The 123,486-nt window shown below is 34.8% G+C and overlaps 13 protein-coding genes, 1 long non-coding RNA gene and 1 pseudogene across 17 annotated transcripts; 8 read left to right on the top strand and 7 right to left on the bottom strand.

Moving 5' to 3' along the window:
• The first annotated feature begins 3,737 nt into the window (after positions 1–3,737).
• Positions 3,738–8,580, top strand: LOC143621540 (65-kDa microtubule-associated protein 1-like). The gene is made up of 10 exons (XM_077092943.1): positions 3,738–3,849; positions 5,077–5,162; positions 5,738–5,941; positions 6,061–6,309; positions 6,402–6,617; positions 6,693–6,848; positions 6,926–7,237; positions 7,577–7,664; positions 7,905–8,053; positions 8,133–8,580. Exons 2-10 carry the CDS (start codon positions 5,085–5,087, stop codon positions 8,442–8,444), a joined length of 1,764 nt encoding a protein of 587 aa, XP_076949058.1. The 5' UTR covers positions 3,738–3,849; positions 5,077–5,084; the 3' UTR covers positions 8,445–8,580.
• A 1,140-nt stretch (positions 8,581–9,720) lies between these two features.
• Positions 9,721–14,168, top strand: LOC143621440 (E3 ubiquitin-protein ligase RSL1-like). The gene is made up of 4 exons (XM_077092862.1): positions 9,721–10,343; positions 10,435–10,516; positions 13,846–13,968; positions 14,073–14,168. The coding sequence occupies exons 1-4, from the start codon at positions 9,721–9,723 to the stop codon at positions 14,166–14,168; spliced, it is 924 nt and encodes a 307-aa protein (XP_076948977.1).
• Positions 14,169–19,191: 5,023 nt separating this feature from the next.
• On the top strand, positions 19,192–21,957 carry LOC143621487 (protein HOMOLOG OF MAMMALIAN LYST-INTERACTING PROTEIN 5-like). Its single transcript, XM_077092899.1, has 6 exons — positions 19,192–19,327; positions 19,416–19,516; positions 20,248–20,357; positions 20,512–20,587; positions 20,752–20,883; positions 20,967–21,957. Exons 1-6 carry the CDS (start codon positions 19,234–19,236, stop codon positions 21,741–21,743), a joined length of 1,290 nt encoding a protein of 429 aa, XP_076949014.1. The 5' UTR covers positions 19,192–19,233; the 3' UTR covers positions 21,744–21,957.
• A 1,369-nt stretch (positions 21,958–23,326) lies between these two features.
• On the top strand, positions 23,327–26,236 carry LOC143621539 (syntaxin-52-like). The gene is made up of 6 exons (XM_077092942.1): positions 23,327–23,338; positions 24,417–24,635; positions 25,177–25,382; positions 25,512–25,612; positions 25,706–25,750; positions 25,856–26,236. Exons 2-6 carry the CDS (start codon positions 24,421–24,423, stop codon positions 25,985–25,987), a joined length of 699 nt encoding a protein of 232 aa, XP_076949057.1. The 5' UTR covers positions 23,327–23,338; positions 24,417–24,420; the 3' UTR covers positions 25,988–26,236.
• A 302-nt stretch (positions 26,237–26,538) lies between these two features.
• LOC143621486 (V-type proton ATPase subunit e1) lies at positions 26,539–29,004 on the bottom strand. The gene is made up of 3 exons (XM_077092898.1): positions 28,900–29,004; positions 27,550–27,597; positions 26,539–26,810 (listed from the first exon to the last, which is right to left on the bottom strand). Exons 1-3 carry the CDS (start codon positions 28,995–28,997, stop codon positions 26,744–26,746), a joined length of 213 nt encoding a protein of 70 aa, XP_076949013.1. The 5' UTR covers positions 28,998–29,004; the 3' UTR covers positions 26,539–26,743.
• A 1,316-nt stretch (positions 29,005–30,320) lies between these two features.
• Positions 30,321–36,743, bottom strand: LOC143621538 (fimbrin-1-like). Of its 2 annotated transcripts, none has more exons than XM_077092941.1 (15): positions 36,569–36,743; positions 35,999–36,149; positions 34,993–35,163; positions 34,660–34,898; positions 33,693–33,864; positions 33,572–33,610; positions 33,413–33,481; positions 33,201–33,317; positions 32,905–33,116; positions 32,603–32,758; positions 32,322–32,521; positions 31,812–31,969; positions 31,622–31,718; positions 30,963–31,054; positions 30,321–30,881 (listed from the first exon to the last, which is right to left on the bottom strand). In XM_077092941.1, exons 2-15 carry the CDS (start codon positions 36,083–36,085, stop codon positions 30,630–30,632), a joined length of 2,061 nt encoding a protein of 686 aa, XP_076949056.1. In that variant the 5' UTR covers positions 36,086–36,149; positions 36,569–36,743; the 3' UTR covers positions 30,321–30,629. The 2 variants fall into 2 exon arrangements, with proteins under 2 accessions (XP_076949056.1, XP_076949055.1); XM_077092940.1 differs by lacking the exon at positions 36,569–36,743 and adding an exon at positions 36,412–36,475.
• Positions 36,744–43,629: 6,886 nt separating this feature from the next.
• On the bottom strand, positions 43,630–46,803 carry LOC143621485 (rho GDP-dissociation inhibitor 1-like). Its single transcript, XM_077092896.1, has 6 exons — positions 46,586–46,803; positions 46,048–46,219; positions 44,806–44,872; positions 44,178–44,381; positions 43,967–44,091; positions 43,630–43,882 (listed from the first exon to the last, which is right to left on the bottom strand). Exons 1-6 carry the CDS (start codon positions 46,609–46,611, stop codon positions 43,808–43,810), a joined length of 669 nt encoding a protein of 222 aa, XP_076949011.1. The 5' UTR covers positions 46,612–46,803; the 3' UTR covers positions 43,630–43,807.
• A 3,648-nt stretch (positions 46,804–50,451) lies between these two features.
• Positions 50,452–55,275, bottom strand: LOC143621484 (sodium/hydrogen exchanger 4-like). Its single transcript, XM_077092895.1, has 14 exons — positions 54,873–55,275; positions 54,324–54,442; positions 54,125–54,222; positions 53,332–53,391; positions 53,057–53,103; positions 52,759–52,953; positions 52,539–52,585; positions 52,331–52,397; positions 52,158–52,258; positions 51,458–51,559; positions 51,215–51,359; positions 51,075–51,137; positions 50,911–50,994; positions 50,452–50,829 (listed from the first exon to the last, which is right to left on the bottom strand). The coding sequence occupies exons 1-14, from the start codon at positions 55,065–55,067 to the stop codon at positions 50,545–50,547; spliced, it is 1,608 nt and encodes a 535-aa protein (XP_076949010.1). The 5' UTR covers positions 55,068–55,275; the 3' UTR covers positions 50,452–50,544.
• Positions 55,276–56,479: 1,204 nt separating this feature from the next.
• On the top strand, positions 56,480–56,899 carry LOC143621439 (uncharacterized). Its single transcript, XM_077092861.1, has one exon. The coding sequence runs from the start codon at positions 56,480–56,482 to the stop codon at positions 56,897–56,899; it is 420 nt and encodes a 139-aa protein (XP_076948976.1).
• Positions 56,900–62,814: 5,915 nt separating this feature from the next.
• LOC143621438 (uncharacterized) lies at positions 62,815–64,401 on the top strand. The gene has a single exon (XM_077092860.1). It carries the CDS (start codon positions 62,815–62,817, stop codon positions 64,399–64,401), a length of 1,587 nt encoding a protein of 528 aa, XP_076948975.1.
• An 8,613-nt stretch (positions 64,402–73,014) lies between these two features.
• LOC143621437 (uncharacterized) lies at positions 73,015–73,809 on the bottom strand. Its single transcript, XM_077092859.1, has one exon. It carries the CDS (start codon positions 73,807–73,809, stop codon positions 73,015–73,017), a length of 795 nt encoding a protein of 264 aa, XP_076948974.1.
• A 308-nt stretch (positions 73,810–74,117) lies between these two features.
• LOC143621436 (glycerophosphodiester phosphodiesterase GDPDL3-like) lies at positions 74,118–77,662 on the top strand (annotated as a pseudogene). Its single transcript, XR_013151518.1, has 9 exons — positions 74,118–74,178; positions 74,582–74,713; positions 74,806–74,918; positions 75,159–75,660; positions 75,735–75,773; positions 75,878–76,162; positions 76,466–76,608; positions 76,723–77,209; positions 77,303–77,662. The product of XR_013151518.1 is annotated as a glycerophosphodiester phosphodiesterase GDPDL3-like (transcript).
• A 282-nt stretch (positions 77,663–77,944) lies between these two features.
• Positions 77,945–80,809, bottom strand: LOC143621482 (FAD synthetase 2, chloroplastic-like). Of its 2 annotated transcripts, none has more exons than XM_077092894.1 (7): positions 80,617–80,809; positions 79,748–79,865; positions 79,574–79,654; positions 79,384–79,436; positions 79,110–79,236; positions 78,704–78,879; positions 77,945–78,499 (listed from the first exon to the last, which is right to left on the bottom strand). In XM_077092894.1, exons 2-7 carry the CDS (start codon positions 79,795–79,797, stop codon positions 77,994–77,996), a joined length of 993 nt encoding a protein of 330 aa, XP_076949009.1. In that variant the 5' UTR covers positions 79,798–79,865; positions 80,617–80,809; the 3' UTR covers positions 77,945–77,993. The 2 variants fall into 2 exon arrangements, with proteins under 2 accessions (XP_076949009.1, XP_076949008.1); XM_077092893.1 differs by having other exon boundaries at positions 79,110–79,245; positions 80,617–80,806.
• A 1,326-nt stretch (positions 80,810–82,135) lies between these two features.
• On the top strand, positions 82,136–83,888 carry LOC143621481 (uncharacterized). The gene is made up of 3 exons (XR_013151529.1): positions 82,136–82,208; positions 83,143–83,408; positions 83,583–83,888. It is a non-coding gene; the product is annotated as an uncharacterized LOC143621481 (long non-coding RNA).
• Positions 83,889–84,407: 519 nt separating this feature from the next.
• Positions 84,408–86,607, bottom strand: LOC143621480 (small ribosomal subunit protein eS8-like). Its single transcript, XM_077092892.1, has 5 exons — positions 86,557–86,607; positions 86,397–86,469; positions 85,466–85,793; positions 85,223–85,392; positions 84,408–84,626 (listed from the first exon to the last, which is right to left on the bottom strand). The coding sequence occupies exons 1-5, from the start codon at positions 86,558–86,560 to the stop codon at positions 84,551–84,553; spliced, it is 651 nt and encodes a 216-aa protein (XP_076949007.1). The 5' UTR covers positions 86,561–86,607; the 3' UTR covers positions 84,408–84,550.
• Positions 86,608–123,486: the final 36,879 nt, after the last annotated feature.

Raw genomic sequence — 123,486 nt, 5'->3', positions numbered from 1 at the left:
GGTTGTGGTAAGTATTTTATGTGATTTTGGGTGTGGTATGTGATATTGGGTTGATATTGGTTTATATAGAGAAAAAAATTTTTTTTTTTAATAAACTTAAAGAGCCAACGGCTCTATTTCTAAGCCCCAACGGCCATGCACGCATTCCCAAGCCCACTTTACGCCCATTTTCAGTCGTGACTGGCCTTGCGCCTGCCTCTTTTTCCGCGCTCGCGCCCCTCTCGCGCCTCGGTGGTGTGGTGCTCGCGCCCCGGGGCGCGAGCGGATGGGCTCACGCGCCCCCTGTCGCGCTCCACACCCCTCAGCCTTATATTGACAAATGAGGTGGTTATAAAGTTTAATACATTTATGGTTCAAACCCTTAATTATTATAAACAATTAATAATTAATAAGTCTCAAACTAATAGTTAACTGTATGATATATGAAAACATAAATGTTATTTTCAGGTTTAAAAATGTAGTTGGAATCCGAGTTTTGTAATACATAGTTAAAAATGTATAGGTCTCAATCAACTTTGACCACACGCATTTTTAACATGCATTTAAATGTTTTAAAAAGTATTTGATGCATAGTTGAATTATATATATATATATATATATATATATGTTTTAAAAAGTATCATATATAATTTTTAATTTGGAAATGGTATATAGAAGATTTGATACCTTAAGTATACATCATGTCCAAGTGCCTACAAACATAAATATTTAGATCTTTAATATGAGAGATGCGATTATAATAATTCAAAACCAGTTTTAGAATTACCACCATACCGGTATAGCAGCCATCGTTGTTTCGTGATTGTTGTAGATTTGATTACATTTTTGGTACTTTGTTTTCTTCTATATCAAGCTTGTTGACCATGCAGTCCGTTGTTTGCATTTTTAGAAAAGATATTAAATTAATAAAAACGATACATTTTGATTAAAATAGTGTAATCAGTTAAAAGGAAATTATTAATCTTACCACTTTCCTTAATGGCGAGTATTTGAAAGACTTTTGAAAACACATATCTAGTAAAAAAATATAAATTTGATCATATTAGTATTTGAGATTTTGATATGTAAAAAACAGTATTAAAAGATGTTATACCTTTAGAATACATCATGACCAACGTCCTGCAAACATAAACATTAACATGTTTAATATGAGAGATGCAATTATAATGATTCAAAAGAATTTTAGAATTAGTATCGTACCTGTATAGCAGACATTGTAGAGTTGATTAAATTTTTGGTACTTTGTTTTCTTCCATATCAAGCTTATTGACCATTTGCTCATTATCCATACTTAGTGGTAATCCATGTCAGACAATAAGTTCAGTCAAAACTCCCTCGTTTGCATTTGTCACATATCATTTGTCAAAGTATGTGAAATTAATAAAAACTTACACATTTTGATACAAAAAAGTCTAATCAGTTAAAATAAAATATGATTTTATTTTTTGAAGAGTCGTACCTTTAAATGAACGGTTACTTGTGACGGAATGTAACATAATGTGTTGGTAATTCTATAGCATAACACTTGTATAGTTGAAATAAAAAACATATTTGAATCAATTCCTCATGGACATATCTGTTAATAAATATAAGCATTTGGCTTAGAAGGGTAAATGGTCAAAGTGCATATTCCAAACTAGATAGTATTCTGGGTACTTTTCATATTTGGGGAGATGCATATTCATGTTTGACTCAATTTGTATTTATAAAATTATGAAAACTAAAATCAAAATCAATTTCAATATCAATCAAAATCTAATATATAACAACTGTTGTATAAAGTCCCCATTAAAATTTGGGGAGATGCATTCTAATATAAAGTACCAATCAAAATCAAAAATTAAAACCTAAAAGTAAACAAATTCAGTATCTAAACAAATTCAGTATCTAATTCAAGATCCAAACCTGAAGAAGAAAGGGTAGATTTATGGATTGACAAACAGATCTTTAGTTGCTTCAAATCCAAATATCCTAAAAAATAAAATTCATCAACAGAAACACAAAATAAAGTGAATTCAAAGAAAAACAGATTCATACCTGATTATTGATTTGACTTCTAATTTGATTATTGTGAGTATGAGAACCATCAATCGGATCAGACGAGTAAGGGAAAGCACATATAGATCTTTGGAAGGACATAGCAAAACCAAGATTTTGAAAATAACACAGAAATCCAGATTTGAGAAGAAGAAGAAGAAAATAATTTGGAGAAGAAGAAGAAGAAAAGAGGCTGTATGTGTTGAGATGTTTTTAGGGTTTTTCAAAAAGTAAAAGGTAATAATAAACCGGGTTTTTTTAAGAATGCATTGTAAGGTTGACACATCAGCATGGTTGCTTCTATGAGTGACACATCAGCACTTTCAATGTGGGGGGACAAGTGTCCAAATTGTTCTTCCTTTATTATATAGTAAGATTTGCATGTAAACTAAACTAACCTAAATGAAGTTAAATTAAGGAACCAAATCATTAAACTCAAATCCTAATACCCAAAATCCCACCCAGTTAACTTAACCCCCGAGTTTCATCTTTTCACTAGTAAAAGCAAGATTTTTTTTTCTGTGTAAAAGCTCTTTCGCAACTCTTTCTTTATTAATATTGATAAAACCACACTAAATCATAAAGCTCTACCAATTTATTTATCATAATTTAACTTATAAACCAAACTAACATTATTAGATTAGATTTAAGAAAACAAATAAAACTAATTAAAGTAACCAAATCATCCACCTAATTAACTTAATGCTCAAGTATGAACTTTTCACATTAAAATCAAGATTATATCTATGGAATCCTATAACTTTTATAATAAAAGGTTATCATGATTATCAAAGAAAACTTTATAGTTATAACACAATACTATACAACTTAGTATAATCATATAACACAACTGAAAAATAAATACAAATTACATCTATATTTTATCTGCTAGGCTTCACTCCTAGGTAAAAATTTATTAATAGAATCTTATAAAGTTTATACCTAGAAATCATATACATAATGTTTTTATTGTCTTTCCGTCCAACCAAGGAGAAGAATAGCAATAGAATATAGATCACTTTAACACAACGTCCATCTTTAAATGATATATTAGTATATAAATAAATCCTATAAACACATTTTCTATATGTTCTTTAATTTTTTTTAATGTTTTACCGGGAACGCCAAGTCAAACTTGGACGCCAGCGTGGATCCCGATCATGTCAACATAGCTGTCCTGAGTGGGGTGGTGGGGCACGACTTGGTCGCGCAGTACAAGCTTAACTGTGAAAGTTACCGTTCGAAAAAAAAAAATTTTTAATGGCAAAACTTTTTTAATACTTATATAACTGGAAAGCAAAAAACCAGCGGGGCTTGCCCCAATGGCCAGGAACATGATGGATGACCCAGGTGTCCCGGGTTCAAATCCTGATTTCGACCGGAATTTTCCAAAGCATTAAAAACCTGCCGTGCCTTCGGGCGGGGTGTGCAAACTGGGTTTTACTGGGAACGCCAAGCCAAACTTGGACGCCAGCTTGGATCCCGATCATGTCAACATAGCTGGCCTGAATGGGGTGGTGGGGCGCGACTTGGTCGCGCAGTGCTAGCTTAATTGTGAAAGTCACCATTCGAAAAAAAACTGGTAGGCGAAAAAAAAAAGGCAATAAATTTAATGATATTTAAACTTTATTTCAAAATAGCAAAAATAAAAAGAAAAAACAACATATTAAGACAACTATGATTATTACTGTACTGCATTCAGTATTCACAACCACGCTGCAATATTTCTTTTTCTCTCTCTGTCTCGGCAAAAAGCAGGAAGATTTGAACAACTTTCATCTCAAGAAAACCCTAATCCACCGTACCATCATTGTAAGTATACCTCAATTGACAATTCATTCTTCATCTGTACAAATGTACCCATTTTTTGTGCAATTCTGATATGGTCGTGTACATGTACTTACACTACACTCTGTTTTTCTTGATCCGCTTGAATTTAGTGCTATTTTCGAAATCCATGACGTTTGATGTTTGTAAAAGTACTTATTTTTCTGTAATTTAGGGCTCTTTCATCATACATTCACGTAAATTTACTCAGTGGCGAAGCTTGGATGAAATGCCCAAACACTCAATATGTATATGTATATGTGTGTGTGTATATATATTTGTGTGTGTGTGTCAGTGTGTATATGTGTGTATGTGTGTGTATAAGAGGGAACTAAAAAAACGGGGAACTCTTCATTTTACATGTAAAATAATAATAAAAAAAATTCATTTTTCATGTAAAAAACACAATTTTATAGTCTTTTTAGAGATTTTTACATATAAACACATGTAGAAGCCGTTTCAGAAAAAGATAAAAGATTTCTTTTAGTTTTCATTTTAAAAAACGTAAAAAAAAAACTTTTTTACAAAATTCGTTTTTTTATTGGAATATCTTCTACATGTATTTATAAGCAAAACGTATAAAAAGGTTTATGCTAAACCTAATTTTTTACATGTGAAAGCGAGCTTTACATTATTTTTTACATGTAAATTGAAGAGTTCCCCACTTTTTTTTAGTTCCCTCTTGAAATATATATATATATATATATATTTGGGCGAGGGGGGGGGGGGGTGTTACACTAACCTTCGCCACTGCATTTAGTGTAGCTACAGAAGGGTTTATCTATCAATCAATGTTTTTGATCTTAGTTCTTGTGTGACCATGAATTTTTGTGAGGTTTAGGTAAAGTGATTGATAGCTGATTAATGCATTTATTAATTTATAAATTGTTGTTGAGTTATAAAGTAGGTTCAGTTTAATAGAGTTCAGAATATTTGATTTAAAAGGTTGAATACTTTCATTAACTAAGCACCAATATATATACACAATTCTACACGTGAGGATGAGTGAAGTTAGGAAGCAGGTACAACAACTTTGACTATACAACCAAATATTAAGTTTAAAATTCAAATAGTAATTCTAGAACTTATGATGAGCGGGAATCCGTAACATAGTTGTCTGAATGTAATTGTACTATTGTAGCAGAGTAATTGGATTTTGGAGTCTGTATGCTTTTAATTTTTTAAAGGAGGCTATTTATACTTTATGAACAGGATACCAGATGTCACTGCCAGTGGATGATGTTCAAAATCCTATTCTTGGAGAACCAACTTGTGGTTCTTTACTACTTCAATTGCAGGTGAAATGGTTTTCTTTCGAGATTTTTTTAGGCGAAAAATACACGAGTATTGTTGAATTGGTTCTGTTATTCACTTAAACTGAATCTATAACCGGTATTTTGGTTTTTTCATAACGGATCGGTTTCGGTTATAAAAGGTTTGGTTATTTTGGTTAACCGAATATGGATTCAAGCAAATGTTAGTTAATAAATTTAATTATATGTTGGGCCAAGTAAAGTATTAGCAACTATTTTAATTTATAAAGGAGAATTAACACAACTAATTTTAATACAGTAATACTTTACCATCGTATAAGCTATTAATTATAAAATGAATAAAAATATAAAGGTTGTTGTGATTAGATTTATTTGGTTTATACATATATAACCATAACCGGACCAATAAATTCTGGTATAAAAAGATATTAGCCAATTCATTGGTTTCTAGGTTAGTTTGGTTATTCTGGTTCAGTTCTTATTGCTATTTCGGTTATATGATTTTTCCGCTCACCCCCATTGACATCATACCCCGGCACAACGCATTCTTTCATTAATACTTGTTTAAACTTTTAAGTGTTATTTATGTGTTAATGCAGAAAATTTGGGATGAAGTTGGTGAATGTGATGAAGAAAGAGATAAAGCGCTTCTTCACATAGAACAAGAGTGCCTGAATGTGTATAAGAGGAAAGTTGACCAGGCTGCAAAGTCAAAGGAACATCTTCTTCAAACACTTGAAGATGCTAAACTTGAACTCTCCACTCTTCTTAGATCCCTTGGAGATAAATCATTCATTAACATTGTAAGTAACGGGCCACGCACCACCTCCATTTTTAACAATAATATGCTGGACAATTATGAAATGAATTACAGTATTTGCAAATATAAGATATTGTTCATCTTATTGTGGTTTCATTGCAGCCTGAGGAGACTTCAGGAACCATCAAAGAACAACTTGCTTCTATTGCACCAACTTTAGAACAATTGTGGAAGAAGAAGGAAGAGAGGATAAACGAGTTTTCAGATGTGCAAACACAAATCAAAAAAATATGCGGAGAAATTGCAGGGAGTGATGAGCTGGCAGGAACCGTTACGGTTGATGTGTCTGATCTATCATTGAAAAAGTTAGAAGAATTTCATAATCATCTTCAAGAACTTCAAAAAGAAAAGGTAAATAATATGTTCTAATTTTTTGAAAACATTTATGAAGATTTTTACCTTTATGCATTTGATTACGATTAATAATAAACGCTGCTTTGCAGAGTCAGCGATTGAACAAAGTTCTTGAATTTGTGAACATTTTACATGATATTTGCGGTGTTCTCGGGGTTGACTTTTATAATACAGCCAGCGATGTCCATCCTAGCTTAATTGATGCCACTTGTGCACAATCTAAAAGTATTAGCAATGACACACTTGCCAGGCTGGCAAAGAGCGTCACAGCATTAGAAGAAGCTAAGAAGCAAAGGCTACACAAGGTATACACTTTAAGTCTTTAACATCTCTATTTTTTATATTAAAGATTCATTTATTTATTTATTTTCCATTTTCAGCTTCAAGATTTAGCAGCTCAGTTAACTGAACTTTGGAATTTGATGGATACATCTGAAGAAGAAAGGAGTTTGTTTGATCATGTTACTTGTAATATCTCAGCTTCAGTTTATGAAATAACCGCCCCAGGGGCGCTTGCTCTAAATTTGATTAAACAGGTACTTTATTACTCAACTTTTATTAGAATATATTGATATAATATGTTAATATTGATGTTATATGTTTTATTTATAAGGCTGAGGTGGAAGTTGAAAGACTAGATGAGCTGAAAGCAAGCAGATTGAAAGAGATTGCTCTTAAGAACCAATCGGAGGTTGAAGAGATATTTGCACTCGCACACATAGAGCATGACGCGAAGGCTGCAAGAGAGAAAATTATGGCTTTGATTGACTCTGGAAATGTGGAGCCTGCTGAGCTGTTAGCTGACATGGATGCACAGGTCATAAAAGCAAAAGAAGAAGCTCTCAGTAGAAAAGATATATTGGATAAAGTTGAAAAGTGGATGTCAGCTTGTGAAGAAGAGAGTTGGCTCGAAGATTACAGCAGGGTCCGTTTCTAACTCCCTTATAGTAAAATTTCATATGAATTGTGTGACAGGTCAAAACAAGTAGATTTTTATATGAATTGTGCTTGACTGACCTGCAACAAATCTGGTCCAAAGTTTAATGTTTGTTCATAAATAATTACTGATTCAAATATGATCACGTAAATATATTATTTCAGTAATGATCGGATTTTTTTAGGTAACCATTTTATTTAAGTTTTTGACCCGTTACAAAAACATATTAAAGTTCTTGAAACAGTTGAAAGCCACATGTGTATTTCTGTAAAAAATATATTTTTTTTGTGAAATTACATTTCATCATTTTGGGATATATTTTGATAGGATAATAATAGGTACAATGGAAGCAGAGGTGCACACTTAAATCTTAAGCGCGCTGAAAAGGCCAGAATTTTGGTCAGCAAAATTCCAGGTAAGCAATAAGCAAATATACTTTACTTTGGTGTTTAAGATAATATAATGACCATTTGGAACTTAAATGTTTGTGATCTCCTTAGTTATTCTAAATTTTTAAAGTGTAGTTATTTTGGAGGTTTTATGCATTAAAACACATTTTGGGCAGCTGTCAGACACGTTTTTTTAAAACTATTAACTTTAGATTTTACCCGTTTGACTTGGTAAAGTTAAAACATGTCCATGCGTTTGTATGCAGGTCTTGTTGACACATTGGTTGCCAAAACCCGAACATGGGAAGAGGAACATGGAACGACATTTGCTTATGATGGCGTTTCTCTACTCGCCATGCTGGACGAGTATTCCGTCCTGAGGCATGACAGAGAAGAAGAAAAGAAAAGGATGAGGGTCAGTATTGTAATTTTGCCCACTCTTTTTTGATATATTTGTAAGTATTTCACTTTAAATTTAAACTTGTAACTGACAGAATCAGAAGAAGTTCAATGAGCAATTAAGCACAGAACAAGAAGCCATGTTTGGTACAAAACCAAGCCCAGCCCGGCCCGTTAGTAGCTTGAAAAAGATGGCGGGCCCAAATGAAACTCCTAATAGACGGTTTTCTTTGAACCAAAACGGGGCTCCTAATAAACGGTTATCTTTGAATCAAAATGGAGCTTCTAATAGACGGTTATCTTTGAACCAAAACGGGACTAGGTCGGTGAAGAGGGACAATACGAGGCCCGTGGCTCCTTTGAACTATGTTGCTATATCGAAAGATGCTGCTCCCGTTACGCCTTGAAGTCATGGTTGATCTTGATTGTGATGTATTGGTATCTTGTAGTTTAGTTACTACTTACTGAGTTACTTCCTACATAATTTTCATTCTGATAGTTTACTATTTCCCAATTTAGAGACATTTTAAAATCATGTCAGTTGATGACAGATATATATCTTTAAATCTGTACTTACATCATACTCAAGTAGATAAAATAGTTTATTTTAATCATATTTTAACTTATAAAACAGGTAAAATTTTGAAATGTGATACAATTTAGCTCTCATTCTTTTGTTTTTCTTTCAAACATTTATAACTATTTTTAATCATACCAAACCATAATTGAAATAAGATAATATATAGTCTGGAATAAGATAGTGTTTACTTTAAAAATTTAGGAATGAAGGAAATATTGATATTGATAATGATATGCAACTAAGGTGTCTCACCTTTAAACCAAATATCGTAGGCCTCTAGAAATACACACACCCAAATACAAGTGATGAATTTTATTACCTTAGAAAAATATCTTTTTTATTACAAGCTAAATCATAACTTAGCTTATTTATACAATGCTAACCTAACTCCTCAGATTCAAATACAATAATATGTAACAAACTGGATAAATATAACCAAGCTTGTTATTATCAAAATTAACCATCTTATCTTGCACTCCAAGTAACTGGTCTCTAACTTGTAGCCCAAGCAACTTGCTTCCTAGTTCGGTAATCAATCCTATCTTTGTATTAAACAGATTATTTCCACATTTATTTTAATTTATCCTCGAATTGTATATTTACCATTTTTAATTATATCTAGCAATATTCTAATTTAATTTCTTTTGTAATTAGTAATCATCAACACCAATAATTATATATGTACGGACCCATGGCCTAACTAACGATCTAAGAAATTTTAGGTGAAAAAGTTTGTTGTTAAAAAAATAGTTAAATTGTTATAACAAACATGTTTTGTTTATTATAAAAAAAATAACCAAACTAAAAGTTTTCATTCTTACATAAAAAAAATAATAACTAAGTATGATAACAACAAAACATACACCGCATTAATCTCCTTTTATAAAAGTACAAATCGTTTAATTTTTTTCAATTATTATTAAAGTTGGAAAGGATAATCTTTTAATATTAATATTAGATTTGAATTCGTTACAGATTTGTAGTTGTATTCTACTTCTAATTATAATTCGACTTTATGTATAATTGGTACCATCATGTTATTATAAGTCATATATATATACCAATACATCTAGTTATATTTCTAAACAAATTTGTTTGATACTATGGGGGATATAATTCATAAACCCCAACAAAATCCAGAATACCATCAACAAGTTGATCATGAAGAATATCAACAAGTAGAAGAAGAAACGTTCACCTGCGAGATTTGCATGGAACCGGTAGCTCTGGCCAACAAGTTCACAAACAACGTTAAATGCGTTGATCACTCGTTTTGCACGGATTGTATGATCAAATACATCCAAGTGAAACTCGAAGACAACGTGCCCAACATACAATGCCCTGCCACTTCTTGCAATAATGATCTTGAACACTTATCATGCCGCCCGCAAATCTCACACCAACTGTTTGATAAATGGTGTGACGTGTTATGTGAATCAACCGTGTTAAAAGTTAACAGGGTTTACTGTCCTAACCAAAAGTGCTCAGAGTTGATTTTGAACAAGTTTGGTGATTCTAATTTGAAGAGATGTGTGTGTCCTCATTGCAAGAAACCCTTTTGTTTCGGGTGTAAAGTTCCATGGCATGCTAGTTCTACTTGCGAAGAGAACATAGACGAAAACGATGCTAGTTTCAACATTCTTTACGTGGCAAATAATTGGAGGATGTGTCCCAAGTGTGGGCATTGCATAGAACGTAATGGTGGTTGCAACATTATTCATTGCAGGTTAGTTTTCCTTCCTATGCTAGGTTATTTATCATTTAATGAATTGGTTTTGTTGGTCGTTAAAAAAATTTAAGTTGTATGTTCTATGCAGATGTGGATATAGTTTTTGCTACAGGAGTGGGAAAGAGACAAACGTCGTGTGTGCCCATGGGACACAAGCAAACATATGGATGGTTTTAGGTCTTTTATGTTTACTACTTATATTATATTTACTAGGTTAAAAACCCGTGTGTTACACGGGTTGAAAAGTTAAAATGCTAAAATTTATATATTATCTAGGGTTCTTAAAAACAAAATTATCACTTTTTGACATGTTTTTTCCAATTTTTCATCTTCTATTTGTATTTGTCCAGCTCTCGAATTTCTTTTTTTTTTCTTCAAAACAATCTCCGATACATAATATATAGACTTTGGTTTCTCATCAGTCATGAAGGTTAATAATACTAACAAAAACATAAAATATATTTAAGAAATTTGTGTATGTTCCTACTCAAATACACAATAGTAGAGTAAGTTAAAAAAATGTTATATTTATACTTTGAGTTGCATTTGTCTAAAATAAAATGACAATTTACCAATTTACTATAACACCCCGGGTAGATTCTACTTTCTTACCACAATAAAATATAAATCAAAATCTTATTTTTGTAAATAACTTTATTGCCAAAAAAAACTTAGACCCAATGATCTAGTGAAGCCATTAACTTTTTTCTTTCACATTTTCCCATGCTTCACAATTGAAAAACTTCTATCAACATACTACTGAGTATAGATCAACTCAAAATTGTTAATTGATAAATTAACAAATACAACAATAATTATTTTGAAAATTGTTATACTGATTAGAAAATTATGCATATCTAGTCCGTAAAACCAAAATTAAATGTAAACTAGGTAATAAATCCGCCACATTGCGGCGCCGTGACACGAATTCAGTTGGTATTTGTTACGTACGTTACAATATAAGACTAAATAAAAATTAAGTTTCTAAACGCCCAAAAAGAGTATACAGACACATATAACTTATAATCAAAGTGACACGAATTTGGTTGCCATCGTTTAGGTACGTGTCGATATATGCATTATGCACAAAAAATAACTAATAGACGCTCAAAATAGTATTGAAACTCGTATAACATTTGATACAAAAAACAACATATTTGAAATGACATTTATTCGGTCAATAATAGACGGACATTGTAGTGGCGAGTTGACATGACGTTTGTACAGTACCAAAACTAAACCGAAAAACTAATTTCGTCAAGTTAACGGATTTAGAAAGCACGGGCGTTGCGACGACGAATTGGCATGAATTCTTTCGATATCAGTTATGTTCGTTACAAATATGAAACTAAACCTAAAAGTAATTATCATATTTTAAATTAAAAAAAACAACTTTTATACATAAATAGATAATCAAACAATAGCCATAAAAACATTAAAAAATAACTAAAAAAAACTTGTCATCAAGCATTAATATAACAATTAAACAACACTTAGACGATAATACACAATCAAACAACACATAAAAAGAATAATGAAAAAAAACTTGTAGCCAAGGGACTCGATTAAGGGGGAAAAAAAGAAAAAAAAACATTAATATGACAATAAAAGAATACTTGAATGATAACTTTCTAAACAAAAAAATTCGAACTTCATGCTACCAAGGGGAGTCGAACTCTATACCAAGAGTTATAAGAAGTAGTTAGCAAAGGTAGATCAAGCCATCAAGCCAAAGCACTAACTTGGTTTATTCACTAAAAGTAACTCTATAAATCATCAAACTCTTGATTTCTTAAAAAGTAAAAAACTCAAATGTGGCACCGACATTTGGATATTAATATAGTATATAATACTTATAATTAATCCAAGTTTTTCATTCATATAAAAAATTGTATAAAGTAAATAATAACTAAAAACGATGTTTACGAGCTAATATTTGTGTGCGTGGAGAACAACTCTGAAAAAACTTGGCCTCATTGATCTATCAAAAACGTGTATCTGTATGTGACAGTAAGATTAAAGTATCTTTCATCATTCAAGTACCCGATGATCCAATAAATAGAACCAATCGACCCAGTAATTGAAGTAAAAACAAACTAATTTGTGTTGCTTAATAAACAATGAACAGCCGCATACGCCCTTTTTCAATCAGTTTTTGGAAAGACCATCACATTCAAAAGTGAACATACAATAAATCGACATATGGAAGCGTTAATCGAATAAATAATCGGTTTCTATCATATGCTTCAATTGGAAAATACATATTTGGGGTAGTATTAGTGTTGGATACAATCGGAATAGGAATTTGGGAGGAAATAAAGATATGATAACCGACTGGAATAGAGATTTGGACTTTGGAGTATGAAATTAATGGAAGATGGACTTTTGGTATGAAATTAATAGAATAGGGATTTGGGGTATGAAAACAATATAAACATGCATGGGTTTGAAAACATAGCGATTTGAAGATCAAAAATTTGGTGTGCAAACAATGTTGAACGCCGATTTCTATCTCATTAGGGTTTGGAACTTCTGATGTGATACATAGATGAGGCTTGTTAAGGAAGGTTTTAATTTATTTTTTTAAGTTAGAAAATTGAGAATTAATTAAAGGTTAAAAGATAAGTGTGCCACTTGTCACAAAAATAGGCCAATTAGGTGCCATGTGGCACAAACATCATTTTTGTTTATTATAATAGTAGATATTCCTATTTTTCCGATTTTACGTGTTAAAATGTCACATTTTTAGAATATGTTTGCAGCGTATTTTGTGACGGACAAAAAGATGAATATCGTTTAGATTATTTAAATTCAAGTGTTTTTTTTCCGTATTCGTTAATGTGATAACAATTTATGAATTTATAGAAAAATGGACAGATTTTGTGTTCAATTTTTTTTAAAAAGCCCTAAAAATAAAAAAGCTTTGTATAATTGTATCGTGCCTTGAGTTTCAATTACAAGACATGTTTCTATTTTACAGCTGTGGATACTTATTTGCAAGCCAAACAATTGGCTAAAAGTATGAAAAAAGGTCTATGGATTAAACCTCCACATTATATAAGTATACAATTTCAAGTGAACTTGGGCTTTACATGTGTGTTGTGCAGAACATGGTTGTGTAGTAAGAAGCTTATTATGTACCATGCTGTGATTGGACCTACATACACTTGCCGCTTACTCTACATCACCGGACGCCCAAACCCACTTACGTGTCCTTTGCAGTCAGTAGGTACGTGTCTTCTTTTAGCCCATCGTTTAACCAGTTGTCTTCTTCATCTACTTTGTTAACCACCGACTATCGTAGTCATTGCCCAGGTGGCGGTGGTGTGGTACAAGGGATGAACCTCGATTTCTAGATCTTTTCTTTTCCCTATGGTATGGCGGCGTTGATTAGGTGGCAATTGTTGTCGCCCGTTAATCTTCAAATCCATTTTTTGCTTTCCATAAGCTTCATTTTCCAACTCTCAGATTTTGTTGATTACGGTTTTTTTCTAATTAGATGTTCATGGTTTGCAACTGCAAATGCAGCCATGGTGGATATGGACAAAAAAGGTTACGTTGCTACAGATCTGAGCCTCCGTTGCGTCCATGTTTTTCTCAATTAGGCATCATGGAGATTAAGGTTTGTACTCTATTTTAAGATGCACACTAAATAATTCATCCCCTATGTGTTTTTTTTTTCACAAACCAAAATATTGAAATTGTGTGTGTTTTCTTTATTGTAAGGTTTTGTTTGGTCTACAATATGCTTTATCTATTAGCACAGCCTCTCACACTCGACATAAAGGTACAATAGCTAATAGCTTATACAATTTTGGTTGAGCTTTAGTTTTCTACTTCAAACCTTTACTTGGTAGTGATAATATAAGAAATATTTAAAGTTGAAGTTGCAACAATATATAATATGAGCAACTTTGGTTAGATGTCAAAAATGTGGAAATTGACAAGGTTAAAATCAAAATGCAGGAAGAGTTATGATAGTCAAAATTAGTTTATAATGTTTATTGCAAATCAGTTATCATATTGTATCAGTTTTAAAGATTAGTACCAAGGGTAGTATAGTCGAATTTATAATTCGATGAAAAGGGCAGTTTTGAAATATGTTAAAATGATGGATTACGGGTCAAACTTCGGTTTATGGTTGACTACGAGTAGTACTATTGGAATGTTGGAAAATATGATGAGGTAAACCACCTAAGGTTTAACTCTGTTGGTGTTTAATAGTGTTTATTGTGTTATGTTGGTTTACTTAGACCACTTTCACACCTCTTAAACCCTCCATTATGTTGGTTTGCAAAGCATGCGTATTGTTGATCTGCTATTGATATTTGTTCCTTGCTTCACCCCAACCAATCTAATGATGTTAGGCTATGATGGTGCTTAACTCTCAGTGTGTCAACTTTGTTTATTGTGTGCAGCCATGAGTATGAGCTAGGAGAAAAGAGGCAAAATACATTTAAGAACACGGGGGCATAGGCAGTTTTTGGAATGACAAAAGCAACACTTTTGGCAACACAAGGCCATATTTATTTTTCTGGTAGTCATTGCATCTACTATAAGCATGTAGTGGTGACGTATGCAGACCCAAGAAAACCTAAATAGAGTATGAAAGACAACTTGGGTATTAGCATGTAGAAGTAAGATCTTTTGGAAATTATGTAGCACCAATAGAATATGTTAGTAACAATAATGACTAATCGTTAGATGTTTGCGCCCCAACACACGGTTGGCAGCCCAACTACGCCGCAACGCGGCGGGTAATCCGACTAGTTCATTATAAGCACAAGTGCAAAAATGCAATTTAATTAGTGATAGGAATGTAACAGAAATTGATAACCCATGTCATATCCGGTGATAAAATCGAGTTTGATTCTTGATGCACATGTATGATTCAGAATTTCAGATTGTTGAGTCAAGTATCGCCTAATACATATACTACATAGACTTTTAAGAAATTAATCATATACCCAAATATCCATCTAATTACCCGTAAATGTTTTGCGACTAGCCCGTTGTGCGAAAAACCAAATTAACCTATATAACTGAGCCGTACCAAAAACCGGTGAGTCGGTTAAATAATTTTCTGTAAACTGATAATAGCGGGTCAGTTATGGTTAATAAGGTTTTCCATACTCGCCTAAACCAAAACGAACCAGTTACATGTATTTCTTTTTAATATTATTGTATATATTTTTTAATGCTATGTGCTTTACTAATACATTCAAATGTGATCGCAATCTATTCTAGAGATGTTCAAAACGGTTTGGGACTAGGAACCGGAACCGGTTCCTAACCGGTTCCTATATTCAAAACCCCATTTTAAACCGGTTCCAGGCTCGAACCGGTTAGGGAACCAAACCGGTTCTCCCACCCTCGGACCACTAACCTATCTAACCGGTTCTTACCGGTTCCTAAACCGGTTCCTGTACTGTAACCGGTTCCAACCGGTTACAGTGTAAAATTTTTTTTTTTTTTTTTCGTTTTTCGTTTGCGATTTGGATTCTAAACTACGATTCGTATTTGTATAACATGAAAAATAAAAAAACAATTAACATAAAATTCATTTTATTTACTTTAAGAAGTTCAAAAAAAAAGGTTGCATGTTTTAAAATCTTCAAAAACAAACTAACAAAACATTAAACTTATAAATATAAAGTTGTGACATATTATTTCTAGAAAAGCCTTCTTGTTCGTCGTAATTATTGAGCGGCGACTTCTTCCTCGGAATTACTTGTAGAAATGCCTTCTTGTTCGTCGTGCACTCGAACATCAAGTGGTGTTTCATCTTCGAGAGTGGTTACGTGTTGAATACGATCGATTGAGTCCAAGTGATCCTTTAAGCAAATGCACATCTCCACCGACTCCGAATTTAGTCTTGTTCTTCTCACCGATATTACCCTGCCACTAAGAGAAAAAGCGGATTCCGAAGCTACCGTAGAAGCTTGGACGGTTAGTAAATCACGGGCCATGGTGGCAAGAATCGGAAACTCGGTTTCCTTTACCTTCCACCAAGCCAAAACATCAAAAGTGCCATATTCCTCTTCGGATAAACCGGTAGAGTAATCATTTGCACTATACCTTCCTAGTTCGCTTGAAGGGGTGTTACCCCTTTGTTTTTTAGTCGTTACGTTGCGAACGGTGTTCATAAGGCTAATCATGGGATCTCGTACTCTAGTAGCACTTGAACTTGATGAAGACCCCCCCGGCATAGGCATGTGTATGTTTGACCCACATTTTTTTAAATAAAAGTCATACATAAATTTAAAATTCAAGTTAAAATAATTTTTTGCCTCTGTTGAAAAGTTTGGGTCAACTTCATGCATATCTAAGGCTGAAAAAATTTCGTCTATCACACATTCAATCCCCGTAAAATTTAACATTGGGTTTAAAGCGGCGGCGCAAGTAAAAACCGGTGGCAATTCAAGAAAGTATTTTTTTAATTTAAACTTCATTGGTAATATGATGTTTGAAAACATTGGACTTTTATTTTCAAATTCTTTAAGATTGTTAACCATTAAAAATAACTCCGAAAGAACCAAGGGACTTGTCGGATAATACATTCCCGATAGTTTCGTAGTTGATGTTTTAAAAACTTCAAGAAAAGTCGATAAGTCATTGATAATTTCCCATTTCTCATTTGAAAAGGGGATTACCAAATCATTCTCGGCAAGACTAGAATGAAACATTTGTAAAGTTTCTCTTTGTTCCAAAGCACTTTGAAACATTATGCAAGTGGAATTCCATCGATGAGGTACATCCCAATTAGCTCCCAAAGCTTTTCTTCCCGTATCTTTACAAAATTTTCTATATTCCATTTGTCTTTTTTTACTTTTCTTAAAAACTTCATGTATCATTAGTCTAAAATCGTTTATAACCGATGTAACCTCATCCGAAGCAAGTCCGTCTTGCACGATTAAATTAATGATATGTGCAACACACCTTGAGTGAAAAAATACACCATTGCAAATCGGCGTATATTTTAATTTTAATTTATCAACCGCCGATGTATTATTCGACGCGTTATCAAATGCCATTGAAAATATTTTATTTTCTAGTTTATAAGTTTTTATAACATAATCTAAAATTTCAAACAAATTATCTCCCGTATGTGGATACTCAAAGAGTTCGAAAGCAGTGGTGCGTTTCATCATTTCCCACGATGACGGGTCTACCCAATGAGCGGTGACACAAAGATAAGATTCGGGTAGACCATGTGGAGCCGACCAAACATCACTAGTTAAGTTTATTCCCGTATTTATATTTTCAAAATATGCAATTAGTACCTCTTTGGCCTTCTTCCACAATTTTAAACAATAACGTTTAAGAGTATGACGACTTACGTGAGTGTATTGTGGTTGAAGCGTATCTCGAATCATGGCGGTTAAGCGAGGGTTGTCGAAGTGGCTAAACGGCAAAGCTTCTTGAATCACAAACTTCGCCATACGATCTTGAACTCGATCAATTTGGTATGTAAATATTCCACCTTCACTATCCATTTGCGTTTGTTGCGAATCGACGTTCTTTTTCAACGCCTTGCAATACGGTTTTTCGATGTGTTTCTTCAAATTTGAATTCGAAAGTGGGTTTAAATAAACCCCACAAAACTTGCACCGAGCCTTCAATGAATGGTTACTCAATTCAACCAAATCCCAATTGCACCAAATCTCTTGATTACGATTATGAGGTACAATACGAACGAAACTTGGTTCGGCGTTGGAACCTTGACCAACCGATGATTGTGAGGCAGCCATAACAACAAATATGAATATAGAAGAAGAGAAAACAAGAGATTAGAGAACTCAAAACGTTGTAATAGCGTTTTTTTGTATTTTTTTGCGTTCGGGTTTGCGTTTTGAGTGTTGTGATGAACCCATGACACCAAATACCTATTTATACTAGTAGTGGGGTGCTTGGGGGAGCCAAAAAACGGCTATTTTTGAACCCAACGGTAAAAAAACGGCCTAAAAAACGATTTCCAACGGCTATACTCGATCCAACGGTTAGAACCGGTTAGGAACCGGTTCCGGTTCCTACCCGCCCCCACTCAGAAATGCAAGAACCGGTCACGGATCATCGGGTTGAATCAGATAGGGTCCGGTTCCTACAAAAAACGGGTAGGAACCGGTTCGGTTCCGGTTCGGGTCCACCGGTTCGGTTCCAGGAACCGGTTTATTTGATCATCTCTAATCTATTCCATGGTAACAAAGTTTAAAGCTGAAACTCTCAACCCCAATAATAATCAATTATAATGTTGAGCTATTATTAGTTAAACCCAACTTCAAAGTTAATCGACCCACTATAACCTCTACGACTGTCATAATCGATTGTTTATGGTTATGGTTATCGTTATTTATTCACCGATATCCCGGTTGTGATTTTGGGTAAAAATCGACCCATGCACACCCCTACTCCACATGATAAAGGTGTAAACCTGTTAGATGAGAGTTTTTTGGTTCATTCGAGATAAGAAGTAAATCTAATGTACTTTAAGAGTGAGTATGATTTCAAATAGATGTAGCATTTACGGTTGAAAAAAATGTTTTGGTTTAAAAAACACAATCTGAATATTGCAAATGATATAGAGATGGATTATTGCTTGAAAGGTTTTGAAACCTGATTTACTGGTGTTTTCTTTTTAATAATATTTTGGGTGAGTAACGCCGTGGGTGTTCAAATCAATATAAACAGTTGACGTTTCGTCTCAAACAAACTCACCGGGAGTATGAGGGGAAGTTTCAAAAGCTATTGAAAAAAAGCAAATGACGTGGCGGCGGTTGATATTATTAATTGATTATACGCGTAGAGCAAGCAACTAGATCCTCCTCCTGTCCTGACTCGAGATCAAAACCTTGGTTTCTCATTTTCCTAACGTAAAGATAAATATTAGATGGCGAACGACAACGAACCAGCGAAGCTACTATTACCTTACCTTCAACGAGCCGATGAATTGCAAAAGCACGAGCCTCTTGTCGCCTACTACTGTACGCATCTCTCACTTTTACACTAAAACCCTAATATTATTATTATTATTATTATTCTCACAACTTATTTTGATGATGATGATTTCAGGTCGGTTTTATGCGATGGAACGGGGTTTGAAGATTCCGCAGAGTGAACGGACGAAAACCACAAGCTCTATACTCGTTTCTCTTATGAAACAGCTTGAAAAGGTTTTATTACTTATTGAAATCTGATTATTTTGGTGTTTTGATTTTGATTTCAGTGATTTTTATGGATTGTAGATGGTTATGTTGATGATTTACCTCATGTTCTTATCTAGGGTTGGATTTTGGGAATTTTTATATTAACAGCTTTATAAAATGATTATTGCTTTTTGAAAATAGGAGGAAATGAATTGCTTCGGTGGTTTCTAGGAGAGAGATAACTCTGTTTTGGTTTCTAGGTGATTCGCTATTTGAGATGGCGGATGCTAGCTTTGTTGCGGACTATGTCAGGGATTGTCTGCTGAGTTGGACAATTTACGTGTGTTTCGCTGATTATTCAAACGGAGGAACCACTAAAGTAATAATTAGATTGTACAATTCACATCCCGTTGAGCGTCTTACCTGACTTTGCTCTGTACATGAGGTGGATCCTGTGCGTTTCATAGTGGTTCCTCATTTTGAAATCACGGAACACAAAAGGAATTGTCCAACTCAGCAGAAAAACACTGACACAGTTTGCAACGATGTTAAGGTCTGCCATTTAAAATGGTGGATCGCCAAGAAACCAAAACATTTTCATCATGTTGCATTTCTTGGCAGTAGCTACTGATTACTTTTTGTATTTTTGTAATAACAGAAAGTAATGATTTGTGTAGGAATTAGGGGCAGTTTTGTTTTCTTTGTGTAGAAAATATTTTGTTATGTGGTCATCATTTAGGTTGCTTGTTTGACTACAGGATAAGAAGTCGCTGCAGTTAGGGCCCGATGACCATCTATATCTGGAAGGGTTTGCATCAAATGTCTTTGCAAAGGCTGATAAGCAAGACCGAGCTGGGAGAGCTGATCTGTATGATAAGTTTTACCTCTTATGATATAGCTATTTTAACATTGGTTTTGCTAGAGAGTTAAATGTTTTATTGTGCTTAAAAAGGCTTCCAAATTCATATGCCAATGTTTTCAAGTGCTTAATGAATATTTTTTTTTATCTAAACTTGTCACAGCAATACCGCAAAGACGTTTTATGCTGCCAGCATTTTCTTTGAAATACTTAACCAGTTCGGTGAACTTCAGCCTGATGTGAGTCCAACTTCCACAAATAATCTGATTGCTTTTATACCTTTTTTTTGTTTATTTCCATTGCCACTTTTATTTTCTTTCTTTTTCTTAATAGGTAAACTTAGAACTTAATAGATGAACAAAAGAAATTTTGATTGATTATAACTGGTTTTTTTTCCTAATAGCTTGAGCAGAAACAGAAGTATGCAGCATGGAAAGCAGCAGATATAAGAAAAGCCATAAAAGAAGGAAGGAAGCCTGTGCCCGGCCCCCCTGGGGGTGATAAGGATCTCTCTGACACATCAAGCAATGGATATGTAAGATATTATTAAATAGATTTTTAAGTTACTGTTGAATAAAAAGCGGGTCAACCTGACGTTGGCATTTTGGATCTTGACAGGACCTGGAACCTAGCAGGAGTGAGCCACCACCAACCACCAAAACCGCACCAGAATCACAACAATCACCCCAGTTTTACGACAGAAATGACTCCCAGCGGTTCACAACTAGTCTTCCATCACCGCCACGTGATATGCCACCTCCACCATCATCAAACATCCAACCACCACCACCTTCAAGTTTTCAACCACCTACTTCAAGTTTTCAGCCACCGTCTTCAACCTTCTCGCAGCCACCACCACCACCGCCACCAACTTATTCTTTCGATGAATACCCATCCAATAACTTTCAGCAGCATCCTTCTCAGAGTTATCACCATCCATCATCTTATCCGCAAGAACCTCAACATCACATTTCCCAAAACTACCCTTCTCAAGATCCTCCTTTAACATATCCAAATTTCCAATCTTACCCTAGCTTTTCCGAAACTACTCTTCCAGCCGCACCAGCTCATTATCCGTCATCTTATTATCAAGGCTCTGAACAATCCTATTCTCCTTCCGCTACTAGACCAACAGATTATCCATCTTCAGCTCAGTACAAGCCAAATGTGACAAATGGGTCCAGTCCATTTCCAGAACCTGCACCTGCACCTGCACCTGCACCGTCCTCTGCACAGTTGTATCAGTATGACAGTAATTACCAACCTCCCCCTGAGAAGATCGCGGAGGCGCACAAGGCTGCAAGGTTTGCTGTTGGAGCATTGGCGTTTGATGATGTTTTTGTTGCTGTAGATTACCTTAAAAAATCTCTTGAATTGCTTACTAATCCATCTTAAAGTGTTTTAAGTTGCTGCTGGATCTGTTAAAACTTGCATGTCAATTATCAACCTTTTGTTTTGGCAGTTTTATTCTGGTTTTGCAAAGGCTGTTGGATATATTCATATGCTTTCTATAAATGTTTTTTTTGTTGTAATATAACATATTCGACTGAAAATGGCATTTTATAATTTGAGATCTTCACAATGTAAATAATTTAGATTTGAGGATGCCAGCTGGCAGATGACTACAACTATATCTATGTTTCTGCTAAAAAAACACAGCTGCAATTTTTTGCATCACATTTGCAATTTGTTGTGTTGGTGCATAAACTTTACAACCTACAAATTTCAAAGATACAAAATGGGTGAAGTAGTCAAGCACCTTGTTTAGTTGGCAGTTTAGGAGAATGTAAACATGAGTTAAATGACTCATTCGAGAGTTGCTTAAGGTTGACTTGCTAAAAGTTTGAATCAAATCGAGTTTAAACGAGCTTGACCTGAGCCTCTATTGAAGTCCGTTTATTAAATGGGTTTGAGCTCAAGACATCACTTATCGATTACCGCTACGTTTAAAGTTCACACCTTATGAATCTTGGACTATGCTGATGATGTGGATGAGTAGCTCGACTTTGCAAAGAATGGAATAGATGAAGGATGACCCCAACAAGATTTATAATCACGAAGTTGTCCAAAATCCTTAAATTTTTGATTTTTTTATAAGTTCAAGAATATCCTTTGTTTTTTCTCAAAACCTTGTGAATAAATTTATCTATTGTAAATAAGATAATGATAACAATAGTAATATGTCACTATATATTGTTAAGAAATTAAGCTTGTAGATTTAAATCAAACAAAACAAACCACCAAAATTATAGAAGACGGAGATGGACGAAACTGAAAATACCGGCGATTAATCACCTGGATGCATGAACAACCTAGACGATCAGAAGGGTTGAATCCAAGAAGTGAAATGTCGATCGGAAAGGTTGAATCGGAGAGAGGGGGGATGACTTTCAAAGGGGTAGCTTCGTCACTTCGTGGAGCCAGAGGAGAGGCATAACACATGTTCCACAAAATTTGGGCATACAACATATGCAAATTACAACAAAATATTGTTTTACAGACAAGAAAAAATGAACATTGAATGAATAGTAGATTATGTGAGTGGACACTTTAAGGAAAACTTGTTTCCTTGGTTTTGAATATACATAATAATTCTATTTCTATCATCACGTATACTCCTATTTAATTTCCAAACTTTTATAAAATACTAAATTTATAACTTGCGTTAGTTTTTATAAAAACAAACAAAAAAAAAACATTCATATATGTCATATACAAAGTGAAACGACATCGTTCCAATTCAATGACACAAACCGAATTACATTATACATATCTCTAGTCATCAGATTAAATAATTAAATTATTAAAGTGAAAGTAAATGCAGACGAGGACGATTAGAAAAAACAATTTCGTCGGTTAACGGTGACGCCGTGTGTCTCATACTTCAATTCAATCATCATCTCTCTATATATAATATTAGTATTATTATTTTTAATAATCAGCTCCAATTTTGATCCATCAATCAATCTGTATAACTGTGTTCCGTTGAGGTAATACTTTTAGGTTTTCGTTTATTTCGCGCTTTATTATTATTATTATTATTATTATTATTATTATTATTATTATTATTATTATTATTATTATTATATGTATGCTTGCATCAATTGATCAACGATTTAGTTTATCGTGAATCATGTATATGCATGTTATGTTAAACGATGATGACCTAATTTCCGAGAATTTGGAATTCTATATCGATTCTAGCTAGATCTTCGTATAAGTGTATTGTTAGAATGACCTAATTTCATAGACACTGATGATTTTTGGAGTTTTATTTACACTTGTAATTAGGTAACCTTTGAATTTATTTGCGTAACTTGTTTGTGTACAACTGTTATAGTAAGATCTTCGTATCGATAATATTATGATACATAAGAGTGATGCTAATTCTGCTGTGATTCTAACGGTGTTAGGAATTTAGTTTGCAGTTGTAATTAGCCAAGCTTTGATTCTGTTATAGTGAGATCCTATCTATAATATTATGTTACATAAGAGTGATGTAGATGACCTAGTTTCATAGAGACTGATGACTTTTCTGCGATTTTAACGGTGTTGGGAGTTTAATTTGCAGCAAAGCAATAGTTATAGTAAGATCTTTGGAATTCAATTTGCAGTTGTAATTAGGTAGGCTTGAGTGTACATAACTTGGTTGTAGACTTATAGTGTGATTATGATTTTTGTTACATGCTATGAGTAGACTGTATGATTATTTGTATTGTTATGTATAATAAGAATGATGTAGATGACCCAATTTCATAGACTTTTTCTGCGATTCTGATGGTACTGTGAGTTTACAGGAAGATCGAGATTTGTGTTACATGCTATGAAGCTACGGAGTAGACTATGGTTATTGTATTATTATGTTCCATAAGATGACCTAATTTTATAGAAACTGATGCTTTGAATGTAATTTGCAGTTGTAATTAGGTAGGCTCTGAATTTACATAACTTGTTTGTGTACAACATTTATAGTAAGATTGTGATTTGTGTTCCATGCTATGAATGGGGTAGACTGTTTGATTATTGTTGTTGATTGATGTGTTAGGGTTTTTGTTGCTTCTGTTTCAGATAAATGGCTTCTTCCTCGGATCCATGGGCGAGGGAATATAGTGAAGCGTCTAAGCTTGCTGATGATATCACCAACATGATATCAGAGAGGAGTTCCTTTGGGACGGGGCCAGAAGCACAGCGTCATTCATCTGCTATCAGAAGAAAGATTACGATATTGGGAACCAGGCTTGATAGCTTACAGTCTCTTCTGACAAAGCTTCCTGCTAAACAACCCTTGTAAGTATGTTGGTCTGTTTGTCTATAGTAGTAAGAGAATCTCAAACTGAGTCCTGCAGATATCTGTGCCTATAGTTGTAACATCGCAGCAAATCGTTTGTACACTCGTTAGTTAGCTCTGTGATGTGCTTCTCTCACACTCTCCTTAGTGAATTTTGTTCTTATCGTGGTTGTTATTATGCACTTGTGATACATGTTTGTCCAGTGAAGCATAGAGTATGCTGAAAACACATTGAGAGCATGGAAATATTGTTTGTCACAAAGATTCTTATTTTTTGTGAAAATATTATTACATCTAGTCAATATCTCTATTTTCATAGGTGCATACATGGTTATGTGGATACCTACATAAGTAAGTCAGTTTCATTAATGTCTGGCACTTTGGCATATTAATGATATGCATACACTTCACTAACAGGCTACATCATAAGTTTTGTTTTCTCACTCAGTTCAGTTACTTATTATTGCTTTGTCTTTCAAACTATATTGAAGATGTTACAAAATTATCTAAATATTGGTAAATTTGTTTTCATTTTTGCAGAACGGAGAAAGAAATGAATCGACGCAGAGATATGCTTACAAATTTGAGAACAAAAGCAACACAAATGGCCTCCACTTTGAACATGTCAAACTTTGCTAATAGGGACAGCTTGCTTGGGCCAGATATCAAGCCCGCTGATGCCATGACCAGAATATCTGGTTTGGACAACTCTGGAGTTGTTGGGCTTCAGAGACAAATTATGAGAGGCAAGCTTTTTGAATAGTCACAACCTTTTTAAAATATATTTATAAGAAAATCATTGCATTTGGAACAACACTATTTTCTTCACAAGTTTTATAGTAATCAATCGTGCTATTTTGATATTCCCATTATAGAACAAGATGAAGGGCTAGAGAAACTGGAGGAAACAGTGATAAGTACCAAACATATTGCTTTGGCAGTCAATGAGGAACTTACCCTGCACACTAGACTTATTGTATGGCATTTTTCTTATTATAAGTCATAAATAACCATGCATCAATGAAAGTGATCCCGTAGTTGTGTTTATTTTCTCTTTTCTGGTATGCAGGATGACCTGGATGAACATGTAGAAGTTACAGATTCCCGACTCAAGGTTACATTTACTATAATACGCTTTTACAAATTGTGAAATATTTTAATTGTTACAAGTTATGAGACATGTTTGACAATTGTATTTTTGTTGACTTTTGGGAAACAGAGAGTGCAGAAGAATTTGGCTATTCTGAACAAACGAGCCAAGGGTGGTTGCTCCTGCTTTTGCATGCTCCTGTCGGTGATTGGGATCGTTGTCCTAGTTGTGGCACTTTGGTTGATCATAAAATACTTGTGATGTGAAGCGTATCTATCTATGTTTTGTGTGAAAAAATGGCTTCTTTGTACTGGTGATTTGAGTGCTTTGCTTGTGTTGTGTAGTGATTCGTGTTCTGTTCAAATTAACAGTTGTTGAGTGCATATATGTCGGTTTCTTGAAAGTTATTGGTTTAATATCTCTGGTGTGTTTGTGTTTATTTGACTTGCTAAACGATTGTCGTTTTGGTTGTTGATTGTGAGATTCAAGTTGCTAAATTTCTTGACGTAATTCTTTGCAACTTTATGTACATGAATCAAATGAACCAATAGACAATTCTAGAGATGGCGAACATTTCATTTAAGTTTGTAAATTACATATCTTTTGACGATGTATGGTTAAGACAATGTGCTTGCAATAAGTGTACATTTCTTGACATTCCATTAAGGCATTAACCGGGAGTTGGGTTAACCCTCTAACAAGTTCAAAACAGGGCAAAACCTCTGCTCTTGATTATTAGTGGGATTGCACGGCTAGTTCTAACGGATCCACGGACAGGGATGACGAGCATATGCTAAGTAAACAAGTAACTGATAAAAAGAGTCGATTTATTGTCTTATTGAAATAGCCATTGAAAACTGAGCCAGAAAGCCACTGGTTAAACAAACACAAACCAAATATACTCCAAAAGGCTTACATACAAATCTCACTGGTACTTATAAATAATAACCATATTCACCAATTTCCTCTTTTAACTTCCTCCAGAAATCACAAATGCTCAGGCTGCTATAGGAGATCTCATTCTCCTTCACTCAATATTGGAACAATGAGTGGATTCATTTGTGCAAGATAAACAATCGCCCACCTGCAGCAACCCGCAAATCATTTGAGTCCATTTGGATATTAAAACTTCAACTGATTACATCCGATTCTTTGCATTTATAATTGTTACTGTTATCACTTGTTTTATGGTTTGATGCATGCACTAATTTTTATAAGAATTACGTTCAAGGGGCATTGGGCAAAGGATGTATTGGACTGATTTAAGAGTAGGGACTTTTTAACTTTTCAACTGGGGGTCACAAAAAAGGTTTCTTTACATTTTCGTTTAAACTACTCAATCTAGGGGTTCAAACCACAAGAAAATGACAGCACTATATAGTATACACCCTTAATTTATATTTCGTAATCTGAATTGTCAATAGGCTCAACCACTTCTTGTTCTGCCCTTGAAGCCTTGCTTTTAGACATTCATTTACAAAAAAAAAAGGAAAAAAAAAGAAAAGAAATATAAATCCAATCAAACAGGACTATGGTTTACCTAGACTACCATGAGGGTACCTAAAACTGAATGGAAAGGGGAAACTACTAGTTTTGTAAGGTATGAGTATTTTATGAAAATTTTCCTAATTATTTAATAACTCAACATTGAGTTGGTATTTAGCTTGGTAACAAATTGCCACCTTCCATACTTCATAGATGGTCAATCTATGAGAAAATGCTGTTTAAAGGTCTCATGTATTAACATATTGATGCTCTAAATTAACAATAACTTTCAAAATTTCATAAGAAACTTAAATAAATAATAAAGGAGACAAACTTACATCATCCAACAACATACAGTTGCAGTAATAACCAGCGTAAGGTGGAACCTGCACGATATATATAAATGTTAGCGATGAATATCCAAAACAGAGTCAAAGTCAAGAGCTAAAATAGTGGGCGAGTTTCCAATTATTTAGTATATATAGGCCTAGGGACATATATTTTTATTTGTCTTGTTTATTTTGATTATATTATCAAGTGTTCATGTATCGGAGATTAGCCCCTCTTGAATCAGGCCAATCTTTACTTTTGCGTTAAAATCAAGCTTTCGTTTTCTGGTATCTATCATAATGGTTCACATAAGTTATGACATGAACATGAGGCACACATCACAAGTCAATATATATTATGACAAAAGCAAGCCTCACGCATTCATGTGTAGCATGTTTATGTGTTGGAATATAACTCCAACCTTTTCAACTGAATCATTTTCTATCATAATGGTTCTCATTTTCTATTTTCATGTCATATATTATATAGTTTTTATTTATTAGTAGTTTTAATTCTATTATGGGCTATTACTAATTATATTAATGTTGAACTTTAATTTCCTCTTATATTCCCTCAGACAAATGTTTTTAGAGCCGAGGGTCTCTCTGGAAGCCACCTCTCTATCCCATTTGGTTAGAGGTACGGTGTGCCTACATCCCACCCTCCCCAGACCCTACTTATAGCTTGCTATTGGTGGGATCCCACTGGGTATGATTGATTGATTGATATTTAAAGGGAACTGCTCTTTTCGTCCCTGTGGCTTGACCAAATCTGTGGGTTTAGTCCATTAGTTTAAAATTTGCTACTTTCATTCTCGTGGGTTGTTTTCACTTGCACTCAAGCCCGACCTCACTAAACCTATTAACTTTGGTCTTTAAAGCCATCAGCGTGCCACTCATGTGAGGGCATTTTTATCCTCAAGTTAAAAGGGGATTCAGAATTGGGGAGAAAAAAAGGATAAAGATGCCCCTCACGTTGATGGCCTTAACGAACAAATTTAACAGGGTTAGTAGGGTCGGGCTTGACTACATGTGAAAACATACTACAAGAACGAAAATACAATAATATAAAACTAACAGACTAAAACCGCATATTTGGTCAAACCATAGAGACGAAAACAACATATACCTCCATTATTTATTTAATGATAACCAAAGTCATCATATCCACATGCAGGAGCAATTAGTTGAATGCTAGGTGGAGTATGACCTCTTTTCACAAGATATTCAATGCATAATTCTAATCAATCATAGTGATCTAATTCTAATCAATGCAAAGCAATTACAAGCACAAATCGCAATATAAATAAAGAGAGTAATATAAAATAAAAGAGAAGGAAAGGAAAGGAAAGTAAATACAGATTAGCAGAAGGGCCTTTGTTGCAGCAGATTCTGGCGCAAAGGCATGATATCAGTCCGATCGCTATGAATATCAGTGTCGTAATTATAAAACCCATCGCCTCAATTCAACTCCTATATTATATTAACGATCTATTCCAATTACAACATATAACATTTGCAAAAGATAATTTGTAATAGAAATTTATGTAAAAGAGATATAATAACAAATTACCAGGTGATGATGCTCTTCGTCCGATCTATCTATCGGCCTGATTGATTATATGATCCAATTATTATTTATTTCCGACTTATTTTTCTTTTTAAAACACTGCTGACGTCATTCAGTTGTAGCTTGTTGGGCTCAAAAACACTTCAATTGGATCTTTATTTGAGAGAATGAGAGATAAGATCAGAGTTGGTCTTAATTATCTCCTAAGCATCACATAGGAATGTTTATTATAAATATAAAAAAAAAAAAAAGAAAATCAATAATAGGTTCAGAACTTGAAGAACCGTAAAATACATGTTTTTTGGATGTGACATCTTTAATCATTTTGATTTTGATTTTAACGCACTATGTACACGTGTATTATGTGGTTCTCATAGTTTTCAACGTATTATTGGTTGTAAAATGAATGTGTGTCCCAACATTTGTATTGATAGCAACAAAGTGGATAAGGTTTTTAAGGGAAGATAATAAAATAAGTAGATAAAAAGAGTAACGTGGTAGTTCTTGCAAAATTGCCAACAAAGTATTAAAACTAAATATATATTTAATATTTAAAAATTTGATTAAACATATATGCGTAATTAACAAGGTTTAAAGAAGATATATGAAATTCTCTTGGAATAAATCAATATAAAACATCAAAAGTCTGTATTAAGTTTCTTTTGAACGACCAACTTTTATCAATATTCAAAATTCAAAAGAAAACTAGCAAGCTACGTACACCAAATCATCAATCATAGATGCACAATTATCCAGAAAGTGAACATACACCATTCCTTGCATTTTAGGTCCACCATAAAAGTGGTTTATGCAACATTAATCTGTAATAGTTTTCCTTTTTTGTTGTTGTATTAGTGTTAACCTTTGTTTTAAGTTTATCCGTTAAAATAACGATTTTATGTGTCATCACAAGAATTATAAAAACAGTAAGAAATAATAGTTGTCCAATATCCAAGGTTTCCCAACTTTTTAATCTTAACGGTTACAACATAAACCGTTAAAAAGTAATTTGAAAAACTAACGAAATTACACGGCCAGGCATGGTAAAATAAACATCTTCATCAATAAAACATGAATGCAGAAACATTAAAACAATAGTTAAAAGATTAGCATAAAAAAACAGGATGCTATAGTCATATATAATTTAAATTTTATAAAATATGCATGTAACTAAAACAAAATATCAAAACTACTTAATGTTTTGATGCGAATTTGCAATGTTAATATGAAACATGTAATTGACAAAATATAGCCTGTGAAGTATTAAGTAAACTAGTAAATGAGATTTTATAAGGGAAAAGAACAAATTTTGAAAATTTATACCAATCACTAATCATGTTCAACTGGTTTGACTCTAACCGCCTGCCTAAATGAAGATGATTCAAGAGTACTCAACCGAACTGGCAATGTAGATGGTTCCTAAGCGCAGGAAATCGGACCCTGTATTTTTCGTATAATATCTAATTTTTTTCCTTTCCATGTCCTTCTATCCAAAGTTTGTACAAACCAAAACATACTATTACAAGGAAGTGTCATCCTGTCCTGTCACCGATGTAGCCGTATCCACAGTTTCAGACGCCACATCGTCGATTGACAAGTTGGAGATCTCGGGACCCGCTTGGCTATCATCATCCTCGTTAATGGAAGCTTCCGGAGATCCTTCAGGAGTATCAGCAATCGATGAAGGAGATGATTCGGCCTCATCCTTAGACTGCTGCAGGCTCCAATACATAAGGCTGGCTGTAAGCATAAGTATCATCTTTTGGTTCACCTGTAAATTAAACACATGTTTCAACTCGCCATGTCAGATTGTATGCACATAATGCTAAGACTTGTAACAAGCCCAAATTACCTCCATGATGTCTTCCGGTAACAAGAAGATTGAGCACCCAAGCTTTCGGGCAACACTGATTATGTAAGTTGCATTCAGCTTCTTTTCATCATCTATCAACAACCAACAAAAAACAAGATCATGGATTGTTAAATCCTAGATTTTTCTAAAACCTGTTCTTGATCGAGTCTGAAACGAACCAGGTTAATTATTTGATTTATAAAGGGATAAAATTGTGAAATAATAACAAAGTTTCAATATTAATACTTTTACTATAAAAACCACTCAAGTTTTCATTATTGTTCCATTGTTATGAAATCTTTCATAATTGTTTTCATTATTGTTCCATTGTTATAAATTTTTTCATAATTGTTTATATTGAATGATTTAACACGAAACTTGGTTATTATTTAGCGACTTTTTTTTCTTCAGAATTACCTCCTACTTTAGGTTAAACTTGAAATAAATGATCACTAAACAGTAACCAACTTTCATATATGTTCCATTTGGGCCACTTAAGTAAAAAAAATACCACAAAAACTTCACAACGATATTGAAACTTGAGGTTTTTATAATTTATTAAAAAAATTAGTGACTTTTTACAAGGTGCCAAACAAATCCATTATTATGATTATGTTTACACAAGCTTGAAGAGTTGAAGTTATGAGGAAGCATATTACCACTTTTACCCTTGGTAACAAGGTTCCAGTTGACAACTCTAGGCTCAATTGCACTCAAAAGCTGAAGGAAGAATAATCCACTAGAAAGGCTCTTATCCTGCACACATAATACAAGAAAGAGTCCAAACATCATTAATGCACAACAAAATGACCAATGATGAAAAACAAATAACACAACATTGTATCCAACCTTAAAACTCTCCATCTTAGATGTTCTGCCTGTTATCTTCACTTTTTTGTTTGCCCATTTCAAAATATCTGCATCGGTTATCTCCTTTCCTTGCGATCGCGATCTTAAGTTTTTTAAAAGTTGAAGCATATGAAATCTCATCAATTGCCACAAGAAAGCTGACAAAAAGGTAAATTATGGATGAGTTCTATCACAAGATTATTACTTGCCATGTAAATTAAAATGGGTTATATTTTATCTTGTACGGGTCAAAATTACTAGTCAAAAAAAGTTGAAAGTCTCACAGAGTCTACTTTTGTCGGATACACAATACTAAATCCTTCTATTCAAAAGATTCGATTTTTTATTGTAATGATATTGTTTGTTATATTTTTAATTAGCATGGAAAGTATTTATAATCTAACACAACCCATTCTGTTTCAACCTGGGCTAAAAATGATTTGTTATCCCACAAGACCCTCTCATGTGGCCAGCTAAAATGTAAATACAATAACTTGAAAACAGTGTTACCGAGTATGAGTTTCTTGTTCCCTTGAACGAAATCATTTCCCGCCAAATTCACAACTGAAAACTTCAACTGCTTTCCTAATTTAATAACTTGATTGCAATTCTCAACTTTTCTAAATGGCATCTTAATAGGAGGTTTTGTTGCTTGTTTCCAGTTAACTGAACCTGGAGAAACCTTATCAAGAACTTCTAGAAGTACCCATCTGTATAACAAGATACAATCTTTATAGCCTAAAAACAATAGCAAAGCCTGACACATATGATTTTAGTAATAAAATATGTACCCATTTCTGACATCCTCAAAAAGATTGTTGACATAAGAAGAAATCCCAAGACTGTTGATCCAGAGCCTGAAACACCTTTCTTCTCTTGACATTTGTGCATCATCTGTCATCATCTCAGCAAAAGAGATATTTTTGCTATCAGCAGATAGACCATTTCTGCAACACGTTTTCAACCCGATAATCATAATCATATAAGGTTTTACAGGAGATGGTGTTTGGATGAGGTTTTGCGCCTATATAATCACTTACAAAGCGCATCTCCAAACACCCTATAAAATATATAACAAATTAAGCTAAGTGACCTTTGGTGGAATATTTGTGCAAGAAATGCAAGATTTAGATTTGCTGAGCCTTCAACAATGTCCTTTGGAGTTAGGTATCTTTTGCAGTCCATTTTTTCAGCATGTGAAAGTACCAAATCGGCCCTTTCAACAGGATCCTTGGCATCAAGAGTAGCTGGGCTCCCATGTTCTGGTGCAAGAACATTAAGCAGGTATGCATAAGCTTCACCATCCTACATAATGTAACAAATGACATTTTCTAGTCATGAAAATACTATAACAATATGTTGGAAGCTTGAAGAATATAAAGAACTTACCTTAAGATCAGATGAGAAGTTTGTTACAGGTTTCTTGTAGCCTGCTTTTTTAAGATGAAAGTTCATCCATTTTAGTAAGAGCTTTTCGGGTGATAGTCCCATGATCTCCTCAACATCCTTCAAATTGATATATAGCAACATCCCGTGTACATAAATAATCAAATGTAAATGATAAAAGGTTATAGAAAAAAGATAATAACAAGAAAAAGTACACTGTTGTCCTCCACTAGTTCCAGTAGTTGTGGTGTCTTTCTAAGGTTTAGATCAGCCAGAAGTTGTATCTGGAAGTGTTGCAATTTTAAGAAGCAAGAGTTGAGATTTTAAGAAATTATAAATGTTCAAAAACGATAAAAAGAACATATAATTTCCACCTTTATGATTTGGGAAATTAGACCAAGTACCAGATGAGGCTGCAAAACAGAAGTGGCAAATATAAGATTACGAAAACCTAAAAAATCAAATTTCAGTATAACTTTAAACAATATATCTTACTCTTCCTTCAACCAGATCCTGAGTGCCAATATTGACAACTGTACATCCAATAGCTGTAGCAGAATTAAGGCAAAGTGTGTGGTTTTCATTTCTTTCCCACGGATTAAGTACTCTCTTTGTGTTGATAGCCCGTTCGTCTATTGTATTTGGCACAGCAACATTGATAAGTTTACTGCATTATACCATAATAATACATTAGAAAACCACCACAACCACAAACTAGAGGTTTTTGTAGAGCTGGTGATTTCAAACCATTTACTTAAGAATGGTTGATCTGGATTACGTTTTATTTCAAACGGGTCACAACTCAAACATAAATCTAAAAGGGAAACAAGTCAAACAAGCCAAAGTTGACTAAAATGTATAATCAATGGATGCGGGTAAGGGTGTAAACAAGCCGAGCCTAAAACAGAGGGAAGCAAGATTATTTTTCCGCTCTTTCGGGCTCTATTTTTTTTGGCTTTTATACATTTATAATATTTTTATATATATTTTCGTTATAACTTTTAGATATAGCATAATATATATTATTCAGCTATTTTTATCTTAAATTTATATACAATAATTATTATGTTTATAATATATATTTAGTATGATAAATAAAAATTTATTATTAATAGGCTCGTTTAGGCTGCGAACCAGCTCGATAAGGTGAAGCTCGGGCTCGTTAATAAACAAGATTATTTATTAAGCTCGGGCTCGTTTAATCTTGGCTCAATTAGAGCTTTTTGCGAGCCAATCTCGAGTACCTCACGAGTGGCTTGGCTCGTTTACACCTCTAGTTTTAAGCAACCAACTTATTTACCCTACAAAAACAGAAATTTGACTAAATATTGTTACATTTTTTTACGATATATCCTTTAGAAGAACATTTTTTAAAGAGTTGTTCTTTTTGTGCACCCCTTTGGTTGAAAACATTGGATCCAATACATAGTAGAGCATGATAGAGCAGACCATGCTTAAATACCATAGAAGAACTCCATCTCTTGCAAGTTCAAACAACTCATTAGTAGCAGGATCAATAGGAAGAAACTGCTTCATAAACGGATCATCTCTAAGATAACTATTAATGTGAGCAACATAAGATTTCTTTTCTGATTCATCAATGGTGTGAAGCAGTGTTGTGGTTGTTGCATTTAGAAACGAAGTCGGGCTCTTAGAATCACCAGATTTTGTTGCAGCTAGTGATTCTAGAGTCAAATAAGCCTGCACATGACATGAAAGTAATAAATTACCCTAACGAATTCATATAAACTTTAGTTAATAGATATTAGACATGATTAAACAAGTAACTCATTACCTTTAGGAACCCTTCAAAATCGACTTCATTACTTGTATCAAAACCAGATGCACATAATATCTCCTTTATTTCATCTTCTTTAAATGTCCCATTGAAAGGCTTTAGCTTCACAAGCAAGGCCGGTAAGTCTCCAATAATAACTTGCACATTTTGATTCTTTAGTGCTATAAACTATAAACACAAAAACAAAAGGATCATCAAACAAATAATCACATAATCAGTTAAATGCCTAAATGGTTGATCAAAGTTCAATTGTTCCGAATATTTTAAAGTGATTATGATTCTGATATTATGACTATTTGGGGATTATAATAATTCGATTTGAAGAAGTTTGTAACAAACTTTTGTAAGAAATCTCATTGCCTATCTTGGTTTTAATAAACTCTTACTAGATTTTTACTATTAAAGTAATGCAGTCACAATAATCAGTTCTAAATGTGCATCCAAACGGCCCTCAAGTCTTACGAAAGCTGGCTCCTTGAAATCTTGTTATTTTGACCATAAAAAATCACTTTCACCCATACCTTGAGAATAAGGATAGCTCAGTGCAATTATAACACCAACCTCCTACATGTTCCCCAAAATATTGATATTTGGGCCAAATAGTCAAAACAGTTTAATTTGGTGCTGATGTGGCCAATGGCGCCATCGGCAAGCACCGCCACCCTCATATTGGGGCCAACATCGGTGAAAATTGTGAGGAAATATTCACCGAGAAAAATCCCATCACCCACCAATGTAATTTACTTTTTGATATATAATTATAAATATTATTATTTTATTTGAAAATGGAGGGAAGCAAATTGGGGAGTATTTCCATGATATTGTGGAGGAGTGTGATGTGGCGCTGACGTGGCACAACGGGGAAATTGGTGAACTAGGGATTACATCCCTTAGCCTAAGCGATAAATTTCAATCTAAAAGCTCATCCAAACAGCCCTTAATCATCAACCACTATCACAAAACATAACAACAATGTAATGAACAACAAAATAACACCAATCACCTTTGATTTGAGACTACGAAGCTGAACTTGAGTAAACTGGCTTTGAAGCCAATGATCAGACACAATAACTCCTTCAAACCTAGACATCACTTTCTTCCCTAAATTTCACAATCACAGCAGCAACAGCCAATCAGATTCAACTAATTTATTCCTACCACAAATTAATCAATTAATTATAATCAGAGTCAAACTAACTCGTCAAATCAATATAATAATAATAATAACAACCTAAAGAGATAATAATCAAACATGAGTAATAAAATGATAAATTAGTGAAAGAAGTAAACGTGCAAAAACAAAATACATTAGTCGGTTAGTAGTCAAACACCGTACACAAGTTCGATTAACAATTCAACACGAATTAGTTTCAATTGTTCAACAGGAAATAAATTGAAGCAGAAAACAATACAAACCTGCTACAACAACTGTTTAATTGAAGTGAATTAAACTTTGAAGAGTGAATTACAGGTTTACGTGAATCGATTATATGCAAAGTTAAAAAGAATTGTGTTGAAAATATAATAATAATAATAACAATAATAATAATATGATGGAAGGTGAGTTTTGTACCAGTGTTAGCTAGCATGAACAAGGCATGGAGGGAGAAGAGGACGCCAGTTATTGTGTGGGCGCCTATTTTTATTTATATTATTATTAAATTAAATGTTGTTAATAATATTTATTATGTGAATTGAATTGAATGTAGGTTGGTTGTCTCTACTCGCGCGTGGATGGGAGATCAGTACACGCGTCTCATTCGGTGAATGGTTAATATCCGACTCAGCACTTGTCTAGGGGGATGACCTCACACACACATTTTTGGATATTATTATTGTCTGGGTTTTGAGTGAAATAAAAACTTGTAATTGAATTATGATAACTATTGAATAAAATTTGTTATACTTGATTTCGTATATGGTTAAGTAATTTAAGTTTTATGGTTACCAAAGGTATCAAGAAATTGAATGAAAGTTTTACCTTTACTAATAAGCTCATGGATCGGTGATTTTCATAAAAACATATGATTTAGTAGTAAATTTTAAGATTGGATGAGTTGTGATGAAATTAAGTTCAAGGTTCAACAAGATTATTAAACAAAAGGTTTGTGGATGCTATGCAGTATGGGATGGACAAGGAGGTGAAGGACGGAGGCTTGGGGAATTGTAAGTATCCTGACAAAAATTGTCATAAAAGGTCTACATTCACGCCAGGCCCGGCCCATGAAGAGGGCAGGGAGGGCTCAAGACCCAGGCCCACTCCTATATGAGGCCCATAGATTTTTGTATGTTTATGTATTTATGCTATTTATATAAGTAACTTCAGCCATTAATAAAACTGGGTATCTGGTTTGATGGCTATATGTGAGTTTCTTACGTTTGGAAAATTCTTGTTGCCTGAGTTCCAAACCCATTGTAAGCATTCGTAAGCTTTTATCTTTATTAAGAGTAGCTTTTTTATTAGTTACTCTTTATCTTTGTGTGTGTTGTTCAATCATGTTATTCCTATGTTTTCTTTAAAGTATGTTTTAAAAAAATACGATAATTTAAGGAAATTATTTTGTAGGTTTACTTCCCGTGCTCATAATGAACATGTCTAATACCGATCGAACTCATGTTAACTCCTCGCCACAACGTTGGTGTTCTTTTATTTATTTTCTATTTCTAAATATGTTGATTTGACAAAATTAGTTTTTGGGTTTAGTTTGGGTACCATAACAAGCGTGGCCGATAACACCAAATCCGCGTCAACTCGCCGCTGCAACACCTATATTTTACCGTTCGAATAAACGTTGTTATTAATATGTTATGTTTTCGTATCATATTATATTTTTTGAGTTTGTATTTTAGGGCCTTTTAGTTTTTATGTCCCGGACCCTTCTTATTTTTTTTATTCTCGGAGACGGCCCTGATCCACGTGATAACCTTTAAGAGCCATATGATGTGTTTGAGCATTTATGACCAATTTAAATTGTAGATAGAAAAAACAAAAGCTTGAAAGAAAAATTCAAAAGCTTAAAAAATGAATTCTATCTCTAAAAAACTAGAGCAAATATTTGATAGTCAGCTAGAGACAGAGCCTTGGGGGGGGGGGGGGGGGAGTTTATTGGTGAGGTTTGTGGGTGGGTTTGTCCCTCCAAACTTGAGGACGAACGGGAAAGTGAGACCATTCTCTCTCTCTCTCTCTCTCACGCACACACACGTATACATGTTATATATACAACATTAATATTTTTTAAAATGAGATTTGTAGAGATTTTATGTTGTGAAAAGAAAAGTGAGTTTTTAAAAAAGTTGGAATATGATGTGACGGTTTGTTTAAGTGTGACAATATGGTTGTTTGTGGAAAGGGTGGTGATCAGTTGCTCACTTAAGACCCCCCAATCATAGTTGGTCAAACGTCATTCCATCACTTGATCACTTGAGACCTAGTTTTCACAGTGAGTAGTGATCACTTGAATCCAATATTTTTGTTTAAGTTAAATATAAAATCAAATTAAATAAATAACTTTTCATCAACTTAATACTACAATAAAGATTAAAAAAAAACTTAAAACATAAAATTAACGAAAATAAAAACAACCTTTGGCATATACGATTATTTTCTTTGTAGTCGAACCTTTTTTTCTTGAACCTTTCATTTGTATTTTTATGAAAGAAAGTTGAAGAATAGGAGAACAGTTTTATTTGTTTATTTTTGCTTGAAACTTTCGTTTGTTTTACATAGTGTAAAATAAATTCATTTTTTTTTTAATTTTCTCAAAGATCAAAACAACGTTCCTAAAGTCATAATTTATCTTTCTTTCGTGATTACTATCAGTCGATGATATTTTACCAAGACACACATTATGACCATAGAGTGATGGAGGTCCATCGGGGAATCGCCCCGCCTCCTTATAGGTATATATAAATAAGCAATTCGACCATCCCTAAAGTTTTATATTTATTATTTAAAATTCTTGGTTGATTGTTGATTTGGTTTACCGGCTCAAATGAAAACAATTCAAGAGTATTTAACAAGACGTGTCAGGTAGACGATTTCTAATCCGACCAGCCGGTAAGGCTGTTTAAAAAGCCCGTGGCTCGCTCGAAAAAAGCTCGGCTCGAAAAAACTCGATTCTAAATGAGCTTGACTCGACTCGGCTCGATTTCTAAACGAGCCGAGCTCGAGCCAGGTTCAGCTCGGCTCGTGGCTCGGTCTTGGCTCGACTCGAAACCTTGGTTCGTTGGCTCGTTTAGATTAAACCCTGAATTTTAATATATATATATATATATATAGAGAGAGAGAGAGAGAGAGAGAGAGAGAGAGAAAAGAGTTCAAATAAAAAACAAGTGTTTTGTGAGAAGTGTGAGAAGAGCTTTAAAATAAAACAAACCACATAAATATGACACTATACAATGTAAATATGAAACAATACAATTATTTAGAAAACTAGCTATCTCAACCACTAGATTATAGATCCAAGTGTCTAGATCTATTCTTATTCTTCTCACAAAAATATTGTTTTTTACATTAACCCTACCATACATACATACATATATATATATATATATATATATATATATAGGGGAGGGTTATCCTAAAAATAAGTAGTTTCCTAGGAAGACTAGGAATAAATCATAACCATTGTATCATGTTAATCAATGGTTGAGATTTAAAATCACCAATAACCGATATAGTTTCCTAGAATTAATCTTTAATCAATATAACCGACATAGTTTCCTAGAATTGTTCTTTTACCACCATTGGTAATGCTAAATGTCAAAAATTTGTTGGTTCTTACCATTCTTAGGAAACTCCTTATTCTTATTTGAACTCTTATATATATATATATATATATAGGGGATGGTTCAAGAGAGAAATGATATTATTGCAAGAAATGCAAGAAATGAATATGGACCACTAGTTTTGTTTTAAGATTTAAATGCTCAAAGCTAAATAAAGAAAATATTAATCATTCTCTTTCTTCAATTAATATAACTAATAAACCATAATACTTATCTACTTAATTAATATAACTAATTAAATTATTATAATTGGAAAATATTAAGAACTCGTTTATTTTTATAACTTATTTTTTGTGTCTTGAATTTTTATCCTACACAAGTATAATTTATTCATACATTAGAATTTCTATCTAAAACTAATTTCTTCCAACTCAATAAATTAATATCCATCAAAACATACTTACATTATGATGAATAATACCAAAAAACTATTTTACATGTATTTGCATTAAAAATCAACAAAAAACATACAACTTACACAAAAACGTATAATCTACACTTGTTCTAAGAATAAGACAACATATAACCTACACACGAAAAACATATAACATACACACAAAAATTTTATCTTACACAAATACAATTTATTCATACATTAATTTCTTTTTATTCAAAACCAATATCTTCAAACTCAACATATCAATATCCATCAACACGTAGTTACATTGATGAATAATACAAAAAACTATGTTACACATGTTTGCATTAAATGTCAATAAAAAATATACAACCTACACAAAAACATATAACTTACACTTGTTCTAAGAATAAAAAAAACATATAACCTACATACGAAAAACATATAACCTACGCATGTGTAGGATATGTGTATCTTTGTGTAGTTTATATAGTTGTTGATGTCGAATTACATATGTAAGTTGTATGCTTTTTGTATGTTATACGTTTTTATCGCTCAAAACAAGTGTAGGTTATATAACTTTGTGTAGGTTATATATTTATTGTTTACATTTAATGGACACATTTGTATGATATTTTTTTATTATTATTTATGACAATAATTTTTATAGGCATACAAATTAAAAAAATATATATATTATGTTTTGATATTTAGTGTTAAAAAACATGCTAATAAATTGAGTGGAAATTATTTTTTTAATATAAAGAATAGTATTATATGAATAAATTGTATTTATGTTGAATAAAATGAAGAATGTGTAAATAAAAAATAAAACTAAAGTATTGTTTTTATCTTTTTAATTATTATAGTTAAATTAGTTTGATATATTAATTAGAGAGATTTATTATAATTATATTAGTTGTATTAATTGGAGAGAGAGAGTGCATTTATTGTTGCATTTACATCTTTTTTATTTATTTTTAAATATTTAAAAGCTAAAATAAAACTAGTGGCTCATATTCATTTCTTGCAATAATTTGATTTCTTTCTTGAACTTAAACATATATATATATATATATGGTGGGATCAAGAAAGAACTCCTTTTAAAGAGAGAACTAGAGAACTAGTAAGAAATTATTTTTAAGTATTTTTAAAAAATTATTTTGTGAATTTTTTTCTTTCCTCCTTCTAATAAGATGATATTGTTCCTAAAAAAACTGTCGATGTAATGCTTATGTGCATTAATGTGTATTGTATATATAAAATAGTGTTTAATTGCATATAATACAACACAAATACATAATCTAAATACACACTATTGAATATATGCAAATACGACACTAATAATTGCATGCAAAACACATTATCGCATATATGTAATACAACACTAATGCACATATGCACTATATCGATTTTTTTTAAATTTTTGTATATAATATAACACTATTGCAAATATACAATACAAACGACTATATATATGCTATTCAACATTATTTCAAATATCAAAATGCACACTATTACACATATGCATTATAAAAAAAGTCGGTGTATTGCATATTACTCGTTAATTTTTTTTATTTTTAAATTTTTTGTTAGTGAAGAATAACAACATATAAGAATGATGAAAGAAAAAAAATATTAAAAATATTTTTTTTAATTAAATAAAAAATATTTCATTATTAGTTCTCTAGTTCTCTCCATAAAAAGGAGTTCTTTCATGATTCTCTCCCTATATATACATATATATATATATATATATATAGGATGCGTATCATTACAGAACCCTTAAATTATTTAAGAACTTGAAAGAACCCTTGAAAACTAACGTTTTTTATAAAAAATTTTGTATGTTAATGTTAGTTGAGTGTAGCTTTATCATTTATATATATATATATATATTTACGATTACAATTTTGAAAATTATTTTTTATACATATCTATGTGTTGTTTTACACTTATGTAAATTTGTTAGTACATAAATTTTACACATATGTAAACTTGTTATTTATATACGTAATCAAAATTTTTATATAAAATATGATAAAACTACTCCTTTTTTGGAGTTCTTAAATGATACCAACCATATATATATATATAATATATATATATAGAAAAGAGTTCAAATAAAAAACAATTGTTTTGTGAGAATGGTGAGAAGAGCTTTAAAATAAAACAAACCACCTAAATATGATACTATACCACAATATACCATGTAAATAAGAAACAATGCAATTATTTAGAAACTACCAATCTCAACCACTAGATTATAGATCCAAGGGCCTAGATCTATTCTTATTCTTCTCACAAAAATATTGTTTTTTACATTAACACTACCCTATATATATATATATATCATACCAAGAAATAAATAAATAAAAATTATACATATATTATGTCACTCAATATCTAATCTTATAAAAAAATAACGAAAATAAAACATATAAATTTATAAATTCTCTAGTTTATAAATTTTATATAATATACATGTTAAAATTATATTTTTTGTATTTTATATATCAAAATTGTAAAATATAAAATATAAAAATAATAAATAAAAAATAAAAAAAATTAAAGGAGCACGGCCCGAGCTCGATTTTTCAGCTCGATAAAGAAAACGAGTCGAGCTCGAGCCAGCTCGATTAAGTTCGAGCTCTAGCTCGAGCACACTCTGGCTCAACTCAACTCGACTCGGCTCGTTTACAGCCCTACCAGCCGGTTTGTTTCTCGAGAACCGGTTGAAAACAAGATAATTCAAAGCTTGAATTTGTGAAGTAAAGAAGACCTAATCATGAATCTCTTTCTACCGCTATATATCCCACTTATATTTAGTATTTGTAGTTGCCTTGTCTTAACTGAAAAAGACTAAAATTTGGTGTAAACTAAATGAAAATTAAGCAAAATTTTCAAAGTGTGCATAATTGAACATGAGATGTGACATAAAACATGTGGTTTGTTTGTCAATACAAAAATGCAACCATCTTACATTATTGGACCAAATGAACTGAAAATTAATGAAATGGACAAAGTAATGAAGAATTGGGCATTGAAATTGAATGATCCATTTTGTTTCATTGGTTGATTTGAGAGGATAAAAATTATTTTAAAGCATGCTGTTTGATTTGTATTTTTTTTTCTTTATAGTTTTATTAATTCAGATTGTCATAAAAAGGATACTTTTAGAAAGATATATAACTATTTTTTTATATATATTTTTACAAATAACATTTAGGATTCACTTCATATTTTTATATATAACTGACCTGATTCTAGTTAGAATGCTCAATGTTTAATGTCCTTAAATGAACCATACTTACATGCAGAAAACTAGTATCTTATATGAATACTATTCAAAATTTTAATTACTTTGTGTAAAATAATCATTTGCATTGTTTGAACAGTTAAAGTCTTAAAGATGATGTATACTTTGTTAGAATGAACAAGAAACACTTATATCAAAGACAACAAACAAACCTGTCATTAAATAAAGAAAGATAAACAATGCAGAAACCAACAAAAGAAATTTTTGTATCAAAATCTAACAGAAAACACAAAGATCACCACAAAGATGTTGCGATCGTAACATCGAACTAGCCAAAAATTTCCTAAAGAAACGCGAAAAAGGAATTCCCAATATAACCATAAAACGGTTCCGCAACGATCTGGATCCTACTTGGCCCAGTCTTTCTGGATGTCAAAAGTGTAGTTAAGCTCCAGGTAACACTCATTATCATCATCAACAAACTGAACACATAGCACAAACAAGTATAAGCTTTATATTCTTATTGTATATATAACACACCAATTATTCAACAATGAAAAAATTACCTTGGTTTTTGCAGTATAATTTCCTCTAGCTAAGAAACCCGAGGGAGTAACTTCTTCAGGCATTACATGCGTGTACGACTCTGCTTGCGGGCTGAAGGTCCCAAGCATTTCTTTTGAGTTGTCAACTACATTATTAAAATTCAACATAAAACGACTAAAATGATTACAAATAATAATATTGCAATCAAAAGATAAAGAGAGAAGAGGGTACCCTTGAGGCCCGTTTTCCAGACGGTGTTGGTGTACTTTAGCCCGCAAACAATGTCATTGCTAACCTTAATTGAGAATTTTAAATTATATTTGCTTCCTTCTTTTAGAGTAAACCAAGGGGCTTTTGGGTTCCCGGAATTGGGAATTTCAAGAACGATATCGGGTCTATCAGGAGAGACTATAGTAAGGCTCAGTATCTTTACATCTGTCACAAATGTTAACGGTACCAAAAGAACATATCAGGGGCAAATATGTAATTTTAAGTTGGTGACAAAGTTCAGGGGCAAATATGTAAATATTAGTTTAATAGTTAGTCAAACAAAGAAAATGTTGCAGTTCATATGGGACACTCTTAACTGTTGTAAACTTTATTGGAGTAAAGGTTATTGTAAACCTTTATTAGAGGTCAAAATTCAGATGCTAACAAATGGGGAAAAACTTTATCCAAAAGTCATTACTTTTACACATATGAGTAGAATAAACGCCACGTCTAGATGGCGAAAGATGAAAGTTCTACTCTAAACGTTTAGCATATTTATATTCGTTTCCGCATGGAAGAATATAAAAAATCTACAAAACAGATTATCCAAGAAAATAAAAATAAAAAAAAAGGAAAAGAAAAATAATACCTTCAACCTGATTGACATCAACGCCTCCGAGCAGCTGCTCTTTCCACCTCCTCAAGCTCTCATCATCCTGAACCAATGACACATGGTCAAGAACATCAACAAGCATTTTATTTTTATCCAAAATAATTGATGCCGTAAAAAATTTCACTACATAATAAAATATAAACTTCAAAATGAAAATGGCCTAAGTTTTCAATCAGGTTGGGTTGACCAGCATGCTTTAAGTCCAAACGTTTAATGTTTTATAAAAAAATCTGTGTGTCAAATACTCAAATATGATTGCAAAATATATTGTTTCAGTAACAACTGAAAATTATGACAAAAAAAATTAGAAGGTTTTATGTGATAAAACTACCCTTTTGAGAAACTTTCGACCTGTTTAAAATTTCCTTTCTAACTATCTCTTTATTTAACCTGGTTGACCTGTTAAAGCTAAAAGTCTAAAACATAAGCCAGACCCACTAATTCATAGAGTATGCAAATGAATTAAGAAAATAAAACATTGTTACAACAAGGATATGCAAACAAAACAAAAACCAAGAGTTCAGCCAACTGGTTTAGACTTTCAGAATCTACACATAAAATGAATAAAATAGGAGTGTGAATGGGTGGTTTAAGACCCAAACCGAACAAAAACCATAAATTTGGTTTTCGGGTTTTTGAAAGTGATTCAGTTTCGGTTTTTTCAGTTTTTACAATGGGTTCGGTTTCGCTTTTACCATTTGTGCTTGAAAACTTTGGGGTCAAAAAAATGGCCCAAAATAATGAATTTGGGCCAGAAACTGTGGTCCTAACTGTTTTTGTTAACTAATGATTTAATTTCACATTTGGACATAAACTTTTTGGCTACACCATTTATAACTTATAACTTCCTATAAATTACTTAACCTTCGTTTTTTGGTTGATAGCAAAAACCGAACCAAAAATCGCACATTTTAAATCATTAGTTAAAATGATTACTTAACCTTCTTTTGAGTTGTCAACTACATTATTAAAATTCAACATAAAACGACTAAAATGATTACAAATAATAATATTGCAATCAAAAGATAAAGAGAGAAGAGGGTACCCTACTATTTTATTATTTTATTCCAAATAATAAAATCGCACATTTTAAAACATAAAACCAAACCTTTGTTTTTTTTATTGGGTTCGGTTATTTTGGTTTCGTTAACACCACTAAATAATAAAGTACGAATAATAAATCATTCAGGTATGCAAATGTAATAAGAAAGTAAGAACCTTGTCTTTCTCAAGATGCTCTTTGATACTAATCTTGGGGCCCAACTGTATTTGGGCATCTTCTTCATCAGTTGCATAAGAAGATTCAGATTCATGACCTGGTGCTGCAGATCCAGATGCAGGTGCTCCTTTATCATCATCAGTACCACCCATTTTGCAGTATATTAAACTTCTACAAGGTAAAATAATTAACCCAAAAGATTAAAATTTAGTGAGACATTATGCAAGATTCTACAATCCCATGAAACATAACAGTAGTAAACTATATATAAAAGGTGCATTACCAAGAAAATGACCAAATATGTCAACCTTTTGACTTTTTTTTTTGTAGATTGGTGGAAGAATTGTCTAGATGAAATGATGAGGTTATACAAAAGAACCCTTTAATAACTTTATAAATGCAATGAATTGTAGCTTAGACATGATGAAACATGAGGCAAAAGTATTAAATATAGGGTCACACACCAAGATTCTGGATTCCCATGTGAGTCATTGAATTCCATGAACAGTAAAAAGTACAAATAAAAGGTACACATACAAAAAAAATGGATGAAAATAAGGCATTGTGGGTTGGTGGAAGCATTATCTAGAGTTTAGACATCTCTCATGGTCAGAAATAACAGCAAGTAATGATGGAATTTGCAGCCAAATTATTTTATAATAATTCAATCTGTTAAATATTTTTATCAACGGTTAAACTGGTCAAAGTAAAAAAGTTAAGCCAAAAATGAATAGTTTAGCCAAGACATTGTAAATTTGTTTACATATATGTTGGCTTTGTAGAGGCTTGGGCCCGGTTAAATGAATCACATGTTTTAGGTTTAGTGAAGATTGAAGACATTAGAGGTCTTTGGGCGGACCCTGTATCTCTTTATCTACAGCCGTCTCTACATAATCATATATCATAGTGGTTGTAATTTCTAATCAGCTCGTGGACGTAAATCGTCGAATTATTCTGTTTCGTGTTCATTAACTTTTGATTGTGTGTGTGTGTTTGCATAACCGAGATCCTAACAATAATATACTATTATTATTATTATTATTATTTATGAAATAAAGAAAATGTTGATGGGTCAGCCTATCTGCAGCTTGACCCAAAGAATACTAATATTTTGAATACCTCATTTTTCAACAGGAAATTGTTCTGAACACAACATCATATCCATTAAATGCAATGCATTGAAGCCTCTATATATATGGAATAATCTAGCAACAGTATACATATATGAATCTGCAATCCTATGAAATATATGAATAGTGCATGGCATGAATAGTTAAAGCCATAACTTATGACAGAAAACATAATATTTGAAAACGAACACTAATAATTCTTTTTGTGGGTTGGTGAGATGAATTATCAAAGAGCCTTTAACCACCAATAAAAGCAAAAGCAATGGGAAAATTCTCAACATGTTCATATTTTATTATAGAGATGGATTCCGTTTATGTCCCCACAGATAAAGAATTCCAGAAATGTCTCCTTCAAACGTTGTTTTTTCCACTCGCATCCTCCAATCAAATAACGCCATTTGGACCCGAACAAGTCGTCCGGACGAGTTAGTTGAAGAAACAGGTCGTCTCGACCATTTTGTTGAACAAATATTGGTCCTGCAAACACGTCGTTGACAACGTGTTTAGAGGGAACATTTGTGAAACTCTTGATTTGTGGGAACATAAACGCAATCTCTATATTATATTATAAAATAGACACATATATTAAATATGCAGAGAGTCAGAGAGAGGACTTGTATCGAAATGCAAATAAATAATTGATCCGTGAATTAATTTACTGGTAGAGATAATAAACAGAATAAAATTGTGGGTTGGTGAAAGAAAGAATGATGATGACATACATACATACATACATACATACCTGTGTGTCTCTTGAGGATGGATAAAAAAGAAAGAAAAGAAGCAGAACGAAATGATGGATTATTATTATTCGAAAGAATGAAGGCTTGACTAACTAGGAAAGAAAGATCATCATCATGATTTAGTTTTGTTAATACGAAGATATCCCGTGAAACAAACAAAGAAATGGGGACAAAATTATTATTATTATTATTATTGTTTGATTGAGGAAAAGAGAGAGAATAAAGGGGGGTCAAAGTTGCTTAATTTAACGGAAAGGAATGCGGGAAATGATCTGGTCGTGTGGTGATCCAAATATGATGGGGCTACTCATTATTATTATTATTATTATTATTATTATTATTATTATTATCAATTGGCCACCCCTTATTCCCCATCATTCACCCCTTATTCCACCATCATTCGAATTACATAATAACTTCTTAATATTATTATTATACTGGTTATATTATATGTTATTTTAATTATAATTTATGATTATTATTATACATGTAAATGTTTATTCTTGTTTTATGAAAACTACATTAGTCATTTTCTCTCTCTTTCACCGTATTTATTGAATATTCTATATTATACATGTTATTACAAGTGTTATAATTCTCTATTTAAAATTGGTTTTGTATTGGAAACAACATAACTCATTGACACACATCCATTATTACATATGTAAAATGTAAATGTAAATACTGTGTTATTTCATGTGTAATATTATAATACATATGATATTTCATTCTTAGTTACTTGTTACAAAGAGTACTAGACTTTACAAACTAGTTGTCATAAATCATAGCGGATAAGTAGATAAAATCATTATAATAAATAGCACTATTAGTAGTAAAAAAAACAATAATAGTAATAGAAACAAATTATACTAAGTTGGTAAGGTTATGACTCTAAGACATATTTCTAAACCAAAACTATATCATCTCCCTATAAGTCCTTAACCTTAATCCTACGTCCGCAAGAAGTCCTATCATCAATCATATTCTCAGAGAAATGCATGTTTCTCAAAAATCATGCCTAATGGTCTCATCCCAAGTCAATTTGGGTCTACTTCTACTCCCCATGCCTTCTATAGTAATGTTTTCTACTGATCTAACAGGATCTGTCGTTTATCTTCTATTCGCGTGTCCAAACCACCTCAATCTCCCCTCCCTTATGTTATCTGATATATTTCTCAATCCTTAACCATTTTTAATTAATGAATTCAAATCGCAAAAATCAACTCGATCCACTCTGACTCCGTTGATATGTCACTTATATTGCATTGCATAGTGGCATAGCGCCATAGTTAGCCATCTTGCCACCATTTCTTTTGGTAATTTGTTGCTCCAAATCACCTTACCGTAGGGTGTAGTTCTTTGCATGTATATGATGGGAAAGGTCATACTTGCACATAGAGTTAAATCACTCGGCAAAACCAAACACGAGATAGTAAAACGACACAATTATAACTGCATTTTAACGACGGAGTTGGCAAATCAACAGAAGATAAACTTTATTTGCTCATGCAAAAGACTATTTTTGGTTAACAGAAAAGGTCACTACTCACTTATTTCTTATTTTTCATAAGACTGATAATTTATAACTGTTTATGGCTAAACTTGAATTCGTAAGACGAGTAAACAAACACGAACATTGTTCATTCGTTTTAACTATTAACTGAACAAACAAAGGGACACGTAGATTTTCTTTGTTCTGTTCGTTCACTAAGACTTACTGTGCTTAGTTATGTTCATTTGTAAACGAACATAAATATACATAGACAGACATAAATATACGCACACGGACATATATATATATATACACACACAAGCATAACCGAACACAATTATACACAAAATGAACATGAATATACACAAAAGAACAAAAATATACATGACGGACCGATAGGAATCGTATCTAGTTTCTACTCTAAATGTAATATGTCCATTTTAGGAGGGGGTCAAGTGCAACTTATATTTCTATAAATAAGTATTAATAGCTAATAGGGAAGGAGAATATGTTTATGTTGAATATGGCATTGCCATGGCTCCTCCTTATGCAGTAAGATAAGGCTAGACCCGGAACTTGTAACCTTTACGTTTTCGTTAATACAATCGTTCTTCCATCTTACCCCTTTTATCTTCTCTAAATTCAATCTATAGCATATCAAAACTTAACACGGACGAAGCTAAATGAATATGTAAATGAGCGAACCTGATTTTATTAACCGGATATAGGCTTACATTAAAGAGCTTAAGAACGAATATACAAACATAGAGAAACGAACATAAAGGAATGCTCGTTAACCTATTAAGTTCAAATCTATGTAAACTTTGATTAAACATAACTCCTTTTTAAGTTCTTACAATATTTTTCCAGACAATATAACAAAGACAATATAACAAAAGCAGCTTTTCTAAAAACCCAGTTGAGCAAATTTGGTGACAAAAAGCATTGTTTGCCATATCAGATACATGATCTAACTTATAGAAAGACGAAGCATAAACTTCATGTCATCAACCCAAACTGAACACATTAATAGACCTAAACCTTTATCGTTCACACTCTCTCTATATCGTGACTTTGTGGATCCTAAACTCAGATTTTTCCTTCAATAATATTTATATAACGTGCACGAGTCTAGCATGAGGAGTCGTTACTACTCGGACCACCGAATATAGGTCTCATATACCTATGGTCAAACCTTCTCCAGTAAGAGTGGATGGTGTAAACCGGCCGATCCATTAGCATTGACACGTTTTCCCTTGCTCTTGACAGATTCTCTGAAGCGGATTCTTCTAAAGACAGTAACGGAAGTGTCATATCCTCTTTTGGAGATCCGGGGTCTCGAGGGTTCCGAGTGTTGGTGTGTGAACTTGCAGGAAGTAGATAGTCTACTAGCGGTTTTGTCAAGAAACCAAAAACCTGAAATACTCAGTTATTTACTTGAAAGCTGAACAACAACAAAGAACTAATCATACTAGAACATGTGACAATAATACTTACAACAGTACTGAAAAGCACAATCACAATAGTAGTGGTGATCATTGTAGCATTGTTTGGGTCCAATGTCACTCCAGAGTGAGTAAACTAAATAAATCCAACACAAATAAAGAATCTCATTATTTGACTAGATATCAGAATCAAAAATAAATGTTAAAACAAAATACCTGTTTGAATGCCAAGGCTACAGAGACCGCACCCCTCATGAGACCCGCCCACCAAATTACCATCTAAAAAAATAATATATGAAACATAAAAGTAAATTCAGAATATAAATAGATATACATGTTTGTGCGTGTGTGTCAACCTGCTGGTGTCCTGAGATCTTGGTTGACTCCCCCCCACTTCTGTGCATGTAATTAGAAACAATGGAAAGGGGAAATACAAGAGCAACACGTCCAACGGCTATCAATAACATCACAGTGCCGTAAAGGGCCATTTTGGTCCAAAAACTGTGACGAAATATGCAAGTATGTCAAGTAAACCAACTATGATAACATAAAAGGGAAAATATGATAGATTAAATTTGTAAAATGGTCATAATTATTACCTTAATGTGCTCATTTTCCATTTCTCATAATCCAGAGCATCCATTCCCACATACAGGAATATAAATGTTTCAGCAATATAAGACAATGTTGCAAATGCATACCTGGAAATATAAAACTTTCAAGATACGTAACCACGGCACAGGGTTCCTTAAGACTTTAAGTAAAAATAATTATTAACTTCTAGCTTGTAACTTATTAGAGCACTTTTGGAGTTGCTTATGAGGGAATACATTACCTAATAGTAATCAAGTGTCTCTATTGTTTTACTAAAGTCACTCAAGCTTGTTTCTGACCAGAAAAACTACTCAAGGTTCAACTTGGTTATTGGTTAGCTGACTTTAATTCTTCACAAAATTAACTCCCATTTGTGGTTAAACTTGAAAAGAATAACCACAAAATCATAACCAAGTTTCATATTTGTTTCATTTATCATAATTGTTCAGTTTTAGGTCATTCATTTTAAAGAATGTGAAAATTTTTCACAACAATGAAACACCATTGAACTTGAGTGGTTTTTCTAGTTAGAAAAAACTCAAAAAGTATAAATTGACTTTATTGGACAATATTAAAATTAAAATTTTGTTACTATTTTATGATTTTATCCCTAGTTTGATAACTTTAATTAATATCTTCTCAAATGTTAAATGAGAAGAATCGGTCACAGACTGACTAAATGCACATGCTGTTGACCATACATGCCTGGTAGTGATTCTTGAGCTTTCAGTCACATTATGCCATGAATAGTGAGACATTAACACCCCAGCAAAAAACACGGTCAGAATCCCACTGAGCTCAAACAGCTGCAAGCGACAACACGATTAACGTTGAGGATAAAAATATGTAAAACGACATAAACTAGATGGATATATCACCTCAGCCAACATGTAGGACAAATATGCTACTAGAACCATCAAAGCAACTTCTCGAACACTTGAATGCCTGTTAAAGTGACATGTAAAGCAAATGGGATTATTGATCTACATAATACTTATACTCTATGAACATACTCTTTAGAAAGGAAGATTATCTTGTCACACTTCCCCAATTAAATACATTATTATATACATAATGAGTGCTAACCTGCCAAAGGACAGCCCTCTAAGAATGAATGCTGTCACAAGGCCAGCCTGCACAAAAAATAAGTCATAGAAACTGTTGGTTACATATAATTTTACATGAAGATAGGAAGAGAAATGAAGTTCATGTATCTTTATTCATTATAGTCAATTAAAAATTTATGTTTCATATGATGTTTATACAAGTGTTACATTGAATTAAAAGGAAAAGAAATTGAACTAACTGCAATGCCAAGAACTGTGCTTGTACTGAATAGATACAAAAAATCTAGAAAGATCCGAAGAGCTGTCTGGAAATTAAGTGTATCTGCATTAATTTTCTGAACCGCGTTGAAGAGTACAACCGATGTTGCATCGTTTACTACTCCTTCACCGAAAACTAAGCTGTATAGCAAAGGTGTCTCCTCTTGGTTCAAAACCTTCACACAGATTTTCATAAATTACACCAACCAAAATGTCACTACAGAATGACAGAAATATAACATTCGTAATAAGGCACTTATTAAATATACGCTGACCAACCTGTAATGTACACACAGTATCTGTTGAGGAGAAAATAGTCCCAATACCTTAAAGTACAGTTAATCGTTACAAGTTACGACAGTTACAAGCCATGAAGCGTGCTCAATGCATAACCAATTTCAAGTAAAGGACAGTGAGAACCGTATAACATTTAAAGCAACAGGTACAAGTTGTTACGGGGTTCTTGCAGTTCTCTACTTAAAACTGGTTATGTATTAAATGACCCGCTATAAATCGAAGGGTTATTAAAAAAAGAACTTGACAGATTATCATACTTAGATACTCGCTGATAGACAAACCATCAAACCCTAACTTTGGAAACAACCACCAGCTACCTACACAACACCAAGCACACCATACTCCAAATATCAAATATCAAATAAAATAAAAGATTAAACATTGCAAATGAGCCGAGCCCGGCTCGTTTTGACTTACGAGAGCTCGTTCTAATACAAAAGCTCAGCTCGTGAGTCGCTTTTCAAGCTCGGGCTCGGTTTGCTTATTATTAATTAATTTATTTATTCATATACGTTTGAATTATTTTTATATATTTTGAGAAAACCCTTAAATGAGCCTAAGCTTGGCTGACGGCTGGAGCTCATGTAGTACCTTAGGCTCATTTTACTATTAATTAATTTATAGATTTATATATGCTTTAATAATTTTTCTATGTTTTGAGAAAAACCTTAAATGAGCCTAAGCTCGAATAGGCTCAAGCTAGGCTTCCTTAAAATTACGAAAGCTAGGGCTCCTTTTCTATAGCTTGAGCACCTGGACTCGGCTCGTTTATTATTAATTAATTAATTAATTAATTTATATACATCTCTAATTGTTTTTATATATTTTTAGAAAAACTTTCCATGAAGTCTAAGCTCGGCTTGAGCTCGTGTGTAGTACCTTAAACAAGCCAAAGCTCGGATCGAGCACAGCAGTGTAAAATAAACTCATACAAGTCCATAAGTGGTAAAACTAAAAAGTATGAATAGCTCGTTAGAGCTTAATGAGCCTAAACGAGCCTCCATACAATGCTCGAGCTCGAGCTATGCAGAATTATAACATATATAATACCAGCTGCAACTATAGAAGTTGATATGAGAACACCAGTGACTCCAAACAGCATGATAGGAAAAAAGTTATGGAAAAACTGTTTCTTCTTCACTTGAAATCTGTTTAATGTAAGATTAAAATTAGTGACACGTGCGTGTACAACAACCACCATGCTAATTGGCACGTAATTAAACTTAAGCGAGTGAGTGAGCTTAATTACCCAGCATTAAAAATAATGGGAGGAAGTAGATATATGAAGAAGAGTTCTTCATTGAATCTAAGCAGACGAGAACTCTTCCATTTGCTTGTGCATAATATGATTGTTCCAACAATACACCCCTGTAATGTAAATAACTAACTAATTAATTAGTAATTAGTTCCTAAGGGTTTGGATCAAATACAAATTAAATTAGCGTACTAATTATGAGAATTAAGTAGTGTAATTATATATACAAGTAGTATCGTAGCCAAGTGTAATTATGCTACGTTACTACTTGTATATATAATTACACTACTTGATTAACAACAGTCTAGTGAGCAGCATCACAACATAATTACACTACACTGTATTAATCAAGTAGTGTAATTGTAATTACAGTTTAATTATGCTATGATACTACTAGTTTATATAATTACATTATTTGATTCTCAAAATTAGCACGCTAATTTAATTTGTACGAGCAATATGGTGATAAATTATATATAATGACCTAGGTAGCTAGATTAATAAGCAAAATGAAATGAAGGAGCTAGAATGAATTAATATTACGATGAGGATTGCAGCTATGGATTCGTTAAGCCAACGATAGGCTTCGAGCAAGTGTCCGACGACTAGACATAAACACAGTACGGCAATGAATAATGTGATCGGGATGACGTCACTATGAGTGTCCTTGAGGTTCGTTGCTACGTGATCAGAATACAAATTATACGACGTCGAATTGTGATTCATCATCGCCTCCATTTTTCTTTCGTTTTTTTTTTATTTTTGTATCAATCTACGATCAATTAATGGTTCTGTTAAAAAAGTTAGGGCTATCGATCGAGTGACGGTGTGATATATTCCCGGGAAAAAGGAGGAGGTGGCAGTGTGTGGTGGATGCATTAGGAGTTGATACGTGGCAGATGCAAATGGTACACGTGGGTTTCAGGGAGTCTGTCTCGCACTCGTCTGCTGACATGGACAGGGAGTCGGAAGCATGCAATGACCAAGTGGTTATGAATAAAGCTTAGATTGTTACGCGGTAGATTGTTTACGCCCGTTCGTTAAAAAAATGAGCGTGTATACGAATAAGAAATTTTGCATGTTTGGTTAAATGAACGAACACGAACAAATGTTGCATTTATTCATTTATGTTCGTGAACATTCAGTAATGTTTTCTTTTATGATTGTTTATATTCACTAGTTAAAGGTTTGTTATATATTTTAATAATTTTTTAATTTTGTAATAACCGGTATAACATTTATCATAATAACACCACCAGGCGGGGATGATTATATTTGTGATTATTATTATCTCAAGTGCTTAAGTTTAAATTTAACTAAGGTCATCATCATCATCATCGTACTCAGTATATCCCACAAATAGCAAAGCTATGGTAGGGTCTGAGGAGGGTAAGATGTAGGCAGCCTTACCTATAGGGATAGAGAGGCTGCTTCCGGTGAGACCCCCGGCTCGATAGTAGTTTTGCATCAAGCCTTGGACATAAGGCACATAGCACTCAATCATCGGGACACCAGCTGATCGGTGCATGTACCCTTATCTTTCAGCTATCAACGCCACTACATGATGCCTGATTAACCGTCCGTCACTTTTAACGTTATTTTCACGAGATTAGTAAAATAACGTCAAAATTAGTGCAATTTCACTTTTGCCCACCCGAGGGTTCACACATATATACATCATATGTGCGCACCGCAAGCAGGGCTATAAATTTAACTAAGGTGATTATGTCTAATGTTTCGGATTAAGAAGGGTGTTTTTGTTTCTCTTCAATAGTACATGTTTGTTTGCGTTCGTAAATCGTTCGAAAAAGTTTGATGCTAAACGAATAAACATGTACAAGGCTTCGTTCGGTTCGTTTATAGCCCCAGTTATGAATTATGATATATGTTAAGTAATAGATAACAATCGTAACTAATAATATTTGTATATATATATATATACAAATATTATTAGTTACGACTGTTATCTATTATACGTTCAGGTGGCCGACCACCTCCCGCCCCATATCAAACCTGCTGCATCGGCCTCAACAGACAAAGACAAATGTCCTGTTGTCCCTCCTCAGACCGAGGAAGAATGGAGACGTATTGACGCTATCGTTCTAAAATAGATATATGGCACGATATCCATTGATCTTACTAAAACGGTGATGAAGAAAAATACTACTGCACATGAAGTCTGGATCGCTTTGGAGAATTTATTTCAAGATAACAAGAGTGCTCGGGCCTTGCATTTCCAATCGAAACTGAATAACACCCCTCTCGAATCTTTTAAAGATATGGCCTCATACTGCCAAGAAGTGAAGATTTTAGCCGATCAACTGGCTAACGTGGACGTCCCTCTATCTCTAACCCAACTGGTCTTACAGGTTCTTGGGGGCCTCACGGAGCAATATCGAAGCGTGGCTACCGTAATCCGCTCCTCCGACCCATTACCCGAATTCAATGTTTGTCGCTCAAGACTCTGCCAAGAGGAAATCGACTTGGCTGCTCATGCACTCCACGCTGCTCAAAGCGTAGGGGCTGCCCTCCTTGCTGCATCAAAGACAGAAACATCACATGAAGCCTAGCATAACAACAAAACAGCAAGCACATCTGATCGGGGAAGAGGTCGAAGCCGCGGACGCGGCTGTGGACGGGGCAAAACTATGTTTGGACGGGGCAGAGGGGGAACTCCATATCATTCGCAAACTCCATGGGGACCGTTACTCGCCTATCAACCTGGAGCAATTCCACACTCCTAGCAACATTGGCAAACTATGCCACTGTGCCCGTACCCGACAGTCGCTAGGCCACCGACACAAACCTCTCAGGGCATACTTGGACCACGGCCAGCGCAAGCATATCAGATGGGTTACGTACCAACAGGTTACGTACCGACAGATATTGACTAGGCATTCCAGACAATGTCACTTTATCCGCCCGAGCAGCCTTGGTACATGGACACCGGTGCAACCAACCACATGACCAACCATCCAGGTAATTTTCACTCCTTTTTTAATACCGGTATCTCACGCAATATAATTGTTGGCGACGGTAATATCATTCCCGTGACCGGACAAGGCAACCAAATCCTTAAACCACCTTACCCACCCTTTAAACTAAATAATGTTCTACTTGCCACGAACATTATTAAAAACTTACTTTCTGTTCGCCGCCTAACTACCGATAACCAAATATCAATTAAATTTGACCAATTTGGTTTTCTTGTGAAGGATCTCAAGACCAAGGAGCGTATCCTACGCAATGATAGCACCGGGGACCTCAATCCTCTCACGCCTGAGGTTCTATCCAAGATTCGCTCACCTTCTACTTTTGTTGCTTTATCCCAAGACGTGTGGCATCAATGCCTGGGCCACCCGCCTCCTGATTTACTTAAGTCTTTAAATAAGTCAAACTTTATTCATTGTAATAAATTTCATTCTCAAGTTTGTGAACTATGTATTTTTGGGAAAACCATTAGACTACCGTTTGTCAATTCTAGTTGTTTTACTTGCATGCCTTTTGATTTAATTCATAGTGATTTATGGACTTCGCCCATCATTAGCACAGGTGGTCATTGATACTACATTTTATTTATCGATGACTACACGAATTTCCTATGGACCTACCCGATTTCTAATAAATCACAAGCCTTTTCGAATTTTAAACAATTTTACACTCTCATTGAATCTCAGTTTGAACTCAAAATCAAACAGTTTTAGTGCGACAATGGAAAAGAATATTCAAACAACTCTTTTCTGGCGTTCTGCACTCAAAACGGATTGCAGTTTCGCTTCTCGTGCCCCCACACCTCTTCTCAAAATGGGAAAGCGGAACGAACCATCCGCTCAGTTAATAATATTGTTCGCACCGTTCTTACCCAAGCCAACCTCCCAAACAACTTCTAGCACCATGCCTTGGAAGTCGCTACTTACCTTCTTAATATCTTACCCACCAAAACCCTTAAAAACCGTACACTGACACACATCCTATACAATCACGCACCGACCTACGATCATCTACGAGTGTTCGGTTGCTTGTGCCACCCTTTAATACCACACACCACAATTCACAAACTGGAACACCGATCCAAACCGTGCGTGTTCCTCGATTACCCGACCAAACCCCGAGGATATAAATGTCTCGACCTCACCTCACATAAAATAATCGTATGTCGACATGTACGATTTGATGAAACCAATTTCCCATTCAAAACTATTAACAAACCGTCTCTTCAACACTACAACTTCTTCACTGATGACCTTAATCCAAATATTTGGTCTCAAGTTGGCAATCCAAAACCCACCGCCCCTATATCACCAAACACCAACCTACCTCCTAAAAGCCCAAATACCAGCACTCTACCGTTTGTCTATTCCAGGAGGCCTAGAAACCAGCCTCCACCACATCCCGTATTCCCACCACAGCCTTCGGCCACTTCACCAGAAACACAACAGCCCTCGGTTACCCCTCCCTTACCCACGACTAACCCACCAAACCCACCCCAATCTCAAAACACAGCCACCCGCACCATCCGTACCCGCTCAATGGATGGAATAACCAAACCGAAACAAACCTTTAACCTGAACACCACATCGGTAGCACCTATTCCCCGTAACCCAACGGATGCCTTGTCCACACCAGAATGGCGCCAAGCGATGAAAATTGAATTTGATGCCCTTATTAAAAATGGGACGTGGGAATTAATTCCCCGCCAACCGGATATGAATGTTATACGGAGCATGTGGCTTTTCCGCCACAAATTCAGATCAGAAGGGTCGTTGGAACGATACAAAGCAAGGTTGGTATGTGATGGACGAAATCAACAAGTGGGTATTGATTGTGGGGAGACATTCAGTCCCGTGGTTAAACCCGCAACTATAAGCACTGTGTTATCTTTAGCTTTAACACAGTCTTGGTCGATTCACCAGCTAGATGTTACTAACGCATTTCTACACGGCAATTTGAATGAAACAGTATACATGTATCAACCGATGGGGTTTCGACATCGGGATTACCCTGATCATATTTGTCGTCTAAAGAAATCATTATATGACCTAAAGCAAGCTCCTCGAGCATGGTACCAACGATTTACGGATTTCGTGACCACTCTGGGATTTCGTCAAAGCCGTTGTGACAACTCTTTGTTCGTTTTTAATCACGGCAATCACATGGCGTATTTATTAATATATGTTGATGACATCATTCTGACGACTTCCTCCGACGAGCTCCGTAAGAATCTTATGGCTATACTTGCATCAGAATTTGCCATGAAGGACCTCGGTCCTCTCAGTTTTTTCTTGGGAATTTCGGTCGAAAGAACAGGTGACTGGATGTTCTTGTCTCAAAGTAATTATGTTACAGATATATTAACGAGAGCTGGAATGTCTTCATGCAATTCAGCCCCAACTCCAGTCGAAACAAAATCAAAGATGTGTGCCGAAGACGGTCCCCCATTCAATGATCTGACGCTGTTTCGTAGTCTAGCTGGTGCGCTACAATATCTGACACTCACTCGTCCTGACATATCATACGCGGTTCAACAGGTATGTATGCATATGCATGCTCCGCACGTCACACACTGGAATGCCTTAATTTGCATCCTTCGATATTTAAAGGGTACTCAAAATCTCGGTCTCACGCTTGGTACTACGGGTACTCAACAGTTATGGGCATACATGGATGCTGACTGGGCAGGCTGTCCGGACTTACGCAGATCGACCTCCGGATATTGTGTTTATTTTGGTGACAACCTTCTCTCATGGTCTTCAAAACGCCAATCAACGGTCTCTCGATCGAGCGTTGAGGCTGAATACAGGGGTGTCGAAAATGTTGTAGCTGAAATATGTTGGCTCCGGAATTTACTTCTTGAGCTCCATAGGCCATTATCGTCAGCCACACTGGTATACTGCGATAACATAAGTGCAATTTACTTGTCGGGAAACCCGGTTCAACATCAAAGAACGAAACATATTGAACTTGATATACACTTTGTGCGTGAACAAGTGCAACGGGGGAAGGTTCGAATTCTTCACGTACCTACAAGATACCAGATTGCTGGCATCTTCACCAAAGGCCTACCGAAGATTTTGTTTGAAGATTTCAGGTCCAGTCTCAGTATCAGAGAACCTCCCGCTTCGACTGCGGGGGTGTAATAGATAACAATCGTAACTAATAATATTTGTAATAATTAAGATGATCTTATCTTAATTTAGAGTGATCTCTTGTATTTGTAATTCCCTATTTAAAGGGCTGAATTAATGAGAATGGGCAACAATTCCAATCATAATTCTATCATTAAGATCGTTGGTGGGCTCCCTTGTGTTCCCGAATTAACTTAAGGAAAGAAAAGAAAATAAAAGAAAAAATTAGTTGTGTTCCATAGTTTTTTTCTTTTTAAAACAAGGAGAATGAAAGGACAAAAAATTGTGTTCTCGAGTTTACGTAAGGAAGCTAAAGAAGAGAAATGAAATGAAAGGACGAGGAAAGAAAGGAAATGAATAGGAAAGAAAGGGTAATGTCATCCTTTTAAATTGGAAAGAAAGGAAAGGAAAGAAAGAGAAGAGAACGGAAAGGATATGAAATAGTATCGTTTCTTTTCTTTCATTAAGTTAACTCGGAAACACATAGAATCAAATGAATTATTCAAATCCATATTGTGCTCGTCTTCCCATGGGTCGTGGTTCCACCAACGATTTAGTCTATCTTCATCACTTACCCATGAATCATCCGCCAAATACTATTATTTGAGTAGTGTACTTCATCATACTGGGCAAAGTTCTCTTCACGCGCAGGGGGGGGATTGGATCTTCTAGAAGCGGAGGGATTGTATCTTCAACCTCGGGAGCGATGGGATCTTGAATCACTGGTGGGTTTCGGTTTTTCGGCACGTATTTTGGTGGCGGTTTTAGAACTAAGAAGTTGTTTTAGTCTCCAACTGTTAGGGCGTCTTTGAAAACTGTTAAAAAATTTGGGCCAAAGGCAAGAAAAAAATTGAGCCTCAAATAAATGGTTTTTATTTTGCCCCAAGGTGGTGGTAATGGTGTTGAGTAGACATGGTCGTGAAGGTAGTGGTGGCATAAAGGTGGTGGAGGTGGTGCTAATGGTGGCTGTGGAGGTGTGTGTATAATCCAATGTAAATAATTTCATGTGGTTTTTTCATTAAAAAAAACAATGATTATTCGAATCCGTTCTAAGTCCACGTAGTTTTATGTTGACTGTTTGGTGTGTGTTATGGTGACAACGATAATATATATTTTGACCCATTGTGTGTTACGGTGTTGCTAATTCAATTCATAATGCGATATGTGTTTACCTAAATAACTCTTTTCTTCCGCTTTGAGTCAAGTTTAGTTTTTGGGTAAACATGTTTATGTTTGACTGTAACTTTCAATATTATAGCATAGGCCGGCGCTGCAAAGGTATTTTTGAATATTTTAATGTCTTTTTTTTGCTTTAAAACTGTTTATTTGTTTTTACTCTGGTACCATAACGAACATGACCAACCACTACTACAAATATGAAAATTTACAGCGTTTCTTAAATTACATATACAGCGGTTTAAATAAAAAACCGTTGTTTTTAATTAAAAAATAATAATAATATATTTAATAACATTAAAACCGCTGTAAATGTATAAAAAATTCAAAAAATTAATTTGTAAACCGTTGTAAATGATAATGACCGCTGTATTGTGTAAAATTCAAAAAAGTTAATTTTGAAACCCCTATAAATGTAGAGTTACGAGAATTTAAAAATTGTAACGTTATATGCCCCGCTCATACAAATCTTTCATTGTTCATTGTCTTCTTCATCCACTCTTCTTCCATTTTCATGCTTTCATTAATCATATTCATGGAGGTAAGAAAATTTGGGCTTTTTTTTATAAATATTAATATTATACTTACTCACTAACTAATCTTATAGCCCTTTAGAGTATATACCCGTTCAAAATTTATCTAATAGAGATAAATTTTCGATTGTCCTTTTTCGGGACTGCTTTTTGAATATTATATCTCGTTTAGGATGTGTATATATTTTAACGGGTTGACATTTAAGAAAAATCTAGTGATTATTTCCTTTTACTCTTTCGAGCTTGCGATTTATACGCATGCTTGGGGAGTTAAGGGGAAATGCTGCCGATTTTTTCTTAAATGTCAACTTGTTAAAATGTATACATGCAAGATATAATTTTCAAAAAGTGGGTTAGGATCCGTTGCCTTAGAAAACCGATTTACATCATATTCATATATTTATTTGTTTTTTTCAGACGGATCGTAAAGACCGGATGTACGGTCGTTTATCAAGTGAAGACTGGCAAAACATATATAAATGGCGTTAAAGGTTTTCTGAAGGCTGCAAAAGATAATCAAGTGAAAGTTGGAGATAAAATGATTTGGTGTCCTTGTAGGAGTTGTGAAAACAACAAAATATATGATGATATAAATGAATAGAGTACCATTTGATATCTCGTGGTTTTAAACCTAGATATACTTGTTGGACAATGCATGGTGAGTCACTTACTAATCGTGGCACGTTGTCAAATAAGGACAATGATGATAAACACAATTTAATAGATAATGACGATGGTGATTTAAATGACGTCAATGACACTTTAAATGACATGTATAACGATTTAGAGACTAGTATTGGTGACAGTGAACAAGACAAATTAAAACGTCTATTTGAAGATTCAGAAAAACCGTTATACACTGGTTGTTTGAAATTTTCTAAACTTAGTGCTGTTTTGAAATTGTTTAACGCGAAGACTAAGTACGGGTGGAGTGATGTAAGTTTCACATATCTATTAGAGGTTGTGCATGAAATGCTTCCGGAAGATAACGAGCTGCCAGTTTCGTTATACAAAGCAAAGAAACTTATGTGCCCGATGGGATTGAAAGTGAAAAGAATACATGCATGTCCAAATAATTGCATGTTGTATAGAAAGAAGTTCAAAAATGATCATAAATGTTTTAAGTGTGGCGCTTCAAGGTATAAGTGTAAAACCAAAACCGATGATGTTGACGAAGATGTGAAGAATGGACAACCAGCTAAATTGTTGTGGTGTTTTCCAATCATACCAAGACTAAAACGATTATTTTCAAATGAGAAAGAAGCAAAGTTATTGTGTTGGCATTCAGATGATCGTATAAATGATGGAAAATTAAGACATGTTGTGGATTCAACTCAATGGAAAAATATTGATAATATGTATCCAGAATTTGGCAACGAGGTTAGAAACATACGATTTGGACTCAGCTCAGACGAAATTAACCCTTTCGGAGCCACGAGTAGCAATCATAGTACATGGCCGGTTCTTCTATGCATCTTCAATCTTCCACCATGGTTATGCATGAAACAAAAATACATAATGATGTCGTCGTTAATTCAGGGTCCGAAACAACCTGGTAATGATATTGACGTTTACTTGTCTCCATTGATTGATGACTTGAAAACACTATGGGGCGCATGTGTAGAAGTGTATGATTCTTATAAAAAGGAAAGATTTATGTTGAGAGCCATGATTTTTTGCACCATAAGTGATTTTCCAGCATACGGTAATTTGTCAGGATACACTACCAAAGGTAAGTTTGCTTGTCCTGTTTGTGAAGACAAGACAACTTCGAAGTGGTTGGATGATTGTAAAAAAATGGTGTACATGGGACATCGGAAGTTCCTTTCCTGTGATCATATTTATCGAGAGAAAGAGAAAAAGTTTGATGGATCCACTGAGCACGAATCGATAAGGAAACAATTTGATGCATTTGATCGAGTTAAAAATATAAATACCGTGTTTGGAAAAGTAGTTCGTGGTCAGAAAAATGCCAAATCCACAATAGGCATAAAACGCAAATCCAGAAGAGACATAAAAGTCAAATCCACAAGAGGCATAAAAGCCAAATCCACCGGAGTAATTTGGAAAAAAAAATCAAACTTTTGGGATTTGCCGTATTGGAAGGATTTACAAGTTAGATATTGCCTAGATGTTACGCATATTGAGAAAAATGTATGTGACAACTTACTAGGCTTATTGTTAAACCTTCCTGGTAAAACGAAAGATTGGTTTAAAGCTCATCAAGACATATGGTAAAAATGGGAATACGTGAAGAGCTTCATCCTGTTCCGACAACCAAAGGTTTTTTTCTCCCTCCTGCGTGCTATACTATATGTCAAACGATGAAAAAAAAGAAGTTTTGTAAATGTTTACAGGATATTAAAGTTCCATCTAGTTATTCTGCAAACATTAAAAGGTTAGAAACATTAACTGTATCATGTTTTTTTCTTCTTAATTAAGCTATTTTTTTGAGGAATCCGTTCGTAAAGAAAGGTCATTGGGTTTCTTTAGTATATCAGCAATATCCGAAGTTGCATGCCGACTTCAACCCGAAGAGGTTAAAAGTCACATTCTCGACATATTAAGTTATCATGGCGATGAAGAATATATTTTTGCACCATATTTGGCAAGGTAACACATATTTTGTTTTTCATAGTCTATTTCAATAAATGTTTATATTTATTTCATTATTACATATTATTTAATTATTATATAATTTGTGTTTTGCAGCGGTCATTGGATCCTATTTATTATTTCCACCAAAAAGAAAGAAGGATTTATTTTAGATTCTATAAAAGGCATAAAAAATAAAAATAATAATCTTCTTTCAAAAATATTTGAAGACGCTTTCGGGGAAGGAGCATTAACGTGGAAAATGGTTAACGTAAGTTTTATAACTTGCTAGTTCACTAGTTTTAGTTAATATTTTTTCTAATTATTTATATAAATTTGTTATAGTGCAAACAACAAAAGGGCTATTGGGAATGCAGTTACATGGTTAAAAAACATATGTTTGAATTTGTCCACAATTCTCAAAATCAATCTCCCGACCTTGTAAGTAGTTTTCGTAAGCTTATATTTTTGAACTAGGGGTGTCAAAAAAGCCCGAACCTGATTAACCCGACCGACCCGACCCGAACCCGAATAAGCTAATTAGGGTCGGGTTATTCGGGTTAACCCGAATTGTTAATAGGGTCAGGTTTGTGTCGGGTTGTATGGATGTAGGGTTAGATATAGTTGGAAAAAAGCTTTTAAGATGTTCATTTAGGATATTACTAAAACAAAATGTGCGGGTTGTTCGGTTTCGGGCTTACATGTGAATGAATAAAAAATGTTCGTTCTGGATATTTTTATTTTCGGGGTTGTCGGGTTTGGGTTAGTTCGGGTCGGTGTTCGGTTTTCGTTTGGGTTAGTTCGTGTCGGGTTGTTCGGTTTGCTTTTGCTTTAGTTTGGGTCGGGTTCTTATATTTATGGTTGTGGTTTTCTCTTGCTATTCTAACTTGTATTTATCTTTTTTAGATTTGGCACGACTCGACATTGGCTACATTGGCGGATCTCGACGATATGATTATGAGATTAATTCCAAAACTTTTTGATAGATTGTTTGTAAGAAAACAATGATTCTCAATTGATAATCTTGGATTTATGTATTTTGGTGTTAGTACTTTATGAAACTAGATAATTTGGGATGTAAGTGTTATTTTTAATGTTGCTTGATAATTCAGTATGAAATTAGCTGCATATTTATGATTTTATTGCTAGATAAATTATGCTGCATATTTAAGATAGGAAACATATTATAAACCGTTGTATGGGAAAGGTGTAAATATAATTACAAAACCGCTGTATATAATTAATCGTTGTTTGACAAAACCACTGTATATATTTAAACGCTGTTTATGAAACCGTTGTATTATGACCGCTGTTTATGAAACCGTTGTATATTATGACCGCTGTAAAACAAAACTTTAAACCGATATTTAACAAAACCGCTGTTTATGGAGTCTTTGTAAGCATAAACAGCGAGCATATCAACAACGGTTTTAAACCGCTTTTAAGCTAGCCAAAAACCGCTGTTAAACAACATTTTTTGTAGTAGTGAACACCGAAAGATTTTGTGTCTACTCATCGCCGTAACACTCGGGTTTACCGACCGAACTTACTGTAACAAACATAACCAACATTGAAGGAATTCACTTCATCAAAGTGTTTTTAATGAACTTATAACTATACCAATTATTATTCTTAGGTCATCAAACTTATAATCGATAAATTATAAAATTAGCTGCATATTTATGATAAATTATTTATCAAAAAAATGTTTGATAAAATTAGAAACTTATAATCGATAAATTATTTATCAAAAAAATGTTGCAAAGAATATATAACAAAATCACTGTTTTCCAAAATTATTTGTTGCCAAAAGTTTTCAGTTAATGACTCCATTTCACTTTTTAAATAATATTGTTGACATATTTAATAAAGAATTCGGTACTTCATAATACCACATGAAAAGTGCATAATTGTATAAAAACTAGAAAGTTGACCCGCGCGTTGCGGCGGGTTTGAGGTGTTGTTTGACGAATATTAAAGTGTAATGCAATGTCTGTTGATTTGTAGCTATTGTTATGTAAATGTAACGTAGTATCAAAAGAGCTCATATAGAATACTCCACACTTAATTTATATAATATTAAGCATTAAACAACCTAAAGGAAGTAAAGTGGTGCAACAGCCATAGAGTTACAAAAAGTGGCGCGTAGCGCTGGTGGTCATGCACCTACTTGTTTATGTTTAACATAACATCTAGTTAGGCCTTTTTACATAGTAGGGCCTTTTAGTAATTACATATTTGCATAATTTTACATTCATGTCTTTGAGATGTGCGTTTCAATTTTTTATGTGTTAAGATCGTTGGTGTTTAGGCTATATTAATTAAATGTTTCTTACCTAGGTATAGTAGGTGTTAACAAAAATCATGCATTGTTGGAGTCCCCTTTACATCTTCTGTCTCTTTTCACCCGAATTTGTCAGAATGATAGTTGAAGCTTTAGTTCAATAAACAACATATTGTTGTTGGTCATAACAATATTTAATGGTTATTGAAGGATGTGTATACCTGGAATATCTTGCATTGGCCTCTTTCTCTTTGAATATGGTGTTTGTGGTGTGAGGCTTGTTGATGTCGATGCCGATTTGGGCTGAAGAGCATTAGTGTCTGGTGTGTCGCTTTCTGTTGACGGATATTGAGTTGTCAGCCCTTTTAGTTAGTACAAATAACTTTGGAACACCAATCATTGCAGAGATATCTGGTGGCAATACTTTCTGGTCAGTGTTTCCTTTGTCTAAAACCATCACACGACATTCTGTTCTTAGTGCATCAATCATTGTTTCATCATAGATCACGACATCTGCTGTGTTTGTGTCGTCAGTTATCGAGGCATTCAAACAGTACCTGTCATATATGAATATAGGCATCATTCAATACTCTTATGAGATGTAGTATGTGTATGATATGCACCTATTGTATGTCATACACCTAAAAACAAAATTACTTTGGCGATTGTTAAAATTCTTCTTAATTAATCAAAAGTCTACAAACAAAATAAAGAGAATTAATGAACTTGTGTAAAAATAAATTTGAAAGACGAAAAAATTAAAGCGAAACATAACATACAGAACTAATAACTTTGTCCACTAACGACTGTAATCGTGAAAAATAGGAGTACAAACATTGAACCACACATGCATGTTGTTCTATGTTAAGTTGCGAATTTTATACTGCAATTTTGTAAAAGATGAAAAGTATTGGGAACGAAACTATAAAGTGGGAAACTGTTGTTGGTTAAAGAAATGTTCTATGAGAACCTTCTAAAAGATGAAAAGTGTATGGATTAGAAGTAAGATGTCAAAAATATAAGGTTAAAAGTTAGAAAAGAAATTTAGAAATGTTTTTATGCATATGGTACAAAGTTTTATGCGTGCAGAATTTTATAATTGTATATAATAGTTATAATTAAAAGATTAATATGTCATCGTATATGCAGTTTAATAGATATTTTGGAATATGACAAGCATTATCTTACTGGAATTTTGGTGTGATATCTTCGTGGTCTAGACAAGCGAATGATGTTTTGACACCGTCTTCATCGTCTTCTTCTTCTGGGTACAAAGTCCTTGGGCATCTGGAGCACTGTGCAAAGTACCAGTTTCGGTTGGTTGCCACTTCGTTTATTCTGGCTATGCATGTGTAGGTTTTGCCTTCAGTCTGCACATATAGTTATTAATGGTTTTATTCTTTTTTTGTTGTTGTTATGAAATGTTGTGGTAAATTGGTTCTTACCTTGTTTTGATGTGGTATGTTGTTAATGATGTCGCTAACTTTTATTGGGATTGCCTGTTGTGTTGGTTCGGTTGTCATCGGTAATTCTGTCAACCTGTTTTTGTGAAGTAGTTGGAACAAACACACACATTATACGTTAAGTGTTGAACTATGATAGTAAAGTGAAACGAAGAATGTGTTATGTAAATAGATATATTTTTTGTGAGTTAATAACAATGAAAAGTAGTTTATATCATAAAACATTGGTAATGAATAATAAAGGTCAAGAACTTATTTCTTTAAAAAAAGATTTTATCTTCTTCCTTTCAAATTGTAATCAAAACGCAATTATGCTATATTAGTGTTACTGAAACAATAACGGACTTCTCAAATCAAATGGCCACTAAAATAAGATAAATGTAAGTTTTTATGTCGGCATTTTAATTATGCGATTTAATACCTGTCTATGTATGTCTGGGTATGTGGGCATGTTGGATTCACTGTGATTGTTGTTAGAAAGGTTGACTCAAGTTGTTTTAAACCTATGAAGGAGTGAATTAGAGATTAAGGTGTTGTTTTTCATTATATATGACGAATGGGCAACGTGCATCATATTGTGAAATGAATTGTTGAGTTATAGTATATGTAACATCACGGAAATTTCAAGCCAAAAATGTCAACTTTCCAAAGTCTAGGGATCAATTCTGCCAAGAAAAAGAAAATCCTGATTTCTTGTCCTATCGCGTTACGCGACGGGACAAAAGACAAGCCCATCGCGTATCGTGATGGGGCTTGGTCAAAACTTCTGGAAGAAGTCAACAGCGATACGCGATCGCTGTGGAACCCAACGTCATCGCGTATCGCGATGACGTGGCCTGACACGTTGTGACACGTGTGCCACGTGGCACTCGATGGCACTATCTGCCGCCACGTATCACCACATGGCAACACGTCTGCCACGTGTCGCCACGCGGCACAACGCCTGCCACGTGTCACCACGTGGAAGGTCTAGTGGCTTATTCAGCAAGCCTACGTCGCGATACGCGACGGGCTTGTCAAAGGGGCCGTCACATACCGCGACGGGGTCCAATTTTTGCCTATAAATAGTGGGCTACGGGTTCATCACAACCCACACCAAATTTCACACACATATCTCTCTCTCTCTAGCCTCTCTCTATACCTCGAAGTTCGTGCCCTCAATCCAGCTCGATAATCGTGCCCGATTCCGTGCCATACCCCGATAATCGTACCACCACCCGACGATGTTATAATCAAAAAGATGTTCTTGGAATGACGTCCCGACAAGTTACCTCGTAAAGCGTGCCGACGTGGAAGAATATTGGTATATCTCGTTTTGCGTGCCGAAGAGAAGTATTGATCAAAGCGAGAGTTGAAAAGATCAAGCGGCGTCGAGGTGCTGCTCGAGTGTCTAGGGGTTTAAAGCCGAGTAAGAGGTAGGCATGATGCCCGAATTAAATAATAATAAAATATTATAAAGGCTTGACCCTAAAGTCGTAATTATACTCGATGCTTTAAAAGAAAATAAATAACAAAAAAAAAGAAAGAAAGAAAAGAAATATATATATATATATATATATATATATATATGTATATATATGTGTTGTATAAATATTCTTTGTTATAAATATTATTTAAGTATAATGAGTATACTTAAATAATAAAGGAAGGAATACGTTTCTTAAAGAAGAAGAAACGTAGAGTTTTACAAAATAAACTAAATGTTTATGAAATACTTTTAAACTAAAGGTTTTTAAGTAAAAGAGAAGTGAACTAAAGGTTCATCGAGATAAATTAAGACTAAAGGTCTTAAGCCGGATTGTATACCCGACTAACAAATGGTTATACTCGTACTATAGGTGCGAGATAGCAAGGGAAAGACCCTCGGACGGTGTTGAAGCCGATCCCAAAGCAAAAGGGTGAATACGCCCCACTTATACAAACTTGTTTTCAAATAAATAAACGTGTTATGTGTAAAACTTTACATGAGATTGAGTGTCTCTAAAAAAACATTGTAAATAGTATAAGCCTAGCCCTCAGGCTGTGGTATAATTTTGTCTGGATCCTTACATATGTCGTTAAATGCGGTGGGCACATCGCACCACGCTTGGACATGACCTCCAGCCACGATGGTCCGGACCTAAGTTATGTCCGAGTGAGACTGATCGTGTGTATATTTATGGTACCTAAGTTATGTCGAAACGCTTCGGTCTTTTGCTGAGGTGACCTAGTGTAGAGACTCGAGTTTATAATTATATTGTTTTAACTTAATTATTCCTAAGCCAAGATGGGCCGAGACTTACGTGGTCTCGAGGGGTGACTAAGTAAAGAAAATATTTTCGCGTCAGCATATTCACCAGCATTCGTTGCTGACGTACCTTATAACATTTTGCAGGTAATCAAGAATAGAGCTTGTGAAGACGAAGGGCTTAAGAATTCGATGGCTCGGATAACTTTTGTTAAACTTAAATATAACTAAATGGTGGTTTTGTAAACTATAAACAAGAAAATGTAAATGGAACTTTTCGTTCCATCTTTTGTATTGTATATATTTTAAAACTTTGATCCTTATATTTTATAAGACTTCCGCTAATTAAACGTAACTCTGATTTATATACAATTATGGTACCAACTATTGGGTCGCACTCCTAGGCCTAAGATGGGGGTGTGACATTAGATACTGCCAAATTGTGTTACTCTGACTGATGTGATGGCGATTGTATCTCCGGCTCTTGTTATGTTGTCGATCAAGTCAATCTGAGCAGGCCATAAGGTGACGAGAACTTGTTTGTCACTGTTTGAAATGATAAGAATTAGTAGCATGTTTTTGAAAATATTATAGAAGATTAATTATGAAACATGGAAGCTTAAATCAACATGAGTTGTGTGAAGGGCACATCATTTATGTTTTCACGAAATCTCTGATGTATATCTTTCTTAATGTTAAGTTGTTTTTGGCGTCTGTAGTTCGGTTGCTCACTACACGTCCAATGTAATCTACGAATGTTGAATGTTATGTTAGAATTAGGTAAGATTATAGTTACATTTGATGATGAATGTTACCTGTAAGTAGATCCCAAGATTCAAGGCGTTCTTGAAGTTGCTTATAGCGTGCGAAGTTATAGTAGCAATTTGGTATGTTGTCATTAGTAACAGGGACAAACTGTGTCTTCTTGCCAATTATGAGTGTTGCTTTATGAGGGCATATTGCCATGGATCTTCGGGATACACTTGATATGTAGTTGCTGACATTGTAGCATGATTGAATTTTGATGATGTCTTCAAAGTATGACTCATCTATTAGGTCAGCTGAGCATTCGATTGCGTCGGCATGTAGCAATTAGAAAATGTCATTAGTTTTAGGGAAACTATTAAAAATTCATGTTTTATAAGTTTAATCAAGTGTCACATAAACACGTAATTTATATAATAATATAATATGCATATTAAGTGAAGGTACTTACATGCTGATCAACAAATAGGTAGCACAATTCTAGTTTTTTTTTCCTTTTGAGACCCAACGCTTCAAGACACGTATTGTAATAACCTTTGGTTTCTGACGTGGTTTGATCTCGGAGAGACGTATGTATGTCATTTTTTTGTCCTGTGTCATTTACATAGGATAGTGTAAAAATTGTATATACATTAGGGGTAAATGAAAAAAATTTAACTTAAAATTATTGATGATGCTACTATGTGTTGTGTGTCAACGGTAAGTATTTATGTTTGTATGAAAGAATTGATATGATAAAGTATTAGAACATGTATGGTTTATTTCCTTCAAAAAGTTAGAGTATACTATGTTTTTTGTAACATTATAGTCTTCATTATTTTCTGGTACTATCAGTATCTTTAGGGATTCAAGAGTGGTTGCTCTTGATAAGGCAACATAAAGTTGTCCATGTGAAAAAACAGGTTTTGGAAGGTAAACGCCTATTTTGTCTAGTGATTGTCCTTGACTCTTGATTATTGTCATTGCATAACAAAGTCTTATAAGGAATTGTGTTCTTTTCATTTCAAAAGGTAGTTATTTGTCTTTATGAGTTAGGGCTATTTTTGGTATGTACACACGACGGCCTAAAAATTTTCTGGTCATTATATGTGCCTCAACTATTGTTGGTAACAGTTGTGTGATAATTAATCATATGCCACTGCAAAGGCCGTCAAGTGGATTTAGATTTCTAAGGAGTACTATTGGTGCGTTAACTTTCAGCTCAAGGATGTGTGGTGGGAGACTGTTAAAGTTCATTAGATTAAGGTACTCTACCGGGTTTAAAGACACATTGGCATTGTTGTCACCTGGTTGGGAAACTATGGAGTCAATACTAATATACGTTGTTATTGTTCCTGGTGTTATGTTTAGTATTGTTGTATTAAGTTCATTTACCGTGTCATTTTTAGGACAAACAATAGCCTTGGTTGATAGTGTTGTAGCAGATGGGTTGGCCAAAGTTTCTTCATCATATATGAAGTTAATTAGGTCTATCAATGAATTTTCTTTGAAGGGAATCAAGTATTGTGGTGGTATTATTATGATTTTGTGTTGTGTGGTTCGTTAATGTCAGTCGTGCCTATATCACCATCACCTACAGCGACCAACCGTGACGAGAATGAAGATATTGAATGTTGTTCTTCTAATGTTAGATTTGGTCTATGTAGACGCATGTTTTCTGTTAGTTTGTACACTTTGAAATGCCTCCAATGATAAGATCTTGGTAAGGAAGATGAAATGATTGTCGCGTTGGAAGCCCCCGGTATTATAGGAAGAGTCTGTCTAAAGTCACCACCAAGTAATACACACTTGCCACCAAACAGCCGATCAGGGTTGTTAAATAAGTCTTTTAACGATCTGTCTAATGTTTCGAGACACTTTCTGTCATTCATTGGAGCCTCATCCCATATGATAAGAGACGTTTCATCTAGTAACTGAGACAGTTGAGTGTTCTTCTTTATTTGGCAAGTTGAGTTGTCCGTCAAATCAAGTGGGATTTTAAATCGTGAGTGGGCGGTTCTTCCTGATGGCATTAACAATGATGCAATCCCGGAGGCAGCAACAGCCAATACAATTTTACCAGTGGAACGTAATGAAGCAATTATTGTTGTCCATAAAAATGTCTTTCCTGTTCCACCATGACCATATACGAAGGCTAATATTTGTTGACTTGACGAAATGGCTGATGTGACATGGTCATATATCAACCTTTGTTGCGGGTTGAGACGTGTTAGAGACAATGCATGTTCTGATGCTAACAACTGCCTATCGTAGTTTTTTTCGTCCATCAAGAGCCTATTTTGTAGGCGTTGTAGCATGTTGGCGTTTGGCATTGGCAAACCATAATCTTTTAATGTTTTGCCAGAATGACTTAATCGTAGTAATAATTCTAGCTCGAATAAGACATACTGCCTTAGGTCATCTTCATTTGCAATGCCATATGTTCATTGCCCATCGTCTGCCATCTTTTTCCAATGTTGCTTCCATAGTTCAAGTGGGTTTGATATCTCACAATACAAAAGCAGATGGCTGAACAGGGATCGTAATTCTGACGCGGAGGCCCAATTTTATGCCTCATCAATTGTAGATGACCATTCTCTATCATCACCCAATAATCCTAACGCCTAACATGCAACACGAAATGTCGGATAAATTTGACCATTCACCGTTCGTATGCAAGTGTACGAACGACAACCTTTTTGGTAACCTAACAAACATGCGTAGGTAAAAGGTCTCGCCACAACTTGGATGTACGTATATAAGTCTTGCTATTGGCGGTGTCTTTCTAGACAATCTTCGTATCCAACTTTTTGATTCCCACCTATACTCTGTAACATAATCAATATATCGAAGGTGACGACCAGTGCTGTCAAATTGATTGTTACGTAACCACTCGGTCAACGTGGTATGTCTATTGTATGGGTTGTGGACGAGACTATCAAGGTCATCATTATCCCTAAAAGTTATATTCTGCATATTTTCCAAATGGACTGCAAGGACTTGTACAGCTGGATTTCTGTCATGGATTAAGAAATTGAAAATCCTCCAACATGCTTCATGTGGACATATGAATCGACCATCAACGAAGTTTTGTATTTCATTGAGGTGTGATACGTCTTCATAATGGGTTGTTCCAAGTGCTTGATAATAGAAGCAATACATACCCTGTCAATGGTGTACCCGTGAAAGGATGGTTTCCTGTTGACTTCTCACTTGATGATCTAATAAATGTCTCCTGTAAGTCAAATTCGTACTTATAAATCTCTCAAGTTGAATACTTGAATGGTATCATGCCTTGCAATTTATGATGTTTCTTTTGCATTGAACAGTAATACAGAACATCGACTACCGAACTCCATATTATGATTACTCGTTTCCGATCCTTGCTTTTGAAGATGTTGTTGGAGCGAAATCAAGAAAACAAATGTGGTTGAATATCCAGGTGATTATTATTACTCTTTTACATTATCAACTACATAAAGTTACCAACTATTTTTCACGTAAACGGATGCCTGAAGTTGATCAGAAGTGCAAAAATAGTTGTAATAGTAACATAGAACAACTATATTGATAAACAAAGAGGTACAATACAAGTCAACAAAACACACGAAAAGTCAACTATGACAACTAACTGTCTTGACAGAATTATGCTGATGCGGTTGTATTCTTTATGCTTTTGCAGAATGATGCATTTTTCAGACAACACAACTTGAGTATGAGAAATTTTGTGATTTCTGCTTCCAAAACTGGCGTTGTGAAATATATTTCGTCGCCAGAGGTGAATTTTATAAAAAGCATTGTGAAAAGATTCAGATCAAGCACTACAAAACTAGTTTTCAGATTTTTTGGGCTGGATGAAACAGAGCCATCAACCAATCAAACATATGGATCTCTTCTGAAAAATCTGACATATATCAAGACATTTGCTTCCGCAATTCTAGTTCCTAAATCATACATATGGCCTGTGGATAAAGACATGTATTTACAACCGTTTACATCCTTGGTCTTGGATGCTCACAAGGAGGGTCTAAAAGTTTTTGCTTCAGATTTTATGAATGATGTGCCAATCGCGTATAATTACAGTTATGACCCTGTATCAGAGTATTTAAGTTTTGTCGATAATGGGAAATTTGCTGTAGATGGTGTTCTTTCTGATTACCCTATAACTCCATCAGCTGCATTTGGTAAGTTTGAAACATTTAATATTATATTAGATTAGTTTAGTTATTTGATCAACTAATGATCTAGAACCCTACAGATTGCTTTTCTCACATGGGGACAAATGAATCACATAAAGGTCTGTTATTCCATGTATTATATGTGTCTACATAATCAGTTAATGTTTGTTTTTCTCTGTTTAAAAAATGTTAATCATATATTTCTCCTGTAACATTGTTTCAGTGAACTTTTCAATTATATCATTTGAAGGAGCAAGTGGGGACTTTCCTGGATGTACTGATTCAGCATACAGGAAAGCTGTTTCAGATGGTGCAGATATTATCGACTGTCCAGTTCAGATGACACGTGATGCGGTACCTATTTGTTTAGGTTCTATAAACCTCATTGATAGAACAACAGTTGTTAATTCAGAATTCAGCAACCTTACTTCAAATTTTCCCGAGCTTCATTCTGGTAATGGAATATATACCTTCAGCCTCACATGGAACCAAATTAAGACCTTGAGACGTAAGTAATCTATTAACCTCTTTTGTGATATTAATAGGAAAGATAGATGTAATGTCACTGTACCAAAAGATTCATCAGTCACTAGAGATGGTGGTTACATATAATTGATATGATTATGAGAGTATAAATATATGATAGATGAATCATTTTTGTTTATATAATTAGAGAATGTGTAATAGTATAATCACTCCACTTAAACATTTTATTTATCCTTGCAAACAAAATAAAAAATCTTCTTGTGCTTTTCAAAAATGTATATTACTGATTTGCTATCTCATTGTTTTTTCTGTCTTTGTATTTTAGCTTTAATGTCTGATCCATTTGCTAATGTCACTTTGTATCGGAATCCAAAGTTCAAAAATGATGGAAAGTTTATGACTTTGTTTGAGTTTTTGGAGTTTGCAAGTAATGCTACTTCTGTTTCTGGTGTCCTGATCAACATAAAGGTGAGCAACCACCATATAATAATAATACTCATAAAAAAAAACTCACCTTCTTTATCCAGTAAAATTGTGATACGAATTCATCCAATAATACTCTACTCATTACTCAACTTGCAGCATGCAGCCTACCTAGCTGAAAATCATGAACTAAGTGTAACAGATGCATTGATGGACGTCTTGAATAAATCAAGTTATAATAGCAATTTGCACAAAAGATATTAATCCAATCTTCGATAGTAAGGTTCTGAAACTATTCAAGGAAAGAAGCAATAGGCATGAGCTTGTTTATGAAGTTGATGAAAACATCCGTGATGCCTTAAACTCTAAACCATTTTAGAAATCAAAGATATTGCTAATTCAGTTATTATTGGGAAGGAATCTGTCTACACACGCAGTGATGGGTATCTTTTTGGTCAAACTAATGTCGTGGATAAATTTCACGAGTTTAAGCTTCCTGTATACGTGCAAATAATGAGCAACGAGTTCCCATCAATTGCACGGGACTTTTTTTCAGACCCGTATGTTGAAATAAACTCATTTGTAACCGGAGATGGTGTTGATGGAGTTGTTACAGATTTCCCAGCTACCGCTGCCAGATACAGAAGTAAGTTTGCTACATTTTCAGATATCTTCAAAAGTTCGAGGTCTCGTTAATAATCTCTGAAATTTATTAATTTTTTTTATGTGGGAACTACAGGGAACAAGTGTCTGCAATTACCAGATAAGGAGGTCCAAAATTATGCAAGAGCTGCAATGCCTGGGCTACTGTTGGGATCCATGACTCCTGGGTCGATGCCGCCGGCTGCAGCTCCCAACCCGGTCCTGAACGATAGTGACCTGGCAGACCCACCTATACAACTAGCTACAAGGAGGGCACCTCCACCTTCTAGTAACATGACAATAGCACCATCTCCGAGTGGTCAACCACCAAAAGTTGTAATGAGAACTCTGCTTTGTTTGTTGGCTGTTGTTGTAGGAGGCGTATTGATGTACTGATAAACATATATAAACACCCAGCTTGATTATTAATAGATTTTATAAGAACGTATTTTCTTAATCCTTTTTTGCATCAGTGGAACTAGAGAGGGGTCGAGGGGTCTGTCGACCTCTAGCATGCCAGATTTTCTATTAATGGGTGTCCAATGTTGTCACTTTCTTATAGTTTGACTTCTTAAATTGTCGTATGTAAAGTAGTAGAAACGAATAAAAAAAATATTATTATGGCCCCAGTCCCCAAGGATGAGGCAATATGACCGCTTTGATTGTTTTCAAACTCCAGGAATGAAAACCAAACCAAACCAAACCATCCACATTCCTAACAAATCTACAACCTGAAAGTTTTAATAGAATATAACTGTAACCATGTATTCCACTTTTAATGACTGTTTTCAGGCACCAAACTCAATATTCAGGTATCTCAAGTCTCCTGAAGGAATATCAATACAATCTATCTCTACCAACTCTAAACGAATATTATCCCTATCAACGGCTACTCTACATGGTACAACATTCTCATTTTCTTTACCAAATACGATACTGCAATTCTCGTATACACCCTCTTTAGGTGGAAGATTCAGTAAACATGATTTGGGATGCGATATCGTGTTCCTGTTGCTTATGAAACTTTGGTCATCATTTAGCACTAATATTAGACGATGGTGGCGACCAAGAAGCTCAGAAACATAATTCATGTCTCCCTCTGAAAGTGCATAACGAACACGAGTAGATGACACCTGCCCTCTTTCTTTAGCGTCGGTGAATTCTTTGTTCAGTATGATCTGTTTTTGGTCCATCACTGGGTTTATGATGTATGCCTCTATACCATACTCTTCACATAATCTTGACAGCTCAGATGCATCTCCTGAGGCTCTGTAACCAAACCGATAGTTTTTGCCTACGTATAATAAGATCTACAGTTAGACTTTTGATGATCAAATTGGAACATATACTATTTGATAAACAATTATGTTACCCTAAATAATTATATATATGTAATTCGTAAGGAAAAGTAGGTTAAACGATCATCAAAAACCGAATAAGATAAATACTTTTAAAGCCCACACCCCAACACCTGTTTAATAGATTCAAGTGCATGTACCTGCAACAACACCACGTACACCGAGCTCTTTTGATAACTTCTCCACAAACTGACGTGGGGTCAGATTCCTCACTTTAGAGAACTCGACTTCAAGCTCTGTGGGTGTCACTTCTCCACACCAACTAGACCACGATGAAAGCACCCGTTCTCGATCACACTTGGCCACTACAGGAGCCCTGTTCAAACAACTTAGATTTCAGACTTTTTAAAACATAAAGTTGACAATACTTTTGTGTCCAATTTTCAAAGCATGTAAACAATTAATGTGTTGTATAGTTATAGAAAATACCAATATGATTTTTTTTAAAATAAAAAAAAATGGTTTAGAAGGTTGTAAGCATTTAAAAACTCTTTAGGCAACTTGTGGCCAGCTTTGACTCGTCAAGATATGAATGGGTCGATATACCTTGGTTCCCAGCCAAGAACTTCTGCCATTCCAGTAAATGATAGCAGGAATGGAGTGCCTGCCTTCGCTGCTTGGATAGCAAGCTCACGATGACCAATATGCAGCGCATCAAACTTTCCCAAAGCTACTATCCCTCCTTCAAAATTAAATTGAAGTGTAAGAAAAACTAATTTTTTTTGTTGGGGGTCTTATTTACATAGTGTTAGAAGAAAATGTGACATTAGGCCCATTCACTTAAAGAAACAAATTATAATAACAATAACAGTAATAATACCTGCCACAGATGATAACTGTTCAGAGCGCGGTGTGCCATCATCTTCCTGTTGGCTTTGCCAATTAAACAGACAGATTAGAAATTTAAAACACATGTCAAACAAAGAACGAAACAAAAAGGTAAAAATGAAGTGAAGTGGACAATATCAATCCATTTTGCCACCCAAAGAAGTTAATTATGAAATGCATACCTCGTTGCTTTCATATCCGAAGAAGATAAAGAGAGAACCCTTCTAGAAGCTTCGTGCATTGTACTCGGTAACCTAATTCCCCTAAACAAATGCAAACAACAGAGCCCATAACAGCCTTAGTTTTAAATTTTATATACTACTCCAAACAAATAATTTTTATACAGATAAACTTACCCGTTCAGGTGAACAAACAACTTCTGATTCATAATCATTGTTTGTTTCATTTAGATCAAACTGCACTACAATGAAATTGCAATAGCTGCCACAGATGTGATCCCAAAGGCCATGAAAGCTGCCATTTTTTACAGTTAAAGAAATTTAAACGTGTGTAACTACAGTGTCAGCTTACGACAATGAAAACCTTGAATCATGTTTTTCAAAAAAGGAACTCGAATAAAGAAGATAAAACAGTCAGTGTTGTAAACCTCACTAGGCGCTAGTTTGTTCATTTTATATATAATTTGCAAACTATACACACACACACATCGAACCCTCGTTTGATCATCTTTTGTTACTAAAACTTGAACAGGTCGATGCCGATGCTTAAAAATCGGGTCCAAAGGACCGATTTGGCCCAGTTTTGACCGCCTACTGATTCTTGTGTCCGATTACATGAAATCGCATTGCCCGATTAGTGATTAACCCGATTTTTACAATGCTGAAAATAATCACGACTGAGGAACAAGGGCATAAACAGAAATCTCTACACGGTTTCGATACATTGACACCGAAAGTGTTATGAATCTAATTTTCAAATTACATAAATCAAGATTACCAGAGTTTAAAACTTGCCTAAAAATTAATCACTATCCATGGCATTTAATAACTTATTACTTAATTAATTATCGTTTCTAATTAACAATTAGCAATAACAATGATGAATTAGCAAGCAGAGAAGTAGTTTAGGTTTCAATGATTGGCCAATAAGAAGATAAGATGCCCCAGAAAACAAATAGAGTTATAAACAATGCCTTTGAGCTAGCTATTGATGAATAATATATATAAAACTGAATGAAAGAATCCAGATGTGAAACAAGACTAACCGGAAATGAAGTCCGGTTATCCTCCGATTAAGGTTCGATGTGCGGCTGCGTAGAAAATGAATGAATGACTGCAGCTGCAGCTGATGTTGAAATAGAAACAAAGTTTGATGATATCATCAACGTTCGTTCCTCATAGTCTGCAACTATTCCTTGTTATTATATTTCATCCCTTGAGATTGTTTTTTTTTATCATATATGGTACCTAGTAATAAATTATCTAACTAGTTTGAGGCTCGTGTATTGTACGACTAGTTCTTGAAAATATAATATTTAATAAATAATCAGTATACGAGAAACAATAAACCCATTAAACAATATTAATACAGTCGTTGTACAATAGTCTTTAAAATAATTTTAAAATAAAAAATAATTATAAATATCAAATGTTTGAAAAAAAATAGAAAGTAAATATTAAATTAAAAAATTTTGAAGTATAAGTTTTAAGATTGATAACTATTATTTTACTATTATAAATTTCTTAAAAAATGTGAAGTTTAATATAGAAGCGACAAGTGCCAAAACTTGTAGCATTTTATTAGGCTACCCGTAGTGAGGCTACAAATTTGAGGGTTTTGGGGCGACAAGGGGGCTACAACACCACCCCCCGTGGGCGAATTTTGGAGGGGGCGACGACTGTTTATCGCCATTTCTTCCTTTTCCATTTATTATTATTATATTCACATATCTCTTACATATATACAGGGGCTACAACACCATTACACCCCTAAAACAAAAACCCACATTTTGCTGACTGAACGCCACATTGCATAAAACGTCCCATTTTGTAGCCTCTTCATTACATATAGTCTTAAGAGAGTGTGCATGTATATGATATCAATGTTAACTTATTCTAGCATGAGACTCTTCTTGCCTTTGGGAGTGAAGACTAGGGTTCAAATCTTGGCATGTAAGTAGAATTTTTCTTGGAATAATTTAGAAGGAGGAGTAGGGATATATGGGTGTGCGCAGTGTTGTAAAAATCGTTAGTAGCTAGTTGGGCGGTTGGGTGAGGACTAGCGATTAATCGGATCGTCATTTAACGCATAATTTTTAGTTTTATATACACACGCACACATTTTTATATGTAGTTTCCAGTTTAGTACATACACAAACACATTTTAACCATAAATTGACTGAAATCTCGTTGAAAATCGCTAATTTTTTGTTGGAATCTCGCACGAAAACCGCTGATGTTAACCAAGTTAACGTCCCCGGTTGCCCTCATTGTCTAGAATAAAAGAAAAAATCATTACTAGAAGTTTCTTTTTTTTATGAAACTCACTTGTAGATGTTAACCAAGTTAACGCCTCCGGTTGCCCTTATTTTGGTACCATCAAGCATATATAATGTCAATATGCTTTGGGATCATTATTAGCTAGTAATAATAACTTTACCGTAAAACAGTCAATGTAAACCTTTTTTCGAGTTTTTAAGAAAAAACATACTTGGAGGACCATTTTATAATTTATCTCCAAAAGCTTTTAATACCAAATAGCCCCTCCTTCTAATCGGCGGACCAAAACACCACCAACACATGTACCGTGTCTCAAAACCCTCTTCAGACCAGAATCACAAGACACAATTCGAACTGGGTATGTCAATTGGATCTCTTATCTTCCCAATTTGCGTGTAAATATGCATAACTGAACGCATGTTTCTCTTGATTTGGTCGAGTAAATCTTTATATATTCAGGGGACCAATAATGCCCATCACATGTTCGACGAAATGCCTGTTAGAAATTTAATGATAATACTCAAGTTGGTTGGTATAGTATCTAGTGAATCCATATGTCTGTCCATATATATGAATATGAACCTTTAATTTGATGATCAGTGTACTGTTGGAGGTTAGGTTTACTTGTTATTGATGTTGATGCCATATGCTTTGGTTGTTAGCTTCTTGAGTTTTTATTGGTTCTTTCAGCTTTATATATATCTACATATTACAAAATTTAAAGATAATAATAATTAAAAAATAATAATAATAATAATAAGTTTTGTATATGATATAAGTCCCATTTCAATTTTACTTCTGAGTTCTTTAATGTACTAGATTTGAAATCAGGTGTCAAATATAAACCTTTTAGTACTACATTAGTGAAGGATCTATAACTTTACATACGATAAGTATTAGTGATGTTATGTATGATGCTTCGGCCTTCAGTGTTCGGGTACTGATTTGGATAATGATTATAAAAGATCGTTTCTTGTTACACTTGTTCATCCGTTTCAGATGGAAATTTCGTCTTGCAGTTGCTTTGGCTTTTTCAGAGTTGTTTAGTATGCATGTTTCAGTTTTTATGCAGTTAGGATGAGGTCTTAGTTGACCGTATATTTTATCAAACAAATGTAGTAATAAATTGGTTTTGCGATAAACTTCATGGTTTTGCAATTTTTTATTGTTTTAGTATTAATTAGCCTGCCTGTTTAAATAAATGTTTTTGACCATTTTAAGAAAAAATAGCTACCTTTTTTTATATTATTTTAACTTGATTAGTTGATGAGTTGGTTCTTTTGTAACTTCAGTGTTTTGGCAGTTGATAGTAAAAAGCTAGATGGGATTGTGCTTTCCCTCGATGCCTCAAAGGTTGTTGATGACTGTGGGTTTGTTTCTTGGTGGTTCATCCTTATTTGGTGTTGGTTTGTATCTTTCTTATGTACATGTTGCTCCTCAACAAGCCCGGATACAAGCCCGAAATGATTATGTAAGAGATAGACTGAAGAAGAAATATGGGTATGACATGTTCACTCCCCAGTCCAAAAAAAGACTAAATTCACTTGATGATCTGCAGGTATTTTACTATTACTTTCATGTTTAAATTTTAAATGATATCACACTAAAAACGCGTATTTTATAGGACATAACCTTAATATATTTCAGTTGGATTTCATATATTTGTTCCATTTCTGACTTTCTGTATTAATCATTTTTAACTTATTTTCTGTATGTTCATTTATGATTGCAGTTTGATCAATCCAACAATGCAGCAACTTTTTTTCTGTTGGATCTACAATCACATGGATTCCACACCGCAATAAGGGTTTTTTTTTCATTATTAAAGATTAAATCACTCATGTAAAGAATATAAGAGAAATACCCTGTTTAGGAGTACCTGTTGGATATTAGACTATTGATCACTGTGGTGTAGGTAAAATACATGTAGCCTTCATAACATTCTTTTTTGATGAATTGTGACACTGATCAGTTAACTAAATATATTTATAGATGAGCAAGTGGTTATTGAATTGATCTTTTTGTTTACTTAATATCAAAGTAGATAGGGGGTGTCTCTGATGTTGCTTTTTAAAAACCACATATCTGTTTGAGATTTGCGTTATAATACGAGATAAGTTTTGAAACTATTTTTTTAAGCAATCCGAAAAATCAATGATAACTGATTATCTGATGACATATGTGTCAAAATCTTTTTATAAAAATGCACATGCAAACACTGAAAAGAGGTCAACAAGTCATCACTAAAATTTCATGTTTTATGACATGAGTTTCCTAGGCTAAATCTGAGTGTTTTAAACCGAGTAAACCATACAAACAATCCACTATGGCGGTCTGCAACTGAACAGTTTGGTTGTAGGACGCATTTTTATTATAGCTGGGCTGGTTCTACCAACACAACTCATTAATTGAAACATTATACGGTTCAGCTAAAAATTTCCAACAAAACCAACCAAACAGTGTATTGAAAGATAATTTGTGCAGAAATTATAAATTTTAAAAATGTCAATGAAGCATTTTGAAAGATAATTTGTGCAGAATATTAAGAAAACCATAATACTGAATGAATAGTGCTAGTATTAATAAAAAGTTGATGAAGTTTACAAAGACCCAAAACATTCATAAAGTCGATACTTTAACAAACACATCAAAATTTCAGTTCCATGTCTTGTAGAGTAAAAAAGAAAAAGAAAATTAAACTTAAGCGGCACCCTTTCCTTTCTTCTTTTGGAGCTTCTTCATGTAGAACTCAAGCTCCTTACCCTCCAAGATATATCTGCCAACGTAAAAAAACATTAAAACACCATAAAGAGAAAAAATCAAGTTATGTTTTATCTACAAGTCAATTAAGTTAGATGAGATAATTGATTAAGTACAGTGGATCAGATAACTAATTAAGTACGATGGATAAAACAGTGTACTCAAATGCATAGAATCAGAATTCACTATTTATTTTAATTCATTCTTCAAAAATAAGAGTGTTATGTGCCCAACTCTACTTTACCATATGACAGTTCAAATCCCCTAGATTATGCAACAACTGTTTATTATTGATAATTTCAGGCACCTTACTTCAATTGTTAGTTACTTGAGTTTGTGTCTTCCTACTTGTCTAGATAGTGGATGAAATAAAATGACCCCAACACAAATAACTGACCATTTATTTAGAGTACATGGAATTATCAATAATAAATGAACATAATTGATATTCAACTGTTCCATCATCAGGTGAGGTTGAGCATGTAACAAAGACCTTATATAAAGTATAAACAAGGGTGCTTGTTTGCTGGTTTTGGCTAACCAGAAAACATAACAACCAATTAATAAAATGAATACTTGCATATGAAAATATAAACATAAATAAACACATACCCATCAGCACGACCACCTTGGCCAGGGCGTGATGAAATAGCAGCCAAAAGACGACCGCTTGAAAACTGCTCCTCAACATGAGGGTCAAGTTTACGCTCCTCTTGACGCTTCTCCAATTTCCTCACAACATGGTTACTCTTCTTTGCCTCCTCAGTGGCAGCTTCGGCTTCCTAAAAAACCAAACCTTAAATCGTAAGTTTTTTTTAAATTATTAAACATGTAAATTAAAAAAAAAGAACTCACTTCTCCCTCTTTCTTAGCAGCAGTTTTCTTCTTGCGACCGATTTCAACACCATAGTGTTGAAGATACCATTGTTTAAATGGTGCAGCATCAACTTGAACAATAGCACTTTTCACAAGGGTTTGAGTTCTGACCAACTCATTGTTGGATGCATTGTAAACCACATCCAAGATACGGGTCTTCCGAGTTACAGCTTCACTTCCCCAGGAGTAGTTACCTGTATCTAATCTCAACGCACGCCACTTCACGTTACCACCTCGAACCCTGACTCTTCTAACAGTCTTGTTGCTGGAAATTTTGGTGTTTGCTGGCTGTCTTCCGAGCTCGTACCTTCAAAAAAAGAATTACAATTATGAATAAAATGTGTAAAATAATGCATGTACTAGAAAATGATTGTATGTTGGAACTTGGTGAAACAAGTCAATAGATTTTAACAAACAAAGATTTTTTATTCTAATATATTTATAAACCTTAGCAAAACTAATTTCTGGAAAAAAAAAACATTGTTTGTACATGACATCAGTTTTTACAAAATTGTTCATAAAATAAAGATTGCAAGGTTATAACATTTCAGTCTAGAAAGATAAAACTTGTTTAAAAACTTATGTCAGTAATAACTATGAGAATATAAAGTAACATTAAGTCTCAAAAAAACCATTCATTTCTACTTGTCAAGGTACAAACGTGAAGTGTACCGAAATAAAATATCAGCATCACATAATAGGCAATATAAAAAGTGTGTTGCTAATCAATTTTAAAACCACAACAACATAAACAGACAACAGAAAATAGCAAGTAATTTAACCAAAGTGCTGCATTTTATATAATAATTTTGAAACCCTAATTAGTGTGAGCAGGAGTAATTTCTATATCTTAATACTAGACATAAACAGCTTCCAGTAAAGAGTTAGAATTGAAATAATAAAAACATACTTTCGCTTCTTCCTCCAGGCCTTCTTCTTGCCACCAGTGGCACGTCTCTTGTGCATCGAGTCTCTTGAAATACCTGCATATACCAACCATTAGTCTACTCAGCTCATAAGCTCATAATCATAACATGACGAAGCAGAATATCAAATCAGACGTAACGTACCCATGATTGCAGATCGGAAGCTCCGCCTCTGCTTAAACTCTCTATGCGAACGGAAGAAGAAGAAGAAGAAGAAGAAGAAGAAGAAGAAAAGTGCAGTGTTTGGTGGCGGAGTGCTTTAATAAGATGAACCCTTGTTTTGTTTCTATAAAACCCTAGTTCCAAATGGGCTCCTCAAATGTTGTACAATTATTCGTTTGGCCCAAACAGAAACACTTTGCTTTGGTCCAACAAGGTATGGTAGAGGTGCACAAAAAACATGAACCCGAAACCGGACCCGAAATAAAAATCCGGAACCGGTTTTTTTAATGCCCAGGATTTTAATACCCGAACCCGTGCCCGACCCTACCCGTAGGGTACGGATGGGGTATGCATTTCGGTACTAAAACCCGAACCCGAACCCGAACCGGACATGATTTGTTCCCGGTAATACCCGAAAACCCGAACCGGTTCCATACCCGGAACCGGGTTTTTCCAATACCCGATGTACACTCGAAAAATACCTTAAAATATCCCTAAAAAGTGCAATCTTTTAAAAAATCCAATCTATATCCGAAAAATACATGGGAAAAGCCCAAAAACCCACAAATAGGGTTTTTTTAATACTCGAAAATAGGGTATTCAAATACCCGATTTTAGAATACCCGGTTCTATACCCAACCCGAACTCGATGCATTGGGTATGGTTTGTAGAGGCAATACCCGGACCTAAACCCGACCCCAACCCGGTTTTTACCAATACCCGATTTTCCAATACCCAAACCCGGTTCCATACCTGAACCCGGGTATTTGAAAAACCCAATTTGTGCACCTCTACAACAAGGTTTATAATTAATTATGTTCACATTCAAGAATTATTGGTCCCGGACGTTGAGTCGGTAAGTCGACGCGAAATTGGTCGGTTGTGGTTACATGTGTTATGGTATCAGAATTAAAACAAAAAATATATAAAATTGAGGTAGACCATTGGGGTGACGTCGGTTGGTAAAAACTCAAGTATTGGTAAAACTTGAGCGTTGCCATTCCTTGGAGTTGAGTCTACGCAAATTTGGTCGGTCTCTGTCATGTTTGTTACGGTACCATAACTAAAACACAACAAAACAAAAACAAATTTGGCATTCGATCGATTTTCGCTACGTTTGTTACAATGTCATAACTAAAACAAAATATGGTGAGTTAGCACGAATTAGGTTGTTTTCCATCACGTTCGTTATTGCACCGAAACTAAAAAAACAAAAATCAACATGTTGTCGGCCCCTAAGCCCTAAGGTGTCGCAAAGTGGCCCAATCGGGTACTTTCGGCCTCAAGGTTGTGTTTTATTATATATACTAGGTTAGATATCGTGTTACTCACGGGTGGAAATATATAAAACTTCATATATATATATATATATGGTGAGGTTAGAATAAGAAGTGAGTTATTTGTAAGAAGTGTGAGAAGTAATATCGGGCGTTGGATGTAATCATCTGATGGTGGATATTGTTAGTGTGTTTTTTGTTCGGTGTGTTTTATTTTTTTAAGGGTAAAAAACACTTCTTACACTTCTTAGGATAGTTTTACTTCTTATTTTAACCTTGCTATATATATATATATATATATGTATATATATATATATATATATATATATGGTAAAGTTAAAATACAAAGAACAATAAAAATAAGAATGGTGAGAAGGAATCTAGTCCATTAATCTTAGATTTGAACGGCTGAGATTAATTTAATAAATAAAAATTGATGGAAAGGGCATGAAGGTAATAACCCACATTTGTTGACTTTCTCTCTCCACATGCAAGGCACATGTCAATTCCCCCATTCTTTTAAAATTTTCATAACTTTTTCATACGACATTATTTTTTTTAAAAAAAATCACCATAATAATAAGCGTTTTTTTATCTTTAATATGAGTATCATATTGTTATATAAAAAAAATTAATGGGTTTTTTTAATTGTGTTTTTTGTTGTTCATTGTGTCATTGTGTAATATGTTGTTTCCATTGTGTTTTATGTTTCAAGTCATTGTGTTATATATATTCACCATTGTGTCTTATTTTTAGGCCATTGTGTTATACGTATTCACAATTGTGTCTTACGTTTTAGGTCATTGTGTTATACGTATTCACCATTGTGTTACATTTCAAGTTATTGTGTAACATGTATTAATCATTGTGTTTTATGTATTAGATAATTTGTTGTTATTTTATCATTATTTTTACATATAATTATTACACAACGGTGTTATTAATATTTAAAAAACATAATGATGAGTTGAAAGACACAATGACGAAAAGACACAATGACGAAAAAAGACACAATGATAAGCGAAAAAACACAATGGTGTGCGAAAAGACACAATGATAAGCGGAAAGACATAACGGTGTGTGAAAAGACACGATAATAAACGAAAAGACACAATGACGAAAAAAGACACAATGATAAGCGAAAAAACACAATGGTGTGCGAAAAGACACAATGACGAAAAAAGACACAATGATAAACGAAAAGACACAATGGTGTACGAAAAGACGCAATGGTGTGCCAAAAGACACAATGACGAAAAAAGACACAATGATAAGCGAAAAGACACAATTGTGCGCGAAAAGACACAATGATAACCGAAAAAACACAATGGCGTGCGAAAAGACACAATGATAAGCGAAAAGACACAATGACGAAAAAAGACACAATTATAAGCGAAAAGACACAATGACGAAAAAAGACACAATGATAAGCGAAAAGACACAATAGTGTGCGAAAAGACGCAACTGTGTACGAAAAGACACAATGGTGTGCGAAAAGACACAATGATAAGCGAAAAGACACAATGGTGTGCGAAAAGACACAATGACGAAAAAAGACACAATGATAAGCGAAACGACACAATGGTGTGCGAAAAGACACAATGACGAAAAAAGACACAATGGTGTGCGAAAAGACACAATGATAAGCGAAAAGACACAATGGTGTGTGAAAAGACACAATGACGTAATTTTTGTTTTAAATTTTATATAACAAAATCATACTCATATTAAAGATAAAAAACGATTGTTATTATGATGAATTTAAAAAAAAAATCATACGAAAAAGTTATAGACGTTCTAAAATGATGGGGGTATTAACATGTGTCATGCATGTGGAGAGAGAAAATATGTACAATTACCTCTATACCCTTTTCCTTTTGGTCCACACTTGACACATGTCAATTATTTATGGCTTCTCACACTTCTCATTTTTGTTACTCTTTGTAGAATAAGTTGACCCTATATATATATATATATATATATATATATATATATGTAGGATGGGTATCATTACAAAACCGTTAAATTATTTAAGAACTTGAATGAACCTTTCAAAACTAACGTTTTTTATAAAAAAAAATTTGTATGTTAATATTATTTGAGTGTAGCTTTATCATTTTTTATATCTATATTTACGATTACAATTTTGAAAATGAGTTTTTATACATATATATGTTTTGTTTTACACCTATGTAAATTTTTTAGTACATAAATTTTACACATATGTAAACTTGTGATTAATATATGTAATAGTAACTTTTTATATAAAATATGATAAAACTACTCTTAAATAATGTTAATATATAAAAAAAATTAAAAAAATATTTAGTTGTTTAGAGTTTTTAAGAGTTCTTAACATTTTTAGAGTTCTTAAATGATACATATATATGTGTGTGTGTGTGTGTGTGTGTGTGTGTGCGCGCGTGCGTGTGGGGGGGGGGGGGGTGTTATACATTTTAATAGATCGTAAACGTCATATAATCTAGCATTATTAATATAAGGTATCATATTGTTGTTTTAATTAAAAGAATCCAACATACAAAGACAAACAGAGAAAAATAACAATTAAAAACATATTTGTAACTTATACCACGAAATAAAAAAAAAGACATATTAAATAAAACTTTATCATCTACTGGAATCATATGTTGTAAACTATGAAGCGTAAACATGTAAATATTGTAACATAAGTTGTGTGTTATAAAAACTATTTTTATTGAAATAATAAAACATATAAGTACACATCATAAAGAATGCTACAAATATGAATATAACAATGAGATATAACAATTATAATTTTGATTAAAACGTTTAATAAAGCAACAATAAAATCCAAAATTTGTGACTCAATTAAACCACCATTTCAATTCAAACGTCCATACATCCAGTCCAAGCGTTCATAAATAGTTTTCCAAAATCCAAAAAAAAAAATAAAAAATTAACAAAGTCTCAAAATTTTAAAAAATAACAATGAAGACAATTAGTTTAAAATTAAATTGTTTATTAGGTGGATAATTTATTTATAGAAATTATATACTTGGCATCCTATGTGGATAACCTATTTAAATGACACGTTAAAAAGATGTATTGCTTTAATAGTATAGTAAGATTATTATATAATAATAATTTGATTGAAAACGAAATACTCACAGGTTATTTATGATTGTTTCATGGGGTTGGGTTGAGCTGAGTCGAGCTTACACAAGCTCGAGCGTAAAAATAAGTTGGCTGAGCCCAAACTTCAGTTATCGAGCTCTCATAAGATAAACGGGGTGAGTCTGCGCTCAGTCAAGCTCGAACTCAACTCGACTCGTTTACACCCATAATTAAGGGTCAGGTTTAATTTATATAGTTATATTTTATTTTCTAACTTAATTGGGAGTAATAAGATAAAAAGGATTATTTTTAAACTCGTAGATAATGATCATTCATTCGACATTGGTTATTTGTTGTCACCTTCACACTAGGCTTTAATGGGAGTCGCCAACTGTCCAATTGGTTGGCATTACTCACCTACATCAATAATTATCGACACTACTCCCTGTCAGTAATCCTTATTGGTTGATCGACACACACGTCTAGAATAATACTCTAAACTAAGATATGCTCAAGTTCGGTTTTGAAACCAGTTTTTACAACTTTAGTCTGCAATCCTACTTAAATTCATGAGAGGAACTATGATTGAACATATTTTGTGTGGTTGAAAGAACGTGCTTTAAGCGTTTTATATTGTTTGTTTTACTTGTTTATATGTATCGAACACAAGTACTTTGATTGATTTTATGTTTGCAGGTGATTGGAGCTTAAAGGAGCTAATTTGAAGCATTTATGATGGAGTGAAATTGAAATTAATGATATATTATATGATAGAGAATTGAAATACGAAGACGTGGCCGCAAACGGGGAGGAAAACGGAGTTGAAATGGAGATTTTATGAAGAAAACAATGTTTTGGTGTTGTAGCTACTGTAAGGCAGAGAACAAAGCATGTAGGCTACGGCCAGGCCGTAGGGCCGTAGCCTACAGCTGGGTCAAACAAAAATAATGATTTTTTAGTATTTTCTTTCATATTTGAGCCTAATTAAGCCCTAGGTCGAATATCCTTCATAACCTAGCCACCAAGGACGACTTTGGGGCAATTCTCCACCATTATAACACCTTCCAATCATCATAATCATCCATGTTATCATCCTTGCAACAATCAATGAAGCTATTCAAGATCAAGATGCAAGGCTAAACCGTTCGTGACCATCTTTGGGAGTAGGGTTGTGTTTGTAAGCAAGACTTTTTAGTATTTTGAATCTTTACATTGGAACTAGAGTTGATTAACATTCGGTTAATTAATCGTTTATGTTTATTTATGTATTCAACAATTTTTCGTAATTGAATGTTTTGTGATTTTATCAGTTTATTGATTTGTGGCCATCAACTTTTAGGATTAAGTTCTTAGAGTCATTGACCCGTTTATCTTTAGTCATTAAATCACTGACATTTATCAAACCCTAAAACTGGTAATCAATTAGACCATTATTCATCCAAACCAATTATTCGGATTAAGTTCTGTCAATCAGTAATGTCAAATATCTAGTCCTTTGATTATAGGTGTAATCAAACGAGTTTTTCAAATAAGTTAATCAATTTGTCTAGTTACTTCACAACCTGAAACCTAGAGTTTGGTTACTTTTCTCAAACTGTTTTACAACCAAATCATTTTTCATATTGTTTGACATCGTCTGTCCATCATAGTATAATTAATTAAAAAAATTTAACTTGATTAGCACTTTCCACTGATTCTTTGTTGATTCGACACCTTACTTGCCATTGCTCGTAAATGTAATTTTATAAATGTTTTTGATTGACCTTTTGACATCGATCTACATCGCACACTTGGTTTAGTAGAAGTTCGCATATGACTAACCTTGCATGTTAGGAAAAGAGTTCGTGACTTCATAGTTAAACTTGGATTCTATTAGTTATTATTCTGGTTTATTATTAGTTTCTGACTCATAGTCCCGTAATATGTTTTTTACTTTTTTGCCTACGGATGATAAGTTGATCCTACTAATCTATTAAAGAAAAACAATGGTTCCACATGTCACTTTTATAGGGTTTCCACCTAAGCTTCCACATAATACAATTTTCATATATATAATTGCCACATCAATCACTAATTAATTTAAATCAAAAAACGATTCTAAATCGATAACTTCTAAATGAATACACTCGCCCGTTTTTTTAACCCGATTTTGATCCATTTAATTCAGTAACCCATTCATTAGGTTTGTTAAAATCAATCTTAAATCCTAATATTTGAATATGTGAATTATTCATTGTTATATATATGATGTTTCCCTTCAATCATTTTGTCCATGTATCACAAACATCCTCCCTTCAATCATTATGTTCAGGTTCCCAAACATCCTCTGATGAAGAAGGTTTGTGCGTTTCCATAGCCGATTGGAACCCTAAAGGATTGATTTGTATTATGTGTTGAGAAATCAAACAACAATAATCATTTGATTCACATATCCACGCGTTCCGTATTCATCAAATATGTAAGCCAACTTTCAATTTCTCCCTATGTTAATGTTATTATTCTATTAATTTAAGTTTTTTTATTTGATTAGAACCAGATCTGGAAATACATGTTAATGATGAATCATAAAGGATTGATTTGTTTAAAATTTGAGAAATCGATCTTCAATAATCAATTGATTGATGGAGGTTAACGCGTTCCGTCTTCTTCATCGACTATGTAAGCCATGTTTCAATTTTTCGATTTCTTAATTTTACTAGTCTACTAATTGAGGTTTTCTTAATAAACAGAAGCTTGATTCATAACGTAATATACATAATTTTTTGTTATGAATTTTTAAATTTTCAAACATATGTTTTGACTATAATTAAACAACATTTGGAATTGGCTATAATTAGTTTGACTATAATTTTTTAAGATTTGAAATCTTTTAGTTTTGACTATAATTAGGGTTGTCCAAAATGCTCGCCGCTCATTCGCCATTCGCTCGAAAAATGTTCGTTTGATTTCGGCTTGGTTTGGAAGTGAACCGTTCGGCTCGGTTCGGTTTAAAAACAATCCAAGCACGAGCAAAGCCTTGCTCTGTTTGGATCGGTTCGTTTTGCTAGAATTATTTTTTATTTATAGTTTTATATATAAACTTTATGAATATATATAAAAGTATACTATTTTTTTTAAAGTTTTTAAAATTTCTATCTTTTGTGTTGAATTCAAAGTTCAAATTTAAATCATAGCCACTCGTTTTATATATGTTTTGATCTTAACTTTGAGTTTTATACATTTTAAAAGTGGACATAGCTGAAAGTTTTGAATTAATGATATTTTGAAGTTTTAGAAATTCAAAATTGGAAACTTTGTACGAAATCAAGCAAAACCAAGCCGAACCAAGTGTAAGACCCTAACCCGTTTTTACCATTTTTAGGCGTAAACATATGCTCGTTAGGACTTAAAAACTAGGTCTAATTAAAACTTTTTCGGATGACGTGATAACATGACACGACATACATAACTGGTAATAGAAATTTTACAAATTTTATATTTAAATGATAAGAAGACTATATTAGACTTCGTCTTCTAAAATGAATTATTATAGCGGAAGCTTGTTTGGTTCGGTTGTGTTCAGTTCTTAGAAAGCTTGACCATCAATCCATGTCCTTCAATTAAGTTATAACTTGTCATGGAAATTCGCCATAACAATTAGTCATACATACTTTACATCTACTTGTAATAAACACAAGTATACTTAACCCATTTATTAATACTTTCACTATCATTGTCTTTATACAAATTTTCTTTTAAAACCTTAAGAGGGTCTAAGTGTCCTTACTTAGCATATCCCCCTTTTGTCCTTTTATATTTGTCTTTTTAATATTTACAACCAAAAATTAGGATTTGCACGTTCATGCACAAATCCCTAGCCTCTACGACCCCATGAGTCGTTTATACAACAATTTACTTTTTTGGATTAATCGTAAGAGTTAAACGGTTTTAAAATTACAGATTAAACCCAACAAGCACGAACTCAGTAATGGTACACCGGCACTAGCAGCCCATTTACTCCCATTTCCCGTTTACCTGTTATCCTGTTACCCTTTTTCCACTACAACCATATTGTAGATGGTAACTTCATGGTTCGTAAATCTAATCTTAACGACCCCATTATTCATTTTTAAGTCCATGTTTACACTAACCTTGTCGTTTGACTCTTTATGCCTCAGACGACTAGGTAATATCAAATGCACCCATACCATTGCCTGGCGGGCGTTTTGGTCAATTTTAACATTTACCGATATCATGATTTAATTCACGTACCTGGCAGGGTCAAAGGTGTGACCCATTACCAATACCTTGTAACTCCTTTTAGAGAACCCGACAACACATTCTATTACCATCATGCTTACCTATAGGACAATTCTCAACAGGACAAGCGTTATATGTCAACTTCAAATGGTGATAGTTTCACCATTTGACCCGTTCACGCATATACCCATTCCGGGTCACTCATTTTTTTATATCTTAATCTTACAACGAGTTATTACCAAAATAGTGATTTAACACCAATTTACCCATAGTACCCGTTTATAACTTGGTCTATAAACCACACCCGATAACCATTAAAATCCTTGTCCCAAATACTAGGATTATTAGTTTTCAATTCTCATTTGACCCTTTTGGGCAAATTTGAACCAAGTCTCAAACATTAAAGATTACAACCCAATCCGGGGTTGTACCTTAATACTCCCAAACTACCCTTCTTGAGTTTTCTTAACATTCAATCTTTTGTTAGTCATTTAAGCAATATTACAATTTGACAAGAAACTTTAGCTTATAAATTGAAGTGAACAAAGTCACTTACCTTGCTTTGCTAACTAGAATTACCGTGCACTCCATTAGCTTGTTTGACCTGTTTCATCCAAGCCTCCACCTAGCTTGACAAGATCAAACTTATGTTCACCAAGTTGAGTTGAGCACAACCTTGCTCACATGCACGGTTTTATTATCCAATTTGCCTTCCAATTTGAAGAATTAGAAGAACTAGGGTTTCTTCCCTATTGTTCTTGTTCTCCTTATGATCGACACACACACACTATTTTAATTTTTCTCTTTTAATGCTTATTTTTTCCAACTTGACAACTTCAACCCCTCATGATTAATAAGTTATCTAGTTTAAGACTTTTTGAAATATATAAATATTTCACCATTATTAACTTAAGTACTAACTAGGTTGAATATTATCCTAGTTACGTGTTTCAAACTTTTCATGTTTCATACTCGATCGACACGATTAATATAATTTTTTTGGGGTGTTACACCAAGCCGCTTGGTTTCAAACCGAATCAAGTTCAAGCATAAAGATATCGCTCGTTTCTTTACGTTCAATCCGCTTGGTTTGACTTGTTTTCAAACCAAACCAAGTATGAGCATGTCCACGTTCGGTTCGTGAACAGCCCTAACTATTGTTTTGGACAAAAATCTGCTAAGGATCAAGTATCCAAATCTGTTAAGTGAGGTAAGGTGCTAACTCAATAATGACAAGTGTATAATCGTTATAGTGATGAACACAAAGGTTTGATTACGAAGGAAAAGGCCCTTAACCCAGATAGTCTTACTTCGGTCAAAACTTATCAAGGTAATCTTTGGTAAAATAACTCCGGTCAAGGATTAGTAAGATAATCTTTGGTCGGATTACTTTAGTCAATGATCAACAAGGTAACCTTTGGTCGATGAGTATATGATTATCGTGATCTCCGACACAAAAAACCCCCGGACGGTGAAAACTATCACCGTCGATTATATTAATAGAATGAAAGGTGGTTACAAATGTGGTGGAGAATACGATCGAGATTACAGAGTATGCTAATGTGTAGAGAGTATTAATTTCTGCTCTAGTGTGTGTGTAAGTACATGTGTCATCCTAACTCGATCATATCTCATTTAAATAAGATAATAACAATAACAATATGTCCTATCTATTCGGAAGTCTCCCACCTAGCCGCTCTATGACCTTTGACCATGTGCCAATAGCCACCCAGTAGCGAGATAAGCGGAAGAATGAGTCTCATAGCCGTTGCTGTTATTTAATCATCAATCTTCTAGAGAATTCGTCTATAATCAGCTATGTTGAATTAGGTTCCTGGATCCATGCTCCAGCTAGAAGTTGCTATATGAAGATAGTTGATACAAATACGTCTCAAAGTTGTCATACCTGTTTAACACATCACCATACTAAACGCAATCATTAGTAAACAAGTAATACCGAGGATCGTCGATCTTTTATATCCTGATACATATTTCAAGGATAACATATCCATAAGACAGTTAAGGATAAAGGATCCTCAGTATAAAATTCATGGCCTAACAATTGCCCCCAAAATGGCGGGTGACAGTGGAACACAGCTGTCATTTTGAAATTCAAAATCCTGCAAAACGGAAGGTGATTAGACGTGTGTCAGGCGGTTTAATATCCACAAACCATAATTACGCGCCGCCTATATATATGATAACTATAATATTCTTATAACCACATATCCAAGCGTCTCTCAGGTATCTTTCTTTCTTTTTGTTAATCTTCCTTTAACATGTCAACTGATTCTACATCTTCCTCCTCTTCTTTTTTCCATCCTGATGGCCTTTATTCACAAAATCTCCGTCAATCACCCTCCTCCGAAATCTGTAAATTCACAGATTCGGATATTGATGAAATCCGATCACATTTTCCAGCTGACACAGTTTTTCGACCCTTCGATCCTGTAGCTCGCAGTGACAGCATTTCAAAAAATTGGGTTTGCTTTCCGGCCCAACCGTTTCTCATCGGTTATAAGTATCCTTTCCCCAGTTTCATGCAAAGGTTCTTCAATTTAGCGGGAATATTTTATATCCAGGCCACGCCAATGTTGTGGAGAGTCCTTCATACCATAGAAAGGATAATCGTAGAGGAAGGAGTCGAGTTCGGCTTAACAGAATTGGCGTATCAATACAATCTTGTTACCCACGGTTCCCAACGCTTTGTCTTTAAATCAAAACCTCACCAAGAAAATCCCATTTCCAAAGTCACCCTTAATAGTACCATTTGGAAAAACCAATTTTTCTTCGTAAGACGAGATTCTATTCCGGGTGGAACTAACCTTCCCAAAAAATGGATACCAAAGGGTAGGATCCAGGATCCTTAGGTTACTAAGACAGGATATCCTAATCTTCTGCTAATAGTTTTTATCACTTGTGCAGTTGATAATTTCGAATTGTTGGCTGATCTTCCAGGAGTTGAAGATAGAGTGAAGAGGTTTCTGTCATTGGATCCTGCAATTTAGACTTTTCAAGCAAAGTTTGTCGAAGCTTTTCAAAGATCAAACTCAGAATCAGTTATGTCAAGTAAGAATAATAACTCTTAATATAAGAAGTATTAATAATTTGAAAACTTATCTGTCAATTTGTTGTTTATAGGTGCTCCGAAATCAGGAAAATTTGCTTCCAAGTTTTCCCTTAAGGATATTGATTGCATGCTTACCAAGAAAAAGACCCCGAAATCAACCCCTACCTCCGAGCCTCGCCTGATCACAACTCGAACAAAGTCCGGATCCAAGAGAAAGAGGAGTTCAGATACAGAGAATCCCTTTGACGCCGAAAAGCAGATTATGGACATGCTTTCTTCTGTAAGGATCCTTTATCTTTGTTAATTTCTATTATTCCAAGCATCTTCCTAAATTTATTCCGCTTTCACTCATAGGCCATTAATTCTTCCAGACATCACTATGAGAAGACTGTCGCAGAACATGAGAAAACCCTTGCTGTGCTGAGATCAACGGCTGCTGCCAAGGAGAAGGCCCTCTCAAAGATGACCAAAGAGAAAAGAGAGATAGAGGCACATGCTGCTGCCTTGGCCGTCCAGATGCAGGATGAAATCAACCGGGTTGCCGAAGAAGCGAAAGTATGGGCAGCCAAGTCGATCCTCAAGGCAAGAATCAAAATGTTTACCGAAGCCAATGATCCATCTTTTGATAAGTCTTCATGGGAGATCAAAGAATGGAAGCAAGCCTTGATTGACTTGGATGGAGGTGAGGATGAGACTGAAGCTATAATGGTTGAAGCGGGCGAAGCAGGAACAAGCGGTGTGAAGGATCTGAAAGAAGCTGAAGGTGGAAACGAGGCACCGGTGGAGGTGAGGACAATCATATGAACGGGCGATGAAGGATACGAGAGACAAGGCCCAAGCCCATTTTATTTTGCTTTTATGCTGTTTTTAAGGACAATTTCCGTGGTTTGTAATAAACAATAGAAATTAGGATAAAGGATCCATGATCCTTAATACAATTGGTGGGGGTGACAAAGGTGAAGGGATCCTCTGTTTGTGGGGATGAAGCCTTTGTTGCCCCTGTTTTTTAATTTCCCTGCACTTTATGAACAATTATTAACTTTCACTTAACCCGGATGGATGGTCCATCTTTTCGTATGGTGAAGTTCGGGTTAGGAATTTAGGATAAGTCTTAGAGGCTTATTTTAATTAATATAAATCTTTTGACTTTTTTACTTGTTATTTATTTTCAAAATTTATTAGATATAACTTTAGCATTGTTGATAGTTTGAAAAATAATTTTAAGTAAAAGATTTTTAGGATATAAGATCCTTATGAAAATCATTTAGGGTAGTATATCCTTAATGAAAAAAAATTAGGAATGAATATCCTTAACAGTTGATAAAAGTTTTTAGGATATAGTATCCCTAAAATAAGGTACAAATTCTTTAAGATATAGTATCCTTAAAATAGGGTAAAATATCTTTAGTAGTAAAACAACTTTAAGGGAATAACCTTCTAAATTGAAATATTCAAAATTATTGCAACAAATATGATACGTAAATTAATAGAGATCATACTAGAGGGTCTAGATAGACTTAAGTTACCAGGAGATCCTTGAAGGAATAGCTTTAGGATCCGGGATCCTTAGATTTTTGATCTTTAATAAGAACTTAGTAAGTATGTTGCAAATAATTCATAAGGTTAACTGGGATTAAACCCATTAAACTGGGGACAAGCCCAAATAATATACTGGGGACAAGCTCGTGCAACTGGGGACAAGCCCGTGTAATCTGGGGACAAGCCCGTGCAACTGGGGACAAGCCCAAATACGGATGTTAAACTGGCAACATGGCCCTTGAGAAGAGGTGAAAACCCCTTAAACCTTAAGATTAAACTAACGACAAGGCCCTTGAGAAGAGGTGAAATCCCCTTAAACCTTAGGAAATGGTACGTCTACCATTATTCGTAGGATCCTCCATATAGCCGGAGACAACGAAATTGTCAGCCACTAAGCGTGTACTGGTCCCGCTGCCCTGAACTATACGTCGGATAACGTACGCAACTGGCGATCGTGAGAAAGGTGAAAACCTTTAAACCTTAGGGGATATGACCATCGGGGGTCATACCCAATCGTAGGCAAGGCCAAGGGAAATAGTAAAGTACCTTATATGTAAAGGAGATGTGGCTAACCTCTTAGACTTTGAACCTCTTATTGAAACCTGCATTGTTACTTAAAAACTTGGAAAAGATAAATGTTAAGAATAGATTATCCTTAGAATAACAAGAATATAAAATGGATAAGTAACCAGATAGATATTACCGATTTTAGGATCCTTGATCCTTTAAGGATAATATATCCTCTCAGGATATTGGATCCTGATTGAAAAAATACTTCTTTAGGTGGATAGCATTCCATGCTCTTGGTAGTCTATTGCCTTCCATTGTGAGCAAATGATATGCCCCCTTTCCTACTTCTGACTCAATCTGATAAGGTCCTTCCCATTTGGGCGCTAGTGTTAGTGCACGGTTTTGCGTCTAGAGTCTTTGTATTTAACATTAACGATTTTGTTTATGTTTAATGTAATAAATAGTTTATTTATTAATCAGCTCGCTAAGTTAAATGCTAGTTCGCTAGGGGATGTTAGCGAACTAGCCAATTAATGTATTCCCAACGAATCAGGGGGTGCTTCGCTATGATTATTTATGTAACGAAGGGGAAGCTGGTTCGCTAGGGGAAATACAAAAAGATTGTGTTTTTCGTTTGTATAGATAAAACCCAAAAACATTAGAAAACATAAGAAAATTCAAAATTATTGTGATTTATGTTATTTCTGTTCTTTAATGTTTTTCTTTTAAATATTTAGAAAAACCAAAAAGAACGTGATTTATGATTGTACAGAAATATCCGAAAATCTAAAAAGATTGTGAAGTTTATTTTGTTTATAAGAAAATTGAAAAAGACAAAAATATTGTGTTTTTAAAGTTTGTATAGAGAAAAAACAAAAAGATTTTTGTACGTGTTTTTAGATTATTTTCTCGTGAAAATTATGTCGGTTATTTAAGTTTGTGAAGCATGCTTGCATGTCTTGGTCCTATTATTCACTTGTGAATTGATGGTTAGCCATTTATTTATAAACTTAAGTTAACTGGGGCGATTAAATTTATTTTTCCTTTATTTTATGCTCCTCAAAATTTTGAGTTTTTGAAGCAAAAAAGAGAACATGATAGTACATTGATTATCTTGACCCCAAATCTAGCAAAAAGTAAGCTTAAAAGACTGTGTGCTTAATTGCATTGGTGCATTGGTAGGTCTTAAAACAACCCAGTAGAGTAAAGTATGTGATATAAACATAAAGATTCGCCAAATTGAAAGGGGTGTTAGTCTCTAGCAAAAGTCTCGGTGAGGATGGCAGAAATGTAATAACCAGTCATACTCAAGCCTTATATTTGTTGATCACCCAAAAATAAAATAAAGCAAATAACAAGCGTTAGGATTCTGGACACTGTGAGTCTTTATGCGGCTTAATTATCTGGGTATTCATAAGCATGAATATTTCACTCGCTTTCTAGAGCAAACCCAAAGTCATTAAACTTGATCACCGCTGTACTTCGTACAATTTAAATTACTGACTTGATCAAAATCCGCTGTTAGTCATACAATTGTTCCTCCCTTGCGTGCGTCTTAATACCAATAAGATACGGACCCCAGGGGATACAATGTATGTAAGCCGACAGATGGACTCGTGCATACTCACTCACAGTAAAGGAAACTTGATGAATTGCTCAAAATTTCAAAATTGGTATCAAAAATTTTGATCAACAATACAATGGTTTAAGTCAAGTTGGGGTGATTTGGCAAAAATCAAATTAAGCTTGAACCAAGATTAGGGGCTGATAGTTTCTGATATTCTGTGCTTTAATTGAACAAATTAATCATATCACAAAAATACTTGAATGTGTGTTATTAGATTTATGTGGATAACAATACCAATGACCGACTTATCGCCAATCATAATATTGCTGAAATATAAAACTGTGATGGAAGGGCAATTTGGTCAATATGATTCTCTGCTCAAACTCAACAAAAATACAAAAATATATTTCGTTTGATAAATCATTGAAAAACACAAAAATATTGTCTATTTTTATGATTCGGATATTCTTTTGTAAATACATTCTTTATTCTTTATTCTTTATTTTACAAAATACCAAAAAGATTTTCTTTCTTTTTCTTTTAAAATATTTTTTAAGTTATGTTTTGGAAAAATGAAACTTTTTTTTAAGGTATTTGGTTGTCGGGATAAAAAGATTCTCGATAACCTAATTTATTTATTTTATTTAATTTTTTAATTCATTTAATTATTTAATTTAAAATTAAATAAAAGATTTTTTAATTAGAATCTAATTCGTTATTTATGGATAACGAACTAGGTGATTCTTTAGCGAACTAGCTTCTGGTTCGCTCACCTAATTCGCTTCCGCACTCTGTAACAAATCATCCATTCGTTATGCATATTTAATGAATCATGACACGAATCATGTCTTGATTCGCTACCTTTAATTAAACGAATCAAGTAGCGATTCGGCAAAATAAAGTAACGAATTGAGTTAGCGAATGGGCTAATTCGTTAATTTTAATTTAAACGAATTGTCTGATTCGTACAAGTTGTACCTCGAGTTGCGTGCAAGGTCTATAAAAGACAAGAAACACGAACAGTCCTTACACTGGTCGCCTTCTTTCTTCACCTCAAAGAAACTCTGTTCAAATTTTCTCTGAAATTTCAACCTTCACGTTTTGATATTTCTAAGATATCTTTGGATTTCTAAGGTATAGATGATCATGGCGATCTAATTTTCGTAAAAAATGGCTAAGATTTGATAGTTAAATTATGAACTTTTAAGGGTTTAAGGGTTTCCGAGTTTATAAACCCCATTTCGGTATAATTTGTGTTGACACACTTGTTAATTTAGTTGTCATTGTGATCGGAATGTGATTTCGATACCCTTGGTGGACTTTAATCATTATTTGATTGTTGTTTGTTGGGTTAATTATGTATCTGTGTTCTCCGAGTTTATAGTTTGGTTCGTTTAACCCTCAGTACATCTAGGTGTTGAGTCTCAATCTCATCCACCTAAGCTTACTAGTGTGATTCCGAGCTCAACGAGTTGATTATCTTGATGTTTCGACGATAGTTATGGCCTAATTGGATCTGTGATTATTCTGTTGACTATTGTTGTTCATCTTAATTTTGACTTTGACCAAGGTGGTCAAAGAACAAGTCTGAATTATTGGACCATTCGTTAATCTTAGCGAATTGGGACTGTTTCGTGTCCAATTCGTTAAGATCGTATACGAACTAGCTAAGCGAATAAGATATTACACGAATCAGAATTTGATTCGCTTAAAATATAACGAACTAGAGTTTAGTTCGTCAAAATTAAATAGTAATTCGCTATGTTCAGTTCGTTAAAGTATTTACTTGATAGCGAATCGCCTGATTCGTTATCTTATTGTAACGAATCAATGTGATTCCCAACGAATGACATTTATTAATTAACTTAATTTCAATATTCATTTAATTTAATTAAAGAATTTAAAACGTCTAATACGTGTAAATATATTAATCCTTTGATTACGTATATACACCATCTATAGATATGTTGATATATTTTGATATCTCTTCTCATATTCGATTTTTTTTATGCAGTAAAACATGGCTGATCAAGAACAACAAAATCAACCACCACCAGAACAACCTCCACAGGTTCAACAAGATCAACAAGCTGAAGTGATCTTATTGCCGTTTGATAAAAAGCACAACATTTGTGCTTATGTTGATCAAGATGTACCTGATTTGGAAACATTTGGAGATGTGTTGACTTTCTTACGACGATCAAAGATACACTATGCTATCACTGCTAGACCAAAGGTGTATCTAAGTATTATCAGAAAATTTTGGAACACGGCTGCATATGTTGAAGAAAATCAGATAATCAGGGCTACAATCAATCAAACTCCAATTACAATCGATGTTGCAGTGATTCGCCGGGTACTTCAATTCGATGATAATGACGATTACCCGAGTGAATTTGACAGGTCATTAGTTAGAAGACTATTCACCCGTTTGCACTATAATGGAAATATTCTTAAGTCCATGTTGAATAAGAATGGGGTGTGTGCACCATACAAGTATCTGCTACACGTTTTACTTCATTGTATGAGTGGCCGTCGGGGTGGTTTTGATGAGTGTAGACTGAGTTTGCAGTCGGCCTTTGTTGCCTTGATTCTGAATAAGCCGTATAATTATTCAGAGTTAGTATTTGATCATTTGAAGGAACAGGTTCAACAAACTCTTCAGTCAAAGAAATTCTTGATGTACCCTCGTTTCCTACAGCTTATTATTCAAGAATTGATTCCGAATTTGGATATCGATCATACAAGAGTGAATGATGTACTTCATCAAGAACACATGACTGCTGATACCGTTCATCGTATGTTAATTTATAGAAAGGAGAAACCACAGGATAAACGGATGATTGGTCATATAATCAATCCGAATTATGTATGTCCTCCTAATGAGCGCTGGATCCACGATGATTCGGATTCTGAGCGTGAAGGGGGAGAAGGTGGGAACGGTGATGGTGGAGATGATGATGATAATAGTGATGGGAATGATGGTGATGGTGGAGCTGGTGAACGAGCTCTTAAAGAACAACAAGATGCAGTCGATGCTGCTCTAGCTTCCACCATGAAAGCTCAGTTGGAAAGAAAAAGAAAGGGTAAAGCTGTAGCAACTGGCGAACCATCAAAGAAGCCTCGTGTGTCTGCTGGGGCTGGAGTAATCATTGGAACCCCACCACCACGTCATACAATGCCTCAAAGATCGGCGGTGCCGCTAACTACTAGCACTCCGATGCTTACTTTAACGACGACGTTGGTGTCACACGAGAGGCTCGGTCTTATTCCTCAAATGGCGTTAACCGAGATACCGAGACCTCCTGCTGCATTGTCTACAGTATCTCCTACTACATCAATGAGACCTCCCCCTCCGCCAACAACTCCTCCTCCTCCTCATCCACCTCCGCCTAGTGATATCTCATTTATGAGAATTACTCGGCCTCAAGGACCAGTTCAACCTGTTCATCCATCTTTATACAACTTGCCGCCAAGTCGTCAAACTGAAATGCTGCTAAATCTGCTACATCTATATGAAAATCAAATGGCAGCTGATCGTCAAAATCAAGAACGACTCAAGGAGAATCAACGACGAATGATGAGTTATATTTCTTTCTGTCAGAAGGAGACTAAGTCGTTGCGTACGATTGTTGAGTCTCATGGGCTGAAATTAAAGGAACAAGAAGAGTTGATTTTACAATTAACTTGTAAAGAAGATGCCCTAAAGAAACTCAAGAATGACGACGATGATCCTGACGAATCTGGTGTAGGAGGTGAGCCTAAACAATCGCATGGTTCATCCTTTGGTGCTGATGTTAGTGGCGGTGATGATTCGAGCAAACAAATTATTATGTATCAAGATCCAACAGCTGCCAAGCCAATTGAAATGATTGCAGCTAACACAGTGATTTTTGTTGATGGATCAGGAGTGGTTAAGAGTGTGGTGAATAGAGATGAGTTAGAGGTTGGGGAGTTTGTAGAAAGATCGTTGACACGGACGCAGATTTCTATACTACTTGGGCTGAATGATGATCAGCTAAATGCTTTAGAAGCTGAGCCCGATGTTGAGGTAGAGAATGAGGAAGGGTTGGAAGTTGATCCGTCGATTCAGATGAATACGGATTTTATTTATGAGAACGAGGATGTAGAAATGGAGGATGTGACTGCTGATGAGTACCCGGACTTGTATCAACACGCAAACGTTGATCAAGGTGCTCCTGTATTTCATGAAGAAGTAATTAAAGAAGCTGAGGATTGTCTTGAAGTGAAGTCCAAAGGAAAAGGCTTTTATACTGCTAAGCCTTATGATCCGACTGTTGATGAGATTAAAAGTTGGTTCAGGTTTAAAGCTGTGGGTAAGATTATTAAGGCACATCGCATTGTTGACCAAGAACGCAAAGACACAGCTGAAGCCTGGGTTAAAGCAAATCTAGTGACCACCTTCAAGACCGTTTCTAAGGTACATGGTGATATTGTCTCCTGGCTCTATGATTCTGACCTTAAAGTATGTATAGTCAAGTGGGAAAGGGTGTCCAGTATTACGAGAAGATAATGGATGTTCTTACATTGCCGCGGTGGGATGTTCGTACCCTCGCGAGACGTCCATTTATCAATCGTGGGGGTTACCGAACAGCTGAGTGGTTTCACCAACACTTACTGTTTGAGGTCAATCATGGCTTCAAATTCTTCAAGCCTCAGGTCCCAAGACGTAAGCGCATTGACGAGATTGATCCAAGGACTGGCTGGAAGAAACTTGTCTTGAAAGTGAAGCCGCCAAAGACAATGAAAAAGGTTCCTGTGAAGACAATGCCACAAGATATTTATCTGCCTTTCAACCGTTGGTACTATGACAATCGTACTGGAGAGGCCGTTATTGTTCGTGGTCGAGGACTGCAGATCGAGCTCATCAAGATAATCGACCCGATGTGGCTGGTTAACTTATCAGAGACCGACAATGACGTGCTCTTCAGGAAGCAGATTTTATTCGAGCGCTGTGAAGATTACGACCTGGCTATGCAATTCCAACGAGTTGTTCGTGTGTGTCATGAACATGGAATTCATAGTTGCAGAGACTGGCAGTCAAAGCGCTTCAAATAAGTTAAAGACAAAGAGCTCAAGACGAGGGGGTGTCTGTTAGTGCACGGTTTTGCGTCTAGAGTCTTTGTATTTAACATTAACGATTTTGTTTATGTTTAATGTAATAAATAGTTTATTTATTAATCAGTTCGCTAAGTTAAAGGCTAGTTCGCTAGGGGATGTTAGCGAACTAGCCAATTAATGTATTCCCTCCTGATTCGTTAGGGAAAGTTAACAAATCAGGGGGTGCTTCGCTATGATTATTTATGTAACGAAGGGGAAGCTGGTTCGCTAGGGGATGTTAGCGAACCAGATCACCCTCTATATATAGTGAACTACTGTTCACTTTTAATTTAAGTTTTTGAGCTAATTAAAAGTATTTTTCAGTCCAGATCTCTCTCAAAGCTTCACCTAATATTATACAGATAATATATTGATAATATATACACATATATAACACTGAATCAAAGTTAATTATGAGCTAGATCCTTAATCGTATTAATAGTATAAACACATATCTGAGATCTGTTCGTGGTTATTGTTATTGATACGGGTTCCAACAGCTAGCTTCCCATCAGCTGGATTTGTTGTGTTTTGGAAGGCTTTCCTTAACACCAAATCTCCTTCTTGAAATCTTCTGATTCTGATATTCTTGTTGTATGCCCCAGCTACCCTTTGTTGATAAGCTGTCATTCTGATCTTTGCTAGGTCTCTAAGTTCTTCTATAGTATACAAGTCTTCAAGTAGGATTTCCTCATTGGCTTGAGGATCACGGATGCTCGTTCTCGCAGTAGGAACCACCATTTCTGTGGGAATTACTGCTTCGGATCCAAACACCAATGAAAAGGGTGTTTGACCTGTTGCATTCTTTGGAGTTGTTCTGTCTGCCCAAAGAACATAAGTAAGTTCTTCAGCCCATTTTCCCTTCTTGGATCCTAGCTTCTTCTTCAGATTGTTGATGATGATTTTGTTGCTAGACTCTGCTTGACCATTGGCTTGAGGATGAACCGGAGTGGAAGTAATCATTTTGATGCCCCAACTGTCACAAAAGTTAGTGGTTCTATTTCCGATAAACTGGGAACCATTGTCACAAAAAAATTCAGCAGGAATACCAAATCTAGTTATAATATTTCGTTTAATAAAAGATATTACTTCCCTTTCTCGGACTTGTACAAATGCTTCTGCCTCAATCAATTTGGAGAAGTAGTCAGTCATAGCAAGCATAAAGACTTTTCCACCGGGTGCTTTTGGTAGCTTGCCTACAATATCCATACCCCATTTCATGAAAGGCCATGAGAAGGATATAGGATATAAAGGCTCCGCTGGTTGATGAAGGATGTTTGCATGCCTTTGACAAGCATCACATTTCCTTGAATACTCCACTGCATCCTTCTTCATTGTCGGCCAGAAGTATCCAGTTCTAAGTATCCTAGAAAATAGTGCTCTTCCACCTGTGTGGTTGCCACAGTCTCCTTCATGAAAATCCTTGAGTACTTCTTTGATCTCAGGATCCTCGATGCACCTCAATTATGGACCTGCAAGAGATTTTCTATATAGTACATCAACTAATAAAATGTAGTGTGATACCTTAAGTTTGAAGGATCTGGGATTCTCTGTTGTTGGAATTTCTCCTGTTTGCATGTACTTTTTGATCGGGAGGATCCAGGATCCTTGATTGTCAGAGGATAATGTATCCCAAAGCACAATCTGCTTATCATTTGTTATTTCCCAAACTTCTTGCTCTCCTATTGCTGGCGAGAGTATGTGAATAATTGGGATCTTCGTATTTTTTGGTATTTTTAGGGATGAGGCTAAATTTGCCAAAGCGTCTGCCCCGACATTTTCTTCTCTTGGTACCTGTACTATACTAAATACTTCGAAGGATTTTGCTAATTCCTTCACAATTTCTAAATATTTGATCATATTTTCACCTTTTACGGTATAAGAACCGTTAAAGTGGTTAGTAATGAGTAAAGAATCCATATAAACTTGAAGATACCTGATCCTCATATTTTTGGCTAAAAGTAAACCTGCTATGAGTGCTTCATATTCTGCTTCATTGTTGGTAGCTTGGAATGCACATGCAATGGACTGGGGTATTGTGTCCCCCTGTGGCGATTTTAGTAGTATGCCCAATCCCGTTCCTCTTACGTTGGATGCTCCATCTGTGAAGAGGATCCAAGGATCCTTGATCTTTTCCAATTGTTGGACCTCCAAGTCAGCTTCTTTTTGTAGATCACTAGTGAAATCAGCCACAAAGTCCGCCAGTGCTTGAGACTTGATTGCTGTTCTCGGCTCGTACTGGATATCATATGCACTTAACTTCACTGCCCATTTGGCCATTCTACCTGATAACTCTGGTTTTCTAATAACATTCTTCACAGGATAATTAGTTCTCAAAATAATAGGATGAGTTTCAAAATAATGTCTTAACTTAGTAGAAGCCATAATGAGTGCAAGAATTAATTTTTCTGAATGAGAATACCTGGTTTCCGCATCTAAAAGACTTTTACTTACATAGTAAATGGGATGCTGTTCACCTTCATGATCCTTTACCAAGACGGCACTTACTGCATTTCCTGAGACGGCTAAATACAGGTATAAGGATTCTCCATCCACAGGCTTCATTAGGGCTGGAGCTGAGGATAAGTAATCCTTCAAGGCTGTAAGCGCAGCCTCATGCTTTTCCGTCCATTCAAACTTTTTATTCATCCTAAGAATTTTGTAGAAGTCCTTGCACTTCTCGGAGGATCTTCAGATAAACCTGTTAAGGGCAGCTATTCTTCCTGTGAGCCTTTGGACATCATTTGTGTTTGCAGGAGATTTCAAATTGATGATGGCTTCAATTTGCTCGGGGCTTGCTTCAATTCCTCTCTTCGTCACCATATATCCCAGAAATTTTCCAGCCTTAACACCAAAGTGGCATTTTGACGGATTCAATTTCATGTTATATTGGTCGAGGATGTTGAATGCTTCCTCGAGGTCTCTAAGGTGATCTTCAGCTTTCTTTGATTTTACCACCATATCATCTATGTAGAACTCCATAGTCTTACCCAACTGATCCTTGAACATCATGTTGACTAATCTTTGGTATGTTGCCCCTGCATTTCTTATTCCAAACGGCATAGCAGTATAACAGTATATGCCGGTAGGAGTCATGAATGCTGTATCCTCTTGATCAGATGGTTCCATCTGAATTTGTTGAAATCCAGAGGAAGCATCCATAAAGGTAAGCATTTCATGTCCTACCGTTGCATCCACCATGGAATCTATATGTGGTAATGGGAAAGGATCCTTGGGGCATGCCTTGTTTAAATCAGTAAAATCGACACACACTCTCCACTTTCCATTCTTTTTTGAAACTACAACCACATTAGCTAACCATCGAGGATACTTAACCTCTCTGATCATACCGGCCTTAAGAAGTTTTTCAACTTCTTCTTGTATGATCTTGTTCCTCTCAGGAGCGAATTTCCTTCGCTTCTGATGGACGGGTTTAACAGATAAATCAAGGCCGAGTTTATAAGTGATTACCTCTTTTGAAATACCTGTCATGTTTGAGTTCTTGAAGGCAAAAGTAGATCTTCTTCGCCCTAAGAAGGATATTATATCCTCCTCAATCTTACTGGGGATACTGGATCCTAGAAACACCTTTACTTCTGGATCCTCGGGGTCCAAGGATATTTCTTTAATGTCTTTCTCCCGAGCTTCCAGCACGTCCCTAGGATGTTGTTGTAGTTGCTATGCTATGGTTGGCTCCATTGATGATGAATAATAGTTCTTGGGCTTCTCTTGGTCACCTACTATCTTTACAACTCCCCAAGGAGTATGTAGCTTGATGCACTGGTGATAAGTTGAGGCTACAGCCTTCATTCCATGGAGCCACGGCCTACCAAAAATAACATTGCAACAGGAAAGATTATCTATAACACAAAATTTTTGGTATGAATTTAACCCTTCGATATAAATTGGGAGGTTGATGTCCCCCAGTGTCTTCTTGGTTTCGCCACTGAAACCAACCAGCACCGAAGTTCTAGGAATGATTTCTGAATCCGGGATGCTCATTTTCTTAAGCACATCATGTTGGATAATGTTGACCGAGCTGCCGCCGTCTACTAGGATCCTGCGTACATAATGGTTAGAGATAAATAAAGTAATAATCAAACCGTCGTGATGAGGCACCTGTATGTTCATTTTGTCTTCCTCATCGAAGAAGATTCTCTTGTCTGTTGTTAGGGTGGTTGACACTATTGGTTGATCTCCGTTATCCATTTTTATCTCTTTAGCGAGTCTTTTTGCTGCAGAGAAAGAATTCCCACATATGTCTGAACCTCCTGAGATGAAATTGACCGTTCGCACATCCAGCTTGTCTTGGTGAGGATCCTGGATCCTTGAATTGAAGAAGATTCTCTGATTAGTCACCCGAGTAGTGGGGATGAGCGGTCTTTTCTCATCGTCCAGTTCAAATTCTACTACGAGATCTTCTCTTATGACACAAGAATCTTGAAATAATTCGTAGTCTCTGGAGACAAAGTTGATCACATGAGCATCTAGTGGTGGCGGTGTTGCTTTCTGTGGAAGGTCTTTAGGATCTTGGATTTCTTCCTTCCCAAGAGTTCTTTAAAGTGACCCTTGCTCAGAAGGTAACCAATTTCTCTCCTTAAGCCGATGCACTCGTCTGTTGCGTGGCCAAAATCTTCGTGGAAAGCGCACCACTTAGACTTGTCCTTGAAGCCGACAACCTTCTCATTTTTTCTGGGCCACCTTGCTTTTTCTCCCAGATCCTTCATGGCACAGATCAAGCCATGAGTATCCACAGAGAAACAATAATCGGAGATGCAAGGATAGTCTTCATCGTCATCTCCTTCTTCAACTGCCCGCACGTTGTGATTATTGGGCTTGGCGTACGGCTTTGAATTGTTGTTTCTATTCCAGGATCCTTTATTCTTCTCGGGAGTTTCTTGTTTCGTTTGTCCTCCAAGACGATCCTGGGTCCTTTTATCTTCTTCTAATCGGATGTATCTTAATGCCCTGTTTCTGACTTCGTCTAATGTCCTGCATGGAGTCATCACTAAATCATCATAAAAGGGGGAGCTCTTCTGAATTCCCATCTTTAATGCTTCAACAGCAGTAGTCATGTCAAGATTTGGGATTTCTAGAGCTTCCTTGCCAAATCTGGTGACGAAATCCCTAAGGGATTCATCACTAGGTTGGACAACACTATATAAATCACTGGTTAACCTCTCAAATTTCCGACTACAGGAAAATTGAGTGTTAAACAAATTAACTAAGTGAGAGAAAGAAGTAATTGAAAAGGGAGGAAGACTTAGCAGCTATTTTAGAGCAGCTCCCGTTAGTGTGGATCCAAAGCCCTTGCATAGGCAAACTTCTTTGAGTCTTTCCGGAATAGGATTGATCTCCATTCTTTCCCAATACTGTGCTACGTGTTCTTCAGGATCAGTGGTCCCGTCGTAAGTCTTCATATTCGGAGTCTGAAACCGCTTCGGGATTTCAGCATCACAGATAGGCGGAGCGAATCTGGATACTCTGTGGCTTTCCTCAGGTATCTCAGGAATTGGTCTTATGACCCCGAGAACACTGGATATCATATCCTTGAGCTTATGCAGCTCCTTGGCCATAGCTTGGTTGATACCTGCATCCTGCATGGAACCACGGTTAGCATCTAAGGATAAAGGATCGTACAAGTTACCTCTTTGCTGAGTGAAGGTTGGCATCTTGGATGAGTAGATGGGATAGGAGGAGTCTGCGATAAGAGTCGGTCCTCCAGAGGCTATAGTCTGCATGGGGATTATGTCCCCTTCATGGACTTCGAAGGATCGTTGATGTTGGACCGTTGAGGATCCTTGATTCGGAAAGAAGGATCCTTGATTCGGGAAGAAGGATCCTTGATTCGGGATGAAGGATCCTTGAGGTTGGGTACCATAGGATCCTTGTGAAAGGATGACTGATCTTTGCCGATAATATGAGGATCCTTGATTCTGGTGACCCATGGATCCCTGTTGAAGGATAGATGATCCTGGCTGAAATAGCGAGGATCCTTGAGTCAGTTGACCCATGGACCCCTGTTGAAGGATAGATGATCCTGACTGAAATAGCGAGGATCCTTGAGTCGGTTGACCCATGGACCCCTGTTGAAGGATAGATGATCCTTGCTGAAATAGCGAGGATCCTTGAGTCGGTTGACCCATGGACCCCTTTTGAAGGATAGATGATCCTGGCTGAAATAACGAGGATCCTTGAGTCTGTTGACCCATGGACCCCTGTTGAAGGATAGATGGTCCTTGAGAGAACTGAGCCATGGATTCTAGACTGGTGAAATCCAGCATCCTTGGCATCAGGGGGTGAGATCCTCTGCTGGCCTCTTGTTCTTCTTGAGATCCTCTATCTCACGGAGGATCCTCTGATTAGTCTTGTTCTGCTGCTCCATGTATGCTTTGACCTGCAAAAACATAGATGAAACATCACTGTTAGTATTAACCACCGGAGAAGCAGCGGTCTTTAAGCTCTGGAAGACTGGTAGTTGCGTCTTGTTCCCAGCAGCAGTAGGCCGTTGCGTTCCCGTGATTGGCGGAGGCATCGGTGGCAAAGTCCTTGATGAGAGAGGAACCGTAGCCGGTATGGTTGATGAAGCAGAGGTTGATTGAGAGGCCATTGATAGTGATATGGGTATGAAAAAGTTGAGAATGATAAGGATAATATGGATTATAGCACCAATTGCCCCACGGTGGGCGCCAAATTGTTTTGGACAAAAATCTGCTAAGGATCAAGTATCCAAATCTGTTAAGTGAGGTAAGGTGCTAACTCAATAATGACAAGTGTATATATAGTGATGAACACAAAGGTTTGATTACGAGGGAAAAAACCCTTAACCCAGATAGTCTTACTTCGGTCAAAACTTATCAAGGTAATCTTTGGTAAAATAACTCCGGTCAAGGATTTTTAAGATAATCTTTGGTCGGATTACTTTAGTCAATGATCAACAAGGTAACCTTTGGTCGATGAGTATATGATTATCGTGATCTCCGGCACAAAAAACCCTCGGACGGTGAAAACTATCACCGTCGATTATATTAATAGAACAAAGGTGGTTACAAATGTGGTGGAGAATACGATCGAGATTACAGAGTATGCTAATGTGTAGAGAGTATTAATTTCTGCTATAGTGTGTGTGTAAGTACATGTGTCATCATAACTCGATCATATCTCATTTAAATAAGATAATAACAATAACAATATGTCCTATCTATTCGGAAGTCTCCCACCTAGCCGCTCCACGACCTTTGACCACTTGCCAATAGCCACCCAGTAGCGAGATAAGCGGAAGAATGAGTCTCATAGCCGTTGCTGTTATTTAATCATCAATCTTCTAGAGAATTCGTTTATAATCAACTATGTTGAATTAGGATCCTGGATCCATGCTCCAGCTAGAAGTTTCTATATGAAGATAGTTGATACAAATACGTCTCAAAGTTGTCATACCTGTTTAACACATCACCATACTAAACGCAATCATTAGTAAACAAGTAATACCGAGGATCGTCGATCTTTTATATCCTGATACATATTTCAAGGATAACCTATCCATAAGACATTTAAGGATAAAGGATCCTCAGTATAAAATTCATGGCCTAACAACTATAATTACAGTATTTTTGGAATTCCCGATAATTATGTTGTCCGTTTAACATATTTAGACTATATTCAGTAGTGCCAAAATTAAGCGTCAGATTATTTTGTAAAACATCTATTCCATTTCTCATACCATTAATTTGATTGATTCTTCTAATTAATATCAAGTTAAAACTGTTTCTAAACTTAAAAGTTTTTAAAAAATAAACGTCTGCGAGTTTACTATATAACATACATTTCGAGATGTATTCTTCACATTCTATCAACCATTTGCCTATGAAGCTTCTATCCACAATCAGTGTAACTTCTTCATCTGGTATTTATAAATTTCACATTCAAATGTGGTTATAAATTGATGGTGTTATTATTTTATTATTTACACATTTTAATAGAGGTTAGGAGTTTTACAGTGCTTAATGAAATTGATGTTCTTAAAACCTCTCAATCCGGAAATGAAATAGTGATTTAAGATTCTAACTATTGTGCATAGATGTTTAATTTCCAGGGTGATTCTATAATATTGTTTTACATCATTGAGATTTTTTTTAATTATGATGTTTCATCCAGCTTAATTTAATTTGGAATTACTTATGGAACTTGCACTTCTTGTAATGCATCCTCCTCATGCTACATATGATGAAGTATTTAAGTCAATACTTGACTACGTTGACCATATTTTCTCATTGGTACACCCAAGTAAAATTCATTACATGGCAATTGGTAAAGCCTTCAAGTTTTCTTTTCCAAATATGTCTTAAAATTAGTTATATACATATTCACATAGATTTAGATAAAATTCAAATTGTCAGGTGTTACCTAATTGAGATATCGAAAGTAGTCAGGATGAATCTTGAAGGCGGTCAAGTAGAGTTTTTATGGTCTTATGAGAAAGTTAATTATCTCCCACACAAATATTGGCCAATTGTTATAGACATTGCTAAAAGAAATAAGCTTCATAGGATAACAAGGTAAATAATTACAATTCTATAATTTTATTTTACATCCGCGCAATATTAATCCAAACAAAAAGCTTTTGTATCTTGACATCATCAAAGATTGTAGGTGTTGTTAAATTATGGCCCGAAAGGAGCAGGAGGGGTTGACAACTGCCCAAATCTTTTACATGTGCATGCAATGTGCATATATTTTTGTTAAGGTATGTATTGTGACAATATACAATAGATTTGCTTATAGTAATTTGTTTTTAAGGTTTGTATTTTGTCACTAATTTATGTTTTTTGTATTTGAATAAAAATAACTATTTAATGTCTCATAATGAATGTAAAGTATCCTTTTTATATAAATATGACATTTGCATTTTACTAAATTTATAATACACACACACACACACACACATATATATATATATATGACGTTTTAAATATATTCCACCTGTGTGTAACACATGCACTATCCTAATAAACCATAATAAGAAGACAGTCCCTAAGAAGACATGACCATAAAGATGTGATTATTGAATATGAAGTTTGTCAAGTAAAGCTAACATAAAACCAACTATCGTATCACAAAACTAAACTAATACCAAGAACACAATGTAATTGATATAACGTTAGTGAAACATATGCCTATTAAAAAAAACCGAGCGAATACCAACAAGAACAAGGGCATGCTCATATTGTTTCATATAACTTTAAATAAACACGTAATCGAATTTTTTTTCATGTTTATTCATTTAAAAGATAAACATGTTTGTGTTCGTTTATTTAGAATCTAAATTACTCTATATATTAAAGAAAAGTGCAGCGGGCTTTGTAGTAATCTACAATACCAGATTATTATTATATACTACAGTGTTAAATTATTATTAGGGTTTGAACCAAAGGGTAAAGTTAAAATACAAAGGACAATAAAAATGAGAAGGGTGAGAGTAATCCAGTCCATTGATCTTAAATTTGAATGACTGAGATTAATTTAATAAATAAAAATTGATAGAAAGAGCATGAAGGTAATAACCCATCTTTGTTGACTTTCTCTCTCCACATGCAAGGTACATGTCAATTCCCCCATCATTTTAAAATGTTCATAACCTTTTCACACGACAATATTTTTTTTAAAAAAAATTCACCATAATAATAAGCGTTTTTTTATCTTTAATACGAGTATCATATTGTTATATAAAAATAAAAAGAAATTAATGGGTTTTTTTAATTGTGTTTTTTGTTGTTCATTGTGTCTTTTAGTTGAGTTTTTATATGAATTGTATTATAGATTTTGATCATTATATTTTTTAATTGGTACTCATATTAAAGACAAAAATTAAAACAAAGATTACGTCATTGTGTCGCTTTGTTCGTCATTAACTTTTAGTCATTGTGTTATACGTTCATTGTCTTTTATTTGGATTAACATATGACAAATTCATTTAATTTGAGAAAAATAGTATTGCGTTCATTGTATATTACGTTCAAATCATTGTGTAATATGTTGTTGACGGGTGGTCCATGGGACAACCCTTAATTGATTTAAAGCCGTAAATAATCATGATTTGAATTTGTTTATTTTGTGGAATTAGATAACTACGGTATTATTGGTGAATTGTAGGCTCAAAGGAGGTTCCGGGGCTATTATGGAGTATACCGAGGCAACCGAATGAGCCAAAGACGCGCGAGTGGTCAAAAGAAGTGAAAACGACCTAGGGGCGAAATTGTGAGAGCAAGAACATGATTTTGGTGTTTATAATCATTTGTTTGGGTTATTGATTCATTGGATTATCTTAATTGAGGTGATGATTAATCAAACGATGTGTGGCTAGTACTCTTGATGTTCTCTCCCGAATTGTAAGGTTTTCTAATTGGATAATTGTTAATCGTTTATATTATTGGTGAGATAGTATTGTGATCATATGATTATTGTGCTATGGTGATTGTGTGTTTTTTTTTAATTGTTAGTATGGTATAATTCGTGTTGTTGACTATCCGTTCTTGGTGACATAGGCAATCGAGATTTAGTAGAAGAGAATTAGGGTTAGCAATACTAAACTGATTATTGAGTGACAACCTTGCGTTTTTGTAATCCAAGTACTTAGTCCTCTCTTATCACATCCAAATGCATTTTCATGAATTATAATTGTGTAATTCACCTCACAAGTAAACATTAACTTTATCAACATTGGAACCCTGAAATCGGGAGAGGGCATTCTTTTTTATATTGTTTAAAACTCGTTTATTATTTTAGTTAATTTTGTTAATCAAAATCAAACAACCAAATCATTGAATTTACATTTTGCACTTAGATTAATTTTATAGCTACTCAGTAACGCATTTTCCACAAATTCCCTGTGTTCGATACCCGCTTATCACTATCTAATAGTTGTAATCAATTTATTTTTGAGTGAGTCTTCGACCTCACGTCAAATTTTGGCGCCGCTGCCGGGGAGTAGTGCGTAACGTGTGTTAACTTTAGTAGTTTTTGTGTTATTTTCGGGTTTACGCTGGTTGTGTTAGTGTGAAGGTACCTACAGGTGTATGCATATTAGAGGCTCTAACAGGTCATCACCGCTAGTAATTGATCCCGAAATTGACAGAACACTTCGAAGAAACAGAGTTTTACTTAGAGAGAACAAGGTTCTCGGTTCTCCAACTGCATCAGAAAACAACATGGATTCACCACTTCCCACTTCGGGTCAAACAATCCCGACTATACCTCCACCAAATCCACCTCCACCAATCACTACTAATATATCTACAGCATCAAGTGAACTCCAACAACCACCCGCCACAACCGAACCCATAGCTGCCCAATTCACCTATGCAACATCATCCACATTGCCACCTATTACCAACCTTTTTCCTACATTTGGGGCATCGTCATCTCAACAACATCAACAACCAACCTTTCAACCATCACAATCAAGCTACCAATATTAACCCCAACCTTTTATGCAACATTCAAGATCAAAAGGTGACGGATACGGATATGGGTTTGACAGTGAATTTGAGGGGTATGAAGTGGAAGGTTATTACATGGGAGGTGATGGAGGAAAAATGGTAAATTCGGGAACTTTTGGTTATGGTCAATGGCAATAACCGCAAAAATTGCAAGAGCTTAATCGACAACAACCACCGTCGGTTGTTGTCCAACAACCCGTTCAACAACCGCCAGTTATACAACAAGCTCAACCACCAGTTCAACAAGTTCAACAACAACCACCGGTTGTTGTTAATCAAGTTCAACCTCCACCGATTGTTCAACAACCCCAAGGGCAACCTAAAGAACAACAATTCCAACCAAAAATGCCCCAACCACAGTTTCAACAACAGTTTGCGCAACCAAGGCCCGTTTATAGGCAAATGGGTCAACCAAGAGTACCAATGGGGGTACCAAGGCATGCAAGAGAGATGGTAAGGGGGATTGAAGCCCATTTCCGACCCATAATTACTAATAATCCGTCTTCGGTGGTTATCCCTCTCAATAATCAAGGGAGGACATTTGAAGTAAGAACAAATTCACTTCAAAGTCTTCCGAAGTATAAAGGTCTAGCAACGGAGGAACCTTACTTCCACTTGGAGGCATATGACTCCATTTGCAACATGGGGGGTCAAGGTTTTACATCGGATGATGTGAAGTTGGTTCTATTTTAGTTCTCATTGGAAGACAAGGCAAAGAGATGGTTTTACACTTTGCTTTCCGCGTCTGTTTATACTTGGGCCGAAATGCAACAAAGATTTTTAGAAGAATTTTACACGGCCCAAAAGACCAATGATACGAGAAGAAGTTTGAGAACCTTCCAACAACAATCGGGGGAAATGTTTCATGAAGCATTCGAGAGGTTTAACATGATGATCAAGAATTGTCCTCATCACGGTATTGCTTTATGGGAATTGTTGAATGCATTTCATGAGGGTTTGAGTATGGAGGATGGACGGGATTTGCGGTCGATTACTAATGGTACATTTGGTACCAATTATGAACAAGACGATTGGGCGTATTTGGAACAAATGGTGGTTACTTCAAAGAGAAAGGCTCAAACCGGTAGAAGAGCGAGACCGACGATTGGTAGACCCCAAGTGCAAGCCGTGGAAGAAGGAAATTTACAAACCACTATTCAAGTAATCAATGTTTGTACAAATTGTAATGAGTTGGTTCATGCAATGGAGGTATGTACGGTAGGTCAAGCACCAGTAAAAGAGGTGAATGCACTCCAAGGGGGAGGTGGTAGAAATTACAACATGAACTCCAACACCTACCACCCCGGGTTAAGAAATCACCTGAATTTTCGTTATGGAAATCCAGCCACTCAATCTAACCCGAATTTTCAAGAAAGTCAAAGCAATTATGTCCCTCTCCAACAATATAATACCCAAGGTAATTATCATGGTGGGAATAATCAAGGATTTCAAGATCAAGGGGGTGGCGGTTAAAGCGGGCCAAACGGGTCAAAGTTCATCGAGTGGAAATGAGGTTATGAACATGTTGAAGTTGATGTAACAAGACATGCAACGAAGAAATCAACTTGATGAGGTTAGAATGCAAAAGGATGAAGTGAGTGATAAGGCCATCCAATCTTTGACTACACAAATGGGTCAACTCGCAACTGAAGTGTCCGAGTTGAAGAAGAATAAACGTCAATTGCCAAGCGACACAAAGGTAAATCCTTCTCATAACTCTTCTCGTAATGTTCCTATTAATCACGTTAGTGTTTTAAGAAGTGGTAAAGAATATAAAAAAGATTTATCACCGGGTGTGGTTGATGGGGAAGTTGAGGATATTACGGGTAATGAAAGTGATGATGAAATAGTAACAAATAAACCCACTAAACATGTTACTTTTGAAAAACCGTTACAAAATCCGGGTCAAACTTCAAATTTAAACGATAAAAATAAGGAAGTAGAACCAAAAGTGGTTCCATTTCCCTCGGATTTACTTGACCCGGGTAAGAAAAATACCATTTCAAGAAGGGGTCCTCAAAATGAAGAGATGTAGGAAGTTTTTAAACAACTAAAGCTGAATTTACATCTACTTGAGGCAATTAAGCAAGTACCCACATATGCAAAATTTTTGAAAGAATTGTGCACTCAAAAGAGGCAACAAAAAGTGCCTCTACGAGTGGATTTAACTGAGCGGGTAAGTGCGGTTTTAAAAGGAGATCTTCCTCCTAAGCTTCAAGATCCGGGAACGTCTTTAATTAAGATTCACGTAGGCGATTTTCAAATGTCTAAGGCGTTACGAGATATTGGGGCCGGAGTAAGTATTCTTCCGGGGGGTTTATACGACCAATATGATTTTTGTCCTTTAAAACGAGTTGAGACAACGGTTGTGTTAGCCGATTTGTCTCATAAACTCCCCCGAGGAATTGTGCGGGACGTGATAGTAAAAGTTGAAGAATTTTACTATCCAGTTGACTTTTTGGTCTTAGATTACTCATCAGTTGATTCGACCCAACAACAAAATGTTATATTGGGTCGACCGTTTTTAAATACCGCTCATGCTATTATTGACTGTCGATCGGTCACAGTTGATATGGCTTTTGGAAATAGGAAAATGAGATTAAATGTGTTCACTAACGGATCTAATGCTTTATCTGGTGATGAGTGTTTCATGGCAGATATTGCTGACATGTGTGAACCACATGATTATGAGGAAGATGCTTTGGAAGCATGTGTTTGTGATTTTTCTGAACAGGTAAATCTTTGTGCATTGAGGATGGAAGAGAAAAATCAAGACGCGTTGGCGGTAAAAGAAGGACGACCACCATGGACTCATTTGTTGGTGCATAATGTCAGTAGTTCAGTATCTCGTGTTTTGTATGTGTCTGTAATCGTGTTAGATTGTTTGTTTTGGTATTGAATATTGTTTCACACAAGTTCGCCTGGGATGTAGGCGAACTTGGAGATAAGCGAAGTTATGACAACTTCGCCTAGTATGTTAGGCGAAGTTGTCGAAGTTTATTTAAACCTCACTTCGGCTTATTTTGAAAAAAGTTTTTTCCGAACGTGGATTGGTGATTATTGATATCACGTGTTGAAGTGTTGCAATACAATCGTGTTTATTAGTATTGTGACGTGTGTTTGTTTATCGGTTCAACGTATTATCTATCTTACGCTCGTATCGTATTACGTGGGAATTCCGCACCCTCGTGTTACGAGATACTCCTGTGTAGATCGGCTGGGAACCTACAATTGGTATCAGAGCATTTGCTCGTGATTGTATGGTTCGGTATTATCACACGGGTGTTAAGATCGTTCCGTTCGACTATTCGCGGAACGAGTTTACGTTGAAATATCTAGTTTTTGTGTCTTGCCCACCTCCCGCCATCAAATAAACCCCAAAACACCTTCGCATACCTCGCAATACATCCAATTAAAACCTGCAAAAACTCGTGTTCATCAGGCGAAGTTGTCGTCATCTTACGTAGGGTTTAAGCAAACTTATAAGGTTTAAGCGAAGTTAAGAACACGCGAAGTTAAGAACAAGCGAAGTTAAGAACAAGCGAAGTTAAGAACAAGCGAAGATAAGCACAAGCGAAGATAAGCACAAGCGAAGTTAAGCACAAGCGAAGTTATAACAACTTCGCTATCTGATCACAGTTTATTAAAAAATAATAATAATAAAATAAAAATACTTTCTTTGTATTTCGAGTTGTGTTTCTCTCAACTATGACTTCAATAAACATTACAGAACTAGTAAAAATGGAGGTTGAAGCCGGTTCAGCAACTAAAGCTCCAAAAATGCTTAAGGGTACCTATTTCGTTACATGGAAAGATCGGTTTGAACAGTATGTGAAGTATCAAGATGCTAAGATGTGGGTTTGCATTCAAGACGGATACATTCCACCAACATCCTTGTTTGAAGGTCATGAACAAATTAAGAAGTACAGTAAGATGGAAGAGGAGGAAAAGAAAATGTATGAGGCAGAGAGTAAAGCTCATGCAGCAATAACCATGGCTCTTCCACAAGAGATTCTTCATACCTTCAAGAAGTACAAAACTGCTAGAGAGCTATGGGAAGCACTAGAAAATAGATATGAAGGTAATGTGGGGATACTTGCTTCCAAGACAAAGCTGCTAAAAACCCAATTCTCTGTATTCAAGTATTTGAAAAATGAATCACTTGACGATATCATCACAAGATATTATCACTTGATGACCGAACTTAGTAATTACTCCATTGAATACAAGGAAGAAGAGATAGTAGAGAAACTTCTTGATGCTCTTCCACCAAAATGGGAAATGTACACGGTTCTGATGAGAGAGGATAAAGACTTTGCCAAGATTGATTTGGAAACAGCAGTCAATAAGTTACGAAATTTTGAACTTAACATGGTTCGGAAGGAGACACCAACTGATCAGGTTCAGGATCCGGGAATGTATGGAGCGAAAGTCACTCCAAGCTCAAGTTCAAAATCGGAATCCACTGCCTACTACTCAAAGGGATAATCAAACTCAAACTCAACTCGCGATGGTCATGTGATTCTCAATATGGATGGCGACGTATGTTTCATAGCTGTAGGTAGTAATCCTTCAAAACCTCTAGCCACAACTGAAAATTTCTCATCGAATGTTCCAAGCTACAACTACTCACAGATGCCCATGAGTGTTAAATCAGCTGAACAGCAGTTTGCTCTATATGCATCCTTCATTGCATCTTATGAGAACTACATCAAAGGTAAAATAGTCGACCCTGCAACTTTGGATGAAGACTATGATCAGATTGATGCTGATGATTTGGAAGAGATGGACTTGCAGTGGCAGATGTCTATGATAATAAGAAGGGTAATGAGATTCATGAAGAAAACGGGTAGAAAGTTCGTTGGAGAAAGACCAGGGTTTGATAAATCAAAGGTTCGATGTTACAACTGTCAACAAAATGGTCACTTTGCTAAGGAATGTACAAATGAGAGAGTCGAACGAAGTCAGAACAGGCTTGCACAACAGAATGGGGGAGGT

Source organism: Bidens hawaiensis, unplaced genomic scaffold (assembly GCF_021521415.1).
Source record: "Bidens hawaiensis isolate Kalapana, Puna unplaced genomic scaffold, B.hawaiensis_p1.1 tig00002866_1, whole genome shotgun sequence".
In the NCBI taxonomy this organism is placed as follows: domain Eukaryota; kingdom Viridiplantae; phylum Streptophyta; class Magnoliopsida; order Asterales; family Asteraceae; genus Bidens; species Bidens hawaiensis.
This window is presented reverse-complemented; position numbering and strand designations above follow the sequence as displayed.

What these genes read in the sequence shown, in the direction of transcription:
- LOC143621540 (XM_077092943.1), top strand. Translation starts at nt 5,085, where the DNA reads ATGTCACTGCCAGTGGATGATGTTCAAAATCCTATTCTTGGAGAACCA. An exon ending in GGCTCGAAGATTACAGCAGG is followed by an intron (nt 7,238 to 7,576) that starts GTCCGTTTCTAA and finishes ATATTTTGATAG; the next exon opens with GATAATAATAGGTACAATGG. An exon ending in AAGAAAAGAAAAGGATGAGG is followed by an intron (nt 8,054 to 8,132) that starts GTCAGTATTGTA and finishes TGTAACTGACAG; the next exon opens with AATCAGAAGAAGTTCAATGA.
- LOC143621440 (XM_077092862.1), top strand. Translation starts at nt 9,721, where the DNA reads ATGGGGGATATAATTCATAAACCCCAACAAAATCCAGAATACCATCAA. An exon ending in CACAAGCAAACATATGGATG is followed by an intron (nt 10,517 to 13,845) that starts GTTTTAGGTCTT and finishes TTTTCTAATTAG; the next exon opens with ATGTTCATGGTTTGCAACTG. An exon ending in TAGGCATCATGGAGATTAAG is followed by an intron (nt 13,969 to 14,072) that starts GTTTGTACTCTA and finishes CTTTATTGTAAG; the next exon opens with GTTTTGTTTGGTCTACAATA.
- LOC143621487 (XM_077092899.1), top strand. Translation starts at nt 19,234, where the DNA reads ATGGCGAACGACAACGAACCAGCGAAGCTACTATTACCTTACCTTCAA. An exon ending in TTATGAAACAGCTTGAAAAG is followed by an intron (nt 19,517 to 20,247) that starts GTTTTATTACTT and finishes GTTTGACTACAG; the next exon opens with GATAAGAAGTCGCTGCAGTT. An exon ending in TCGGTGAACTTCAGCCTGAT is followed by an intron (nt 20,588 to 20,751) that starts GTGAGTCCAACT and finishes TTTTCCTAATAG; the next exon opens with CTTGAGCAGAAACAGAAGTA.
- LOC143621539 (XM_077092942.1), top strand. Translation starts at nt 24,421, where the DNA reads ATGGCTTCTTCCTCGGATCCATGGGCGAGGGAATATAGTGAAGCGTCT. An exon ending in TCAGAGACAAATTATGAGAG is followed by an intron (nt 25,383 to 25,511) that starts GCAAGCTTTTTG and finishes TTCCCATTATAG; the next exon opens with AACAAGATGAAGGGCTAGAG. An exon ending in CCCTGCACACTAGACTTATT is followed by an intron (nt 25,613 to 25,705) that starts GTATGGCATTTT and finishes TCTGGTATGCAG; the next exon opens with GATGACCTGGATGAACATGT.
- LOC143621486 (XM_077092898.1), bottom strand. Translation starts at nt 28,997, where the DNA reads ATGGGTTTTATAATTACGACACTGATATTCATAGCGATCGGACTGATA. An exon ending in AAAGGCCCTTCTGCTAATCT is followed by an intron (nt 27,598 to 28,899) that starts GTATTTACTTTC and finishes TATATCGTGCAG; the next exon opens with GTTCCACCTTACGCTGGTTA. An exon ending in ACTGTATGTTGTTGGATGAT is followed by an intron (nt 26,811 to 27,549) that starts GTAAGTTTGTCT and finishes GGGTTGCTGCAG; the next exon opens with GTGGGCGATTGTTTATCTTG.
- LOC143621538 (XM_077092941.1), bottom strand. Translation starts at nt 36,085, where the DNA reads ATGTCTAGGTTTGAAGGAGTTATTGTGTCTGATCATTGGCTTCAAAGC. An exon ending in TTCGTAGTCTCAAATCAAAG is followed by an intron (nt 35,164 to 35,998) that starts GTGATTGGTGTT and finishes TTGTGTTTATAG; the next exon opens with TTTATAGCACTAAAGAATCA. An exon ending in TACCGGAAGACATCATGGAG is followed by an intron (nt 30,882 to 30,962) that starts GTAATTTGGGCT and finishes TTTAATTTACAG; the next exon opens with GTGAACCAAAAGATGATACT.
- LOC143621485 (XM_077092896.1), bottom strand. Translation starts at nt 46,611, where the DNA reads ATGCCTTATTTTCATCCATTTTTTTT. An exon ending in AGCATCTTGAGAAAGACAAG is followed by an intron (nt 44,873 to 46,047) that starts GTTCTTACTTTC and finishes TCATTGGTTCAG; the next exon opens with GATGATGAGAGCTTGAGGAG. An exon ending in TGATGTCAATCAGGTTGAAG is followed by an intron (nt 44,382 to 44,805) that starts GTATTATTTTTC and finishes CATTTGTGACAG; the next exon opens with ATGTAAAGATACTGAGCCTT.
- LOC143621484 (XM_077092895.1), bottom strand. Translation starts at nt 55,067, where the DNA reads ATGGAGGCGATGATGAATCACAATTCGACGTCGTATAATTTGTATTCT. An exon ending in AACTTCTATAGTTGCAGCTG is followed by an intron (nt 53,392 to 54,124) that starts GTATTATATATG and finishes GGTGTTGTGTAG; the next exon opens with GTAGCTGGTGGTTGTTTCCA. An exon ending in ATACTGTGTGTACATTACAG is followed by an intron (nt 52,954 to 53,056) that starts GTTGGTCAGCGT and finishes ATCTGTGTGAAG; the next exon opens with GTTTTGAACCAAGAGGAGAC.
- LOC143621439 (XM_077092861.1), top strand. Translation starts at nt 56,480, where the DNA reads ATGAAGAAAAATACTACTGCACATGAAGTCTGGATCGCTTTGGAGAAT.
- LOC143621438 (XM_077092860.1), top strand. Translation starts at nt 62,815, where the DNA reads ATGCATGGTGAGTCACTTACTAATCGTGGCACGTTGTCAAATAAGGAC.
- LOC143621437 (XM_077092859.1), bottom strand. Translation starts at nt 73,809, where the DNA reads ATGCCAAACGCCAACATGCTACAACGCCTACAAAATAGGCTCTTGATG.
- LOC143621482 (XM_077092893.1), bottom strand. Translation starts at nt 79,797, where the DNA reads ATGAAACAAACAATGATTATGAATCAGAAGTTGTTTGTTCACCTGAAC. An exon ending in TTGTTTGTTCACCTGAACGG is followed by an intron (nt 79,655 to 79,747) that starts GTAAGTTTATCT and finishes GCATTTGTTTAG; the next exon opens with GGGAATTAGGTTACCGAGTA. An exon ending in TCGGATATGAAAGCAACGAG is followed by an intron (nt 79,437 to 79,573) that starts GTATGCATTTCA and finishes TAATTGGCAAAG; the next exon opens with CCAACAGGAAGATGATGGCA.
- LOC143621480 (XM_077092892.1), bottom strand. An exon ending in CTGCTAAGAAAGAGGGAGAA is followed by an intron (nt 85,393 to 85,465) that starts GTGAGTTCTTTT and finishes TTGGTTTTTTAG; the next exon opens with GAAGCCGAAGCTGCCACTGA. An exon ending in CAAGGTGGTCGTGCTGATGG is followed by an intron (nt 84,627 to 85,222) that starts GTATGTGTTTAT and finishes TTACGTTGGCAG; the next exon opens with ATATATCTTGGAGGGTAAGG.